This window comes from Desmodus rotundus, chromosome 4, assembly GCF_022682495.2.
Source record: "Desmodus rotundus isolate HL8 chromosome 4, HLdesRot8A.1, whole genome shotgun sequence".
Lineage (NCBI taxonomy): Eukaryota > Metazoa > Chordata > Mammalia > Chiroptera > Phyllostomidae > Desmodus > Desmodus rotundus.
In genome coordinates, this window is record NC_071390.1 from 149,520,890 (window position 1) to 149,637,653 (window position 116,764).

A 116,764-nucleotide genomic window follows, 5' to 3' on the forward strand; every position below is an offset into this window, starting at 1 on the left:
CTGCCTTGAAGAGCTACTAATCAGCAGGCAGACAGATAACTACTGTCCAAACATCAGAGAGGACAATAGGTACAAAAAGAAAGGAGCCCAAAGGAAGGGACCATTGAGCTGGCCAGGGAAGAGTCAAGGGAAACTTCACAAGGAAATAAGAAGAAGAATACCAACAATAATAACATATATTTCTTGAAAATGTATTTAGTTCTGTCCCTTGACTCACCAGTGAGCAGACATTTTCTTATCAAATTCACAGAACGGCCCTGGACACGGGTGCTCTCAGGAGACAGGGGAGTACAATGGGTTGAGCACAGGCGCCAGTCCTGGACCCAAACCCTGTCTCTGCCACCTGTAATGTTTGTGGCCTTGGCAACGTTCTTTATTAAGAGAGAAAAGGTATGAAAACAGCATGGTGCCTAACACATAACAAGTGTTCTTTAAAAGTTGGCTACTAATATTATTCTTCTTGGTTTGCAGAGAGTGTAACTTTCTCAGGGTCACACAGGTAGGAAATACCAGCGGTAGGATTCACACCCAGAACCGTCAGCCTGCAGAACCCAGGTTCTAGTCCACGAGAACTTTGGGACAAGTATTTGAAAGCACTCCTCAAAGCAGAATCATAAAGAACAAAGAAAATGTGCTGTTGACACAGCACCGGCTTGGGAACAGATATTTGGAACTGAAATCAGAAAAACAGTGCATCTTGGCTAGAGGAGAGTGTGCAGAGGCCAATCCAGCACAGGTGGGTCGTGCGCACCTGGTGAGAAAGCAGCAGCAATTTCCACCATGGGCGGCGGGTGTGGGGAGGCTGAGCAGCCTCCAGGAGTATAGGACCCACTCTCTCTCTCTCCCTCCACCCAGACTGCTGCTGCCAGAGGAATGGGGGGCGTTCTACCTTTACCGCAAAATAGCTCCCTCCTTAAACACCAGGTTGGGCATTTCCCTGCTACTCTGACTAGCTGTAATAAGAGCTGGAGGGATACATCAAAGAAACAGCAAAGCTGGGGATCCATTCAGCAAACTTTCATTGCTCCGAAGGAGCAGTTATGGTGGGTCTATATAAAAGACCCTAATTATCTCTTATCCCAATAAAACAAGTTTCAAAGGGTCCACAAAGGCCCACTAACCAAATGTGTAATCTGTAATTACAAATCATCCACTGGGCAATCAGTAAACACTTTAAGCAGTGAACACATTACTGGACAGTTTGTGCACTTCCACGGGAGATGGTTTTCCTGAGGCCTTTTATGTTTTTTAACTGAAATACACATAAAACATTGATTATGGGCAGAAGCACTCCTCTGTTATGGAACTCATACATCAAGATGGACTACCTCAACTCTGATGAGTTTTCTGACACAGTGTGTTAAGAACAGTTTATGAATTACACTAAACACAATGGATTTGGGCCTTGAAACTGAAATTGAGTCTACACTAATGAAATGCTGGTTCTAACGAAAGAACTAGCAGCTTTTGGTGTGTCTCAGGCATGACACCAGAGCACGCAGTCCGGGCAAACCGATCCTGGCTCTTGGGCTGAGCAAGCCCCCTGTAAGGTGGTTTCACCCACATATTCATTCATTCAGCCAACAAATACCTGTATTGTGATCCCACACTGTACCAGACACTTTGCGGGTAGGAGGAGAATAAGATTGACAGGGTCATGTTCCCATGGAGCTTATCTTTGGAAGCTAGCAAGAAATAAGTAAAATGGGTACGATAATTTCAGAGAATGGGCTGCTATTGAGCAACTACAAAGAAATAATGGGATAGTTGACTGTCCAGTAGGAGCCCGGAGAGGGGCTGATTGAGACTAAAGATGTGATTTGTCAGCTGAAGACTAATTGATGAGAAGGATTCAGTAACATAAAGATGAACAGCAAGTTCGCCATGTGTGAGAAACAAACACGTTTGCCTGGAGCATAGTGAGCAAAACGCTACAAAATAGTACTGAAGGGGCAGGCAGGGACTGGCTCACCTGGGGACTCATCCTGGTAAGGAGCTGGAATTTCACTTCCCATGCAGTGGAAAATAGAGGGATGACATGAAAATAGATATATCCTCATACATTAAAAATAAATTTTTGGTTGCTGAGTGGAAAAGGATTGTAGGAGAGCAGGAGCAGACAGGGAGACACCTAGAAGGTGATTACAATAATCCAGATGAGAAAAGTTGTATGCTTAGATTACAGAGCCAACAGTAGAGATGGAGAGAAGTGGCTGGATTTGGAATCAGTTTTGACATCAGAGCCAACGGGACTTATTCCATATGGAAAATGAAGGAAAGTGACAAATGAAGGCTAACTCCTGAGACTGTGACCTGAGTAAGTATGTGGGTGGTGGAGGCAGTCACTGAAATAGGGAAAGACAGATGAGGAGGAAATTCCAGAGGATGGAGCTGCAGGAAGCAACATTTTCTGTTTGAAAATGCGCTGCGTCTGCCTGATGGACATCTAAATGAGTAGGTCAAACGCACTGAATGGCTTAGAGCCCCGACAGGTTAGGGTTGGAGCCTTTGCATATTGAAAGGCATCCTCATCTTAAGAAAACTGAGAATTTGGAAGGGTAAGGGATTTACCTAAGGTCATGCAGCTCGTGCACATAATCTACAAAGGCTGCCCTGATGTGGTCCCCTCTGCCCCGTCAGCTGCGTCCGTGACTCCCTTGCCTGTGTTGCCAAAACCTCCTGCCACGCTGACTTTCAGGCCATTTCTCAGAGGTGCAGAGCTCTTTCCTGCCTCAGGGCCTTATATGTGACCTGTATCCTGCCTGAATATTCTTCTAGTTTTCCGACTACCTAACACCTAGCACAATGTCGCTTCTCAGGAAAGTTTTTTCCGACCCCCTGAGATAGATTGTGTGTCCCTTCCACATACGTTCATGATTCCTTTTATGTGTTATGTGTCATAACCAAGTTTGAATACGTGATTATTTGATTAATTGCTGCTCATTCACTAGCATATAAGCTTCATGAAGGGTCTCTTACTATTGTATGTATATCAGGAACTGGGTAATCAGGAAATATACATTGAAACTGGTCATTGATAAGTAGCGATAATCAATAAATGATGAAAGAATGAACAAATTTTAAAATATTAATTGACGACTAGATAGAGAGGACGCTTTTACTACTTGGTTAATGTTAAGAGAGTCATTTAGCTGTTCTTTATCTCCCACCAAGTGTATACAATGAAAACATCTTTATCCTTTTGGGGATGTTGAAAGACTAAAGATAAAGTGCTTTGTTAGTTTAAAAATAAGACACATAAGTACAGGGTAGTTTTAAATTCAGAGAAAATATTAAAACATTATTTAGTTGATAGTCATAATCATTTTACCCAGCTTTTTCTTCGAGTTGCAAAGAAATGCATTTCAAAAGATCTCCATTTCCACTCCTCTCTCATCCTTTGCTCTATTTTTAGGAAGTGGAAATACTTTATAAAATATTCCAAATAAGAGGGGCCAAAAATGTTCTCAGTAATCTTCTAATAGCTACAGAATCAATCTTCAAGCAGAAGTTAGAAAAGCTGACTGCATTCTTCTCTCCTGTTGCCTTTTTCATCGATGGCCAAAAGACCCGGGACCCAATAAAGCCTTGAGAGGGCGTTCATGGGCCACGGTAAGTAAATAAGGTGCCATCTGCACTTGAGCCAGATGTAAGAAGTCCAGCTACCGTGCTGGAAAGCTCATGTGCAAAGGGAGAGGTCCTGGGACTTCATGGAGAGTGAGAGAATGGCCCAGTGAATGGGCCAGCATCTCAGCAGAGCCCAGTCTTCCTGCCATCTCCACCAATGTACCAGAAATGTGAGTGAACCAAGTCTAGGGATCTCAGTCAACCGACCCTCCCAGCACCCCCAGCACACACACAGTGCCCCATGAGTATAAGAGCAGCTGACACTATATGCGAAGCAGAAAAAGTGCCAGCTCAGCCCACAGAATCATGAGAAATAATAAGTTGGGGTTGCTTTAACCTTCTAACTTACTCCTCTTACCCCTCTGGAATGATTTGTTAAGGAACACAAGATAATAGGAATAGAAATTGCTCCAGGGAATGGGATCATTCTGTAACAAAAGGCTAAAATACGTGGCATTGAAACCACAATGGCAGGTAGGTCCCAGAAGGGCCTCGAGAATACTTTTAGTACAGGCTACGTATACTAAAGGACTGACCCTAAGAACATTCTTACTGGAGCCCGGAGAAAAGGCAACCTGTGTTACGTAGTTGCTGAGAGTTTGACAAAACTGTCACCTACAGTCACAGGGAAGATAAAAAGGGTATTTAATTTATTAGCAGTTATGGCTAAGGAAATTTCCAGACAGAATATTAAAAGTATTGACGTGTTTCATCTATGATGACATAAGGAAAGGTTTAACTAAAGATAGAACTGTTCGATTTTCATGTAGAATTTAGAGGAAATAGAGAAACCCCCAAAGGTTTTGGAGCCAGAAAAGGTCCTGCGAAATTCAGAAGTGTTGTCAAGCAATCACTGCCCAGTTTAAAATGGCCTCCGGGTAAATCCGGATCAAGTACGAGTAAGTCTTTGGGGAAGGTAAAAGGTAATGAGTGCCTCATAGGTCTTTCGAGCTGGACACAAACAGACTTGTATTCTTTGGGCACAATGAAACAAAGGCAAGTTTTCAGTATATAAGTGATGAGATGAAAGAGATGCTTCAGAGAAATTCACCTGGCAATAGAATGTAAGATGAAAAGACTTAAGGAATAAGGAACCAACATAACAACTACCCAGTGGTGCTGGCGATTCCCTCTCAAAGAGTGGGGCATTCTGTTCTCAACCCACAGAAGATTCACCACCAGTCAGCACCTAGTATGAACTACATGTGCAAGAAATAGTTGCTAAATGGAGTAATGTATGATTGGAATATATTTCACACTATTAATCGCAAAGCACCAGCGCATTTCTTTAATGTGCTCCAGTCCTACTCCAATTGCCTGTAAAAACAAAAGCAAATCCTCAACCTTTATAAAGCAAAATTGACACATCTAAAAGAGGAGACAGAAAAATTCACAGACACCATGGGAGATTTAACATATCACTCTTAACTATTGATAAAATAAGCAGACAAAAATATTAATACAGATACAAAAGATTTGAACAACACAACTGACAAAAGCGACCTGACTTATAAGTGCAACAGATATAAATACATAAATGGATAGTGGATGTAAATTGACTTTATATATTTATATACACACATATATGTTTTCATATATAAATATATGTACACTATACCCCCAAAACTGTAGAATACATATACTTTTTGAATGCTCATGAAATATTCACTTAAGGTGTCCAAGTGCTGGACTACAGTGGATTTCAAACATTTCAAAGATTGAAATCATATAAAGTATGTTATCTGACCATCATAGAATAAGCGAGCAATCAATAACAAAAATATCCCTCAATGTTTGGAAATTAAGTAAGTGATTTGATTAGAAAAAGATGAGCAGACTAAAACTCAAGAAAGTAGAAGGAAGGGAATAATTTAGATAAGAGCAGAAATTAGTAAAAGAAAAACAATGGGTAATGCAAAGGATTTTTAAAAGTTGACTCTTTGAAGAGACTAAAATAATTTATAAACTTTTTAATCTGATTAAGAAAAAAAGAGATGGTCTCAAATAACCAATATCAATGATGAAAAAGTGATTGCCAGTCTATATTTTACACGTATTTACAGCCATTGAAAATATAACAAAAAGATATTATAATCAATTTTTGTGACTAAATTAAAAAATTTAGAGGAACTAGACAAATAGCTAGAAAAACAAAACCTACCGAAACTGGAGTAAATAAAAATCTAAACAATCATATATCCCGCTGTTGAAGTAATTGAATCTGTATTTGAAATCTGTCGTAGTGAATCTGTAGTGAAAACCCTCCTGCAAAGGGAAGCTCAGACCCACGTGGCTTCCTCAGTGAATTCTTCCAAATATTTAGGTTATTTAAGGAAGAAACAAACATCCATCTTATACAAACTCTTCCTGAGAATAAAAAAAGAGGAAACACTTTCCAACTTGTTTTATTAGGCAAAACCCTTTGATAGTAAATCCTAACAAGCACATTATAAAGCAGGTCAGACTCTCTCATAAACATAGATGCAAAAAAATCCTAGATAATTATGGTCAAATTGAATATAAGAAAGAAAATACATCAGGACCAAGTTGGGTTTATTAGAAAAAAGCAAAGTTAATTTAACGTTTGAAAAATCAATAGATGAGATTCACATTAACAGAACAAAGGAAGAAATTATATCAACCAAGTCAATGGAAGCAGAAAAAGCATTTTGAGACGTTTAACACCCATGCATAATGAATTCTTTCAAACTAAAAATAGAAATACACTTCCCTAATCTGGTGAAGGGTACCTATAAAAATCCTATATTCTCGAGAACGCTGTACCTCGAGATCAGGAGCAAGATAAAAATGCCCCTATTCTTACTTCTACTCAACATTACATTGCATGTCCTAGCCAATGTAACAATAAATGCAATGATGCTGTATAAAGGAATAAAAGGTAAAATGATTGGAAGTCAAGAAATAAGACAGTTAATATTTATAGATTACATGATTTGTATCCATACCCAATAAATCAACATAGAAATTATTATAATAATAAGTTAATTCAGTAAGATTGCTGAATATCGTATCAACTAAAAGGTTATTTGTATTTTTATATACCAGCCACAATTAGCAAATGAAATATTTTTCAAATATCATTTACAAGAGCATCAATGCAATCAAATACCCAGGGCTCAGTCTAATAAAAGCTCTTCAAGGTCTATATACCAAAAATCATCAAATGTTATTAAGAGAGATTGAAGAAATCATAAATAAATTAGAGGTATGCCAATTTTCATGAACCAGAAGATCGATATTATAAAGGTGTCAGTTTCCTCAAATTGATCTATAGATTTAATGCAATGCCAATCAAAATCCCAGCAAGAACTTTGTTAAAAATTGACAAGAAAATTCTCAAGTTTACATGAAAATACAAAAGGTCAAGAATAGTACCTCCTCCTCCCCCAAATTATGAAGAATTTAGATAACTCAGATTACCAGACATCCAGACTTAAAGTCACGGAAATAAAAGTAATATGATGTTTCACCAGGAACATACTGAGAGCACAGAAATAGATCTACACACACATGGATACTTCATTGGCAATGAAAGTGCAAAGCAGAGCAGTGGGGAGGCATGTTCTCCTCAATAAAGGGAGCCACGTCACTTACATATTCACAGTGGGGGGAAATGCTACTTGACTCTTCCACCTCATACAAAAATCTGTCCGGGTGGATTACAGCTTTAATGTGAATGCTAAAGAAAAGAGTAAAGCTTCTAGAAGATAAAATATGAGACTATCTTCATGGTCATAAAAAGGAAACTATTTCTTAAACAGAAGCAAAGAGAAATAATGACAAAGAACACAACGAATATATTAGACTATGTTGAAATCTCTACCTAGCAGCCAGTGTGACCCTTTAAAAATAAAAATTTTATCACATCACTTCCTGTTTAGTCTTCCAGTGGCTTCCCACTGCACTTAGGTAAAAAGCTAACTCTTGCCGGGATGGAATGGACATTTGTCATTTCTTTGAATTTCCAGAGTGCTATCCCACTTTCTGTGTTTGGGAAATTCCCTGACTTTTGAGTTTTGATGGGTGGCACAGTCTACTTTCCCACTCAAAAATATATCAGATATTCATTTTCAGGCTTTTTTGTCCCCAGGAATTGGGCAAGTGAGCCACTTAGCCAACTGGCTGTACTTGCCCACTGTGATGGCTGACTTTATGTGCCCACTTGACCGGGTCACAGCGTGCCCAGATATTGGGTTAAACTTTATCCTAGTGCATCTCTAGTGTGTTTCTGGACGAGATTAGCATTTGAATCTGTAGACTGAGTAAATGGATCGCCCACCCCAGTGTGGGTGGGCTTCATCCCATCAATGAAACTTGACCAGAGCAAAGCCCGAGTTAGGGAGAATTCCCTTTCTCTGCCTGCCTGTGTTTGTGCTGGGACATTGTTCTTCTCCTGCCTTCAGTCCTGGACTCAGACTGGAACTCACACCACTGGCTGTTCTCTAGCTTGCCACCTGCAGATCTTGGGACTGCTCACCCTCCAGAGTCATGTGACCCAATTCCTTACAGTAGAGCATATATTACATATGACACATGCATACATTCTCCATCTCATTGGTTCTGCTTCCCCGGAGAACCTAACATACCCATACACCCACCACTTGGAGCGCCAGTGACACAGGGAATCCCTCTGGGTGGTGGGGTCATCCAGCATGGCTGCCATCCAGCGGACGTGTCCTGGGGCCAGTGATGACAGGGGTGCCAGTGCCAGCACCAGCAATGTCGGTGTCCAGCTGTTGTCCCTTGTTCTTGTCACTTCTCCACACCTGTCCCTGGCAATCCAGAGGGCTACCTAAACTCCTTTCAATCAATTCCGTTTCTGACATAATTACCCAATCAGTCCGTGGCTATCAAAGAGACTCATAAACATGGCTTATCAGGCCTTCCAAGTCCTGGTCACTTCCTCCACACCAATTTCACCATATACCACCTTCACCCCTCTGTCCCTACACTCCATCCCTTGGGACCTTTTTCTCCAAACTCTTCTGTTTGGGGACTTTTGCACCCACCCTTCCCCAGGTCTTTATATGGTGGTTCCTTGTTATTAATGAAGATTCAACTCAAAGGGCTCTTCTCAGGGAGGGATTTCTGATGGTGTGATTTAAAGCAAACTCTTTCCCACCAAGTACCTTTATTAATTACCCTATTTCCTTTTCTCTGCAGTACCTGTAACTATCTAAAAGTATCTTGTCCATGTTTTCACTTATTTATGGTCTACCTCGTCCGTTGGAAGTTATCTCAGGAGAACAGGGACCTTTTCTGCTTTGTCAGCACTGCGTCTTCAGGACCTTGAATGGTGTCAGGCACACAGTTGTCTGCAGGAATCATCTGTAGAATAGAAAAGAATGAAGGCCCCTCTGGGGAGGTTCCCAGGCCAGACCCCTCAGAAACGTCTGCCCTGGCTCCAGGGCTCACCCTTCATGTCTGAGCATTAGTTTCTGAGTGTAGTAAACTCATGAATTTTGTCTTTCTGAGGATCCAGGCATAAGTCCCCTCGGGCTGTCAGCAGGGGTGGTTCTGTTCATGTCACTTACTGCCATTAAACCCTGAAAACAGCTGGAGTGTTGGACTGTGAAAAGTTAGAAAGCCAAACGCTGTGATCACCCCAAGCTACAGATGTCATCAGAGGTCCCTGGCTGTGTTGGCCACAAAGGGCATCCACTGAACTGGTACATTTCACTGAACAGCAACAATAACAAAAAAAAGATTCATTTCTTTGTTCTAGTCTGACTCAAACGTATCACTATGCTTCTTGCAGAAGGAAGCAGGGCATGGAGAAGAGCAGGGTCTGGTTTTTCAGGCTTTGGAGAAAGATAGGGTCATCCTGGTTGGGTGGGAAGGGGGAGGAGGAATAGGGATCCAGGGAAATAAGGAGGGGAGAGGAAGAGAATGAGAAGAGCAGATCTTAGAGGGATGATGAGAGATGATGAGCGGTGGAGAGACAGAGAGAAGATGGTCTGAGGGTGGAAGAAGAGAAGAAACGGAAGGAGGACAAAAAGTAAAGGAAATGGAGGGATGCAGAGGAAGAGAAGGGGAGACCAAGGCAAGACAAGTGCATAAGACTGCGGCTTACATACCACTTGTTTTTTTCTTTTTAATTCCAATTAGTTACTCAATTGAGTTTCTCATTGAGTTACTCAAAGGAAAGCCTGTGTTTTTAACATGGATCCCCTGGACTGTCTTTCCCTCCTTTCTCTGCCCTGCAAACTCTTCACTAGCAACACCCACGCTGATCAGTATTCCCCTACAGTGCATTACCTCGTGCCAAACACTGTGTTGAAGACCTTCCCTGTATTAACTCGTAATCCTCACAACAGCTCTATAAGGTGAGGTCAGTACTATTAGCCTCATATTTCAGAAAGAAAACTGAGATGCAGAGAGTTGAGGAACTTGCCCAAAGTCACACATCTGGTACAGTGATGGAGCTCGGATTCAGCTCCAAGCAGTCTGGCTCCAGAGTCTATCCTCTCAGACACCCAATCACTCAGTAGGTACTCATTGAGGAGCTGCTAAATCCCAGACATCATAAGTCTCTTACAACACCCCAGCAAAGCTAGCTGTTCCCCACTCTGTGCTCCCAAGGCATTGTGTTCACGCTGGACCCCATCATGAGAAATTGTACATGTGTGATCTCCCTCCCCCAGGAGCCACTAAGTTCTTGAGGGCACCGTCTATGCCTTATTTATCACTCTGTGCCTGGGCCCTGTCCTGTGCCTCCTACCGAAAATGTTTATAAAAGGAATTAAATTGTTGATTAATTAATTAATATTAGCTGCTGTGACTTTGGAGCTAGTGCCTCCGATTCTGAAATCATAGGCTTCACTTGGCTGGTATGGAGAATGCGCAAAAAGCAGTTCAGGCAGCCAAGAGACTAAGTGTGTGACGATTGCCTGGCTGTGACCTGATTCCTCTACCTCAAACCTGTGTAGCTCACAGCAAGATTGGGGGTTGGGGGGGCAAGGGAGAGCAATTGCAGAAGCCAGCATAGGAGGCACTGCACCAGCGGCTCATATTTCCCAAGGAGATGTGCACATCTCGGAAGGGTTCAGGCCTGATGCTGGGTCTCTGGGCTCAGAGCCCATGGCTGGGACTGCATCTCCTCACCTCTAAGAGAGGGTCTAGTGAGGACAACATTCAAAAGAAAGGCCTCACCTATTCTCAGCAGATTCAGCTGCGTTCACAGAATCAAACTCTCAAGATCAACCAATCGGGTGGTTTCTAAGACCTATTTTTTGCTGCGCGTAACAGAACTCTTTTCTCTAACAAGATACACAAACCAGATAAAAGTCAGGTGTCTCTGGTTAAAGGTAGGGTGAAGACTCAAAGTCCCACCCACTCCCATCCTCATGCTCGCTGAATGTTTTGAAAACCACTACTATATCACAACCATCTCATTTCAGAGATGCCAAAACCCATGGAGCTGAAATGACCTAACGAAGTCACCTAGGTGCTGAGCAGCACACAGGTGGGATCCAACAGGTCCGAAGAAGAGTTTCCTCCATTATGACCTTGGGCTTCTTTTACAGTAAAGTCCACTAGAAACAGTGATGAGAACGGTGCTCTGTACTTTCTCTGGTGCAGCTTTCAGGGCTCTCTCTGCAGCCCATAGCTGAAATGCTGCTGCTTGTGAGCACCAGCATGCAGCCAGAGCAGACACATTGGGAAGCCCCGAGTTACGTTCCGTGCACTTGTGTACCATGTGACAGGTGGAAGAACTCTTTTTCAGATGTGGCAGTATAATTCATTGAGAGATTAATTTGTGTCACAGGCAAACGTTGCCAGAAGACAACATCACTCCTCTTTCTGCAGCCTCCATTTTCTGAGGCCTAGGTTCACGGGAGGCCTTAGGTTAGGTTTTGCCAGAGCTGGTGATGAGGCAAGTGAGGGCCTCAGTGGAGGCTAGGTGGGTATTTGGGGAAGCTGAGACGTGTGGGTTTTGCCTTTGTACCTCCAATAATACTTAAAGTTACCTAAAATAAGCCTTAAACATACACACGGCAAAATTAAATATGGGGGAAACAAGGAGCCAGGCATGAGATTAGTACAAAGTGTTTATCATCAAATTGTCTCCGTTTCTAAGGGGCAGATCACTAATTTGGTTCTAACCTTTCTAGGGATGACTACAAAGAGGAAAAACTGATTTGATTCACAAACTCCATTTGGCCAAAGCATTTCTTTTCATGGAAAAGCGCTTGTTCTGGGGCCAGAAAGAGATTTCTCTCGTGGGCCTTAAAAATGCTGTTAACGACAATAATACCGTAGAAGTGATCTGGGCCCTGTAACTCATTGGTTGATTTAAAAACAAAAACAACAACAAAGTGGTGGAATTATTTATAAAACCGTCATGATACAAACATACTTTACACCTTTTATTTGATGAACCCTATGGGTATACCTCCATTCCCCAGCCTGGGAGTAGGGAAACGCCCTTTCCTTTAGTCTGAGTCCTCTGATTTCAGTTACTGCACCGCCTCTCTCCTAGAAATCACATTCACGACATGCCACTATAATCTGTAGTCAAATTAGAAAATTAGAAAATTTTCATATTAGCTACAAGAAGTAGAAAATTTGAAGATTTAATTTCTTCAAATTTCTAGAAGAAATTAGAAAATTTGTGAAGCGTTTTGAATATGTACTTCCAGATTTTTTATAGTCCTCCCCCATTTTTTTAATAGTTGTTATACCTATATCTACTCTGACAGCAATTTTTCTTGGCCGCTCATCTGTATGAAGTCTTTCCAAACATTTTCCTTTACTTTTATGGGAATAATTCCTGTATACATTTTAGAATATTTTAATGTATATATATCAAAATATATTAGCACGATAAATTCAACCGGCAAATATGTTTGGCAATAAAAACCACTGACTTCGGTAAGTGTGCACACTGGCTGATGTGAGCCCAGTGGATGGGCAAACTAGAGAATAACCTACTTGTACAGCGTGCTGAGTGGGTGTGAACCTTATACTTTATCCTTTACAGAGGGCCTAGAAGGCTCTTGGTTAAAATAATAGCTACTCCAGGAAGACCATGAACTGGAACTCAACTGCCAGAACTTAACATAGATTATCTCATTTAATTCTACAAACAGCCTACGGTCTAAGACAGGGGCGTCAAACTCATTTTCACGGGGGGCCACATCAGCCTCATGGTTGCCTTCAAAGGGCTGAATGTAATTTCAACTCCTTAATAGTTAAGGAGTAGTTACATTTATACAGTCCTAAAATTATTTCCGCCCTTCAAAGGCAACCGCAAGGCTGATGTGGCCCCCAGTGAAAATGAGTTTGACACCCCTGGACCCTAGGAGCTGTTCTTCTTTTTCTTTTTTCCTGGCTATATACATATAAATTCAAGTATAATTGGTATACAATATTACACTAGCTCAGTAATTATGTGACTCACCTAAAGTCTTATAGTTAATAGATGGCAGAGTTGACATTAAAATTCAGGTCTTTTGAACTCCGAAGACCGATAGTTAATCACAATAATGTGCTTTTTAGAATTTCCTTAATCCAAGGTGGAAGCTGATAGAATAACTCAGTATATAATTCAGAAGAGCACTTCTGGAGTTATGATACAACAGAACCTAGTCCATGCACACAGCTTTCTTATGTTCCTGGACAGAACTTGGCTTTCAAAAGGGTGGGGAGACGAACTAATTATTCTTTAGACAATTGTGCATAAGCATTGTTTCCGTCAACCAGGCTTTTGATGGATTCCGAACGTCAGGGAACCGGAGGTTATGCTTCCTGACAACTACCTGGAGTGCAGCTGTTTTCACTGTCGGTTAGAAACAGACTAATGCTTTACTAATCAGCCCAAACAGGGGTAAGGATTGACATTCTTGGGGGCAGGGGAGTTGCAATCATTGGAGAGCAGATCATAGAGAAAGTGATAACCTATTGTTATCCGAGCAGTGAATGTCTAATGCAGCCCTGCTGTGGTTTGGCTGTATTTTAATCATAGGCAACTGAACCGAAGGAGCATGTGTGTGATTGCAAAACAACTCCTTTTCTTCCCGTTTCCTTGAGACACCTACGAAAAGCTAATGATCTTACTTTTAAAATACACTGAATAAAAATCAATCCCTTCTACTTTCTCAGATCATTTTTACTTACAAAAGGATATTACACTTTCAGACCTAACCTTTAATGAGCACATACACCTGGCCGGGCATGGCTCTAGACCGTCTCACATGTGTCTTCATTGAATAAACTGACCAAAATCTATTGTCACACATTCCCCCTGACTTAGCTTTCAACCCAAACATATACATGCATGCCAAACATTTGTTAACAGTGAACCAAAAATAAGACCTTAGACTTCTTGTAGCTAATATGACAAATTCTTATCTAAAAACATCAGGCTTTTGGTATGTCCATACTGTGGGAAATGATAAGTTTAATTTTTAAGTGGTGGTCTGGAGTGCTAATCATGATATAGTGGAAATTAAAAATGTTGCAGAATATATAGTGATCTCATTTCTTTAAATAACAGGAAAAGTACAAATATACACATGTATATATTTGTACAAAAGTAGAAAAGTATGGAAGGAACCATAACAACGTTAACATTGATCACCTAAGGGGGAATAACAGCTGAACAAATCTTTTTAAAATAATAGTATCTTACATACAAATTAAAAAGAAATTTGAAAACAAATTGGTGCTGGAGAAGTCTGGAACACTTGCAGACAGGAAGGTGTATTTCCTCCCTTGTCTTCCTGTTGAGTCAAAAGGGGAACCTGTCTTTAAGTGACTGGGGAATGCCCCAAAGCGCCCCAGGACGGGGCATCTTCCAGGAATCGAGGACATGAGCCGCTGTCGACCATGCCACACCAAGGCAAGATGGGATTTTAAGCTGCTAAGCTGCAGAGGGCTTTCAGTGGTTTCTCGAATGTGGTCTGGGAAGGACAAGATAGTCGAGGTGGCTGTGGGAAGGAGGGATAAGAGCCTTCCAGGCAGACTTCTGGGACTCTTGGCACTGTCTGCTTTGCATATTGGGATTTCATTTAACTTGAGATTCAGCATCAACACCACTAAAAAACGTTGAAAATTTCTGATTCTATTAAGAGGGACTTTGAAGTCCAACAAAATTCACTTAATCTCCCTGAGCTGTAGTTTCCTCATCTGTCTAATGCGGAACTGTTGTGAGGATACAATGAAATAATACAGTTAAGTGCTCAGCACTTAGTAAGTGGTCACTTAAAAGAAAACAGGGTTGCCCTGGCTGATGTGGCTCAGTTGGTTGGAGCATTGTCCTGTGACTGAAGTGTTGAGGGTTCAACTCCTGGTCAGGGAACATACTTACATTGCAAATTTGATCCCCAGTCTGGGTATATCCAGGGGGCAACCAACTGATGCTTCTCTCTTGCTTTGTTTCTCTCTCTCCCTCTTGCTCTTCCTCTCTCTTTCTTTAAACAAAAATTTAAAAAAAACAGTGAAAAAATGTCCTTGGGTGAGGATTTTTTAAAGATTAAAAAAAAAGATAAAAGGGTCACCTAAGTGGTAAACAGAGGTACAGGTAGACAAGTGATAGGTGTGGGACACCTTACACTATACCTGTTGTCTTCAGCTTTCCCAGTCACCTTCAGATACTATGCTTCAGAGACCTGGGTTAAACTGTCACCCACACATGCTATGAGCACCTACTCATCCTTGGGACTTCCTCTTTCTCTGGAAGAGACATCTCATTTCGCCAGGTCAGGAATCTAAGTCCTTGTCAGCCTGAAAGAAAGAAGGGCAACAGAGACCCACGAAGCTCACGTCTGGTATTCATCACAGTGGAGAAGACCCCTTCTTGTATCCTAGGCCAGGAAAAACGTGAGGCCTTTACTGAGCCAGGCTCACCCAGGCAGTCTGTCTTGATCACAGCGGGATAACAGATACATAAAGGCAGTTTGACAGAGTGGATCGGAACCCAAACTCTGAAGCTAGACTTCCTGGACTCCAATGCTGCTTTGGCCCTCTACCAGCTCCGTGAACCTGGTAAAGTCACTTGACCAGTCTATGCTTTAAAATTATAACTATTTTTTCTTCTTATGCCTATTAAATAACTATTATTTTTGCATATGGCTGTTTAGAGGATCGGATAACTATTAGCTATGTATATAAAGCAGTTAGAACTATATAAGAGCTGTATAAGGTGCTATATGAGTCAGCACATGTGCTTCATTCCCTATACCTATGGCCAGGCAGACACAACTAATCAACAACAGAATTCTTTTTCACTGAATCTGTTTGGGGTCTCTGTATCCTTCTCAACAAAGCTACCCCGTGAAGTCGCTTATAGGATAGCTCACCAAATGAAAACTATTTCCATACCAAATGCAAATTGGTACAGCCACTATGGAAAACGGTATGAAGTCTCCTCAAAAAATTAAAATGGAACTGCCTATGACCCAGCAATTCCATTTCTGGGTATATATCTGAAGAAACCCAAAAACACTTATTCGAAAGAATACACGCACCCCTGCGTTCACTGCAGCATTAGTTACAACAGCCAAGATATGGGAGCAGCCCAGGCGCTCATCAATGGACACGTGGTTTAGAAAGTGGTGGTGCATGTACACAATGGACTATTACTCAGCCATAAAAAAAAGAATGAAATCTTACTATTAGTGACCACATGGATGTACCTAGAGGAAATTATGTTAAGCGATAAGTCAGACAAATACTATAGGATTTCATGCATATGTAGAATCTAAAGAACAAAATAAACAAAACAACCAAATTAAAACAGACTCATAGACACAGACAACAGACTGATGGTTGCCAGAGGGGAGGGTGTTGGGCACTGGGAGAAAAAGATGAAGGGATTGAGAAGAACGGAATTGCAGTTACAAAATAATCATGAGGATGTAAAGTATTGCATAAGGAATATAGTCAATAATATTGTAATTACTATGTGTGGGGCCAGGTGGATACTGAAAATATCAGGAGAACCACTTTGTAAAGTATATGATTGTCTAATCACTCTGTTGAGCACCTGAAACTAATACAAATAAATATTGAATGCAAAATACAATTTAAAAATTTAAAAAGAGAAAATCACTTCCACCCCATTACTGTATAATGTCAACTGAAATAAGTGGATGTAAGCAATAAAGTCCGTTCACCCATTCCAATTTTCTGTACCAGATACTCCACATGAGTAAAATGCATCCTGATTGGAGGCGAATGATGCCACATGAGGGAGATCTGGCGCTCCGGCCAGGCGGCCTGTTGTGTGGACACGAAGTGTTCGGCTGCCCTAGGATGCCTCTTCACATGCTGAGACAAACAGCCGTGCAGACATCCTTTTGCCTGTCCTCATTGTTCATTTGCTATAGCACAAGAGTGGCTGCTAAGCCACAGACCACAAAGAAAAAGGTCAGTCCCATAAAATACACTGCGGTCCTGCGGGTGTGCTTGGAAATGCACGCACACTTCAAAGCCAACCATGGGCAGAGACACAAAGGCGAGCCACTTGGGAATACTTATTTCAACCAGGAGCGTTTACTGAGGACCCCAGGCTTCGTGAGGTTAAACCCCCCATACAGGAACCCACATCATAAAAATGGTATTTAACCAATGAAAGTGGAATCAGCGGTGAGGGAGACATATGGGTAACAGCTTGTTAATTTCTAACCAACAATAACAACTGTCGGAGCAAAGGGAAGGTGGTGTTTTCGCCCACACTCTCCCTGATCTGAAATTCCTGATTTGCCCCCCTCCCCTCTAATGCTCCTCTCTACACTTCAGACCCCAGCCCTCTCTGCAAACACAAATTTTTCTCACAAGGCTCAAGTGAACAAGACTGCTTTTTGGAAACATCAAGAGAAAAATGTTATTGGAAGATATGGGGAAGTTCGCATGGTGCATAAGGGAGTGGGCAGATCACGAACCTGTGAAATCAACAGATAATTCTGAAGCCTCATGTTAACTTTTACTTCAACTGCCATTCCCCCCACATTTAGAGGGGTTGGCAATGAGCAGCAAAGTGGTTTTGATCTGCCTTTTCCTGAATTTTCTTGTATTTTTTAGATGAAATGGCTAAAAGATCATCCAAAGCCCCGAGAAGCACAATAAAGGACAAGCTCCGGGACCACACAGACGGCCAACTCCGCTGCTTAATCCTGGGATTCAGAGGTCCAACAAACTAGCGCCGGCTTCTCCACTTCACTGCTCATAGCCATGAGCTTTAGGGCAAGACGGCGAGCTTCTCAGAGGCAAAGTTTCCTCACCTTAAAATACAGATAAATGGTATCTCCCTCCCAGTGTTACTGTGAGGCTTAAATACAGTGGTATGTGTAAAACATCTGACATAATAAATCCAGGTACGTAGTAGGCATTCAATAATGGTAGCTAGCATCATCATCATCATATCACCATTGTAACCATCACTGATTATTATCTAAGCAGGACAACCTACCAATTGTCACTGTCATTTCTATGACCAAAACATTTAGAAAGATCCCAGAGGAAAGAAATGGCTCATTGAATGAGCGCATGTTCTAAAAGAGTCAAATATGCAGGGTCTTCTTATGAGGCAAGAATAATTGGAAATTAGTTTGTTAAAATTGTTGGAATGCCTATTCACTGAAAAGAGGACGGAGGGAAACTTTGGCAATCATAGCAATGCTCTAAAATTGCATTGTGGTTGCAAAATTCTATACAATGTATAAAATCACTGTTCTATACACTTACAAATGGATTTAGTGGTATGTTAATTATACTTCAACAAAGATGCTAAAAATATTCTCCATGGACAGGCGCGGAAGGGGGATCACCTTGCACGTAGCGTAGAAAGGCAAAAAGAACGAAAATATGGAAGGTAGATTAAGAGACATGGAGGACAGAGTGAAGGCTCCAGGATGCACTGAACTGGAATCCCAGAAGGAGGAGAGAAGCAGGGTGGGCAGAGGCAACTTAAAAGGGCTGAGAATTTCCCAGTGTTGATGAAAGACACCAATCCATAAATTCAAGAGGTCCAAAAAACCACGAATAAGGACAAATAGAATTTCAAACTTACACATGTCATAGTGAGACTACAAAAACCAGAAAACAAAGTCAGAAGCCAATAAAGAAAAAAAGATGAAAAATTACCTTCAAAAGAACAGATGGATCTACATTTCCAACAGCAACAATGGAAACCAGAAGAGAGTGGAAATAAATATGCTAAAAAATATAATTGCCACCCTTGATTTCTATATAGAGTGAAAATATTTTTCAAGAATAAAGGTGAAATAACTTAGAAAGCAAATCTGAGATTTGCCACCTACAGACTTGCCCTAAAATTAGGTTCTTCCCCATTCTTCACAATCACTGCAACTTTGGCTATTCAATGATTAATTAGGCTCAGTCCCTAACTTCAAGAGGCCCAAGATCAAATCAAGGGTTATTAGATTTAGCAAGGATACCCATCTAAATTTCAATTTCAGATAAACAATAAGTTGTTAGAATCTGTATTCCCCAAACACTGCATGTGACATTTACTGGGTGCCTTATGTCACCTGGCAAACCCAGTCTCTATCGGGAGAACGATCAGAGACATAGATGGAACTTGTCAGTGGGTGGAAGACAGACGCATCCCAGGGATTAGAGGAGGTGGACCAGAGCTTAGTGGGAGCATATCCGGTGAAAGAAGACAATAAAGGGCCAGACCTAGAATTCTGCCCTTTCAAGGGCTGATGGAGGAAAACTGAGAGATGAGGAGGGAGGGCAGGCGAAGAGGCAAGTTCCAAGGAGGAGGGGTTTCCACTGCAGGAAGTTTCATTCCTTCTGTAAGTATTGAGTGTCTGCTCCTGTGTTAGGTAACCATTGAGAAGAGTGCTCTGAAATTGACACTTGGGCAATCACTTTTGTAGTTTCTTCGAGTTTTTAGAGAGTCAATTTCAGTACTCCAGTGAAGACCAGGTCACCTGTTATAATACAGAGGGTTTTGAGGTCTTTCTATTATGGATTAAATTGTGTCCCACCAAATTCATATGTTGAAGTCCTAACTGTATCCCCCAGGACTTCAGAGGGCTTATTTGGGAATAAGGTCATAGCACATATAATTAGTTAAGATGAGGTCATACTGGAACAGGGTAGGTCTCTAATCCAATATGACAGCTGTTTTTATATCAAGAGGGAGAATTTGGACCCAGATACATGCACTGAGGAAGAACCCCACGTGAAGAAGGCAGGGATCTGTAAGGCAAAGAACACCATAGATCACCAGAAAACCAATGGAAGCTTGTGGAGGTGAAGAAGCTTCTCACAACACTCAGGAGGTGCTAACCCTGTCAACACCCTGACCTTGGACTTCTAGCCTCCAGCACTGAGACAATAAATCTGTTTTTAAGCCACTCAATCTGTGGCCCTATTTTGCCGTCTATAATGCACACCTGTTTTTGTGCAAATCATACACAGATTATATCCATGGTGTGTAATCATCATACCCACACGTAATGCGCATCCTTATCTTTCCCTCAAAAATCTGGGCAAAAAGGTGTGCATTATACATGGCAAATTACAGAACTTTACAAAAATGAACGCAAAGGAAGGCTTCCCAGCCAACCCTAAGCCCTCTCCTGGGGGGGCATGTCCCATGGAGACGCTGACCCTGATGACCCTCTCCCAGGGTCAAGGCTGGGGTAGGGGATGTATCCTCAGTCTTCAGCTTCTGTATTTCTAGCCCAGGGTCTTCTCCTTGGTAACTTACTCCAATGCCTTCCCCAGCTTCTGAATGAGGAAGAGAATTACCGCCACTTTCCCTTCCTCTCCACCGTTCCCCATGCACCCAAGTCCTCCCTTACCTCTCCTTCCCACAAAGCAGCTGTGCAGGCCTGGTAAGGCTGCCGACACTTTCCTAGTTCCCCTTTCCCTTCTCCCCAAAGCCTCACCCCAGTGCGAAATGAAGCTGCCTTCATAGGCCCCAGTCTGGAGGAAAAGCTGTGTTTTCTTATATTTCCAGGCTTTTCTGGATCCATTTCCTCCCAGATGGCTCTTACTCCATGCTGATGGAATGTTTAATTATTCAAAGTATATTAATTAACCACGCACGAAGCCGGTGCTAGCAGCCTCAGGAGTGCCTGGGATGGAGAATACCTGTGCCTCAAGACAACTGAAGCTCGGTAATCATTTAAAGGTGACAGGTAAGTTTGTCCTTAGACTAACTCCAGTTGACTTATCTGGGCTTCCTGAAGGCTTAGAATTTAAGGCATCTTGGCTCCATGGGACAGAGTGCTATGAGACATGAGTGATGTCTGCAAGGACAAAGGAGTGGAGATGCCAGCCTGGGAAGGCCAGATATTTGCCTTCACTGAGTGGAGACTCATATCTAGATTCAGATTCTGGCCTCAAGTATTACTAAGTGAACTTGAGCAAGGTGTAACCTCTTGCAACCTCAGAACGATTGAACCTCTGAGTCTCTTGATAATTAAGTATTTTAACAAGTAAGTAATAATAAAACCAGTGACTCTGGAACAGGTAGGTATTTTATGTTGATTGATTTTTAAGTCTGGATATAGGGAGTGAGGAAAAGATAAGACCAGAACCCCAATAATTACAGCACAAGGCAGGAAAGGTCGTGAGAGCGTGGGAAGTGTGGAGCGCCATGGGGACGCAGACCAACTGCCCGTGGCCTAGAAAGGTGGGCCTGTTGGGGGAGAATGGACACTGTGGAGTCTGAGGACAGAATCACAAGAGTGGCGCATATCCATGAGCCTATGGCAATGGGAAAACAAGCCCATAAGGAAGACTGGGACAAGAGCAGAGGGCCTTCAATTCCTAGCTAAAAAGTTGGGATTCTAATCAAACAGAAATCTCAGTAACAGAGCCAAGTGTCATAGCAAACCAGCGCAGTATTGTTTACATTTAAAAAAACAAGATGCAAATTTTCGATTGTATAATTCTTGGTGGGGTGACAACTGAGTTATGCTGGTACAGGAGCACCTTATTCCTTCCTAATATGACTAATTAGCCATGGTAACAGTTACCATTTTGGAGCACTATTTATGTATTACATGTATGAACAAGGTGGTCTTGCCAGCCTCATATTAGTACATCAAAGTAGACACTACTGTGAGAATTGAAGAGCTAATCTGCCCAAGGTCACTCAGCAGCAGTGACAGAGAGAGGGCTGGCAAAAAGATGGGACCCCAATCTGAGCCTGTGCACCACGCACCCAATACTACACTTTGCTATTAAAAGCTGGGCCAGTGAGGGGGACGTAGCTACAGACGAGTAATGTAAGGGCTGTTGACTGCTTCTAACTCAAGGTTTCACACACATGAAGAGGTCCAAATGACACTTGAAAACATTCAGAAATGACTTGTTTTGTGGTCCCTTAGCGTTCATTCTTGTCTAAAATAATGAAAATCACCTGACTGAAACGTGGATCGGTTTTTCACTGCTGTGTTCCTGGCCTCCCTAGTTCCTCCTGATTTTAAACAATTCTTCTTCATTACAGATCGCCTTTCACCCTCCCCTTTCCTTTCAGGAGATACGTCTACAGGTGCAGATGCCACATTGATAAAGGAAATCAAGACTGATGGTGTTCATTCTTAACAGGATTACATGGCTCAGGACAGCTCTTTGCTTCAAGCTGGAAGGCTTCGCAGGCGCTGTGCAGGACCCGCTGGTCTGGACAGTGTCTCCTGATCACCAAGGATGCTCCAGCTGTAAGACAGCACTGAACTAACAGGTACGAGTCACCTCCCTCCAAGTGTGTGATAGGACTTAACTCAGTTCCAGAAGCAAGTGTGAGGGTTGATAGGTGGAGCATGAGCATCTAAAGATGAACTAACCTCTCTCCAAAACCAAAGCCAACAAGAACACGAACCACTTTCTTGGGAGACTCCCCATGTCAACCTCGCAAATCAGTTTACTGTTCCTGCTAATTTTTAGACAATCTCTTTTAGGAGGAACCATGCCAGTTATATGAGATGGAACCACATAAAACTGTTGCTATTTGACCATTATGTTGCCCACAAAAATGGTCATTCCCCAGGAGTCGACCTAATAACAATCATCATAATGTGTCGAATTCTCAAAGTGTTTTCTATACCTATCTTTCAATTTAAGTGGAGACCATGGATTATAAGAATAAGATAAGAAAATATATAGCACATACTACATTCTTAATAAATGTCGATTGAATTTTCAAGCGTGTAATAATGATCTGAGCCTTGTTGGGTCTTACGCACACTGAGCGCAAAACTTCCTAGTGTCAAGGTGAATGCACCTTACCGCTTCGAGGTTTAATGTCACTAAGAAAATTAAAATAATCACAAAATCCACTTGATTTATATATTTACATTTTTATTAGAATTCTTCAGAACTGTCAACAATTGGACAACATATCAGGAAAAAAACACATGGAACACCGACATCCTTTAAACTTGCACCGCTTCCATATTTACACATAAAGTTACTGTATATATAAAAAATATTTTCAAGGACTCATGGGCTTGGGGATATTCCAAAGACATTATTGCTACATTTCAATATTTACAAAGAAAGCCACAAAATAATTTCAAACATTAAGCCACTGCAAAGAAACATCTGATGTAAAAAAAAATTATAAAAATATAAACTTTCAAGAATACCCAAGACAAAACTCTCAGTGAAGTGCCCCTGAAGTACCTAGACATCTACAGTTAACAATCACTTTTCTTACTCTAATCAAAGTCAATAGAAACAAAAAGGAAATTTTCAAAGTAGGGCAAACAGCGACAATCTCTTTCATTGACAAAAAAAAAAAAAGACAAAACAAAAACAAAAAAGCCCCAAAACCTATTACCTTTGGAAAGGTGCGAGAGCATAGAACTCCAGTGCAAATGGTTACTTCCAGATAAATGGCCACAGTTCTCTAAATGTCATCTAAGGGACCGAGGAGGGGAAACGGTGAAAGCAGCATACCTGAATCTTGCAAGACAACACACGGACCTTGCCATGTACACATGGGCCTCTTATAGTTTGGCAGTGATGAAAAAGAAGGTAAACTCTAAGCATGATATCCAGGCTACAACCTAAAGGGTAAAATTTAAATACGTTTCAGTGGGAGAGAAGCATTAATAAGGTCTAAGGAACGAGTACAGTATGTTGAGTATAAATAACAGAGTGCCTTAAGTGCAGGTGGACTGCAAATAAATAAGTACTTATCAGGCACTACATGTTCTATATGCCTCTAGGTAAGCTTTGGGCAAGCTTCTCAGGACGGCTAGGTGAAGGGAATCAAGAGCAGCATGAATAGTGAAAGCCAAGCTACTTTTTGGGTACTGAAGGACCCTCTTGGGCTCAGGGCAAGAATGCCCCCCAAAAGATTTTTCTATAGGCATACACACACGTGCACACATACACACATCTAGATACTGGCTCGGTGTCCAGGATGTGCCTGCAAAGGAGGGCTGAATCTCAACTTTATCTCCTGCTCCAAACTAAGACAGCACTGTGTTCACACCCCTGCCAGACTCATGCAATAGATCTTTTCAAATGGCATCAAATCTACTGAACACAATGTCGTTGTGAAGCTAGTAGGCTTGTTCTGGAGAATGTATGAGCGAGTTCATCGGCTACAAGAGGAGATTTTTGTTAAAACTTTGCTTGACAATTATATTCTCTCTCTCTCGCCCTCTCCCTCTCTCTCTCTCTCTCTCTCTCTCTCTCTCTCTCTCTCTCAGCACTATGTCCTTCAAACTTGCCTGGCTCTTCATCTATTCCTACATACAGCAGACTTGAGCCAGAGTTGTATCCAGAAACGACACCTTGTGGGTTTCCCGCCTCAGACACACGAACATGGACATTGCAGGATGAGTATATACAGATGCAGGCTGGGGGGCCCCGTCTCCATTTCACTCCCCAGCAGCAAACTCTGGTTAGAAAGCAGGTCAGTAGCACAAAGGCTCACGCTCAGCAGCAAGTCTTCATTCATGCTCGGGGAGCATTTTTTCATGGTCTACGTCTCATTCCCAGCATGAAATAGAGTTCTTAAACCCAGATATTCATAGACTCCTGACCTTTGTCCTAATAACATTCTATTTTCCACATCAAGGGCTTAGCTTTCAGCTTCTAATCTTGCTACACCATCACATCATTATGGATGGTTATGAGGGCCGAAGGTGACTACTGCCATTTATTCAAATAAACTATCAACCACACTGTCGAACAGAAATAGAGAAGGCTCAGAAAGGACTCAAGGTGTCTAAAGTCTATCCCGCTCTGCCTTTCTCCAACTCAGAACTATGTTTCATTATCAGCAGCTACTCTGCTATTGAGAATATATGCAGTTTGAACCCTGGCAAGGGGGTAGGGGCTGATGACAAAAATCATCAGCCACTAAAGTGTGCTCATAAAGACAGGATTACAGTGGGGGGTGTCCATTATCCTGGAGTAGGATACTAGTCAAAAAAAAAAGGTCGTAGAAACCAGAAGAATGGGGATCGCTGTGCTGGGGAGACCCCGGGCATGTGGTCTGCTTCAGACATCTTCATGAACAAGCAGAGGCTGGGTGGATGAGGCGCTGCTGCCCACGGAATTGATCCGCACGGAATGGTCCACCACCACGTTCTCCTGGTTGGGGCTCCAGTTTGCTAAGTTGGAATAAATCTGAGGAAAACAAGTCCATGGTCAATGCACTAGCCCCTACACTGAGCACAGTAGCCAATGGGGTACATTCAGAGGAAGACTATTAAACAGAGACCTTCACAGTCCCAAACCAAATCATATGACAAAAGAAAATGTAAGTTTTCCTTTACCCCTCATTTTCCCCAAGGCCTGATTATGTAGGAAGTGATAGAAAAAAAAAAAGTGCTTTTTGCTAGGACACTTCTAAGAACAGGCACTACCTAATCTATTTAAAAGGTTAATAAAACTAGGCCGCTAACTACAACCCAACAGCCCATGTAATTTGCTGAGAAATCTGGGGCCCTTCCACAGGTCTTCCACTGAGAATCGAGCACTTGGGTGGAAAAGGCTGCTTCACTTGAAATACGCTTTGACACCCAGAAGAGCAGGCTTTAACCCTGAAGTACCAGGGGTATAACGCTTAGAAATGAGCTCCGAGCACATAATCCAGAAAAAAAGCAACTTAAAAAATCTGAGTCAAAGTAAGGATCTATCTTCCTTAAAAGAGGAAGAAAGAATGGATTTGGGTTTTGAATTCCTCCCTCCTCAAATCACTGGGAGGGATCTCACGACTTCCAACAGCTCTTCATCCTATGTGGCTTGTGGGCATGACAGCTCTCTGCCATTTTCCAGCTATGCTTGTTTGAGCAGAAGGCTTATTTCACCACAGTAACAGGCTGTCTTTTTATGCTTTTATTCTAGTTCACACCATCCCAACCCTCCAACTTCTGAATGGCCCTGACATGTGAGACAGAGTCCACGCCGACCCCATGACCAGCACTTGGGGTGGGGGAGGAAACGTGGCAAATCCTTATGGAAACTTCCACTTCCACACTTCTGAGTGTGAAGCCCTCTGCTCTCTTCCACCCTCATCCCACATCCTTCTTTGGCTCAGAACAGGGTGATTGGGCAGAAAGAACTTGTTTCCTTAGCTTTACGTTCCCACCCAAAGTCCAATGTACAGCCCAAGCCAGGGAGCGAAGGGGTGGGGAAGGTAGTCCTCACCCCCATAGCCCGAGAAGGGGGACATACCTGGGACTGAAAGAAGGGGGGTCCTGGGCGGGCCCAGAGTGTACTCACATGATTGCTGCTCTCCGAAATCTGCTTCTCAATCAGCTGGACAATCTGCTTGAATGTCGGCCTTTTCAGGGGGTCGGCATCCCAGCAAGTCTTCATTATGTCATACCTGCAAAACGAGGGCCGTGTCCCATCACCCCTCAATGCCTGTCACCCGCCAGTCCTCAGGTGTACGCCAAGCAATCATTCCAAAAAGAATGCCAGGGCTAGGCGCCTGCACATACTGAATAGCATACTCTATGTATGAAATGCTACTGAAACCCTCTGCGTATTTGGTGACAAGAGAGGAGGAAAATAAGCTACAGAAATGACATTTGACCAGGGTCTTAAACAGGAACCAGGTGACATTTCAAACTGGCCTACTTGAAAACCCTCAACATCTGGGCTTCTGTCTTGAAAAAGAAAAATAAAAGGGGAAACAGAATCTGAAGGAAAACATCTTGGCCCTTACATTTCAGCAGGTGCGTGCTCGGGGCTCAGCATTCGGAACCCTTCCTTGATCATCTTGTAGAACTTAGAATCCACCGGCATTCCAGGGTAGGGGCTGCTTCCTGAGGCACAAATGGTTTGCAAATCAGTGTTACTCATAAGAAAGCAGGATGCTGATAAAACCTTAGTAGGTGCTCTGAGCCTATGAAGGTGCCTTTGGCAAGGATCACTTTACCTAAAGAGAACAGCTCCCACAGAAAAATCCCATAGGACCAGACGTCACTTTCAAATGTGTACACACAGTTGAATATGCTTTCAGGTGCCATCCACTTCACAGGCAGCCGAGCCTGTAATGGAAGCACAACGTAAATGCAGAAGCTCCAAAAAACTGAGCAGAATATATTCCTATTGACGTTGCTCCTGCTGAGAGAGGGGGGCGAGGACCTACCTGTCCTCTCACAGAAGCCTTTTATCTATATAACTTCCAGTGAATTCCATCTACCTCTGAAACAGGCAGCTCACAAGTATACCATTTTCAAGATGGGGGCACCGAGTCACTCCAGCACAGACATCAGAGGCAGACGGACATGGGTCCTAATTCTGACTCCGCCATTGGCCTTGAGCAACACAGACTTGTCAGTTACCACTGAGTGTGTTTTCCCTGTTTCCCTTCATGCTAGAAACACGGCTTCCCACAATAAGAACTGCATTTCCCAGCCCCTTTGCAGTGAGGTAGAGTCATGTGACTCAGTTTGGGCCAGTAAGTTACAAGTATTGTAGGGGAGCTTCAGGAAAACCTCCTTAAAATACAGTTGGCTTGTGCCTTTGCCCTCTCCCTTCTTGTCTCTTCCTTCACCCTGCCTTCTGGATGTGGTGGTCTGGCCAGCAGTGGCCATCCCAAACCATGAAGATTAGGACTACCCTCAGGGATGGTAAAACACAGGAAGGGGAAAGATTTGTTCCCCAGCACTTCATGGAGCCTCTATAACAGGCCTGGCCTGCTATTCCTATACTTCCTTTTCTTTTCTTTTGGGTTTTCTGTCATATACAACTAAAACTATCCCTGAGTAATACATTAGGAAAGTCACTTAAATATCTGTAACTAAGCCTCTGTATCTTCTTCTGTAAAACAAAAATAATACTTTAAATTTCACGAGTTGTTTTGTAGGCTAAATGAGATAATGCGGGTCAACAGGCTTCGCCTGACTCACTGATACCTGAGAAGTGGTGCGGCATAAGCAAGCACTCAGCACAGAGCAGTGGCGTGTGCGGATTGTGACTAGTCCAAGAAGGTGAGTGGCAGATTCAGGGCTTACATTCAACAGCTGAGTTTCACATCCTGAATCCTTTCTGCTAAAATCGAGCCAAACTTTCCGTGACTATTCCTCTTAAAGACGTTCTGGATTCCTGGATCTTAATGTACCATAGAAAACTAAATCAATCCTTCTCTTAATCCATTTAGAATGGAAAACTAAGGCACATTTTTCTAATCTTTAAAGTTATTGTAGTCCAAAGGGAAAAAAAAAACCCTTCCAATATCCTCCCTGACCCTGTGATTTTGTTCTAATGCTCCTACAGGGGCTCTTAACCTGAGGTCTTGAATTCAGGTACCTATGAACTTGGAAGGAAAGAAATGAGATTTCAGTGCACACTAACTTCTAAGTGAAGTTTACTATTTCCTTAAATTCCGAGCGAAGGCAACAAAGCACAGTAGTCTGAGCAGGACCTGCAACTGTGTCACCGACAGCAATCACAGCTGCCCTCATCAGAGCCCAGTGCCTACATTCATCATCACTTTGAAATCAGAGCAGTTTGAAGGCCCACAGCTACAATGTAGAATTCTGTGTAACAAAGCACATGTACTGCCACATTACAAGTTTACTTTTGAATATTTTGATAACAGTAATTCAGTTGGACTGCCTCCTTGGTTATACTACTTACTTTATTTTGCACAATTAAAACAGTGTCCTGACAGAAGATCCACAGGATTTGCCACTCTAAGGAAGAGACCATGGCACAAAAATGACTAAGGACCCATGTAACAATGGAGGGACTTCCAGAGAAACTGACCCAACAAGGAGATTGCAAATGACTATGGTGTACATTTGGGGGCGGTAACCGGCTATGTGAGCTTCCATGCTGTTTTAACTTGTCCATACATTTTCCTTACTCCGTTCCCTGTTGAAAGTGACATCTGAGATCAGTTAGTTCAGCTGACTTGAGCTGGAGTCCACAATACAGAAGCCTAGAGGGAACTAACCTATCCTCAGTAATTTCAGCTAAGGTCACTAACCAATAACATGCCATCAATGAACTGCAACATAGCCATTGTCATGATTAGTGATATTTCAAATAAGACAGCTATGAAGAATAGTCAGCATAAAAAGTGCCATATAAGTATTAGCCACGCTGTGCATGGCTCTATTCTAAGCACTCTGCATATATTAATTGACCGATCCTCATTACAGCTTTATGAGGAAGCTGATAGTATTATTCCCAAGAGGAGAAAAACCAACATTCAGAAGTGTTGGATAATTTTTGGCAAATATGACACAGCCACTAAATGATGGAGCCAGATTTGAACTTGGGGACACTGGGCCCGGAAGCTGCTACCTTCTTCCTTTTGTAGTTTTGTCACTATTCATAGGCCTAAAAAACCATCTTACATTCTTCCTTCCAACAGTGCATTAGGATGTAAAGAACATCATTTTATTGATGGTCCTAATGATGAAATCTAGCCTTGGAGGAATGCATGCTTTGAGCAGGAGGTAAACCTGGCAATGTTCCTATAAACCTGAGTTGAATACAGCCAACCCATAAAGGTGCCACAGTGACAAAAAAGAAATAATATATAATATATATTATTGCCTTATCATAAGGGATGCAAATAGCTACTTCCAGGAATAAATCTGGACTGTAGAAATGGGCCCGGGAAAACTGATGTAGAAGACTATGTATACAGGGCTACCTGACTTCCCATGTTAATGGGATGCTGTTCTGGAAATCGTGGGCTCTATCAACCTCTGCAAACTTGTGTCATCACAGACAAACATCACTGAAATATACTGCAGCTCCTCAAATGTGAAGACATTGCATTATAATGCCAAGGGCTGGTGATACAATGAAAATTGGCAAGGAAATAAAGCACTTTAGAATAAAATCACTATGTTCTATAAACCAATTATAACTTATGAACTGATTCAATAAGCTCTCTATTGATTATAAGATCCAACATTCTCTATACCTAATTGCGAACATTATCTTAGATTTTAAATCTTTTTCACATGGCATGTCAATCTCAAAATAAAATTCTCCTGCTGTGACCTTCAGGTTCACATTTGTTTCACTGGAGCAAAATCGAGTTCATTGCTATTCGCCGGCTATAATGAAAACTAAGGCTATTTCTGTTTCCTTCACATGCCCCATAATTACACAATTAGAATTAGGAATTCTATTATCAGAGTGTGAGTTGTAGGAATGTTCGGCATAGCATGCAAATTTTGCTGAAGTACACTTAATTTGACTGCTAAAGTGCATGGTATCTCAAAGGTAGGATTTGCATTATGAGAATCATAAACAACAATTCTTATGAAAACTTGAAACTAAAATCCTTCACTGGACTGTCAAGGTACTCACGTTTCCTTTGACCACATAATTAGAGTCATTCTTGATGTCTCTGGCTAGACCAAAATCACAAATCTTTGTAATTCGACCATGAGTAAGGAGGATATTTCTGGCTGCTAAGTCTCTGTGAATACACTGTATCAGAAGAGAGGGGGAGGGGAAAGACATTTAGATTTATTTTAAACCTTTAAAGGGTGAAAACTATGTTTAATGCTACAGTGCTGCTTGTGTTATACAAATCCAATACTTCTGCTTTACATTTCAATTATTTTGTGCACCAAAAATAAGTATCTAAATTATGCCTTGAATGATGCTCAAAATTTGTGTTTCACATCGTTAGGACCTTAATTACTATAATCACTTCCCAAAACCAACTTGAATAAATGCTTTCTTGGGACTGCTTTCATTCATAGGAAAATACATCAAATAGTCCTATCCTATTTTTTTACACCAAAACCTCATTTTTTGCATGCTTCTCTGTGAATGTCCTTTTATAGAATTTCTAAAAGGTCTTTGTAACTTCAACCTGACACCTCCCGAGGACACAGGGAAGAGGCTCTTTATTTCAGCCATCCTATATCCTCTGCTAGTATGTAATTGTTTGGAAATGTCACCACTGACACATCAGAGTCGGATCCGTGACCTTATCCTACTCTGTTCATCCCACTTCCTCAGGAATTCCTCTCGCCCTTCCAGAGACCATGTTCCGTGTTTTGGTTCCATCATCTCTTCCCATCCTCACTCTCTTCCCAAGTGTTTATTATTCTCTCTGATCCCTTCTTCCCCCAACACTTTATAAACCATACATGCAATACTAGCAGTCTGATTTCAAGAAAACCCAAGTATATGCCTCCCCAAGCACTGCAGCTACATGAGGTGCCCTTTCCTTTCGCTGATAAGATAATTACTATTTTCTAACAGCTTCTGTATCCTAAAAGCCAAAAGGTTTAAATGAATTCATTGCATATAAAAGTATTCATAGAAAGCTCATTTAGACAGGATTACACTTTAAAGCTTATACATGAGAACAGGAATTCCAAAGAGACAGCAGTTGGAACATGAAGAAACTAAATTTCCTCTGCTTTTGGTTACCGCACTTCAAAATGACACTCTGCATTCTAACTATGGCTCTGAAATGCTTCGTGTAGGGAAAAAAGATTCATCTTCAAATCACTCCCACTTACGTTCTTCGAGGCCAGGAAGGCCATGCCCTTTGCCACCTGGTAAGAAAAGCTCAACAAGTCCTCCAGGTCCAGGGCCAACTCGTCATCTTCCATGATGGCAGGAGTCACATCTCTTTCTATGTAGGAGCCTGTTGAGAGGAGAAGGATTTTGTTATCAATTAACACCTGAAAGGTGAGGAAAACAAAAGACAGTGAGTGACATCAATAAGACCAAAAGCTGGTAGTGAACGAACTGATGTGAACTTGCAGGCCAATGACCTCCCCCAGTGTTGAGGACAGGTAGATGTTGACTCATAAAGTAATAGTCACAGTCCTGGAGTAGGTTATAAAACCTTTACAGGAGAAGGATGGTGGATTCATACAACAACCTCCTATTTTTGATACGCAAAATATGTACTCGAAATAATCTGATATGCAAAATACATATTTGATATGCATATATTTTCATAGATGCAATAAGATGCTTAGATACGATAACCCATGCTTTGACACTAAACACCCCCTGGTACCCCTTACCTGTCACCCACCACTATTGGCATTGCCACTGGACCGCACTACAAAGGAGGACTGGCCACTACCGGGGATGGTGTTATATTCCACGGTGGAATGAGAAATCCTCTGTAAATAAAGTGGATTTTATCACTTGGCGGGTACCCACCTATTCTTGCTGATCTCCTTTTGTCTGCCTTGGTCGGTACAACATAAGAAACTCCAGGCTTCATGTCCATGTACTCATTAGTGCTGTCACTACTGCGAGAGAGAAAACATGCATCAGTCATGATTGAATAAAATGGGAAACGGGGGAGCACCCAGGGGGCGAGCTCTATCTCCCCCTCCCTTTTTACATAATAGGCTGATTTTATTCAAAGAAAATATCACCAAGTTTGAATGAAGAAAATCTTCTTCAGTCAGAGATGAATTTTTAACATTCAACCTGAGGGTCCCATCCCCAAGAATGAGATGGGTTTTTTTGTGTTCAATCATACACGAGACTCGGGTTAGAAATGTTCCCTCTCTGGACACTGGAGATTTAATAGAAAACAGAGCCCCAAAGCATTATCCCATATAACTTCAAACTCTCTGAATTAGCCCCAAGAGACAAGATGAGAGACAAAGAACCAGAGTTTCTGAGATGTGTGTGTTATGGGGGAGCAGACAGAGATCATTAACATACAGCAACTGATGGGAGATGCTTTAAAAAAAACAAGTTTGGTTCAGATGAACACCAATAATTTGGATGATTTTCTGAACCATCTGGACCTCTTGAATCTGCAACATTTGGCTGGAGAGTCTTCAAGATTTCTAGTACTTCCTGCTTGTGATTAGCATAGAAACACCATGACAACTATCTCCTTCAGAGTGTGTGGATGGTTCCAATCCCATATGGGATCCCAAAGCACAAAGAACTCCACACAGGACTGAACAATTTAGGCCATTATTTCAGAGAGTTAAAAAATACGTATGAGACCAAGGCTTTAGAAATAAGGCAAAGTGGCTCATTTATTCACATAAAGAGCACGGGCTGTGGAGAAACTAACAAAAGCTGGTTGGTACTGTGTTTTACTACTGCTTGACAACACTCAAGTTTACTGGATTAAAAAAAATTTTTAAAGCGTCACCTGGGGTTTCAAACTTTAGCCAGAGGCACAAAAAAGGCCTTTAAGAGGTAACTGCCCATCAGTGATACTTACTGAGGTTTCCTTAAGGGCCTGGAGTTAAAAGATTAGGAGACCAAGTCTTGCCATCTCAAACTGTTGGGAACACAGTGAATAAAAAGAAGAGAAAAAACCCACCACACAACTATAAAAATATAAAGTACAAGGGACGGGGCACGAGAGGTATGATTTCTGCTGGGCTGAGTGAATCTGCTTTGGTGGTGGATCTTAACAACATTTGGAAACAAGAGACAAGGCATGGCAGAGAAGATTTCTATTCTAGTTGTAAACCACACTAATTCTCCTTAAAGGAACTTGAAGCTCTTTACACATCATTTAAATTCAGAATGCTATCAGTGATGAAAGAGATTAAAAATAAGGTGCAGAATTTCTTTAAATGTGCTACAGTAGTTATGCCTTTTTATAGCATAATGAGGTTTTTTTAAAGGTAAAGTACATAGAAATAATTTAGAGGTAGATGGCGAGAAACCTACATGCAGAGCTATGTTCAGAGCTTTCTGCCATTCTGTTAAAAGTTTTAAAGGAATTTATTGTGACAACTTGACAAGCTTTTGCATTTTCCACGTACACAGTGTCTCACTGTAAAGACGCACATAGCACCAGGCTCCACAGTATAATGGAATGACACGCAGGAGCAGAACCATGATAAGGGAAACAGGTATCCAGTTCATTCAGGTGGACAGAACAAATGCTTAGGGAAAAACTAAGGATGCATTTAAAAAAAATCGGCAAAAATCTAAGTTTAACACTACCTGAATCTTTAAAAATACTATTTGAACTCTGTAAACTGTTCATCACAGCTTAAATGATTTAAATGATTTAATAATTCTGATTTTGCACCTCAAAGTACCTCAGTTCATTTTTTGAAAGAATCAGTCTTGATTGCAAACCCTTATGACCCCAGAACTGCCTGTCAACAGCTGACTATGGATGTAAATCAGACTTACCAGGAAGGCTCCTTTGAATGCAGAAGGTTCTTATACAGTGCTGCTTCTGTGTGATCTTCTTGCTTTGAGCAAATAAATGAATCACGTTTTCTCCTCAAAAAATTCAAAAGATCACCATAGCAACAATATTCTGTAATGACCAGGGTGGGCCCTACAAGCATATGGGAAAAGGTTAGAAAGAGTGGAGGTATACAGACAAATCCTGCCTCCCATAAAAATGCCCCAGGGTGATCCAGGCCAGCAGCATTCAGTTTCAAGGGATACGCCTACTGAGTACCAACGCAGTCCTATCTATTAACACTGCTTATCAAAAAGCAGCATTATGGGGATAAAACCAAGCACGCAAGCCCCCTTTTACCTAAATTTCTGAGTGGTTAGGGGTCAGGTGTGACTGCTGGTTATACCATTATCAAACTTCCTACATGAATCCTTTGATTCACTTCTGCTCACACAGAGTGGGGCTCACACCCTCTCGGTAATATTATTATGGAAATGAGGGCACGTGCAACAGGAAAGCCAACCGCATGGAAAAGCTGGCTGAGACCCTTTAGAAGGTGGGAGAACCTGAAATGACAGGGCATCACCTGTGTTCTGAGCACTAAGCGAAACGTTTTCTCGGTGCTGTGAATGCCTAAAACTGCAGCTCTGAAGTTAACAGGCACCTAATTAACTTGGGCAGAAATTTCTCATGAACTATTCATGATGTGGTGAAGCGACATTTATGGGGACTGTTTTAAGAAATTATATAAAGTTGTCAACTTGACCGCGGAGCTCTCCAGATCTCAGGGAACAGCTCCTTTCACACAGCGTTGTTCCTTTAGACCAAAACGAAATCCCTGATGGGAGGCTCGACGGATGCTTCAGGATTAGAAAGTTATTTTTAACAAAAGTGAAGTGTTTGCCTCATTTGGTGTATATTTGAGAGCTGGGAGGCTTAAAGGCCTACTTTTAATTATGGTATGCAAATGCCTTTAACCCTTTAGAGCCTAAATATAACCCAGCAAAATATAAAGCCTGCAAGATAAAAAGAAAAGTTTTCTGGGCAGATAAGGTATTCTCGAGATATTCGAGAGGTCAGTGTTGTTGATGAGACGTGCAGCACAGTAACTAAGGTATGTCCTGGGCCGTCCCAACACGTGATGATAAAACTAAAATATTCAGTCTTCAGAATAATAATTGGAGTGGGGTGGGGGGAGGGGACCTAGCAAGACTAGGTAACAATGACCTGGGTAAAAATCTTGCAAGGAAGCTATTAGTTGAGCACTGACAAAATCATCTCAGAATTTCCCCCCTTTTGATAATTTTTTGGTCGTGGCTTTACCTCCAATGGTGCATGCTCCGAGAAGATTCACAATATTCATGTGATTACCGAGGTAACTCAAGACTTTGAGTTCAGACATTAGGGCTTCTCGTTCTGTTAAGTGGGCACTTGCTAAAATTAGAAACACCTTATGTTAGCAAACAAATTTGGGGGGCAAACTCGATGTGGAGCACATGCAGCAGCCCGCAGAAACTCACGTTTGAGCATCTTCACGGCAACAGTCATGGCCGCGTCCGACTTAATTAAGCCATAAGCAGTGGCCTCAACAACCTTCCCGAAGGCACCAGCCCCCAGGGTTTTCCCTGCAGAAGAAAAAGAACAGAGTGGGTGGCGCTGCAGGGACCAAAGGACCACCTGTGTAATTTTAACACCAACAAAGGAATTAAAGACAAATTTGTCTAGACACATTTCCCTATAATGAGCTTTATGCCAAATCTAACAAAGATGGCGACATTTCATAGAAAACATTTACTGTTCCAGGTGGAATAAAACAGAGGAAGCTATTGGGGTTCCCTAAACTCATTGTTACATGTGCATAAGAAGGTTCCTTGGAAAGCCCCCACTTCGTACTGACCAAAACTCAGCCTGTTTCTGGGAAACTCCCATTTGTGATCATAAGGAAGTTGCGTTGGGTCTATGTAAACATAATTGTTCCCATTTATCTCCTCGACAACCTTCCACTGTACTTCGTACATGGGTTTCTGGTGGGGGGAGAAAGGGAAAGACGTATTATCTTTTGATGATCAATGTTTCAATCACGAGAGTGCTCAGAGCAGAGAACAAATAAATGGTTACCTGTAAGTATTTGTAGGTAAGAATCATCACAATAATGCACATCATACCGGCCGCAATCACAAAACCAATCAGCAAAGGCGTGAAGAGGGTGTGGGAATGGATTTGTTCTGAAACGAAAGAGGAACGTGGAATCACAACCCATCAGCAGGACTGGGTCTTCAGTACAACCACCTAACCCCAAACCACCCGCCTCCCGCCTTACAGCCCACAGCAGCATTCACAGCCGTGCGCACCTCAGCTGCGCGCCTTGGTTAGGATCTTAGTCTTGTTATTGAAAGGAATCTTTTAAAATAAATTTGACCCAGATCCTATGGAAGAGAGCGTGAGATGTCCGTACCACAAAAATAATTTTATGCTGTTTGTCCATGAAAAGCAACATCTGAATGAACTTTGCACTTCAATCAAATTCCTTCCTTGGACAACTTTTAAGAAATTTTCTTTATGGATGATTTCTATTTTCTTCTCTATGCTTTCCTGCACTTTCCTAATTTTTTTGCATTGAGCATGAATCTCTTCCACAACTGAGAAAAACATTTTTAAAGTGTTCTTTTTATTGCCCCATCTGAAAAAAAACCTATGATGAAGAACAATGTAAGATTCTTCCCCTCATTACTCAAAAACTGAGAATACCCCACTTTTGGCACTCGTCTTTGCCAACTCAGGAAAAATGAAAACTGAGCCCTAAGAATGTAGGTGCTCAGCTCTTTGTCTTCTAATGTCATAGCAATTCATCAACGTGTCCACAAGGATCATTTAACTTCTGTTAGGAGAGCTAGTCACTCATGAATCAAATTTTCAAGATGTTAAAGAAATAGCTCACTAACACGACTTCATAAAAAGCGGTGTCAATTTTCTGATATAGTGTCTGGCAATGTGTTGAAATAACTGTCTTTAAATGGAATTTAAAATTTTAAATTGCCCTAATTCTGTTTCTGTTTGGATATAAAGTAAATATACCCCCCTATTTTCCTTCTCTACTCCTTTTTAATAAAAACAATGGGAAATATACAGTTCATTACATATATACATGTGCATGCATGCATACATACATATGTGGACACACACATGTAAAATATACATATACCACATGGCCAAAATTACCACATACACTTTATTAACGGACTAGTAGAGAATGAAAGTGAGTTTGATGACAGTACAGTGCAATGTAGATATTACCAGAAACGACATGGCCAATGATGGGATGGACTTAAAATCATGACTGATATGGAAGCAGAGCCTAAGCATCCCCTTAAATTGGATTAAAAAGAAATATACCTTTGCTGTTACCTTTAAATGCAAAGTTTAAAAAGGCAGAACTCTTGCCCACATCATTGTAAGCCCTACACTCGACCGTGCCGTTGAGCTTGAATGCACTGTAATCGATGGAACTTTGAACCACTAGTTTTCCAAAAGGCAACACGGAAGAGTTCTGTATCTGCACGTCCACCGGCCCGACGGGAACGGAACATCTAGGGGGAAAGCAAACGACAGCCCGGACTTACTCCAGGAAAATCCACCCCTCAAACACCCTGGGTTCATAATTGGACATTTCCCTTCACAACCAAGGGCGTCTGACAACAAAGGATCACTTCTGTGGTCTGGGGAGTGGGAAAGCACCGTGGGAAAGAAGACGGAGGTGTCGCTTTGGAGTAAGGTGTGGGTTTGAATCCTGACTCAAACACCTATCCTGTTCACTTCTGACAAGCCATTTCAAAATCACCAAGACTCAGTTCCCATAGCTGTGAGGTTGATACAAGACCCATCTTGGACAGTGAAATGGTTAGGAATGACTTAAATATCCTTAGATAAACTAATAGTGGAAGGATGTATGAAGGGTTGAAAAGGAAAAGCATGGGGGAAGAAAGCATTGTCTCAACAAGGATGACCACAGGCGACCCCCAAGAGCCCAGCAGTGAGGACCCCACAACTGGAGGTTCCCTGGAGGCAAGTACAGGTTGTCCTGCCAGGGTGCACTCCAGGTAGCAAAGACCATGTAGGGACAGACCCTGATGACTCTATTTAAATTATCCCTCCCCTGCCTACCTTGGTTGTGTATTTCATCTTTCGTCCATCTGTACCCATCAGAATTACGAACTGACAAAGCTGGGACTCAGGTGCGTCTCATTTACTAGACCAGTGTCTGGCATACAGTTGGCACTCCATAAATATTTGTTGAATGGCTGACTGTAATTACTGGGTTGCTCACTGTGAGCAGACCTGCCAGGGGTCTTGAATCATTCCTATTATTCCCCAAAGAAAACATTCTACTAACACTCAGCTGAAAACAACAATCCTAGGTAACCTCTTCCAACTTGTGGTGATAAAAAGGTCTATTCAATGAAAAATAAAATTTCTACTATTATCCTGACTATTCTATTGTGATGTTACACTGAGCTTTTAAAGCCTGAGCATAAAATACCATTCGACAGATAAAAACAGCAACGTTGACCCCGTTTTCATCTTCAGGTAATACGAGAGGACAATTTAAGGCTTAAGTGTGGATTCTCAGGGAGAGGAAGCACAGTGCCAGATGCGCACTGCTCAGGGGCTGGGCACCTAATCAAGGAGAAAACCATCTTAAAATTCGTAGCTTACAAACAGCAGATGCACGCTATAACTGCACGATCATTACTTTTTGGTAACTTGGCAATTAACTTCTGAGGTAATATTTTACGTGATAACTACAGCCACATTTCCCACACACATTACCTCCTGTGTACAGAATGGAAATCTAATTACTCTGCCCCGGAAAATTGCTTTATCTACCTGCGGGCTAGAAATTGCATGATAAATCCAAAAAGATAACCACCAAAATAGAGAAGTCATCTCAGTAATCATTTTTCAGCAAACAAAATTAATGTCTACCAAGAAAAATATAGCAATTATGCTGTCTCAAAAGCCACGTGGACAGAAAAATAATAATAATCTAAACGAAGCTTTTGGGGGAAAAAAGTCTGAAAACACAGTTGCAATGCAGCTGTGTTGCAGTCCTCCCCTTCTGCACGTTAAGTGGTAACTGGAGTCATTGTCTCACCTCTGCTCAGATCCTGGACAGAAATACCAGTCTATGGTGGGCTCCGGGAACCCTGCCGCCACGCACTGGAGCATGCCATTCACCAGCCCCTCCAGGGTCAAGATTTCTGGTTTTGCTGCAAGAAAAGAAAAGTAGCCACATGTCAGACTGCTGGGGAGCCTCACTGAGATCCACTCCATTCTTTCAGAGTCCTTAGAACCTTCTCGAGGCTGAAGAAGACCCCAAGGGAACATGTTATTCAAGGGGAGAATCTGAACCCCGAGTGGAAGGTACAGGGAGGGGGTTGTGAGGGTCAGGCCAGGAAAGGCAGGCACAGTGGGAGGTGCCCAGCCACAGCACCGGCTGTCCACCCTGCAGACATGGGGGTCTCCGAGAGCTCCCTGTTCCGGAGACGGCAGGAGCAGAGAGCACAGGGCCACCTGGCGGGATTTCTGTTTTCAGTGAGCGGGAATCTGAAAGACTGCTTCTAATCGAGACATTAGAGCTCCAAATTATTTGAAAGGTGAAAATTCTGTTGAAAGGACTCCTGACATCAGGATTTCAGGTTGTTGTGGGGACTGGAATGGGTGAATACAGGAAGAAAGACCCCCCCCTCAAGAACTCCCCCATTTTGTTTTTTGGAAGGAGAGCTGAAAGGTGGTACAGATAAATAGCTGAATCACCCTATTCACAGAAAACCCCAAACATAAGAACAAAATACAATATGGGCTTTTAACTCCAAATTTTTATTTCAAATGCAAAATACAGACAGAAAATTAGAGGAGGAAACCAGCCTAAGAGTTTTATTCATACATATTATCTAAACCCAAGTACAATCACCAAAAAAGTAAATTATATCAGCAGGAAGGCTCTAATTTGACATTTCTGTGTAACTACAATAATCAAAGGATATTCAATCAAGGGTGCCCGAAAGCACTGAAAATTCCTGAGATTATTTCGAAAGTGGAAGGAAATGAAGTTATGTTCAGTTGTCCTATTAGTAATATATTTGAAGGATTTTAACCCTTTGAAAAGGAGTAAAATAAACTGTAAATGATGATGTGTTCACCCAGGATCTTTGGTGCAACATCGAGGGCACAGCCCGGGCACAGGACAAGGAGGCCACGTGCGTGGGCAACAGACCGCACACAGGCCCCAGGCCTCACCGGTTCTGCGGCTCCGTCAGGTCTCCTCGCGTGTAAAATGAGATCGGTGACAGTACCTGTTTCATGGGGATGGTGTGAGAATTCAATGAGATGGAGCACGAGAGTGAGTCGCAGAAATGAATGAAACACTATGAATGATTTCCAGAAATGAAACGATTGTTAATGACTCGGTCAGTCTTTCCTGTGCAGAGTGCCGACCCTCCTTGGTTAATCAAGTCTGCTACCAAGAGTCTGCTACCACTCTAAATATTCTCTTCCATAAACTAAAAATTGCTTCTCTAAGATAGTGTGAAAATGTGTATGTGTTTTAATCTGATAAACTGGGAATTTGACATCAGTTATATTGCAACTAATAGGAAAACTGTATGTGGTGAGAAGGACAGACTGACAGATTAGAAGCCGAGGAAGTTTATTCTCTCAGAGGTAGGTAACATTGATAAATGACATCTTTGTAGAACAACCTCTCAGCACCTCACCTCCTTACAGGCAAACAGCTTGGCAGGGACCAGAGTGTCCACATGCATGGCACACCCACCTGTCACTCAACCTGGCTCCACTGATGGGTTGGCCATTTGGCTAATACACACGAAAGAGCGACACTCCAAAGCAGTCTCAAGGTAGGGCCATCCTTGAGAGTTTGGACCCAATGCCAGCTTTCACAAATAGAGCAAGAAAACGAGCCATCGTCTTGCAAAGGCATCCATCTGGCAAGCTTCATTTAATTATAATGGGCAACTGTGTGACTGAACTGGAAAGTAGGACACAACACACAAAAACTGGAACTTTCAGAGAGTGCTGTTTGCTGGAGACTGCAGGCGCCATGCGGTAGGCCTCTCTGGACTCAATTCAAGGGTCACCTCCTTTTCCCAGCCGCCCTCAACTCTCCGAAGACAAGGTGGTTGATCCCCGCTTCCTACTCCCACTGCACTTTAGAGCACCTGACACTCATACAATACCCTGGTCCACCTCCTGCACCAGACTGTCTGTTCTCAGGGCACGGACCACGTCGTACTGGTTGTACGTCTGACCCCTAGCAAAGCCTGACCTGCGTGGGACACACAGCAAAAGCTGTTGAATGATTACGTCTCCCCCACAGGAACAAGTCCCTCGGGTTCCAAAGGAATTCAATGAGAGTCACAAGAAGGGACCTGGAAAAACAGCCCAATGGAGACTTCCCTGTGCAGGGGCACTATTTCCACTATTTTTGCAAAGGTGGAAATCCACGCACATACCTGCACGTGTGAATTCTTTTTAATGCCCAGATTAATGTTGAAAGGGGAAGCTTATACCAAATAGACAGCAAAGAAAACTAGATAAGACTCAGATGGGAATGAGTTCATAAGACAGATTTCCTGATACCACCATTCCTTTTGTCACTCATTCTTCCTAATGCCACATGATGAATTTCAGTGTAACTGACTCAATAGGGAAAAAAGGGCTAAAAGCATACCTTCAGACGTTAATAATGGCTATTGCTGGGGAATAGGGTTATGGATAGATTCTATTTTATTCTTTTGTTTTTTAAAAATTATTTTTTAAAAAAGTTTTGTTTACAATGAACATGTAGCTAATAATGAACCTATAAAATATTTTTTAATTACAAAAATTGGAACAGTTCAAAATTATATAATCAATCACATTTAACTCTGGTTATAAGCGCTCCAAGCCTTGCAGCACAATACCTGGCAGCAGTTGCACTCGGCCGGGGCTGGCGGGCCGTGTGGTCTGGCTGGCCTACTTGCTCCTGTGTGCCGGTTAATTAGGCAGATTTTTCAGCGACTGTCCCAGTCATCACCTGAAGCTAGCGGAGCAGCTTTTGTTCTATTGGGTCTTCAGTTGGTCAACCAGGCCCAGAAAGTCCTCTACCTTCAGTGTGCAATTAAAAGTCCTAAGAGGTCAAAATGCAGACTCCTGGGCTCCACCAAAGAGATTTAGTAGGTTAAGGATCTGACCTAGTGATGGGCTTTAAAAAAAAAAACCTTTTAGTCCTGGCTGGTGTGGCTCAGTGGACTGAGCACTGGCCTGTGAACCAAAGGGCCGCCAATTCAATTCCCAGTCAGGGCACATGCCTGGGTTGTGGGCCAAGTCCCCAGTAGGGGGCATGCAAGAGGCAACCACAAACTGATGCTTATCTCCCTCTCTTTCTCCTTCCCTTCCCCTCTCTCTAAAAATAAATAAATAAAATCTTTTTTAAAAAATACCTTCCAGGGACCCTTGACCAGGTCGGGACCAGGGTCAGGCCAGAAAAGCTCTTAGGATAAGGAATTTAAGGAGGCGCTCATCCCTGAGGTCATGCAAGTACAGGGTTGGCGCCATGAGCAAGCACCTCCTTAACTCCTGTGCCCTTTGTGCCTCTCTGGCCTCACCCTAGCCAGCCCTGTCCCCAGTGTTGGTGATGAGAGACCTCATTCTGACAGGCTACACGATACAACTGCAGTTTGGACTGTACATGACAAGTTGCACTATGAAAATGTTGGTGCATAAAGAATAAGCTAGGTATAAATCTGATTCCTAAAAATGAAAATCTGGGCTCACCTGAATTTTGTAAGTGTTTCAAAGCACTATGAGGCATTAAATATACATTTTACTTTTAAAGATACGTAACCCTCTGCAATCTCCAGGTTAAATCTAAGCTACAGTTTCTTAGATATTCTGCCATCAGCAGAATACCAAATGACGCTTTCCCTAATTCCTCCCAAGTTGGAGGTTTAGCTAAGCCTAAAAGGTGTATAAGTTACATGTTTCCTGCGGAGATAAAAAGAGCTCCCTTTCTCTGGTGTCTCAAACAACACTGATCAGCTTCAGAGGCAGATTTCCCAGTGCTTATAACTTCTACTGAGAATTTATTGCTAATGCAATGAAAAATCTTAACCACTGATTCCCCACAGATATGTGATCTTGAAAAATATTCCTTTTCACCACCATCAGGTCCATTCGAAAGGCAAGAACAGAATGACTGTCGGAGAACACAGCACTAACAACAAGAGCTTGCAGGGAGTGGAGGCAGATACCCAGTAACTGGTGGGGAAGCATCTCTGTGAGTACAGCTCACCTCATCCTTAACCACCAGACCGACTTCTGCTATGAATGCACATTGGCCCACACTCTATAATCAGCAAAGAACAGACTTAAGTCTCCGAATGATAAAAGATTAAACAAAAAGGAATCATAAAAATGAATTTTTTAATCAAGATATAACTGACATATAATATTATATTAGTTTCAGGTACACAACATAAAAATTTGGTATTTGTATGTAATGCAAAATGACCACCACACTGTCTAGTTAACATCCATCACCACACAGTTACAAAAAATTTTTTCTTGTGATGGGAACTTTTAAGGTGTTTTCTTAGCAACTTTCAAATATGCAATACAGTATTAACTTTAGTCACCCTGCTATATGTTACATCCCGTAACTTATTTATTTTATAACTAGAAGTTTGTACATTTAAACCTCCTTCATCCATTTTGCCCACCTTCACCCCCCCTCCTCCTGGCAATCACCAGTCTATTCTTGGTACCTGAGTTCAATTTTATGTGTATATTTTCCACATGTCTCTCTCTGCCTGACTTATTTCACGTACAATAATGCCCCCAAGGTCCATCCATGTTATCACAAATGGCAACATTTCATTCTCTTTTATGGTTGAATAATATTCCATTGTATGTATAAACCACCTTTTCTTTATCCATTCATCTGTCAACGGACACTGGTTGTTTCTGGCATGAATTTGTCTTTCTTATTGTAGGCCTGCTGGAGTCTAATGACAATCCAACAATGCTTTGTAGCAATTTGTCACTATCCAGGGGGGTCTGAGTCACATCTACATTTCTGCCGTAATACCATTATAGTGAAGAAACTTAAATCAGCCAAAATAGGAGTGCGGAAAAAACTCAGGTTAACTGTTCCTTAAAAAAGGAATACTATATATATATTTTTAAAACCCAGAATAGATATTCTGACAATATATTTTATTTTATACATTCTTAAAGACAGGCAGAAACTGGCATATGGACACTTTAACAGAAGTTTAACAAATAAAACAAAAATTCAACTACAATCTCCTGTGTATCTAGCTATCTTTAATAAAGTGTGTGCCATTTTCAAAGGTCATTCTCCTAAGGAAGGGATGTTCTGAACTAGAGGTAAGCACACTTTTAATGCAAAGGGTGGGCCATAGGGTCTCTTTTATAAGTAATTCTGCCATCGTAGCCCAAATGTAGCCATAGGCGTGTGAAAAATACGCATGTCTGTGTTCCAATGAAACTTTACGAACAGACACACTGAAATTTTAATTTTATTTTCATGTCTCAAAAAATCTTCTGATTATTCTGCAACCACTAGAAAGAAAATTCTTAGCTTATGGGTCACTCAAAAACAGGCCGCAGACTGACGCTGGCCTGTAGTTTGACAACCCCGGTTCTAAACCGCCATCAGAAAGAGCTCCCAATTCAGAGATCAAGTTAAAACAAACAGACTGTGTACCTATTCTTACATCTATTTTAATGTCCACTAAGTCATAGGTGACCCTGTAATACATTTGTAAATAAAGGAGGCCAATTTGATGTAAACACACACGTGGCTCAGCTGAAAAAATTTTCCCAGAGAGTAGAAGTTCCATTACTACAAAACGGACTAATCATGGGTATTTTTAGAAAAGCAGGCCCCAAGTTCAGGGGCAATTCTAGTATAAGAGGACATGGTTACCTGCCTAAACCTGTTTCTCCTGCTCTTCTACCATAAACATGAAGAAAGGCCAGATCACACCAACGAGGACCTAATAATTTAGACAGTTACCTTGTTTTCTAACCAGTGTGGTGTTTAAATAGATCCTCCAAATTAGCAACACACCCTACCAGACCAACTTTCTTATGACCATGAAGAAAACATAATGTTACCAACACTTGGGGGGCAAAGGTGGGGGAGGGAGAAGGAGGCTCTGTAGTTCAGAGTCAGCTTTCCTAAATTTTTTCAGAACAGAAGAGAATCAAACTCTACTTTAAAAGCAGGTTGCTGTGATACCCCCTTTCCTCCCCATTTAAATGTCTACAGCCATCCTTGCATCCACGGAGAGCCTCTTCATACGGAGGAGATATTAAAAGTGTCAAATCAGAGACAACACTCACAACTCCCAAGCAATTTAAGAACAAAACCTCATATTGCAAGTTCAGGAAAAGAAAATAAAAACAGAATTCAGATACTGTCAGGTACTGCCAATGAACACGCAAACACACATTAATGTAAAAAGACAAGCAGCAATGTTTACATGGTTAACTGCCTGCCACCCTAAGAAGAACTGAAAATCATTCCTTCATTCAGAGCGGTCCTGAGATCCCGCACCGCGCACCTCCCACCACACACGTTCAAGACGCAGCGGCGTGAGATCACGACGGGCGACATCACCGACTTCCAGGCACTCAAGCAAGGCCACTCATTGGAGGTCAAACAAGATCATTTTAAGTGTTAATCACGAGATGGGGTTCTTTCTCAGACTCAGTCACATCATTTCAGAGTCCCACCTCACACTGCACAATGTCTCAGAACTGCGTCAGACACGGGGTAAAGAAATTATAAACTATCCACATGGCGAGATACCAAAATGATGTTGCGGAGGAGTATTTCATGATATGGAAAGATGCTCAAAACACATGTATGGTTCCGCACCAAACACAAGGTTACAAAAAAATAGAACTTCATTTTTGTAAAACATAAAAGTTATGTTAATGGTCTGGAAAAATATGTAATAATACAGATATATTTTTTAAACTGGCTTGATTCTTATTTTGGCTTATTTTCTAGCTTTTCTATGCTTCACATAACATTTTATAATAAAAAGTTTAATTTCAAAACACAACTATACAAATGTTTGCACGCACCAAGCTACATTCCCGTTACTGTGGAAGTCTTAGAGCAAATTCCTAAAGTCCAGAAAATAAATCAAAAAGGAGTTCTATGTGTAAGAAGTCCAGTATTTTAACACAGAAGTAGTTCTAACAGAATTCACCTACGGGTGGGGGCTGGGGACACAAAGCAAAGCCTCTCAAGCAAAACTCAATAGGTAAGTGTGTCAGCAGTAAGTGTGAATAAACCTGTTAGCCTCTAACACAAGTATGGTTCCCACTGTTTGGAAGGTCCTATCATCTTTAAAACATGGGAACAGACAGGCTAAGAGATTAAGTGGTAGGAAGACATTTCCATCTTCCAAAAGGCAAAGTTCTACTAACTTCACTCTCGCGTCATGAGAATCTGTTAAAAGCACAGACCCACAGCTCCCATACAGAGCAGTCCTTAAAGGCACACCCACCATTACATTTTACCTCGGGAAAAGTGTCACCGGGCTACCATCCAAAAGACCCCGACGTCTCTCAATACCTAGACTCTGCCATGGACTCTGCTTGCTTACAGGAACTGAAAATGAGTCCTGACCACAAAATGAAAAGGGCTGAGTGTAGAGGCCAGGTGTTGAGTGTGAAGGCCGAGATGCAGAGTGCAAAGGCCAAGATGGTGATGGGGCATCGTGTGCAAAAAGGAACATGTGCAAAAGGGCTGAGTGCAACAGAATAACCATGCACACCTAAAAGAACAGAATCGCTCCCCTCTGCCCTTCCTTCTGTATTTAGAGCCAGGGAGCAGCGCCATTACAGCCATGCACTCACCCTCCGCCCCTCCTCGATGAAAAACATGTTTCTGCCCTGCACTCCTGAGCTGTCTTGTTCTGTTGGTGCACATGGCACTGGGCAGAAGGACCTTGGTTTGGGTAACGGACCCAGACGGGTCAGTAACACAAGGTCCCTGAGACCTCCAGCCAGGTGGGTGACCCAGATGGCTGGCTGGCAGGCAGTCCAAAGGCATCTATCTACACGGCCGGCCTGACAGGTCGGCCCTCACCTTTGCCAGATGGCGGGCTAGGCATGTGCTATATTTGCAGGGTGTTACACTTCTAGTGGCTTCTCCCTAGAAGGAGAAGAGTTTAGCCACTCGCTCGTAACTGAAATTAATTATGACTAAAAATACATACAAGGCAGCCCAGCTTTTGCAAATGTGGTTAAAGGGAAACTTTCTCATCCAGAGGCCTCATTGGGTGATTTATTACTTTGATTTGGGTATACTGTATGATCTATAAATAATTGCCCACACCAGACAGGATGTTAATTATATAATGTAGTGATTTAGCAATAACTTATTTAACATTTCCTTAAATTGTTTCAACCTCCTGTTAACATTCTGTCACAACCAGAGTGGAACTGGCGACTTCTGAGAGTTAATGTGGTACAGTTCAGCAGTCACTTGGCTATCCAGTCTGCTTTAATAGTTCAGGTGTTCTATGCAAGCCAACAGTCAAAGGACAGCCCTTTGGTTCTCTACGCCGTGCTTGTCCTGCTGCCTGCCTGCACCACTTGAGGGCCAGCACCACGGGAGGGCCGCAGCCCTCTCGCTCCACTATAGGTGTGTCGGTAAAGAAGAGACCTTTAAGAAGGGAGAGAGATCTATTTATAATTTCGATAGCCTAGATCACAGGTGGCGAACACAAGGCCCCTCGGGCCGAATCTGGCCATCTGCCTTGTTTCTACCCGGGGGCAGTGCTGAGCTCCTTGCCCCTCGTTAAGGAGGAGTTACATTTATACAGTCCTAAAATTACATTTGGCCCTTTGAAGGCAACCTCGAGGCTGATGTGGCCCCCAGTGAAAGGAGTTTGACATTCCTGGCCTAGATATGTCATCTGCTAAAAATTTTAAATTCATAATACATATCTGGAAATGCTACCAGATCAAAACCACAGTGAGAGATCACCTCAGACCTGTTAAAATGTCTATTATCTAGAAGACAAGAGATAACAAATTCTGGCAAGGATGTGGGGAGAAGTGAATGCTTGCACACTAACGGTGGGAATGTTAATTGGTACAACCACTGTGGAAAACAGTATGGGAGTTCCTCAAGAGATTAAAAATAGCACTACCATAGGATCCCACAATCCCACACGCGGGCATATATCCCAAGGAAACAAAACTGTTATCTTGAGGAAATACCGTATCCCCACCTCTGTGTTCAATGCAGCATTATTCACAATAATAAAGGAATGGGAACAACCTGTGTCCACCATTGGGTAAATGGATCAAGAAAATGCAGTCCATACGCACAATGGAACACTGCTCAGCCTTAAATGACCAGAAAATCCTGTCTTTTGTGATAACGTGAATGAAACTGGAGGGCATGATGCTAAGTGAAGGAAACCAGAGGGAGAAAGACACACTGCATGGTGTCCCTTACATATGGAATCTTTTTAAAATAGCGTTGAACTCATAGACACAGAGTAGGAAAGTGGTTGCCAGGGGATGCGGTGGGGGAGGGGTTGGCGAAAGGATACAAACTCTCAGTTCTAGAAGGCGTAATAAGGCCTGAGGGGCTGATGCACTCACGGTGCCTGTAGTTGCCAACAGGGCCGTGCATAGCTGAAATCCGCTAAGACAGGAGGACTTAAATGTACTCACCGAAACAAAACGCAGCACAACAAAATGAAACAAAGTGGGTAAATATGTAAGCTGATGGATGTGTTAATCAACTCGATGGGGGGAAATCCTTTCATAATGCAGTATACATAGATCAAATCATTATGCTATACACTCTAAATATCTCACCGTTTCATTTGTCAATTATACTTCAATAAAGCTGAAAAAAAGGTTACTGGATCTTCTTAAATTATCCCAGAGGTTTGAAAAACAATCAACTTATCAATCATAATTTCTTTCTACAATTATGTAAATTACTTCAGGATTCACATGGGATATTTGAAATTAGAAGCCAAATTAAACTTATAAAATATTTATATTACTGATTAACATTTCAGTCCACTAAAAAGTCTAAGGTTTATTCAAGAAATTTTGAATGGAGAAGGAAAAGAGCGAAGTCGACGAATTAGGGCTCAAATTCCTGTTTGGCCTTTTTGTTATACCTGGATTTCGGAAAAACCTTATCGTGTGACATTTATTTCAACCCCAGAGACCACAGGTCCCTAAACAAGTATCACAAGTCACGTAAAGAATCTCTAGTGATGCCACTTGGGGATAGTTTCCAAAGCTCTCAGAACTCTATTTTTCTCCCAATTTTGATCGTCAAGAAAAATCAATGGCCATTTCCCCACAGTACAGACTTTTTTAGAACTAAGAAACCAACTGCTGTCTACATCTTTGGCAGCAGCGAGAGAATGATTGCAGTTATGCAAGTTCCATTCAAAGGAGCACGGACTGTTTTGTTTTTTAATGAAAACGCCCAGCAGTTCCCACTGGAAGATCTGTTGAAAATGGTGAATACGTTACAATACGCCTTTGCCCTTACAAACCACCTTCAGTGCCCCTGGGCCCACTCAGACCCATGTGAACTGAGGCTTGGTTGGAGAGGTGAAAGACAGCTTTACGTGTTACGTGTTTGTCCCTTAACACAAACTGACCGGACATGATTTTTCTGAAGTCCTACATGAATGTTAAAAACGCTCACTGTCTCTCTCAATATACTCAAATTTACATGTGAAATTTCCAAAACAAATGGATTTTTCAACCATCAAGCATTTAACCATTCAAAATCAAAGATAATCATGAGCATTTCTCCAACCTGAATCCATTAAGCAATTACACATCCACATCACTGATAAAAGTAGCTTGAATTTCTGCACTAATATTAGGTACTTATTATTCTGATTTTTATTAATTCTAATTTTTATTTATAAAGTACAATTTCTTTCATTCTTGGGGCTAAACTTATTTACAGAATAAACCATATAGAAGAATCAACATATGCTAAAATGTTGTGTCAAAATGGGCACCAATTTTCCAATTTTAAATTTTAGAACTATTTTTAGCATTTGATTTTAAATTTTAATTTCAAAAGAATCTTGCCCCATAATAGTATTAGATTACTTTTTCATATTTTTCAGTAAAAAAAAAAATCAACAAAAAAATTAGCTACCTAGCCCTGACTGGTGTGTCTCACTGGGTTGGGCACCATAGCACAAACCAAAAAGTCACCAGTTCAATCCCTGGTCAGGGCACATGCCTGGGTTGCAGGCCAGGTCCCCGCTGGGGGTGTGGGAGAGGCAAGCGATGTTATCTCTCATACATCTATGTTTCTCTCCCTCTCTTTCTCCTTCTCTTCCCCTCTCTCTAAAAATACATAAATAAAATCTTAAAGAAAAAGAAATTAGCTAACTATATCTGTGAAGTCCAATTGGGACATACTTCACAAGAGACAAATGTTTTAAGTTTCACATGAAAATGCTACCTCTATCAAAGCATTTGGAGATCAAGAAATCGCTGTGTTAGGAAGGTGAACTAGCTGCCTTTAGTGAGTTTAATATTTATAACAAACTGACATCGATAAAAAGATTTCCTAAAGAGCTTAACCCAGGACAGCAGAGTCCACACTACCTTCACCTGTTAACCTAGTGCATGAGATCAGCAGCTCAGGAAATGCTGGGCAGGTGTCTGCAACCCAGGCCCCAGAGTACAGAATAGGCCTGCCACACTAATAGGAATTCCAAGAAAGGATCACTTGGGAAGGTTAATGCCATTTCATGTCTGGTTTCAAACAGGCATGAGTTCACAAGCAGAAGTGATTAATACTGATCCTGTTAGATGGCAAATTAGCCTGGTAAAATTAGCCTGCTAAGTAAAATGGTAGCAATTTTGTCACTCAGAGAAAAGTAAGGGTGATTTTTTGTGGATGTCCCTCTAAGATCAATGACTCACAACCCACTGGCAGACCACACACTGGCAAATGGAAGCATGAAAGGGAAAAAGAGGCACATCTTAAGGCCTCCTTGGCCTTGAAGCCCGTGAGAGATAAAGATGGCACTTAATTTTATAAAATTCCCAACTAGTGAGCTTCTCACAGCGAGGTCTGGGTACGAGCAGGCCCCACCCGAGATCTGCTGTTACTACCCACGGGAGGCTAGGACAGACTGAGAATAAGCATTTTGAAGGAGCGATTTCACAGAGTAATTTTTGTATCTGTTGAATCACTTTATTTAGAAAAATCTTGTGTTTTCTATCATCTCTGTTCTTTTTCACTTTACTTTTCTAGTAAGTGGTTCTTACTCTATTTTATAAGTATTGATCCAGAATGAATTGGAAAATTTTAAAAAATGCCCTTTCCTGGGGTAGTTTGAGAAGCACTGCACCGAAGCGCACAAAGTGAAGTTTCCTGCGGACGGTATGCACATCGTGATTGCAAGGGTCCTGATTAACCTGAAATCGTCCTTCAATGACTTCAGCGGTAAGATCTTTCAGAAGCAGGTAATTGTGCCCGTGTGTACACTGCACTAAGCTCCTCTGATTAACATCGGAATTAATCTAGAGATATCTAAATTGTGGGTTAATGAGATACCACATAATCAAAAGCTGTTCCAAGGAACTGAGGTATTAATGAACATGATTCCCTTGGAAAAGGAAAATTCTGTGGTCAAACAAGTGCGGGACATATGCTCCGCCCCACAGCCCCATCGTGGGAGCTGTAAGACACCTCGGCAGGAGCAGGATGCTGAGAAGGCCTATAATTAAGAAAAGTGTCCAAGTACAAATGTGACTTTCTTTACCTAAACACGTATCTTGTTCAGAAAACACAATTTTGGAAATACAGGTATAGTCAAAAGCCTCCGTCAGCAATCAGACACACCCCAAGGATTACTCACTAGCTGTTGTCTTCATTTGTACATGGCCCATGCTACCCAGGCCCCACACAGCGGAGCTCCAGCACCAATGAGATAATGATATAAAATGACTTCACACACCTCCTCAAGGGCAAGAAATTGGCTCCCATTCTGCAGCCAAACACATACAAAGTGCTCAGCAGTTATTACATTATTCTCTAGGGAATGTTCCAGGTTGTCTCAGCAGCCCCCAAACCCAGGATGGCTCATTTTGTGGGCCACTCCCTTGGAAACCCGTGTCTTTGGAGGCTTCTGTCCTCTGGTCCCCTGGCTGGTGTGGTGTGGCAGGTACCTGGAAATGTAGGCAGGCCCCAGAGGAGAGCCAGGAGGAAGCCCTGCACTTGGAAAAACCACCCAGCTGGTGATCACACTCCCGTGGCCTCAACCTCTGGGCAGAGATGGGGCAAGACTTAGGAGCTCAGGGTCCCATGTGCACATCACACACCCACCAGAGACAACCTGCTCCCCCTGCCCAGAGTCCCCACGGGGCTGGTCCCCAGTGGGGACCCACTCCGCTGGATCACTATTGCATCATCTTACTGGGAGAAGAAGCTCAACACAAAAAATACCACAACCCCAAAACAGAAAGCATCGTAACAAAGAAATCATGTCAGTCCAGCTCCTACTCAACCTCTGGCTCCCCATTTCAACAATCAGCAACAACAATAACAAAATTTTATGTTTTTAACTTCTATGGCTCCACTGTTTACTTCAAAGGCAGCATCCACAATTTGAGCGACATCTACAGGTCCTGTGGTCAGTGAAATGTAGGGCAAGGAATTGGTTTTTGTACACATTCTCACAACCACCAAACCACAGGGTCTTTGTTAAGGTCAAAATTATCATGAAACATTATTTACATAGTACACAATGAGCCGAGTTCTGCAGCTGTTACAAACACAAGCCCTAACTTGAAATAATAAAACAGAAAGATAAGGAGTCATTGGTTTTACTCACTGTTCACGTAAACATTAAATGTCACGGAGGAATCGACATCAGAATTGGACACTAGAAACGTGTACGTGCCTCCTTCGGTCCCTTTTAATCTGGTTAGATGAAGTTCACTTACATATCTACAAAGAAAAGACGATAAATCAATCACCTGTGGGCTGGCTGCCTTGAGTACACGTCTTTTTCACAGTTTCTATTTGCAAATACATGCCTGTTTAGGGAAAATACAGCTCCCTTAATTCAGTATTAACAAGACCCACAGAAACAAATACTAACACACACACACACACACATTTAATTTGGGGCAAGTGCCTGCTGTGTGAGAAGGTGGAGTGGGGAAAAGGCTTTCTCAGCATCAAGGAAATCTCACAGATACTGCAGCTTCTCCAGCCTCCTGAGCTGTCCTCTCGGCCACCTTCTCACCAGTGTCCTGAACCTGCCCGCCCTGTTTGCTTTGCTTTGCTTTAACAACACTGGCCTGGAAAAACCCCGGACTGGCAGGCTGTCTCCATGCAGACACTGCAGGGCCCCCACGGCAAGGTCAATGCTGTTGCCCTCACCTTTCTTCTTGCAACACCACAGTCTCCTGGCGTCCCTCCTACCCCACCACTTCTTCTGAGTGTCCTTTTCATTGTATTTGCTATTCAAGCTTCTGTTTCACTGCAGGGCCAGCAGATACGGCTGTGTGCCTGAGCACGCATGCAGTTGCTGACATGGGCTCCGGTGCAGATGGGGTGCCCTGGGCAGCCCTGGATCCGCATGAGCTACACAACCAACTAGACACACGCGGAGGTGAGTTCAGACTCTTCTCACACTGCACACGCTCCCCGGGCAACCTGCTCTTGTACTGAACTATTTGCTGCTTGCTCCCTTTCAAACCTTTACTTCCCATCCAGACTTCTCTGGCCCAAGGCCTCCTCTACAGAGCTATTTTATGCCACCATCTCCCTGGCCTGGGTGCAGCTAATAAAGACTTGCACCTTCTCCTAGGACTTGCCCTTGGGCACTTAGATGCCCTTGAAAGTTGACTGCCTTCCAGGTCTATAGCCAGTGAGAGACTGACCATGGGGAGGGACAAGAGCCCAGCTCCAGAGCACCCTGGGGTCAGACTGTGCCTCAGCATCACCTCAGCCACAGTCCTTTCATTCTCCCCTCTCTTGGCAGGTCTCTTGCTCCCTCAATGAAGCCCTTGCCTGAGAACCTCCGCCTTGGGCTCTGCTTCTAGGGAACCTGACCGAGGATACTTTCTGCCTGTGCATCTCCTCTCACGGTCAACCTCAAATTCAACAAACCCCAAGCCCTGAGCCCCTCCTATCCTAGAATGGGATCGCTCTCACCATCCCACCTGGCTGATGGACCCAAACTCCTCTCCCTCTCTCACACCCCTTCAGTCCCCTAGTCTTGTTAAGGAGGTATATAGCCTGGGCACCTCCCAAATTCATCCTCTTCCCTCCAACCCACAGGCCTTGGCCCAGGACAGCATCATCTCTCCTCACCCACCTTCTTACAACAGCCTACAGCTCCCGGCTGGATGAATATGCAAACTCTAAGTGAGGGAAATAAAAGTGCCTACTCACAGGGTTTGTGAGGACTAGACTCACGGAGTGAGTATACGAAAGGTACTTAGAACAGCACAGGTAGAAAAAATGCACGCAGTTTACTTACATGAAATGTTACTACTGCTGCTCTTTTTGTTATAAATGTTTTGAGGATCAAATGAGGGGTCTGTTGTAAAAGAGCTCAGGTTCACTGCCTGGCCCAAAGCTAGTCCACAATTCTTAATTTCTTCCAGTTAAAAAAAAATGATTAAAGGCACTAACTTCCCTCTTTCTCTGAAGCAAATTATTTAATGTGTCCCTAGTACATGGAAGTATCCTGGGAACTGTGGGAGAGGACTCGCCTCTATTTTACACATGAGAAAACACAGGCACAGACTTTTCTGCACACCCTCAACATACAGCGAAATGAAACGCTGGGATGAAGACTTGAGGAAGTAGCCCCAAACTTCCTTCTTTGCCAGGTGTCCTCTAGTTTATGGGTCACTGAAATAGGATCTGGTAAGCCAAGTAGAAGAGGGGCGAAATCCCCTCCCCGTGAACAAGGTCCTCTTCTCACCTGATGTTACTTTCATTCTCAGACTTGGGATAATTCTCCCATTTATCGACGAAGGTTTTGTTCATATACATCCACTGCTGGCGTTCGGGTTTCGGGTAGGCCTCGTATTCAACTGTCAGATCTACGTTTTCTCCATCGTTTACAAATACTGTAGTATTTGCTATAGGGATGATGTTAATAAATCCTTTATCTAATCGGAACAGAATAAAACAAAAATCAAGCGTTATCCACAACTACCCAGCAAAAAGCACAACTTCATCTTTGGATTTCGAAGATATTGACCGATTTCCAGGATGAACAGGCGATAACAAGTAGGAGGGTTTGAACTAGCCACCTGACATCTATGTTGCTCCTGTAGAGGCACTGCCGTGCAGTGAACGGGCGCCACTTGAAATGGTTACTCGCCCGTCTCTCTCCAACAACCCTCTCACTTAAAGACCTATGTCCATCTTATCAGTCTGCTCTAACTACTAGTCCTGATGCTTATTGGGTTTAAAAGTATTTATAGGACTAAATAGTTCATATCCAGACTCAATGTAAGTGTTTATTTGATAAGAAAATGACATGAATCAAGAAGGGACAAGGAGCCTCAATGTTCAATAAAAGTGTTGTATTTGGAAAAAAACTAAACTAAGAGTCGTCTCATCATATCATATATTGCAGATGAATCAAGGACAGCATTTTAACAATCAATCAGACCATGCTGTTAACTCAACAACAGGACTCTTATCAAACTTTTATGGGGTGGAGTGGGGGTGGGGTGATGGTGGGTTTCTACTTGTTTTTTTTTTAAGAAGCAACATAAGAAAAAAATCTTAAAAGACAAATCTAAATACATAAACATTTGTAAATGTCTATATAGTAAAATTAATTAAGGTAACAGGAGAAAGAGGACATAAAATATAGAAGAAAAAACATTTAGTAATTAAAATAAGGGATCACTTTCACTTACTAAAAATAGAAAAACTTCAATAAAGCTTTCAAAAATAAAGTATACCCATCCTATTGATAAACAATAGCGAAACTAATTCGAAATAAACTTGATTTTCCAAGTGCAGTAGAAGCGGCAGGCTGAATGACATGCTGCAGACCCACACTCCTCTTAGGGAGCATTTAGCAACGTAGGTTCTGAAAGACCCTTCTTCAGTTTAACCCTGTGATTGACACTGGAGCACTCTTCTCAGTGAGTTGGATAGCTACGTACAAAATAAGTGCTCTTTACATTAGTTATAACAATTTTAAAAATGAGAAACTGGTTAAATAAAGTAGGCCTTAGGTATAATTATATATTAATAATATTAAAAGAACTTGATAAAGAGCACAATAAAATGATTGCCAATATTATTTTTATAGCTATCATTTATGGAATACTTACTAATGTGCCAAGAACTGCCCTAAATACTTTAGCATACCTTTTATTTAATAATTATAACAAATATGTAATCTTATAATAGTGAAAGAGAAAGCTTATAACCCCTAAATTATAGATGAAAAAACCCATTCCTGGAGTGGGAGAGCTTAGGTTTTAACACAGGTCCGTGAAAAGCTAACTCTGATCTCTTTTTACCATAGTATTTCTTAAGAGTCTCTACTTTTATTTAGAGAGAGAGGAAATGAGTTATATGTATAAATAAAACCCTGTTGCATACAAAAATACAAATATACCAAATCTTAAAAATGGTTATATCAGTCAGTGGAATTATAAGACTTTTAATTTTCTTTTTCAGTTTTTTCCAAATTTTAAAAATAAATTATGAAATGTAAAATTCTTATTATTTTTGGTGCTGTTTGGTTACCTATATTGAAATCCAAAATGACATTGTCAAAATAATATTTACTACCCTTTAGTTTCCTATATACTCAGAATAAAAAATGGAGCCCAACTTTCCTACGTACTAACTGAAAAAGGATTTTTCAGGTGAGGATGGAAAATCATCTAAACGAAAACTGGCTACGGAAACCACCACCTTGTTCTAATTCCTGAGTCGTAGATGATACCCTCTGCCATTCTTTAAGCCAAATTAGGTTAATTTTGAAGAAATAAATGTTCCCTCTGCATGCTACACTAATTTTTCAGGTTTTAAAGGTTATAAATTCAAATCACACAATGCAAAATACTCAGATTATTACTGACAACAACAGTGCATGGACCTATTCCTCTCACAATCACCATGTGTGAAATACTTGTCTTAAATTCCCCCAAGTTTTCTATAGTCTGGTTTGCTCAACATAGTTTTATGTCCTGCCATGGAATGGAGCATCAAATTCACGAAGTGTAAGAATTATTAGAATCAGAGAATCCGCCTGTGTTGGTATAACATAAAGTATGATTTTTTTTCAAGTATTTCTGCATTAAGTAATTAAGGAGTTCTTTGATAATGCATTAATATTTAATTAGGTATAAACACTGTGCCAGGTACTTCTATAAAATCTATTCCCTTTTCTCCTGCACATAGTCTTGGGACTTAGAGGCTGTGTTTCTCAGAAGAGAAAATGCAGGCAGAGAAAAAGTAGGGTACATTCGAAAGTTAAGTGGCAGAGCCCCCACGCCAAACCGAGACAGGCCATCCCAAAGCCCTGCTCTCTCTACTGTTCCGTGTTGTAGCCAAATCCTACTCTATACTCCCAGCCGCTAGAGAAATCACTTTTCTCTGTCTCTTCCTGTTCTCGTCCATCTTGACCCACTCCTGAAACAATACAAAACCAGACTCAGGTTTCTCAGCCACAAGTGTTTCCAGTTACACAGTTATATTCTTGGAAATTGATGAATGGATTTTAAAAATCTGATTACATACAACAATATGCTCCAAACATCCTTACTAATTGCTTTCTGGAGCTGAGGCTGATATATCAACATACTCCCTAATCAACTTAGCAAATTAGCACTTACTGGGTTTAATATTTTAAAAGCATAGCCTTCTATTTAAATTAATAAATGGCCCACAATCACGTTTGGGGACAGAGCAGCACTATTTCTCTGTACTGACTCTATAATTGCAACCAAAGTGTCTTCTCCACATGCAGTCTGGTGAGACCCTTTCTGTCACAACACGGACAGACATACCAAAATTATATGAGATTATTGTGGGATAAACCACAGACCTCTGACATTGCTACATAAATTATTGAAGAAATGTGGGGGGAAAGGAGAGAAATGAAAACAAATATGGCATCATTTTATTATTGCTCACGATGAAAAATTTCCCCACCCTGCAAGTACTTCATCATAGTCAAGCATGAAGAATAGGGTTGCAGGAAAGAGACAAGAAAATAGATTAAGTTCAAACAATACTGAAAAGACACAAAAAATGTGTAAATGAAGTCATTTTGAAATCATTATTATTTTCTGTAAATCAAAACCATCAAATACTTCACCACATTCTGCTCTCTTTAAGTAGAAGCTTGGAAAATACAAACTTATTGAGATTTCCAGAGTAGGGAAGAAAAGGCTAAACCATATGACGGGGTGATGGGGCACGGGTCACCATGTTCCAGTTCATGCTCTGTAGAACCAGTGGCCCATGCGCCTGTGCCCTTCCTCCTGAGGGTTCATGCCACCGCCTGGAAGGAGGGAGGGTAGGGTGAGGTGGGGTGGGGAGGGGAAGCTCAACTCGCCCTTCCCTGCTACAAACGAGCTAGAGCCATGAGTGGAAAACAGAAAGCCAAAAGGCTGAGGAGCCCCACCAAAAGAGTCAAAGAAATTCTTCAGGCTCTAAGCATTTGCACCCCTCCACAGAGAAATTCTGCAACATTTCCAAACTCAAGTCATTCAGCAAGGACTAGAATTTTTGAAAAAGCTCAACTTTGTGTTATTTGGTTGGGGTGGGGAGGGTGAGTAGCACAGAGAATGAAAGGTTCGAAGAACTTCAGTTACAGCTTTCCACTTCCCGCTATTAAACAGGTAGAATTTGCTTTTTGTGGTCTAGTGGGAAGAAGCTACAATGGTAATTTTCGTTCGTTCATTCATTCATCCTTCATTCATTCGATGATCATAAAAATTTCTAAGAATCTGTTCAACATTCTATTTACATAAAAAGGAAACTAGTAATTTCTTCTTTTACTACTACCAGTAATTTACACATTCCCATAGAGATATTTACCTACAACTTCCAAGGCTGTTGTGACATTTGCTGATCCAAAAGTATTATTGGCATAACACATGAACACTCCAGAATCATTAACTCTTGCTGAGCTGATAGTCAACCTTTCCTGGCGTACAAAATTGAAGTCACCCTGATGCCAGCTATTACTCTTTACCTGTGCTTTGGTTTGCTGGTTTCAGAAGGAGAGAAAGAGAAATCAGAGATTACCATAAAATTTATATTCAGGATCTTTCCGAGGCAAACTAAAAATAGCGGCAATTAACTTCTCCATATTAGCGTTCATTATACACTACTTAAGTAAGAGTAATAAAGCATCATGACAAGTCTATCATTGGAACACTTCATATCACAGGATTATATTGAAAGATAGTCATTAATGATTGGGAAAACATGAAAATTCATTTCTTAATAATCATAGCATACATGATTCCAAATTCTCTGTAGTGCTATTTTTTTAACAGTGCCAAATTTTAGAAGTCACTATATAAAAAATACTGCAGAATGCTGATATTTTACAATGAGTCAGCATAGTTATATTGGTATTTCCTGTTACATATTTTTTCTATTCTAACTCCCAGTGATTGAAAGAAACACCTTGCTAATAATAATCATATTCTATGTTACTAACATATATACTATTTTTATGAATAAAAAGAGAACCACGATGTCTACAACTAACTTGGAAATTCACCCTACAGTTTTTACTAAGCGGAATTTTGGCAACTGTTAAAGGGAGTCCCAAGATATGTAATACACACAAAACCAAGCCCCAAATCATTTACGCATGCGCTGAAGAGCAAAGGTTGTGAATTCACCCCTGTGATATCACCATCCCACTCTAATTATTTCAAGACATGGAGAGATTTCTTGTATGGAAAATGTCATGGGGGGGGGTGGGAAACAATATAAACTGCAGCTATTCTCTGAAAAGATTAAAAGAAGTAGCATATAGCCTTTTGCCTTTTCCAAATTTTCTGAAATGTGACACATTCCTACTACAATGGGGAAAAAAAAACCCAACTAAAAAAAGAAATTAAACAGGCGCCAATACTGACACGGAACAAGATCAAGGGTGATGGGTTGGCTGGGCCTTGGGGAACCCGTCAGCCTTAGTGTCCTCTGCCAGTGCTGCGAGTCAGCACAGCCCTCTGCACGGGGGCTTGGCAGCACGTCCAGGGCCCTGGTCACTCCAGCAAACTTATTTCAAGGAAATAACTAAAAAAACTGAAGCTCTAAGAGCTTTACTACAAACTGGGAGGTGAACTAAACGTATACCAGGTATCAAATTTATGAGTATGTGAAAACAAGAAAATACGTATCTTACTTAAAAAGCATACATTGAGAGTAACTTTAAGTGGCAACCATGTGACAACACATGTGCATGAGGACAAAAAGAAATACCGCCCCCCCCGAAATATGGGCAATCCAGCATTTACATGGACTAGCCACATGGACTCCTGAGTACTTAATATGAAATAGTCCAAATTGAGTTGTCTCTAAAATATAAAATATGTCCCAAATATTGAAGACTTAAGATGAAAAAACAATGCAAAATATCCCATTAATAATTTTATGTTCATTACATGATAAAATAATATTTTCAGTATTTTGGGCCAAATAAAATATATTATTAAAATCAATTTTACTTTTTTTTACTTTTTGTCACGTGCCTCCTAGAAAATTTAAAATTACACAGGAGCCTCACATTATATTTCTATTGCACTAGTACTACTACGTACAACGGTGGGTTATACCTATTTCTCTCTCTGTTATTATAGTTTGGGAAGAATTTTTACATTGAAATAAGCACAAATAAAAGCCGACTGCCAGAGCTGACTGTTCTGAAATAAAGAGAAGAGGAGCCTTTTCGTTGACTAACTGCAAGAGCCTGGGCGAGCCAGGGACCCGGCTGGCCCTTTGTTTCTGGAAGAGAGTGAGGGAACAAAGGTCCTGAAAGGGCTCTGCAGTTAGGAGCACGAGGTAGGTTTAAAAATACTCCTTCTAAGACAGCCTTCTAATAATTAATTGGCAGACACCTGCCACTTCACTGCCTAAGATCAACCGTTAAGAAGATGCAATAGCAAGATGAAGTGACACTTTCTCTAGCCTTTCCCGGTCCATCATGTCACAGACTTCTCTGCGAAGGCAGAGGGACAATGGACAGATAACAAACCACATTCTAGATTTCAGGAATCTTCCTCTTACAAGAGCCCGAGAGTATTCAATAGAGAGCTAACCAAGGACACTGCACACGTCAGTACCAGAGGAAGAGCGTGGCCCTAGTGAGGCAGGATCAACCCCTAAACCCAGAGACCATAATTTAGGGTACGGTCAGAGATCATCGTCAAGAGGAAGTAAAAATACAAGGGTTTATAAGCATTAGAAAAGCTATCCAAGGTTCACAAGCGTTGAATAAACTCCAGAGTGTCTTACATTTTAAAACAAAACAATTGCAAAACTCTAAAACAGTTTACCCTAAATTTCATTATGAGTTCAACCTCCTTTAAATAGTCAGAATCAAAGAGCATGGATTTTTAAAATAATTTGATAGCTCTAACAGTGCTAAGTATTCCAAATTAAGCCAAAGGATATCAATGTAAGATTCATAGATGAACCCTGGCTCTGAGCCACGAGCCCCATCTGCAATTCACACATTGCATATTGCTCGCATGTGATTTGGTTTTCCTTAACCCTTGGAGGTGCACACTGGGATTTCCCCAAAGGGCTCCCAACACTGAAGGCTTATCTACCAGTGTCGCTGGATTAATTGGGAATGGCATGCAGGGCTCCTGGGAAACAGGGTTCAGAACAAAACTGCCTGGGGCAATTTAATTTCTCATCTCAAAAAGGCTAATTTTCCAGTTACACTGGAGCTCACATCCATCCACACACAGTCTAAACTGTCCTCTTATCTGAAATCAAGAATTATAGAAAGCCAGTTAATATAGGGTTGTGTCCAGTGAGGTTAGTCAAATATCCATGCACGAGCTATTGTTTTTTATTAAATTATATGATATGGCAACTAAAACTTATTCTCTGAGCCATTGGTTTGAAAGAATCAGTCTACAGGACAATCCATTCTTCTAGTCAATGGCAGGCTTCATTTAGCAAGGTATCATCCATCACAGGTCTACATGAATACCACCATAATGCTTTGCATTATGTTAATCACCATGGTTACTTGTTTAGCAAAGAATTCTCTTAAAAGGCATGAAATTGCCATTGTTGAATATAGGGCAAGAGGAGGAAGAAAAGGAAGAGGAGGAGGAGGAGAAAAATATAGCATTTCCTTTTTTCCAGTGTAAGGCACACATGTGTACTAAGGAAAAATGGCCGTGGCAGCTAATGAACTTAAAAGGCCAAGATTATTCAAAAAAAAATTACTGAAAACTCAGTCAATGAAAATTGTAAACAAAATATTAGAGAAATGAGACATTTTAAAGACCTTGTTATTCATGTGAATACTTCAACAGGAAAAAACTTCAAATACAATCTCCTAAAAATTTATTTCATTGCAAGGTACGCCTAACACAGTAATCTGACATATAGTAGACATTCGATATGCATTTGTCAAATAAATGAGAACTTAAACATGTCTAAATGTTTCAGACTAACGATAACCATTTTATTAATAGCAACTAAAACAAATAGAAAACCATTAGCAACTTGATCTCAGGTAGCCAGCCTCAAAGGAGGAAATCAGATCCATACAAGAAGAAACCCATCTCTCAAATGGCTAAGCCATTCTGGGGGAAGGGAAGATCTTCCTGGTTAATATCTGAGAGCAAGTCTTCATTTTAACTGTGCAAAAAAAAAAAAAAAAACGGCAACTCTTCCCAATATTTTAAATAATCTGGCCTGAACAGTAATAGCTTTAAAAATCAAGGTATTTATACAGTTAACCATTAGTGGTGTTTTTTAATTTTCTATCTAAAGTCATTCAAAGAAACAGCACGAAGTAATGCCTTCATTCTGAAGTTCTCTTTTAGATTTCCTAAAACAAATTTGCCAAATGGCATTTCCTCGTTACCAGTAATGCGCGCACACATCCACACATGTGCTGTGAAGGGGAAAGCGCGCATCTCAGCACATCCCAGACAGCTCCACCTCAGACAGACTCACCAGCTGGGCCATCCCCCAGGACAATTAATAGACTTTTTAAAAAAGTGTGATTATCTCCCACAGAGACAGGACGATATCTTGAGGAAAATGAAGGAAACGATTCACTTACCTGGCTGTTTTCCTTTATCCACAGTGAGTCCACAGAGCTAGACACATCTTTTATCAAGCATGTCACTGTAAACTCTTCCCCTTCCCTAAGAAGGTAGCTTGCTTTGGACACGGACACAACCGGTACAGCTCTGATGGCTAGAATAAAAAGAAACGCAGCCCTCAAATAATCTCTCCTATCAAACATTTTCCCCTCAAATGCACATAGCTTATTTTGGCATCCTTTAAGTAAAACATAAAGTACCATACTAATGGATCTGTGTTACTCGCACCTCTGAAGACATCAGCAATTACATCATGCACCCTTCAAGTAAATTCGTTACTATTGAGTGAAAAAGTAGGAATGTCCACTCTGAGATTACAACGCTCCTGGACAATGGGATTTTGAAGCAGGCAGGAGCCCCGGCTGGCAGAGGGGAGCAGCTTTCATCTCTCACTCGACCTTGGTGGTTCATGAGGACATGACCTACAACTCATTAGAGTCTTTTCCCCAAACAGGCACCATGTGTTGTAAAAATAATATCTGACTCGTTTCTGAAAGTCCCAGGTCTTAAATAATCAAATTTTCCTTACTCCCGGGGAGTGTACTTTTTCAAAAGCCTTAATAAAAACTATTCGATAGTGGAGTACCAACTGCGGTTGAATGAGATGATCTCTGAGATACAAAATCTATAAGTCTTCCTGCTACCAAAATCATCCTAATGCCACAGTAATAAGGTCCATAGTCCGTTGGTACTTTCCTCCTCGGATTGTGAGTTGTTTGAGAATGCATTAAGATTAAAGAGCTGAAGCGGAAGTCGACTCATATATCAATAGTAAATCAAGGAGTGAATAATCTGTATGCTAATGTTTTCAAACAGTGCAACTAAACTTTCCCAGTGGATTTCTCTTAGAAGGAACACTTTCATGCAATTGTGAAACTCTGACATCCCAGTACAGCCTTACTGCCCATCTACGGTAGACACACCCAGCTGAAAGCAGCCATGGACCGGTCCCGTGGGGTTGGGACCAGGAAATAAAGAATTCACAAGCAGCTGACATTATTTTGAACTTAGGGGAGTTGAAGAGCCAGCTGCCTGGTTGACTAAGATGGACCACTCTCAAGAGAGAAGTCTTCTTTAGATCAACGGATGCTCTGATTCCCAGAAGGTACTAAAGGGCCCATACCTGCCCTCACTTTCAGGGTGAATTTCTTCGACAGCACTGACTTGCCCTTCTTGTCCGCAGAGCAGTGCAAGCAGAGCCGATGATACTCGCGCTTCACGTTTCTGATGGTGATGCCGGCCTTAGGGTCAGCGACAAACGTCAGGTCCTTGGGAAGAGGTTTCCCCTCGCACCCCATAAGGGAGTAGTTGGTCACTTCTGGGTCAGTCAGAGGACAGCGGACCAGTGTGTCATTGCCTTCTTTCCCATACAAGGGAAGGTCCACAAGGAAAAGCTTTGCAGGATCTATAGCACATCAAAAATGAGTGATTTGAACGGCTGCTCACAGGCACTGAAGACACTTTAAAAAGATCAAAAAGGTTACCTCTCACAATTCCCAGTGGTTCAAACGGCCGCTGACTTTTTTCTTTGCGGGCAAAAGTAGAATTTATGCACATATTAACAAATGTCAGGCCCTACGCTTGGACCATTGCACATTTTATGTATTTAATTCTCAAAACACCCCTAGGTAATGGGCCCTATCATCCCCATTTTATAGATGCAGAAGCTGAAGGCCCAAAAATGTGACTCCACCAGGCCCAGACATGGCTGGGCAGAAGTCAGACCCAGCCTGACTGATTCCGAAACGTGTGTCCTCAAAACTGAGAATACCATATTATAACCATCACACTTTTTCTGCAACAGGTAATACTTCCGGGAGCATGGGCCAAGAACGAGCTGTCTGATGATACCCATTAGGGTCAGAGAAAGGTGTTCTTCCTCTGACCCCTCTGGGTGGGCCCTTCCCAGAGTGTCCGGTCTCCAGGACCTGTTAGCTTCTGAACTGAATCTAGAAAACAGTCAGCAGGCCACCCAGCACAAATGACACAGGAGCCTTACCCTCTATTCCAATTTCTTAAAAGTGAAGTTAAATATAACTTCTGGAAATCAGGTAATTTCAGATGCACAAGGGGAGTTTATGAGTTTCAGGAATACCTTATCATCTAAACCAGAACCCTGGTGAGTAAAAGGGGGTACGATGAGTAACTATGCCAGGACAACAAACATGGACCGGGGGGGACTCAGGCAGACCGGGACCCCACATGCGAGGAGACAGCCGCGTTCTGCACACACGTATGCTGCCGCCCTTCCCTGCGTACAGATAACACAGATCCGTGGTCGGGCCGACGGACTCCGTTCAGGATTTGTTTTTTTGTTACCCTCTTCATCTGAAAATAAGTGCTCCATAAACATCAATCTAATATAATTAAAATATAACTTTGGCCAATTTTGAAAGTTTTCCAAAATGTACCTCCCAGCCTTCCATTTATTCTGTGAATAAATCACTTCCTGCTGGGTGAACAACGGTCCAAGGCTGGAGCTGGCTATTTTTCCATCTACTATTTTTCAGTTGCTTGAGTCTAAATGCTCCAACAGTGCCCCAATTTCCTACATGGCTGTAACATAGATTACATAAGTATCCAAGCATCTTAAATCAGTTATAATTAAGTAGATTCTAAGTTACGGAGGATGACTCTCCCCACAAAGAAAATGTGTGAGTTCCGAGACTGACATGACTAATTCAGCAACTTCCCCATTTAGTCAGTTGCCTACCCATCCTATTAATAAGCAAAATGATACTTATTACCACCTAGAAAATACAGAGTACCTCTGTCAAAGAACCGTGCACAGCTTGGCTCAACAATCATGGAGCCGTATCCAGAGGCTAAATAAGCTGGGGCCTATTGAAGCGAGTTTCTTTTCAGCTACCCAGCTAGGAAAGGACAACATATAAACTAAGGAGGGGCAGAGTCAATTTCATGGTAACCTTTACAGCAAACATGTGAGTCACCCTCATTAACCCTGATAAAGCTAGGAAATGCACGATTCTGTCTCCCTAATGACAATTAGGTGAAGAAGACAGACCAGCGGACCTTATCAAGTGATGCAGTGAGGAACTGAGACTCTTGAGGTTGCTCAGGTCTACATTTTGGGATAAATTTTTCCTTATTCTTCCACAATACCGTGCATGAGGCCTCCTACCCAGGCCTGTGCCAGTGGCAGCCCCAGTCCAGGTAAAGCCCAGCACTAGAGGTGGGCCCGCCCTGCTCTTTGTAAGCTTAGGAGACCTGGCTGTGTCTCCTAAACTTCGTGTGCTTCAGTTTTCGCACCAACAAAAACATCCTCCTCTCCCCGCCGCCCCCAGCAAACCTCCTCCTGACAAATATATCAGAGGCACAAACAGGGGAATCACTGAATTAATCACAGGAAATGAGTTACAGAAATCCAACTGTCATATTTTTCTTTTGTTTCTAAGAGGTCACAATTTTTTAAATGAATCAACTGACATCTATTAAGAACTTAGGAAGGACATGGGGTACTTTGCTGACTGAGTTATTTTTCTGATTTTATTCCCTAAAAGTGGGTCAGTTCTTTTGAAGTGTTGGTCTGTTTAGGCCTTTGGAGACCTTTAGTTCCCTGAAGCATTTTTTACTAAGTAGAAGTATCTGAGATCTCAAGGCATTAAAATGCAGCCTTCCCGAAGGGCCTAATTTATTCTCAGGGTTTACCCAGAGCACCAGGACAAATGGTCTCACCATATTGTCATCTCATTAGGAAGAGTGTCACAGCCTTGCAGACCTTCAGCTGGAATCATACCCAAAGCTATGTATTGAAAGATGGAGAAACTGATAGAGAAAAACTTGCTTTAGGCTCTCTAGCCCCAGCCAGCCACCTTATACCTGTGGCTTAGTCATCTCTATGTCATCCATAATTAAGAACAGGATATAAAGTTCTCTGAAGCACAGCATCAAAGAGAGCTGAACATTTACCTCTAACAAACACGTAAATGGAACTGCTCAAGCCGCCTTCATTGGTGCACGTGTAATTGCCTGTGTTGGTGGCCTCTGCTTTCTCCGTGATCCACTCATTGTGAGCTTTCTCACTCTGTTGACCCAGGGTCTCAAAAGTCCATTTGACAAATCTTGGATCGGTGCATAACAGCCTAATCTCGTCGCCAGCGCTGACTATTAACTCTGATTTTGCTGGATGGATGGATGGTGGAGACAGTTCCTCTGGACTCACAGATGGTTGAGAAGAGCCTGCCAAGAAAAAGGAGAATCGTGTTGAATGTGATCTTTTTCCTTGGTGAAATAAAGCATCTCTTCCAATATTGATTTCCATCTTCTGTGTACTCTACAATAAAAATAGGACAAAGCTGCCCTGCTATTTATAGTTCAAAAAGAGTTCTGTTTAAAGTTTCTTATGTTCATCTAGAACATTATTTTCTGTAACCCTCAATTAATCCCGAGGGTCACACTTGGTGTGCAAGCCAAGACTTGCTGGACGCCCTGGGCTTCTCTGGGTTAAACCTATAGCTGGGTCAAGTTTCCTTTCTGGGCGTGGGCCATTGCAAGGATACCGACATGCTGACAACCAGCTTAGAAACAGCAAAACAAAATAGCACACTATTACACAATGACAACAACAACTATTGGCCTGTCGCCATTTCGGCAAAATGCACATGACCATGACATAGCTTGGCTTTTTCTTAAAGCTTTGTAAATTCGGTTATTACTATGTAGTTCTCTTTATACGGTCATCAAAACGAGAACTATTAGTGAGTTTCAAACAATAAGGCAGTAAATAAAAATCCCATTTTAAAGATCAGACCATGAGATATTTTATGGCAAATGTTGGTTTGCAGCCTGATCAACCTAATGCCTAGTCAGGTTTCCTAGGTAGGAAACTAGTCTAAAGATGGAATCTTCACACCCTGAATTTAAAGCTTGAACTCTAGAAAATTTATAGCAGCCAATTCACTCATTCATCTGTTGCATGAATGCAAACATCTGTTCATTAATCACGATCTTTTGATCTGCAGAGGCATCATCCATGGTGCTGGAGAAAATCCATGTAAGTGTGGCACGTGGTTCTTACACATGGGCCTTACTCCAGAGCTTCAGTACGCTGCTCAAGGGTCAAAATAAGTGAAACGTAACTACAAGGTTCAGGTTTAAGCTGAAGAAAAAGTAAGAGGTGGGCCGGACCTTGACAATATCAGGAAGAGGCAGAAGAGAACACAGCATGAGAAAAGAACCGATTTCTTTAGACCTATAACGAAGCCAGCCTGATGGAAATGGGGTTCCCTTGTGGAGACCATGTGAGGTAAGACTAAGCAGGCTAAGTAAGACGGAACCGGGTCATCCAGAGCCCTGAGTATCTGGTATAAACACGTGCAATGTACCCTAGAGACCAGGTAGAGTCACCGCAGGTTTCTCTGTAGATAGATGGCATGCACAGGGAGATACCAGAGATCAGCTAGATTCAAGGAGATCGGTAAGAAGCTGCGTCCTCAGACAGGCCCAAGCAGTAAGAACCTACGTTAAGGATTTGAGACGAAAGAGGAAGATGAAACATACTGTCAGAGGAAGAACACAATGGTTATAGGTTATAGTGCAATTAAAAATACAAAAGATTGAGTCATGGGTGACCTGGATGAGGGAGAGAGAAGAAAAGGCCCCTGGGTGAGGTGGGCTGGGGCAAGAGGAAAACGGAGTTCCCCGGGGGGTTCTCAATCTCTTCTGCAGGTTCGAGGAGGAAACAGCTGGTGTGCAGAGTATCCGTGTCCCCTCCCCACGCACTCAAGGCTGGAGACAAGAACTGACCTGAGTTCTAAAGGAGTAAAAGCCATCCAAGCCAGGTGGAGAAGGGGGCCGGTGGGAGGCAAAGGCAGCAAGAGGAATTCCTACCAGAAAATTCTCTGCAAGTTCAGGATGGCTGGGGTGAGATAAGGGACACAGTCAGAAAGGAACTGGGACAGGATACCTGCTCCCAGGTGCTACATGGACGGTAGATGGACTTCTCACCTTAGGGCCTGAAATTCAGATGGTGGAGGCAGAGCAATAATGTGTGAAGTTAAAAGACTGGGATCAGATAATCGAGGGAAAGGATTTGTGGAAAAAAGAGAAATACACCAAGTACCAATCTTAGAGAGTTCTTCCAGCTAAGAGGGAGTAGGAAAGAGTCAAAGGAGACTTAAAAAAAAGAAAGAAAACCACCAGAAAGAGAGAGGAAATGCTAAAGGTACAAGGAAGGCAACAGATCAGAGGTTTCAAAGAGAGGCGGGGGTGGATCTTAAGGCAGATGCTGAACAAGATGAAAGGGAATGAACAGAAACAAAAGCCTCCAAAATTTGGTTAGACAGAGACCACAGGAAATCCAAGAGTACAATTTCGGTTGAGTGGGAATTTCAGTTTGCTCCAAGGTGAGAGGCTGCAAGTGTAGACCGCTCCTTGGAGAACCACAACAAGAGATAACAGAGAGAGACAGATCCTTAGTCAAAGAGTTTAAAACTGAAAGAAAACCAGTTTTGACACTTGAAGGTAAAAGGAAGAGTCCATGGAGAGGGACAGACAGAATGCGCTCTAAAGGGCTGAAATTGTCCCCTGCAGGTGTCTATGGATGACCAGGCTCAATTTCAGTTTTATCTGGACAAATATTTCATCTGGGTGTTTTTCAACCAGGGCATCAATTGTACCTCCATGACATCAAGCAAAGTACAGCCCAGACCAGAAGACACTCAGAGCCTTGATTCATAGAAGATAATAAGGAGAATTGTAACCATCAAATGTCATTAAGCACCAAAAGCATGAGAAGTGCTGTAGGGTAGACTCTCTGTGCCCCGTAGCCTTTGCATCCAGAGGGAACAGCCAGAGTATGGAAATGAAGTGGTTGGGATGATTTTCAAAGTTATACAGAGTATTAAACAATGAAAACAGGCACAGCAATAAATAGAGACACTGTTATTTCAATTATTTATCCCCTTTAAAATGGGAGTAGTTCCAAGCGATTGTGAGGAATGTGGACAGTAAATTCAATCCAAAAACTCTTAAAGAATTCATATCAAATATTTCCACCAATTCAATCTTCTCATGACTGGACTGTAAGGACGTACGTAGATATTGCAATCCGGGCGAGTAACCACCACTGACTTCTGGGGGCCTACCGTGCCAGGGTGGGCAAGGCCTAGCTGTGTGAGGTAAGGCAGGCCATTTGACCTCTCTGGGTCCAAGCTTCCACATCTGAAACATGATGATAAAAAGAGCTTCATCTCATGAGAGTTCTTATGGGAATCAAATGCAGTAGATATACGCAAGGAGCTTAACACAGGACTAAGCAATTTTTAATAAATCCTAGCTATTACAGAGAAGCAATAAAACATACTAAGTAAGAGCTTGGCTCTTGAAGTAGACTTGCATTGTGGCTCTGACACTTACTAAGGATGCAATCCTTAGGCAAGTTACTAATCGATTCTGCTACAGTTTCCTCATCTATAAAGTACCGACAGTAATAGCAGGCTGTTATGTAAAGCACTCAGAACTGTGCTTGGGCACACAGAAAATACAGCATTAATATTAGACACAATTATTCTAAAAACAGAACCACTGAACACCCCTCCATCAGTCCTGAATTATGCACTTCTCATGGATGTGCACGGCTCCACCGTTTCCCAAATGGGTTCCTGCCCAACTTCTCCCTTCCTTGGCAACAACCCCTAGCAATCTTTCCTTCAAAATCTCTACCACACATCCTTTCTACTCTGCTGCCCCACCACAGACCAGCTGTTTATTGGCCACTTCAGAGAAGTAGCATCCTCTTCTAAAAGGTCTCCATGCCTCCAGCCTCTGCTCACGCCACCCCCAGTGCATCCTACTTCATAACCCTGAGATCCATCAGCTGAAAATACCACCTTTTCAACAACCCCACTCCAAGTCTCAAAAGCCCTCATAGAGACAGCAGCTACCACTGACATCAGGTGCAGCTTACAAAGCACTTTCATGGCATTCAGTTCTAGCTGATCCAACCTGCCTCTCTAATAAGACAGACCCTCAGGGCTGGCTGGCTAAGGATCCTGCAAACATTCGTATTCCTTGGCATGCTCATTTTCTGCCTGTGCCCAGGACACGCCTACTCTACTGATTCACCTCCCTGTCGAGTGGAAGGCCCAGTCTTCATGAATGCTGTTCCCTCACCACTCAAGGTCACTAAATCCCACCAACATGTCCAGCCACATCAACCACATGGTTTGCACTGATGCTCAATAGTCATCTTCATCTAGATCTTACCTTCTCTACCTGCTCCAAGGTCTTAGGGACCTCAGAGCAAGAATTCTAAATTGTACTTTCCCCCCGGCATGGTCATAAAAACACTTCAATCCCTGAACATATAAAAGACTGAAAGAATGACAGGTTTCTAAACACCCAGTCCCGATAACAGATATCACCAGCCCAGGGACCTATATCCAAAAGAGGACAGATGTCAATGCTGCTCTCTCACTGAGAAAAGGGAGTGGCTGAATCCATCCGTTAAAACTACCATGGATACCTGCAAAAAAGGAGCCTCTAAACTTGAGATCACTAGCTTAGGCTTTACTCCCAGGGTTTTAAAAAATAAATTTTTAAAATCATTACCACCAGAAGCATTCAGAGTTTTATTTTCCAAATAAATTATTTATCAGCTCAAGTTTCAAACTCACACTATTGAAATGAAAATAGAGCTTATATTAGAGAGGGACTGTGGGTATTATTTATTCTCTTTTTTCCAAACTATCTTGAATGCTATTATAATGTCCTCACAATAAAAAAAAAAAGACTATAGAGATTATGTTAAAAGGTACATGTGTTTATGCATATACCTACCTTTCTACCTTTATTATGTTTAAAATTCAATACTCATAAGGTACTCCAACTGGGTTTTGAAATTGCTCTGAAATTAAAGGTTTTGAAATGCATCTGGTACACAGCAAATTCTCAACAGATGTTTGTTAAACTGGGTTTTATCTACACCAGGGCTCTTTGCATTAGAAAATGTACTTCCCTAATTATGTTTGGCTAAGGCTAATATTAAAAGTTGTTTTCTGTTCCCTGAACACATATTAATTAATGAGCCAAAGTAAAAAACCAAAACAAAACAAACAAAAAAACCGCACCATTCTGGGGACCAACTACTGCAGTCAATGACGACGCTGAGCTAGGAACTACAGAAACTAGTCAGCAAGCAGTTATCTAGATACCTTGCTAAGTGTTGAACCTGGAAGACAGTCCTTGAACTCAAAAGAGTGAAAAACAAGGCAGGAAAGGAGCCCTTGTGAACAGTCAACAATGCAAGACGTTAACAAGAGTTCAAGGTATGCCAACATACCCTCCAGAACCTCTTCCGCAAGTATGAAATTCGACCGTACCGCAAAGAACTTAGAGCAGGACGCAGACAAGTGGTTCACACATTCACGTTTACAGCAGCACCCTTCCCGAGAGCCAAGAGGTAGAAACAACCCCAGTCCGTGTCCACTGACAGACACCTGGATAAACTAAACACCGGGATATTATTCAGCCATAAAAAGGAATTAAATTCTGACATATGCTGCAACATGGGTAAACTTTGAAAACATTATGCTAAGTGAAATAAGCCAGACACACAAGGACGAATATTGTATGATTCTACATAGATGAAGTACTCGGAATACGTAAATTCATAGGAACAGAAAATAGAATAGAGATTCCAAGAGCTAGGGGGAGGGAGGAATAGAGAGTTATTGTTTAATGGATACAGAGTATCTGTTGGAGATGACAAAAAAAGTTCTGGAAATGGACCGCGATGACAGTTCACAGCACTGTAAATGCACTTACTTAGTGGCACTGAACTAGACACATAAAAACAGTACTTTTTGCCCTGGCTGGGTGGCTTGGTTGGTTGGAACATCGTCCCATGCACCAAAAAATTGTGGGTTCAATTCCCAGTCTGGGCACATACCTAGGATGTGGGTTCAATCCCCAGTCGGGGTGCACACAGAAGGCAACTGATCGATGTTGCCTCTCACATCAATGTTTCTCTCTTTCTCCCTCTGTCTCTCCCTCTCCCTCTCCCTCCACTGCCCTTCTTCTCTCTCTCTCTCTAAAATCAATGAAAACATATCCTTGGGTGAGAATTTTTTTAAATGGTACTTTTATATTATGTATATGTTACTGTAATTTAAAAAAAATAATTTAAAAAAAATCAACAATCTTCAAGGCACAGGTGAAGCCTCAAACTTTCTCAGCAATCCTGGCTCTTTCTCATATGACCACTGTTACCTCAGTATTAGCTTCTGTGAACCAATTAACTTTGTTTTAAATCATGTCATTAAAAAAATTAATGTCATTATTTGTATTTGTTCCATGCAGTTGTAACTGGGGGCATGAATGGCATCTTCATTCCCATTCCCTATCCCCTTATACAACGCAGGCATTCTAGTAGAAGCTCTTTTCACCCTCTGGGTTCCATCACCTAAGAGTTTCAAACCATACTGGCTACTACGTCCAGGAGACTTTGAATGTTCAAGGTTATAAGGTTCTTCTCTCAAACATCTTGCTTTTCTATTCACACAATCTGGGTCATCGGGTTTTATTCTCAAACCCATTTATGGAAGTTGGACTTGACACTGTATTATTTGTAAGTTAAGTACATGTTATGAAAACTGATCAAATACGAGTGTGCACATTGGGGGAGAAAGCTGTTGATTCTCTGATAACTCAAACACTTTACGGAGGGCTCACCTTATGCCTGAGTTGTATAAGGGGATAGGGAATGGGAATGAAGATGCCATTCATGCCCCCAGTTACAACTGCATGGAACAAATGCAAATAATGACAAATTAATTTTTTAAATGACATGATTTAAAACAAAGTTAAGTGGTTCACAGAAGCTAATACTGAGGTAACAGTGGTCATATGGGAAAGAGCCAGGATTGCTGAGAGAGTCTGAGGCTTCACCTGTGCCTTGAAGAATTGTTTACCTGTCAATTAAGTGCAGGTACAACACTTGAAGATTGTGGGAGGGTCTCCAATTCACAAACACAGGGGGATTCTGCATTCTGACTATTTCACAATCACTACATTTATGAAATGAATGTAGAAATTGAATGAGAAATTTCTAAAACGAGAAACTGCAGACCTTGCATTTTGGGTGTGGTCTATGGACACCAATTCAGGATCCCCCTGAGAATTCCCATTAGTCAACCCAAACTCAAAGTCAACCTCAACTCAAAGAAAAGGCTTTGCATCTCCATCCAAAAGAACACAGCTGTCCATCTGTCTCTTCTTAAGTGAAAATAAAATACTCAGGTGTGCCTCTGTGTTTTGTGATCTGTCAATTAAAAGACAAAGTGAGAGTCCAGACTGGGCTTCGGAGTGTAGGAGGTTCTCTGACCTGTGTGAGTGCAAGCGACCTGCTCGATTGCCATGCTCCCCGGTCCCCTGCAGTCGTGGCTGGACCGCGTCAACCGTTTCTACCATCCAGAGTCCCCCTGAGGTCTTCATTCCCTTCACCAATGTCTAAAGCTGCAAAGACTGATTTACAGCTGAGGTTAAAAACAAGGAAGTCCTTTCAAAACCTTTTGTCCTTTGGACACAAATATAAGGAATCAAGCAAAATAATGGCAGGGAGGAAAACCCACATAGAGAGGCCTCGTCCAGCTTTGGGGGAGGAGGGCAGGTGCTGTGACTGAGGCAGAGCTGAAAACTCCATTGCAGTTCAACTGCTCTTTGGGTCGTGCACTGTTTAACCACAATTTGTAATTTAAAAAAAAAAAACCTAATGATTTGTATATCCTACTGTTTCTGGCATACTTTTATATCCCCATAGGAACAAACTGGATAGAAAGCAAAATGGAAGGATCCTAGTAATTGCCCACAACACCCATGAGACTTTAAAACAAGTAGATGATACTGGAAATAGAAAAAAGCTGGGAGAAGGTGGGTTTTGAGCTCAGTGAAAATCACTCAAGTTAAAAAAATTGGTCTCACCCAGGGGCAAGGAGACAGTACATCCACTTGGGTGACCACCAAGTGAGGGACGCTGTGCTGTGGTGGACCCCACAGCAGCCCCCATTCCACTGCACCCAGGCCATGTCACCACGACCGTTCAAGTCTGCCGTTTCAACACGGTGATCTAGACGCTGACAGGGAGCCCAGCCTTGTGTAGGAGACAAATCCAATGCAAATAAAATAAAAATATTGAAAGTGGAAGAATGTGTCCCCAGGACCCAAAGGCAGCAGCTATCATTCAGCCTGAAAGGACCACAAAGAGCTCCAGGGGGAGGGGCCCTGAAAGCTGAGCCAGGGAGATTTTGTGTGTTTGCACGGGTCCTGTTTGTATGTGTAAGCAAGGAAGGGAGAGGCAAAGGCAAAGTTCTCAGAGTGTGAAGGTATACAGTGATTCAGGAAAAGCTCGTACTAGAAGGACCCCCGCCAATGTCCCCACCCCCAACTATGAGCTTGCAGGATCCAAGGCAAGGTCTGTATCCATCTCTAGCCTCACAGAGCACCAGAAATACAGAATGCGCTCGGGGAGAGCACGAGGAAGGAATGACTACATACAGGAAATGTGGGGGTCCGGGACAGGGGAAGATCATTGGGGGCCTCATCCTACAGAGCGTGCTTCTCTGATCTAGGGTATTTCCTACCTAACCTTCTTGAAGGTCAATTTCAAATAACTTTAAACATTCCTTTACATTATATAGCATAAAACAAAAAAAAATCAAATGCATTTTTCAGGGGAAAAAATATGTTTTCAAAGAAATTGCACTACCTTACAAATACATACTCCAAAACACAGCATCCAAACACCGACTACCTCCAGCCTAGACAAGAGCAAGTCTGAGAACAGCCCTAACTGGATCACATGGATCTGCGTTCCTAATTCTGCTATTTCCAGAGGATTCTGGGTAAGAGAGACTTTAGATACGTCTTTAACCTTGCAATACAGAGATTAAAGTACTTATCTGGGTAGAACTCATTAAAATCTACTCAAATTTAGACATGAGGTAAATAATAAGTAGTTGACATGATTTCCTCACTGAATTTTAAAAGTCTTCCACTGCAGTACTCCCGTGTTGGGGCCTGGTACAATGTAAATTTGCATTTAGCTTTTAGAAAGGAAAGAAACATTCTAGTTGCATGCCAGGTCTTCGGAAGTACATTAGGTGCAGGATGTTTAATGATTATACAAAATCTGTCTCAATATTTGACACAGTTTACCGTTTCAAGCAATAGCAACACACCATTGTAAAATGACCCAAATTTTGTCATTAAACTGACTTTCAAATTTCTAAAATTTTTAGAATTTGAAAGTCCATTTAAAAAAGTCACAAAAGTAACAAAAACTTCACTGCAGAACAGTATTTGAAACAGCGGCTCCTTAAGCACATTTCGATATTGTCTAAAGATTATGACTGACTGACGGAGGGAAACTGAAGGTCAGAGCAATAAAAGCTGAAGCGTTAGTCATTAATGGCAAAGAGAAACAGCTCAGCAACAAAGCAAGCGCTTCCGAAACGTGTCTTCATTGACGACATGGTAACTGAGCCCCTGCCACTTGGGCTCCGGGACCAGGACACAGAGCTGGGGCTCCGAGCCCAGTGGGGAAGGAAGGCGCGCACACGGATGGCTGCCACACAATGAAGCAAGCAAACGCCGAAAGGAAACAGAGGTGGTGGGCAAGAGGGATCAGAAAAGGATTCCTAGAGCTCAAATTAGACAACGTGTGTGTCCTGGCCAAGCTTCGGGGTGCAGGGGAAACAGGTCTGTTAGATGGGAGGACCACCAAAGCCAATACCACAGCCCTGGGCAGGTGCAGGCTGAGGAACCCCAGATCCTTCAGAGTCACTACAGCACAGAGGGGTGAGGCCAGGACCGCCATAGCACCTCTGTCATGGTAAGGGGGTGAACCTGTCTGATGGGGATCTATTGATGTCTGTTTTGGGGGAGCCCGCTGGAAGCAGTGAAGGACAGCACCAACAGGACTAGAGACAGGACAGCTAGGACAACTAGATGCTCACAACCAGACCCAGCACAAGCCAGAGGTGGCGGGGACAGAGAGCAGAGATGGGTGTTAACTAGGTGAGCAAGGGGCCTCTGGATAGGCTGGATCTGGGCAGTGAAGTGAGAGGAAGGAGAAAAGCCATCTCTGTTGTTGGCTTATGAGACAGGGAGATGGGTGCCAATAGACTGGAGGAGGAACAGTGAGCGGATGGCAGCTGGAAGGTTCCGGAACTTGCTGGGGGGTGGGGAGGGCTTGTAGGGAAGGTCAGGGCCACAGACATATGCACAAGGGGTGCTAACTGGGGTATCCATGAAGTCACTCAGGAAGGGATTGAAGGGTACTAAGGATAAAGGGGCAGAGAAGAAAAAGACATGGGCCAAGGTGGCTGGAGTAGGGTAGGTATGACAAGGACGAGAACCAGGAAATTCCAGGCTGGGTGGTGCAGAGGGCCTTCTAGACGGACTATGTATAGAATCTCTGAAGACATGGCAGCAGGCAGGGGAGCAGAGACAGACAGAACCAGCCCCAAAATCCTCAGCACATGGGAGGATGGGTTACTGACCTCAGCAAGGGGGCAGAGTCACGTGACTGACGTCACCCACTCCTGACCCCGGTTGCAAACTATAATTGCCAACCTCCCAGCTCCACCTCACACCAACCACAGCAGAATCTCTGGTGGGATTGCAGTCGTGGGATGTAAGGAAGAGGAGCTTGACTGCGTGTGCTGTTGGGGGACAGCAACTTTGGGGCCAGTTGTGAGGCGAAAGAAGAGGGCAGAGGACTCTCGGAGTCGGTGAGCAAGGAAGGAGGTGGCAATGGCGGAGCGGAAGACACGGGTGGGTGAACAAAGGCAGCTCAGATAAAGAGTTGGGGGGTGAACATCCACAGAGGCAGGCAGCCAGGGAGGACAACACAGAAGCAAGGAATGGGAGGCAGGGACAGAGAGAGAAGTGACTAACTAACAGAGAAGACTGCTGAGCAGGCCTGTCAGAGGCTCCTGGGGACTGATGAGCGTGGTCATAAGGTGCCTGACCCCATTGGGGCTGAAGGCACCCAAGGCAGGGGGAACACCATTTTGCGGCCCTCTTTCTTTGGACCTGCTCTTTTCAGGAAAACACCGTTGGCACAAAGGAGCCAGTGAGACAGCATTTCCCATGGACACCCAAGGAAGGTGGTTTACCAGGCTCCCTGGTGCTAGAAAGGGATGTCCCTTGGCACATGGGGTACCCTTCTTGGGGGAGGCAGGGTCAGCTGTACCACCCCTACCCCACCTTCTCACTCCCTCACCTTTCTGTAGGTTTTCAGCCTGGGTGGACTCACCTGTGGCTTGGGCCCTTCCTGCCTCTGCTGCTGAGTGTGGTTTCCTCCTGGGGGCCAAGCCAGGCCCTCTATTTTCTGCCTTAACCACATAGGCAAACCCAACACTCATAAATCACCTGTGTTGATCACACCTTTCCTGTGACATTTGCATTTCCTGCTCTTCTGGCGGTTACTGTGATCCCTGGGCAAATCATGCAGACCTCCTGCTCTGCTATGAAGCGTTCCCCCCGCCCCCCAGACCCCTCCACATTGTCCCCCGGCAGCTTCACTGTAGTCCAATCCTCAGTGCCTTCCTCCCACTGGCTCCCAATTCACAAGAATGCCATCTGGTGGCAAGAGGAGACACCCTCAGTGGAAGTGGGAGAGGGTATAAGGTGGGGGATAAACGGTGATGGGGAAAAAAAAAAAAAGCTTAAAAAGAGAAGATGCCCTTAGGCTGCTCTGCCTTTGGAAAAGCACCCTCGAGATCAAGGGGACATTAAAAGTTCCACATGCTTCTGAGGAAACCTACTAAGAGGACTGAACAGCAAAGCTTCAAGCTTCCAATAAATGTTGCTTTAAAGATGGGACATCTGTCCAAGCTTTTCTCAAGGTGGATGGAAAAACACGAGTGACTGTCTGGTGTCTGCTAAGATATTTAATATTTGTACATTTGAGATGAACTGCATCACTGTAAGTTTTTGCTCTTAAGCAGTTAGTGGAGGATGTAAGGAAAAAGTGCCAGGGACATGAGAAGTTCGGGATTCTAAATCTTGGGCACATCACTTGGGTTCCCTAGGCCTCAGTTTCCCATTCTGAAAAACTATAAAGAGATCATTGAAAGCCATCAAAAGCTCCAAGATTCTGTCATCAAACACTTAGGCTATAAAAAGGTCAAGATAAAGCTCCTTATAAAAGATGCGCTTGGCTGGACATAAAAGTACTCGACTATTTGTGGCAAGCATGAGTAGCAGTGAGTGATTCTTTTATGATATAAATAATACAACTGATCATCTGTTTGTTTTTAAACTAGTGTTTGAACACAGAATCAGAATGAGAGCCTACACATAGGATTTGATCCCTGGCTCGCACTTCTTACAAAGTGAACAACTGTGGAGATACATGTATCACTCAGTACCGAAAGGACCTTCTTGGTGTATTACTCTGCAAAATTTCTTCTAGATACGCACACATCACTAGCAGCAACGGCTGTCATAGGGCTACTTACTATATTTCCTACTCACTCATCCTAAGAAAAATACAACGCCATGTTTGAGGAAGCAGGACTTCCCCTTTTGATTTCAGCCAAAGATACGCACAGACAGGAAACCTTTCTCCACCATTATGAAGTTGATCTTTGGGGCGTCAGATAAGGTCTGGACTTGACAAGCACAATGTATTTGGATCCATCCCTGCAGCAAAGAGGAACTTTCTCATTTCCAGTTGGTTTTCCCAATAGCCCAGAACATCTCCACTGTAAATATGTGGATTTCCATGTTTTGAGTTCTGGAAAGCACTTGCTGAAACCTAAACCAGATAAGAGGCACTAGGGATTTGAATCCAATAAACAACAGACCAAGACCCTGACCACCTGTGAGGTTTGGGATGCAGGTGGGGGAGCTCTTGACTTCTTTTAACATTTACTTCCTTTACTTATAGAAGGACTGAAGAACCAAGCAAAAAGGCACGATGAGCATGGCCAAGGTCATCTATGCTACTGAAAGGCAAGCTTCCCCCCAGACCTACCAAGCACCCTGGAAGAGCTTTGCACATGCGTGCCTCACCCCCAAGCAGACCCTCCTGGCTGCACGCTCCAGAGAGAGGGCTCTAGCTGGATCCCCACCAGATTTTGCAGAAGGACCTGTCAGGTGTAACCCCCCTCCCCGTTAGGACCGTCCTGGACCCATGTGGCAGAGTGTGGGCAGCGCTCCAGTGCTAACTAATCACCCTACCATGTCCCCCTACCGGGAAACCGACACTTCCTCAAAGTGTCCATTCCCAGGCTCGGGAGAATAACTGAGGTTGTGCTAGTGGCAGGCGAAAACTTTAAAAAGTAAAAACACATGGCTCCACAGGCTCTATATCCAATTCTACAGCAACTCATTCTGATGCCATCAAATGAAATACCAGTGAAGTTAGGGGCTGGCTGCTCAACATTTGCACACACAAACATAAATGTATACCACCTGGGCATTAAATTTCTTTCAAGTGGTAAAATATACACAACAGAGTCACCATTGTAACCATTAATGGTCGAGCTGAGTGGCACTGAGGACATTCACGCCGTTGGGCAAGCATTACCACTGTGCATCTCCAGAAGTTTCGCATCATCCCGACGACGTGAAACTGCCCCCAACTCCCCGCCCCATTCCGCCACCTGGCAGCTGCCCCGACTGTCTCTGTGCATTCCTACTCTAGGGATCTCATATAAGGGAAACCACACAACACTTGTCCTTTGTGTCTGGCTTATTTAACTCAGAATATTATCTTCAAGGATCATCGGTAGCATGTGTCAGAATTTCCTTTTTAAAGCTGAATGGTATTCCATTGTATGTACGTACCACATCTTTGTTTACCCATTCATTCTGATATCTGGGTTGTTTGCCTGAGGCATTTTTTAAACGCAGTCTTCAAATGCAATCTACACTTCTGAAAGGCTTCTCTGATTTCCCAGCTCTAAAAAAAAGTGCTAGGAATTATACTTGGCTTAAATAGATATTTAAGCTAATTCTCACCATAATGGGTGAATCAATACATTTTACTAGTGGATATCCTCTAAATCCTGCTTTTAATGGACCTGTCAGGAAGGGAAATTGCACCTTCCCCCCCATCCCATATAGAGAGCAGACAGAACATATTTTTTCCTTCTGCTTCCACTTTCAAAATGTCATTTTATAGCCACAAGGGTGGGGTTTTTTATACCAAAGGAAGTAAAAACACAAGTATTAATAATAATATATGAAAGGAATTTCATCTGAGGCAGCTGCCGGAGAAGAAGTTGCCGCATTGGGAACTGTCCCCAGACAGACTTGAACTGGCAGGGCAAAACGGTTCAGCTGCAGCTCTGACTAACCGGCTGGGGCAAGGCCCCTCTCTCCCCTCTTTTCACAGAGTAGGCAGAAACACACAGGGAGCCCCTTTTTATTTGCCTTTGTGTTACCTTGCCCCAGGTGAGGTTCCGTTTTGTAGGTGCTAGAGCGAGCCAGATTCTGGGAAGGCAGTGGATGAGCTTTAGGGTCCGCGTTGAATTTAAAGGACTAGGACTAAGATTGAGGGGAAGAGTGTCCCTCCCAGGAGGGGGTCCTATCCTAGAGAGGAGGGAGGCCACACAGGTGGAAGGCAGAAGAAGAAACTGGTTTTGGTTGGCCTCGGTGTTCCCATGAAATGCATAGCTGACTCTCCTTGGGACGGGTCTTCAGGGGCCTCTTAGCAACTGAACTCTCAAAATGGTTCAGAAAAAATAATATGTAGATACATAGACAAAGCAAATGTGGCAAAATGTTAACAATCGGTGAGTCTAGGTGAAGGGTACCCTGGAGTCCTCTGTACTAGTCTTGCAACTTTTGTAACTTCTTTAGCAGTAATTTCGGGTCTAGAGGCAAGCTCAGGGACTGGAGGCGAGGGCGCTGCTAAAGCAGCAAGAATACAGGGAAAAAGATGTGGGGTTTGGAGCCAGACACCCATGGATCCAAAGCTACGTGAGACTTACGGGAAGCTACTTGACCTCTCCAAGCCTCAATGCTGACATCTATAAATTGGGGGTAAAATGTTTCAGGATTCTTACATCATCTCTAAGTCCTGTATGTGGCCTGCACTCAATAAATGGCCCGTTACTACTACTGCTGTAATTACTGTGCTTGACAGCAGCAAAGGTGGGTAAGAGAGAACCAGAGAAAATAGAGAGCCACGTTGGGATCCAGGATGGACAGGGAAGCAGGGGGCTGGGGGCGGGGGGCGGGGCGGGGGAGGGAGGAGGACAGGTATGGAGCGAACTGAAGGTATGAGGAGGAAAATGGTATCTAACAAAGATAAATAAAATAAAGAACCTAGACACCAAAACATACAATCATAGCCGTTCACGCTATCAACACTCCAGGCCAGCTCAGCAGATTACAGCTATGCTGACACCGAGTGAGATATTGTGTTTATGACTTTAGCTCCCAAACTTACTGTGTCTATTACATCCGCTTAATCCAACTGCAGTTTACAATAGTAGCATAGGTTTAACCTCCAGTGTAAAAAACAAACAAAAAACCACGCATCAATCATCTAATTTAACAAATTAGTCAACAGATAATCAGTTCCTCTATTAAAAGCAAGATTCCAACAAATATGTCAGCATCTTTACCCCCTAGGTCTTGAAGCCCCTTATCTTAAAAAAAATTTGAGCCCTTACTCTCAATATATGTATTTTTCTAAATTAAATATGTATAGGCTATTGGCAATCCTTCTATTAAATATCAGCAAGGCTCACTTAATGTTTTATCTGAGACCAACGTCCCACCTTGAAGCTGTTGCCTGCGGAAGGCTAACCCTGTGGCTTTCACTTTCTAGAAGAGGAATGAAAACCTCTAGCTTCACCCAGGCCAAAACCAACTGACTAGAATAAGGCAAAGAAGTGCGTCTGTTTTTCTCCTACACTTGGAAGTGGGTGGGAAGAATATGATGCCCCAACACCAACTCTGTGAGCAAAGCGGGCAACTCTTCTTGGAAGCCCTGAGTGAGGAGGGGACAGCAGTCATTCCCCTGAAAACTTCCTGGGTGACGCCTTTACCACTCTGGCTGCTGGCTTCTGGGACATGTATTATGAACACCTCTGAGATCAGAGGACTTCTCCCTTCTTGTGTCCTTGGAATAATACTTAAGAGCTTCTCTAGGGTGTTCCAGAGGCCAGACCCCAAATTGGAAACAAGTTAAAAGATTTTGCTAGCACTGTGCAAGGGACCTGCCTTTCCAGTAGTAGAATTACATGCTGGTAGCAATTGCTCTCATAAGTAAAACTCACCAGGTGACACCTCTGTCACTATTGCATACATTAACCAGGCCCATAACTTAGGGATAAAGATGAGACTGCACCCTCCCCCACTTGCCGTCACCCATTCATCTAAAAGTATTTCCTGAAGGTTTGCTATGTGCTGCACCCTTGAGCTGCAGTGAACAAGGCAAGGTCTCTCCCCCACATGGAGCTTATATTTAGCTCCACCATTGAGAAATAAACCATTACACAATTATATAATTACAATGTGATGAGTACAAAGAAGTGCACTGTACAAAGAGAGCTGAGCTCACATACCCTGGGGGGTCGAAAGGCAACATATAAGCTAGGAGCAGAAGTGCACTAGGAGGCCTGGGGGCAATGTGGTGCCCCTGGCTGTGCTGGACGGAGCACCTTCAAAGAGTAAGAAAGCAGTGAGAGCAAAGGATAAGGCAGCTACCGTCTGCAAAATGGAGCTCGAAAGGAAACACTGGAGGCCTGGATTGGGATCTGCATGCACAAATTTATTCTAAGAGCACTGGGTTTGAATCAGAGGGAGTCTCAATCATAGTTTCCTTTCTAAATACCACCTCTAGAGGGGCCTTCCGGTCCCCTCTCCCATGCACACGGGCATTCTCTGAAGGCCTCTGGCAGCCTCTACTGAGGCCCTGCCCCACGGTACTGCAATTGTCTGTTTTCCTGTCTGGACTAACTGAAACTCTATCTTCTTAGCGCAACAGAAGGAGAACTGAGAACCCTCTCTGACACTCAAGAGACCACAGGAGCTTTAACTTTTTTTTAAAAAAAATTTAAGATTATTTACTTATCTATTTTTAGAAACAGGGGTAGGGAGAGAGAAAGAGGGAGAGAAACATCATTGTGTGCTTGCCTCTCACGTACCCCCACCTGGGCACCTGGTCTGCAACCCAGCATGTGCCCTGACTGGAAATCAAACCTGCAACCCTTTAGTTTGCAAGCTGGTGCTCAATCCACTGAGCCACACCAGCCAGGGCAAGAGCTTTAACTTTTTAACTATCACAGACCACTGCTGTGACAAAGCCTGGGAGGTTTCACATACACTCTAGACCAGTGGTTCCCAAACTTTAGCCTGTCACAGAATCACCTGGAGAACTTATTAAAATGCATTGCTGGGTCCTGCTCCAGAATTTCCAATTTCAGTAGCTCTGGGTGGGGAGGGAGGGTGACAAGTCCCAGGTGCTGCTGCTGGTCCAGGCCCCCACAAGACAGGCAGCTGACAGAAGAAACCCATGGCATTAGTGCAGCAAAAAAAATTTTTTTACCAGTATCTGTATCTTGGAACTCAAAGCAAACCTGCAAAAACAGATTGTCTTGAGAGAGCAAATCTGCCTGGCTTTTACACCTAGAAATCGGCCTCGCACTGGGTCCCCCTGACAAGCTTTGGCAGCCATTGGGGCACAGATTTCTCAAATCCCCAAGCTTTAGAAGTGGGAAATGTTGCAGCATTCACCAGTCACAGCGACAGGACTCCATAACAGTGACACTGGGTGGCAAAGACAACTTCTGCAGCACATCAGACCTCAATCTGTGCACTCCATCTGAGGGCCCAGGGTGCACGTCCATGGCCCACGCTAGTCCAGTGAGGGCCTCTGCGTCCCCTTTGCAGGGGGTGAGACACAGCAAAAATAGCACAGCTTCTCCTCCACCGTAGGTGCCCCTGCACACAGCCCTGTCAAATGCCAGACATTTCTTGGTGAGCAGCCCCATACCATTCACCAATTTCCTAAACTGCTAATCAGACAACTGCAGTAACTGTTAATTCTACAGCCATTCTACATTTGAATTAATGAAATAAAAAATAATAATTAGACCAAAACAATCACATTGGTCTAAAAGCACACAAATGGGCAAAATTAGTTTATTCAAATTTGCTGCAACATTCATCAGAACGCTTGTTGGTCAATTTCCTTAAAGCGTGTTCACCTTTCCCTTAATTTTTCTTGGGTGACATTCACTCAGAGCAACACATTAAGCCTGCTACTCTTCTGCAAAGAATTCCTAATGACCAGCCTTGTGTTTGAGATGATTTCTTCTCAATCTCTTTGTAGAAAACAAGAAGGAATGTCTGAAAATGATCTATCTGTATTTTCCAGAATTAAAAAAAAAAATTTCCAATCTGTCCATCGAGGAAGTTTTACTTCTTCCCTAAGTGGCTCTACAACAATGTCCATCCCTAAAAGAAGGGCAAAGCGAGACCTTTTCTAAAATTGTGACCTTTCAGTACGTAATTTAAACCAATGGCCAACTGGAGGGAACTCAAGTTGGAGGAAAGAAATTTAATATATTTGGAAATCTAAATTAATATTATGTCAAACCCCGGCAGCCCTTTTTTTCAAATCACTATAATTAGAAATATGCAAATGTTTCACTGGGGAAAAAAACTGAAAGCAAAACACGCACGTAATTAAGTAATGGTTTTATCTTTATTAGATGGTATTAAAAGTGTAAGTGAGGTTGAAAGTTTTTAAACTACAATAGCATTATCTCCTTCAGAACTCAACGAATATCACATCGAACAATGGCAAAAATCCGTCACTTCTGATACATTTTCCTCAGGAAAAAATAGCTCAGATGTGGGCTTGCTGGTCCTCAGAGGGTTCCGACCTTTCCCTTTCGCCATAAACTGTCAGTTTAGGAGTTAATGCTACAGAGGCCACCAAGTGTTCCAGTTTTCAGACAGTTACCACCCCTCACTTCTCTCTCTACAACGCGTTTTTCCTAACTTCTTTTGGAAGAAAATTGTTTTTTAAGGACAACTACCTGTGATTTAATGTTTCAAGACTTTGCTGCATTGGTCCCCACTTGGTAAGTTATCAAGTTTTGTTAAAAAGTCCACAGTGACTCCTGGCAAGATGGACGTGGCAGCATAATTAGTGAATCTCCCCGACCCACCCCAGCCCTAACCTTAAACACAGACAAATAGAGCAGAACCAAAACGGACAACATGGACAACAAGTCTAGGTGAGAAGGTCTCCCCATGACCCCTGTGCATGAGGAAGAGGAGACAGGCTACCAACAGCTTCCAGAGCTGCCCTTAAGTGTTGGCTGCAGAGCTCGGAGGGCCCCTCTGGGAACACGCCCGTAAACTGGCAGAGGGCATGGCAGGTTCCCACTTCACTAGTGAGGGCAGAAGGCATTGTGACCCATGTACGTCTAATGTGCGGGAATGTTCTGGGTGGGGGAAATCTGATCCCTATGAACTAACAAACTAGGACAGCCCCAGACAGAGGAGAAATTGCTGGGGATGAATCTAAGACGAGGAAAACAGGGACAAGGGGAAGGTTCAGATGGGCTGGGGGAAAGGGGGGTGAAAATGGGGACACAAAGGGAGTAAGACCTTAGGATGTAGAAAAGGGAGTCCACACGAAAACAGTGTAAGTGGGTCCTCTAGAACTCTGAAGCTGGAAAAGCCCTACTAAAAATATAGGAAAGCTCACAGTGAATGACAGAATAGAATCACAGTTCAATTCCACAGTTACTTAAAGCAAAAATAAGAAACACAACAGCAGCCCTAGTACAAACAATAAAATCATGCCAAAAAGACACAAAACAAATGAAAACTATAACCTAATACTTCAAAATGAACTAAAGGAAATTAAACGAATAAAAGAAGCTATGAAGGACAGCATAAGTCAGAATTTTAAAAACTAATAAATGAGTTGATTGGAGAAAATAAAGATTGGAAAATGCAAGTAAAGAACTAAGAAAAGAATTTGAAAGACATCATTTTAGAAATAAAGCATAAATAAAAAGAAAACAAGAGTAAATAAAATAGTGTCTTACAAGAATTAGAAGATGGAAAGAAGGAAAAAATTTTTAATTCAAACAAATTACAAAGCCATTAAAAGGATTTGAGAGAAAGTGATTGATACAGATGACAGGCAAAGAAGATCTAACATACACATAATAGGAATTACTAAAGCCAACGAAGAACAGAATAGGAGTAGCTGTACTCTAAGAAAACCGTACGAGAAAAGAAGAGAACACTTGATTTCGCACACTGAAGTGGCACATCGTGGCAATCCTGAGCAACACACCATAAAAGTACTGGACTTCACAGAGCAAAGGTAAAACCATTCCTTTGGGTACCTGGGCAAACATACCCAAAGCTAAATGTGAAGGAAAGAAAATCAGTTTGTCAGCTCACTTTGACAACACTTTATGGCAAAAGCCAATACAGTGTTAAAGATAGCTGAGCAAAGAAAAGATGGGCCAAGGATTTACATATCAGCTAAACTTTTTTTAAGTGTAAAGGCTACAGACAACTGGTTGTAAATGTATAATTCAGAAAATATTTCCCATGATTGCTTCCTGAGGCATCTACTAGAGGCGCTTCAGAAAATGGTTAATTGTATGTTATGTGAATAAAAAATTAAAGATCAAACATGAATAGAATGAAAACTCTAAATCACCAATTTATAGGAAATGCAGAGAACAGAGAAATGGCAATCAGCAGAACTTAGACTAAAAATGGCATAGGACAAATACTGTTCTAAAAAAAAAAAACAGGGGAAAAGAATCTATAAATAAAAAAAGGACTTAAAGGTCATGTCAACCAATTGCAATTAAGTACCCCTACATGTATTCCTAAATCTGTTAACATCATTAACTGACATCCCACCAAGCAGCTGAGGAGTCCTCCTCGATGCCTTCAACCAAAGCTTGGTCATGCTGGGCACACCTTCTGGCCCGTAACCCAAGAGGCTACCGCTTCTGTCCCTAGACGGTCTGTATCTCGGATTTCTCCCTGTCAGTATCAGAGGCAGCAAGAGTCCTGCTCTGTGCCCAGGAATTGACAGAGAAGGTCCTTTCCAGTCCCGAGTATTTCCACAGTGTCAGTTCTCACTTGGGGGAATCAGCCCTTGATTTGAAACTGGGACCCACAAAGGCCACCCTAAAGCTATAATGTAAAAAGTCAGATGAAGTCAACCATGTCACCTCACCCAGGCCCGCTAGTGACAGGAGAGTTGAAACATGGTGGGCAGTATGCCTGACGGTGGCTAAACAGCACTCTGCCAGACCCAGAGTGCCATTGGTGGAACACAGTTATTCTTAAAACCAAAGACTGCCACATATTAACAAGAAAAAGGTGAAACGATTTAAAAAGGAGGTGTAGAACCTCCAGTTCTGTGAGACATTCTGAAGAGCATGCAGCCTGGACCCCCGAAGCATCTCTCTCATTCTGGTACATTCTGGAAAAGAAAAATGGTTCCAAACAAACAACTTTGGCACATGAACGGCTCCATGAAGCCCTGAAAGTGAAGACACCTGTCGTACCCCTGGGGTTGCACATACTTGTTCGGCCCCCTTGGGCGAGCCCTCCCACAGAACACCTGCTCCTGAGGCGCAGCGCTCTGAAGTTACAAAGGCTGGGGCGGTGAAATGCTAATGGCGGGAATGCGCGGGCAGGCCTGGTGGCAGGTAGGACTCAAGTGACAAACACCTCACAAAGGTCCTGCTGACTCCCTGTCCATCCCTCTCCTCTCCCTGGTCTCCTGGTTTGCCTTCTCTGGCCCTTCCTTCCCCATCCTAAACCCAGTCCCTCCTGACCCTGAGAAACCTTGCTTTCTCTGCTCCCTTCCTCAATTAACTGTAATACAGAACTGAAATAAAGCCAAATTAAGCTGCTTTCTATGAGACCCTAGACTATTTTCTTTTCTGGTCTTCTCTGCAGGCCTGGGCTCATGAGAAAAAGAATTCACTAAACTATAAGCCCCAAGAGGACAAGGGTTTTTGCCTGGAGTGCCATACCCTACTCAATGCTTCGATAATTACTTGTGAACACATCTATGAAGGCCTGGTATTGGATCAGTTTAAAAGACACTAGAAGGTACCAGCAGAATGAAGCTGTAAATCTCAAGCACTACCGTTGTGTGGCCAGAGCTGCTGCTGCTCCAGGTTCCCCGTACGGACAGAGAAGCCGAGGGACCCTGCCTTGGACATGCCTCATCTGACGGCAGGGCCGCACGCTGGCTCTTCTGCATCCGCTCCCTCAGCCAGCCTTTCTTCAAAAAGGAGCTGTCCTAAAAAATATCCCTTGAAAATGCTGGAATGTAAATTAGGCTACACATTCAGATCTACTAAAAAATGCATAAACCCGTCTACATATGCTACTAGTTTATTTTAAAAAGCAGGAGAGGAGGGGTTGGTTCAATGAAACTCATGAATCTTGGTTGAGCTAAAAATCTGTCTATTTCCCCGCAGTAAATGTACCAATTACACTAAAATAAGTAGAAAAACACTTAAACATCCCAATTAACCATTTTCAAGTAGCTATTCTAAGGACACATTTTGGATTAAGAATCCTGGTTTAATTTAATGACAAAATGCTAAAGGCCAGCCCACGTGGTTTTACCAGGCCATTTCTTAAGGTGAAGATCTTCCTAAGGTACATACTCAACTTCAGTCATTAAAAAAGAAATCTACATTGTGAAATTTAGAATGGAAATATATTTAAAACATTTTACAAACTAAAAAATTATCATCACTTTAAAACTACCCACTCTTTCCAAGTAGAATAATCCTCAACTTTTTAAAAACATTGTCTTGTTTCCTTAAAAACATGCACTAGCCAAATAACAGCCAATGCCACCACCCACCTACCACAATTTCAAAATCACTAGTTTTCCACAGGACCCAAATCTATATGAGATTCAAATCTATAAATACTTCCAGTAATAAGAAATACCAAGCCCTTACTAGTGTGACCCAGTTGGTTGGGCACCATCCCCACAAGTCAACAGGTCACCCATTTGATTCCCCAGTCAGGGCACTTGCCTAGGTTGCCGGTTCAGGTGGGGGATTGATGCTTCTCACATCGATGTTTCTCTCCCTTTCTCCCTCCCTTCCCCTTGCTCTTAAAAGAAATAATGAGAGAGATACCAAATAATTGCCAAAGTTCTTTGTGATAACACCTCTATTGTTCTACCTCTGCTAAGTAATCCCTCTGTTTAGGGTTCTACAAAGGTCATTATATGTTAATTACTGTTCTTCGGGTTGTTTTGAAGTTTTAACACACTCTGAAATTACCTGAGTCACCTGGGGGTAAGCCCAAATGCAGCTGGGTGGCTCACTTCACTAAAAAACTTAAAAGATACAAGAAAAGGAGTAAAGGTTCCTCCTCTTTTCATTTTCCTTATTATTTTCCCACCTTGGTCAAGAACAAGGCTTTCCTCAGCAAGTCGCCACTCACACCTTTTCCTTAAATGAAAAGGCTTCCCACAAACAGCCTTTCAGCAGTGAGCAGCAGCCAACACCCCTAATTACTTTCCAGGGCAAACCTGGGGAGCCCAGGGTAGAACCTCAAGATGTCCGAAGCCACATAGGGCCTTTATCAAGGCTTGGGGGTTCTGCTTGGTGCTGGCTCAGTTTGAGGGTTTGTCATTGTTGTTTTACAAATGATCTTATGCAGACTGCTACATACCCAGCTCATCATTTAACTAAATATTTACAATCTGTTAATAAGCATCTACTGTAACCTGTTATCTCAGGTGGGGGTGGTAGGATGGGCAGGTTGGGCACTGTAATTAGCCCTAGACCTGAAAACAAGAGTAAGTACATATTCTCAGGAGGGACTTGCTCTGAATTTGAATTGTACATATATGTAAAACGTGCAAAAGTGTGATCTGTACTTTTCCATTTGTTAAAGTTATTTCTGAGTAAGCAACTAATTGACCACAGTACACTTACACAAATCTCATCACATATGGCTTTGTAGGAAATGCTGCAATTATCGAAGAATATAAATGCAAGTTCCCTAAAAATTATCCTCTCTCATCTTCCACTAGTCTCTGCAGGGATTCCTTCTATGGGAGTCTTTGGCTAACTGCAACCCTCTGCTTGTGCTGTTAACACCTTGACCAATTCCTGTCCCACTCTTCAACATACAACTCAGGTGCCCGGTCTTCCTGTGAATCAGCCATTCAACTCATAAACTGATGCCCATTTCTCCAAGCCAATGGTAATAAATGCTGGACCAGGGCCGTTATTTAATTATTACAAATCTTACTACGTTAGCATCTCCCCAGCACTTACCTTCCCAGATCCTAAGCTCTTTACAGGCAGGGATCCCATCTGAGACTGCATCACACACTTCAACACAACAGGCGAACTGGTCTAAACAACCAGTAGCTGTTAAGTGCCATTTCATTTCTACCACCTTCCCCTACTGGACCCCTGGCTGATCTCCTATGTGCCACTAAGCCATGAGCACCGAATGACCAAAGGGAAGAGGACAGGTGGGACGGGAAGTCAGAGTGGGGGGGTAAGCCCCCCAGTGAGCAGTCCATCCCTGAGTACCCAAGGGGAAAGGACTTCATGCTTACAGGTCTTTCTACCTCCCCGCAGCATCGTGGCTCCTTCTCAAAGGCTCAGCCAGTCGGGCGATCACAGAGTGCAATTTTAGGGTAGGGATAACAATGATCGAGTATGGGTTTCTCCAGACTTCGAACTTCCTTTCATTTTTCTTATTTTTGCCACTCGGCTTAAGCTATAACACTGCACAGTTCATTCTGTGGGTAGAGGCCAGACCTCTCCCACCTCCAACTGACCAATAACCCCTTTTAGGCCGTGGCTTCTCTACTGGCTATTTTCAATATAGCCAAAAATTGTGAGGACAGTGGTGAATCATGTTAGAGTCTATCTGCAATTTATGAGAAACACTTCGTCCTGGCCGAGGCAGTGACGGAAGAAAAAGAGCAGGTTATTTGATTTAAGATTTCAGCCAGGCTCTTAAAGGGCCATCACTCCGACCGAGGTGGGCAGGACCTAAGCATCACAAAATGGAAATTATCTGGCTTTCCTCATAACTGCAGTGAAGACCCTATACCTAGCGCCAATCAAAGAATTTTCCTTAAAAAAAAAAATCTTAATTTTCTCCCGGGGCAATTTAAACTGCTCTCATTTTGTCCCATGCTTCACGCACACATTACAAATATTTGAGGACTGTCATTCACTAGGACTGTCCTTCATCTTATCTTCCCCAGGCTTAATAAATCCAATTTAGGTTGCCTTCAAACGGCCTATTTCCCCAAGCTTTAATGAACTCTTCGTCTTCTTCTATATCCAGAATGTCCATTTTGACCTCTAAGAAACCAATAAATACACTTTTTAAAAGTAAATACTAATGCTAAGTATTTACTTCTCATGACAAGTTACTTTCTATTATGTAGATGCTAAACAACACACAATTTTTTTCATTTGGGGGGGTTGTTTTTTATTTTTTTAACACATAATTCTTTATAATTCCCAACTCCTACCATAATATCATCGAGCTATGTTCCGTGACCTTTGGGGTTTAGTTTTGTTTTTTACGCGGACCTGACCCTACGAAGAATTTCATGGGCGTCTACCATCTGTGGACTTGAGTTTCAAGTAAATGTAGCCAACAGCTAATCGATGCGCAAACACAACATCATCTCCCCTGCCCACCAGCAATGGAGTTGCCGCTCCTCTTGGCTTTATTTCCGTTAATTCCCCGGTACCTCCAGCTCTCCCAGTTACACACACCCGCAGTAGCTCCTGTGCCCCTTCTCCTCAATCGCGTCAGTGCCTGACACATCCAAGGTGCCTGTAAATTTGCCAGCTGGTTAAGTCTGCACCTTTATCTTCCTCCTGTCTCTTAAGTACTGCTCCTTCTTTCCAGAGCACCCACCCTAACACCCAGGCCCTCGCCCCTTCATCTGAAGAGTCAGATCATCCCTGTGCCCAGCTCCGCACCAACACATAGCTCTCAGCCATGGAATTCACTGTCCTAAACAGGACCCTCAGCAACCCTCCCTTAGGTATTTATATGCCCATGTCCATAGCATAATCATTCGTAATAGCCAAAAGACGGAAGCCGCCCAAGCTTCTCTTGATGGGAGAATGCATGAAATGTGACATACACAGGCACATACATACACAAGCGACATGCGCTACAACACGGATGAATGCTCATAGGACACTATGCTAAGTCAGTGCTTCTCAACCTTTTTCATCTGATGGCACAGATAAACTAATTACTAAAATTCTGTGGCACACCAATAAATATATTTTTTGCCAATCTAACAAAAAGAGATATAATTTTGATTCATTCACACTGAATGGCTATTGTTGTGTTGGCTGTTGTCACTTTTTTAATTTGACAATCTAAGGAAAAAGAGGTCAGTGCCTTTTGTATGTTTTGTCAGGTATTGTATATTTTAAAAATTCTTGTGGCACACTGCTGTGCTGTGTGAAATTAGCCAGTCACAAAGACAAGTACTGAATGATTCCACTTACCCGAAGTCCCTAGAGGACTCAAATTTATAGAGACAGAAAGTGGAATGATGGTTGCCAGGGGCTGGGGGCGGGGAGAATAGGGAGTCAGTGTTTAATGGGTACAGTTTCAGTGTTGCAAGCTGACGCATTCTAGAGACCGGCTGTCCAACAATGTGAATGAACTTAACACTCCTGAACAGTACACCTAAAAATGATTCAGACAGTAAATTTTATATAACGTGTATTTTACTAAAATTTAAACACTCGTGCCTTTCTTAGTCTCAGCTGCCCATAGTAAGACGGTGTCCAAGTTTTCAGAACAGATTGCAGAGTGGGCTTAACTGGACAGAATGAGTGAGCAGCTCTGGGCTAGTAAGCAAAGCCCACCCTTGACTTCAAAGCTCTTTTCAGAATGTGGACCAAACCCTAAATGCTCCTTGAGGGTAAATCAAAAAGTCTACCTTTCCAGCCTCTTCCTCTCCAGCTCCCTACCCCCAGCCGTCACACCAACAGATGGGACACGCTTCAAGTAACATCTTGATGTCTCGCTCCCTCTTTCTGTAGCTTTTTCCAATTGAAGCCTCCACAACAAACGCTCTACCCTCTCTCTTTTAAGGTGTAGAAATTAATCTCAAATGTCATCTCCCACATGGGCACTTTTACTAATCCCTGATTGCTATCACCCACCCACCAAGACACAAACTCCTCTCCTCTGAAATATTCCCCAAGCACTTTGCACTTCTTAAGACACCAATTCTACTTTGAATGGGTGGCTGTGTTCTTACCTGTCCCTCCCCCAGCCCTAGCCAGGTCCTGGAGTCCCTGCAAGGACCAAGGCACAGAGACTGATAAACCTTTGTCAAACTCAATCTGAAATGTTCACTGAGCTTTTATTGTGCCCAAAGTGCTGTGCAGGTACTGGAGAGGAGGAGAGATGTCAAACCTGTATTTACTGAGCCGCACTGAGTGTCCGGCCTGGGGCAACGGACAAGTTCAGCTTGGTCCCTCACTCCGAGCAAAGGCAGTCACCGGAGAGCTCCCGATCTCAAGGACCTTTCAATGCCACTTTACAAGGTCACAGGGTTCCCGGAACCCATGTGAGTTACACTTCCTTTCTCACCTTGAGGAAGTGGCCATTTACAGACCTTTCCCCTCTTCAACTTTTATCCAGTAATCTGTATCCCATTTGAGGAAAAGCAGGTTAAATAGGTTAAATAAAAAGCCAGGAACAGAAGTATACAGTACCATAATTATCAGCTTTTTTTAAAAAAAGGAAAAACAATTAGACATTAAATGTATATACTTCATCTTAATACCAAAATATACTTCTAGTTAATCTGATTTTACACCGTTTCATTTTTTTTATAAGAGATAAAGCCAAAAGACGAACATGAAATCAGCATGATAGTGAAGCACTGTGCTCTCCCTGCGGAGGACACTGTGCTAAGCGGGCTCTGCACAATTCTTCTACTCCTTTCGGGAGCCTGCGCCATCGCCCCCATTTTACAGACGGGGAAACGGACTTTAAGGAGAGGTGAAGGCTCTTGCCCAGATCACACAGTGCGCAAGTGGGGGAACTGGATGAAAACGCAAGTTGCCAAATGCGGAGCCCAAGCTTTTAAGTCTAATGCCACAGGCCCTAAATATCTATTTTACTTAAACTTTAAAATTTGCAAAAGTGTTGAAAATCTAGCTGACAGAAAGGCATGCATTGGAAAAGATCTAACAAAAGTGTGTCGTAACCAAAATGTACGCGTGAAGGCTAAAGCATAAGCTGACTGGAAAAATTATCGGGTATAATTATTGTATCAGGTACAATCAGGAAAAATGATCAGATCAGGAGTTCTGGTTCCCCCTCAACTCCAAGGTCGGCTCAATCTCTAAAACTAGTGATTCCCAACTGTTATGTCGAAAGCTGTATAAAACACAAAATAAAACTCAAAGTTTGTGCCATTTTAAATGCTATCAAGTTAGCACTTTTTGGTACCTGCGTACAGGATCATAATGAAAAACAGTCAAATTCTACATACTTGCAGAGTTTACTCATGTACTACGTGCCTATTCTACCCCAGACCCCATGCCAAGCGTCTTTACAAGAATCTCTAATCTTTAGGGCAATCATATTAGTGTAGGCATTATTCCCATTCTGAGGACAATTATAATTCCTATTTCACAGATAATTATGGCTAACATGTATTAAGCTTGTTCTATGAGCCTTCCAGGCCAAACCATTCTAAACCTACTTTATATGTAGTAACACATTTCTGGCACAGGAAGGTTAACTAACTTTCCCAAAGTCACTCAGTTAAAACTAGGATGAAAAAGTGAAGCTCAGCAAGGTTAAGCAACTGGTTCCAAGACCACAAAGCTATCAGCCGCGGAGGCAGCAGATTAATTCAAAGCTGTCTCACTCCTTAGGCCTGTGCTCCTTCTACTAGGTATCTGCATGGTACCACCTGGGCTCACCAGGGCCCAAGAGAAATGCCTTAATGCCTAAGGCTAGCAGAAAAGAGCAGTGGTATTGCCTGGAGTAACCTGAACAGCACAGGTCCCATCTAAAGGGGCAGAGTTTTAAACTCTTCAAGAGATCTGGATATAAATTCTCCATATTTTTAAACATTGCCTCAATGTTTTCTAAAAAAGCATCATGAGAGCCAAACAAAACACGTCCATGGGCTATCAGCTTGCAACTTCTCTTTACTGATTATGAGTCTAAAGACAGAAGATGAGCTGTCTCACGTCCAAAATGTCAGACATCAGAACTGCTAAACCAGGCTTACTCTCAAGGCTCCTCCAGTTTCAACAAAGGTTTACCCTACATTCAGACGTTTAGCAGTAGTAAATTCCTTGTAGGTCCCTCCCTGCTCTGGATTTGCAGCCATGGGGGAAAAATATCCAAGTTACAGAAACTGCACATGAAACTTTGCATAGTTAAGATTCCTTGAAATGTCTTTCAAACCCTTTTTGTAAAAGTTATTACACATGAATGCAACAAAACAAAGTACTTCTCACATCCTAGCCTATAGCTGTTAAAACTAAATTAATTCTGGAGAAAATTCACTGCCTTTGAGGGATCCCTACTCTGCAGTCCAGGTTCAAGAATCCCGCTTGTGACACTGTGGCTCATTTCCTGGTGTCCCTGTTTAATCAGACTGGGGAAGACTTGAGGAAATGAGTCAAAATCCTAAGGGTAACTTCTAGTGACTGTCAACAACAGCAGCAAAATCCATCATCACAACATCTGTACCCAAACGTGCTCCAAGGGAAGCTCAGAAATACTTGGCACATTGCTGACCAGAATTTGTTTGAGAAGAAAAGCTGCGAGGGTAACCTACCTGCCTCATCCCTCATTGTGCTCACTCAGGGCAAATGGCCCAGTGGTACTGCCCGTCGCTGACAGTTCTCTCTTTCACAAATATGCCACAAATTTGTAATGCTAAAGCCGTTTGTTTTTTTTTTTTTTTTTTGGAGTAGGGGAATGGAAAAAATTTCAACTGACAGCATCATTTTAGCACAGCTTATCTTCATTTCTGAGGGACTAACCTCAGGCTTCACTGCTGATTATTTTGGGAACTGACTCACCCTCAGCCAGTTCCTCCAGCAGTAAATGGAAGGGCTAGCAGTAAAGAGCAGCAATATTGCCTCCTGGGCTTGTTGAGGGGACTGGAAATATCAGTTAAAGGCAAGGCCCCAGCACAGTGCCCGGTTTCCAATTACAGAGCAACACTATGTACGATACAGGTAACATGAAACTTCAGGCACCACAGAAAATGTGTTGTAATGGCACAGCCTACATGATTTATCAAATCATAAGAATAAATGTGTGGATGACTGGGAAAGACCAAACTGGGGATAAATTACTTCTTTGGGATTCCTCTGTAAGATCATCATATTATTTCCAGCGGGATAATCACCCAGAATGTGTACAGCTGCTGGGAATGACTCTAGCCTCACACCTGCAGGAACAGGGGAAGGTATGATGCACTCCTCCTTGCAGGTTCATCCTGCTGGGCACAAGAATCGTAAATACTTGGGGGAGGGGAGAGGATGAAGGGTCTGGCAGAGTTGGTACCTCCTAGTCGTCAAAGTGAAACTGTAGATGAGCACATGTGGATTAAGGAGAGAACAGCACCAGCCACATCTCCCTGCTTTAGCCAGGGGCAGACTAGTAGGGAACCACCAATTGGTCTCTGTGGCCCCGTGAGGCAGAGGAATTTCAAGGAGGCAGAAAGGAATCAGGGAAAGAGATCGGAAAAGGTGTAGAGGTTACACTCAGAACACTGGTAGAGGAGAATTTCAGACCCAAAGGATCCTTCAGGATATAGATACCTCACTGTCCTCTTGAGGAAACAGGGCTCCCCCAAATTTAAACAAGCTGCCCAAGGGCACAGAGCCAGTAAGTCACTGAGAAAGAAAAACCAGAGGGCAGCAAAAGGCTTTGTCACCACACCCTAAGGCACCGCCCCCCTCCAAGCCAGACCTGAAAATTTCCTCTGCCAAAAATCTATTGGATGGAGCAGGCTCATTATGAGGAAGAAGGAAGCAATAAATTCATTTCATTTTTTAAAAGGGAACTATTCTGTGAGATTGTCTCTCTAGTGCCCTACTGGGGTCAAATCCACATACAATAGCTGAATTTTAAAATGCCAAGAGACAAAGATGCAAGGACCAAACGTGTCATTAGAAGCTTAGGCAGTCAAACCCGATGCAGAATCTGGGCGCAGGATCCCTCCTACCTCATAAGGGTCCAGATGCAAGGCCTCTCTTCCCGCACAGGAAAGACCTCACAATGCCTTGCAACACCGGGAAGCCGGAGGCTGCATCTTGAGACCTTATAGGAAAACTGAGCAGTAGTCTATGGAGTCCCACAACAATTCACAGCGGTGCTTTCTGTGCAGCCCCTCAATTCCAGTTCAGACTCACTTTCTATCCTTACGTCATCAAAGTAGTCTCAAGGTTTTGTTTGTTTGTTTGTTTGTTTGTTTGTTTGAAATGACCTGGGAGAGAACAGGGTTTCAGGTTTAGCCAAGTGGCCTGCACTGGCTCACGCACCAGCGACATCCCACCGCTCCCCCCACCCAAAAAAGGGGAAAAGGGGCAGGAATCTGCCTTAGGGCTTCTAGGAGCCTGCAAATCCTCCTGCTCCACCATAACACCCAAGTTCCCGCGCAGATATAACTGGATTTTAATACCAGCCTTAAGATTCAAGTCAGATTTGCAGAAAGTTCCACTCCATCTCCCACCCCCATCCCCCCACCTCAGGCAGCCAGTAAGTATCGATATCACGTGGGAGGGGGTGTTGCAAACGGACCTACTATCGGTCAGACACCGATTCGAGGGGCTTGCAGAGCCCCGCCAATCTGGCCAGGCACTCTGGCTGGACGAGGGAAACACCCGGGTTCTGGCACCTCAGTGTCCCAGCGCACTGCCTCTACCTCCTCCGAGAGCAGGCAGCCAACGCAGCCCTCAGGCGCTCCGAGGAGCGTGGCAGGAAAGAAACAGCACCGCAGCAGAAAGGGGCGAGCCTCTGGCACAGGATTTACAAAAGCAGAAAGTCTGCAACCTAGCGGCTGCTTTCCACACGCCCTGCCCAAGTTGTCCCCTGTAACTGCCACCTCCCGTTCGCGGGGTCCGGCCCCAGAGCCGCACGCCGCGCGCTCCCCGTGCAAAAGAGCAACCTGGAGGCCCGGGGGACGCTGCAGACTCTGACCCGTGTCCCCGGGTGATGAGGCGAGCGGAGACGGCAGCGGGTCTATCCCCAGCTCTGGGGCACAAAGAGCGCCCGCGGTTGGAAAGCAGCAACCGCAGAGAAAAAAAGAAAAAGCTCTCCAACTTTGCCCCCCGCGCTGCTGAGAACCTGCCGGCTGGTCCTTCGTGCGCTGGTCACAGAAGCGCAACTTTTAACAAAAGGAAGCAACTGCCGCGCCTCGCACGGAGTAGATAACGCGCGGGGTGCGAGCCCCCGACCCGCCCGCCTCTGCCCCCGCGCACCCTCAGCACAAAAGCAAACCCAAACTAGCACGTATCCCGCACCCTCAGCCTGCATTCTCTCACGCTTTAGCCCCCTCGCTGCCCTCATTCCCGGGAGACCCCAGCTTAGCGACCCCTCCACCAGTGGCTGGGGGTTCCTCGCGCAGGTGAGCGAGAATGGGCGCAGGGGAGTTCCAGGGACGCCTCGAATCTCTCCGGATGCTGAAACGCAAGGGCACAGGGGACCGGCAGCCGCCTTTCCCGATACACAGAAGCGAGTTGGAGCCCTCGGGGAGCAAAAGGAGCGGCGGGGAGCGCGGCCCCGGAGCCCGCCAAGCTCTCCCACCTGTCTGGAGGCCGAACAGGAGGAGCAGGACGCAGAGAAAATCCCAGGCGCCGGGAGCGCCTCTCATTGCGATGGCAGCGCTGGGATCGCAGCTCCGTTTCACGTTCCAGCTTTCGCCCAAGTGCACCGAGCGCGGCAAAACCGAGCCCCCAGAGCGGCGAGCGCGGAGGAGCAGCCCCTCCTCTCAGCGCCCTCCCCCTGAGCGCCGGCCACGCCCCTTCTCGTCGCCCCTCCTAGCCTGCCTGTCCTCAGTGCCTCCCTCCCTCCTGGATTTCGCTACCTCTCGGCCTGGTCGGCCCCCTTCTCCTCCGACCTGTTTAATCCCTGGGGGCTCAGCCTCCCGGCGTGGGAGGAGGGCACGCCGGCTTTTGCCGCCAGCTGCCGACCCCGGAACCCCTTCTCTCCACCTCTCCTCCCCTATGATGTGGTCGGGCTGCCAGAGGCGGTTCCCCTACGGGGTGGTGCTGCCCTCTGGCTTTGTACAGCTGGGGACCGCTCACACATTAGGACACCCACCCGCCACCTGGCAGGTGCTCCCCAGACAATAAAGGTCGGCTGCCTGGCCCTTGAGCATGCTCCGGAGGGAGGAGGTTGTATGCTGCTGGTGGTGGAGGTGGTGCGGAGACGGGATGGGGTGGGGGCGGGTAGGAATTGGGCCCGGGTATTCTTCTCCATTCCTATTAGTCAAAGGGGACCAAGAGTGACACCTGCCACCGCGGTAAAAGGCTGAGCCAGAGCGTAGGTAATTCTTTATGCTCAGTTTCTACACCTGCTTCTTAACCTGTAGGAGCACAGTTGGTTTCTATTGGTCTGAGTGGCCTCCGCCAAACAAGCTCCTGCTGAGACCATTTTGGAGTCGGGCTTTGTAGAGCGTGGACTGAGTTTCCGGGTGCCTGGTGAAGTTTGATCTGGAAGCCTGAGTTTTTAAATCCGTTTGAACCAAAGTCATTGTACTAAGCCCTCCGGACGCCTTCTCTCTCTCTCTCACTCTCTCTCCTCTCCTCTTCCTCTCCTTCCCCATACAGTTTCTATGGCCCTCTATTAAAGGACAGTTACAGGGGTGGGGATCCCAGGGTTCCTTTTAGCTGCCCTAGCCTATACTATGAGCAAAGTAATAGTAAAATGATTCTCTTAAGCCAGGTTCCACTGCCTAGGAAGTGTTTCACCCATGGAGACAATAGTATCTGTTTAGGATTTTATAGTTCCTTCTTATGCTGAATATTATTTTGTGCCCATAATACTGTAACAACTCTATAAAGGACAGCAGATACGCTTATTAATTTAGTTCCAAAAGTGGCCCAAGATCACACAGCTAATAGAGGGGAGACCCAGTCATGTTAAGACTGCCTGCAGTTATATGAGCTTTCCTTAAGCATTCTAATAAGCAAGTAAAGCACCCCTCCGGAGAGCTTAGAGTGGAAAATAAAAGGGAGGTGCCATCAGATAAAGCAATAGAATAATTTAGATACACTTAGACTCTTGTCTAAAGTAGCATCCAAAATTTATAACTAACCAGCCCCCACTTTATTTAATATTGAAAGCTCTCCTGTTTGACGTTGATAGGACCTAAGTTTAAAAAAAATGATTTTTAAAGCTAATCGCCTAAAAATTACCACTACTCAATCAACACATGTGATTGCTTCTCTTTAAATTCATCTATTCATTCAATAAGCATTTAAGTGTCTACTGTGAATGGGAGGCACTAGGCCCTGGGTCCTACCACAGTCTTCACAGTCAAGTGTGAGGACCTGCACCCCAATGTCCTAGCGAATGGTTTACATCATACAGCTGTGGGAAAACTGAAATTCAAAGTTCTCTGTTTGTGTTCTGAGCCATTGGACCGTATCTCTTTCTTAGGATGACTGAGGTAAAAGCTACCACTCAAAGCAATTCACAGGTTTCTGGGATCTTGATTTATTTCTAAAATCCATTTTGTAGTGAGAAAAAATCACAAGTTAAAATATCAACAATCTGCCTGAGAGATAAAATTTACCATTTTCTTCTTCAATCAACTGATATTGGAGAAGATAACAAGTCTTCGGCAGAGAGGGTGAAAAGAGACCATACTGCAATTTAATTCCAGGCAGGAAACTATCAGGAAAAAAATACCAGCATAGGGAATGATATTATACAATGCGGGACTGTCTTTCCCATTCACCATTCAACAAACATCTATTGAGCACCTAGGTAGGCACAAGACCTACAAAAACATCCTAAGACAAAGTCCCTGCCCAGGGGGATTCACAGTCTAGGGGAAAAAAAACAGATACCCAAATAAGAAGCTATAGTATCTACTAAGAGGGCTCAGGAGCAGCCAGTACACACCAAGTTGGCCATATTGGTTGGTACACTATTAAAATCCTTGCATACTGATTAGAAAAATGCCACTCCTCTAAATACCTAAGTGCACCCTCACTCCAACCTCTTTGTTGAGATACTGCAGATCTCTTCAGATCCATAAAAGTTTAATGATGGACACAGCAGAGAGCCTCCAGTTCCTGTGCCTTTAGGGTTATTAGCTATTTTTATTAATACTCCCTGTCAGCTAAGTACTAAAAGGAGGCATCCAGAAGGGACTATGAGTGAACTGCTAACAGAGTGAAATATTTTAGATCATGTCCAACAGAAACATTTACAATGATGGAAATGTTTTATATCTCAGTAGGGTGTGTGGGACCAGTTCTGTACTCTGTTTCGTGATGGCCCTGGACCCTTTCAAGAATTATATATACCTTAGGTGTTTTTATCTTCATAATTGTATTAATTCTTGATTGAGACTTGTAGAAACCCAGCTCAAATGACTTAAGTAAGCAAACAAACAAGAAACCTAAAATGTATTGGCTCTTATAACTGGAAAGTCCAGGGATGATAGTGTTCCAGACCTTCGGAGATTCAAGAACTCTAAATCGTTAGGACTTGAACGTGGTGTGTGTGTCTGTACACACAGGCATTCTTCTCCATCTCTGTGCTTCCCTGTATTGCTCCCCTGTACTTGTGTACACTAGAAAGCTCTAGGCTTACAGCTCATTAGTACCAATGTAAGCAAAGCTTTTCTGCCCTTGTGAACATCTATAAAAATACTGACTTGGCTTAGGTCACGTGCCCATCTGGAACCAGTTACTGAAGCCAGATGAAACATGATGATTGGCCAAGTCCAGGTCACATACCCATCCCTGGAGCTGGGATTGGGGTCTACTTCATCCATATCATAAGGCCATTCTTAATGGGGAGGGATGTGCCCCCCCAAAAAATTGAGGTACTCTCACCAGAAGGGGGAATGATGCCACTCAACTAGAACAAAAGATGTTCACTATGGTCTCACACAGCCCGAATCTTCAACGTGAAGATTTTTTATATTTCTGATTGTAAAAGTAAAGGTGTTTATTGTAGAAAATTTAGGAAATACCAAAAATGACAAAGAATGAAACAAAACAAAATCACCCAATATATAATTACTGAAGAGTTCATTATTGTATGTTTATTTCAAATCCCTTTTTCCTGCTTATTCTAAGGAGCTTTTTTAATATAATTTAAGATTCTATAATATTTGCTAGTTTCTACCCAGCTTTTCCATTAAGATAACATAAGCATTGTCCCAAACCATTAAAAATTCTTTGGAAACTTAATGAATAATGGCACTATAATGTCCAGTTGTATGTACCACATTTCTGGATGTTTAATCATTTCTCTATTTTTTTCCAGTTTTGTTTCTACATAAAATTACTTGGTGATGAACATCTTGGTGAATAAGCTATTCCTGCGTCTGGTTATTTATTTAGGATAGCTTCCTGGAGGTGAAGTTACTACACTAACCGTATAATCCTTTTCAAGTTTTCTACCTAATAGTCCCATTTTCCCAGGAATCCTTTTAAAGTATTTTGTCCATAAAGTGAAAGAAGTGAATAGACTCTATACCAACAATGACCACCTCACAGGCTGTGAGGTTGAAAGAAGATGGTATATGCTCTTAGTTCAAGCTTTCAGCCAGTATTTATTGAGCATCTATATGCCAGATGTGCTGCAATACATGCAGGGAATGTAAAGTTAGACAAAATACAAATGCTGTCCTCCTGGGATTTGCAGAGAAAGAAGAGAGCATTGGGGGGCGGCGGTAAAATATTATCACGTTGTTATACATACTCTAAGGGAACTCTATGTACAAAGTAATGTTTGAGCACGGGGGAGCACCTAAGTCACTGTGCAGAGACTTCATGAGACTCCCTGAAGAGGTGCCAATGAGATTCTGTGGATCAAGAGAAAAGGCAGGCAAAGCAGGGGGGGGAACATTCAAGTGTAGGAAGCACGCATGCAAAGAACGAGAGGCATGAGAAGTCTGAGCAGTACAAAGAACCACAGCTGTGTAGCACAGTTAGGGAACCAAGGCCCGTTTCAGGTGGACAGAGTTGAGACTACAGAGATAAACAGGAACACTCAGGCCAAGAAACTTGAACTTCACCTCCTGAGCTATGAAGAGTCACTAGGAGACTTGATGTTTGGTGCTTCGTGCTTGGTGCTTGGTGCTTGGTCAGATGTGATAAGATTCCCAATTTGGAAAGACAGTGGAGAAGCTCAGTGAAGGATGAGTTGAAAGGGGTCAAAACTTGAGGCAGGAAAAAAATAATAAGCCTAATGTGATCCACAGGGAGAATGTGGGTGGAATTAAGTTTGTAGAAGTCAGAATGGTGGGAGTGGCGGGGGATGAATAAGACAGATGTTTAGGAGGCCTTGGTCACTAACAGTATTGGGGACGGTGAGTGGGAAGAGGGACTCGAGGAGGGTGCTCTGATTTCTGGTACATGTGTCCCTTCAGCAAAACCTGCAAATAGATTTGTAGTGGAAGGTGAAGGATTGGAGTTGAGCCTATGGGGTTTGAGGTGCTTATGGACTCCTCCAAAGCTACGCAAAACTAGACCTAGAGCTGTAGCCAAGGATTTGGATGAGGCCACCCAGAGAGAATACACCATGAAGAAAGCAGAGGGCTGATTTAAGGGACAAACGGGGGCGGGGGGGGGGGGGGAACCCAGTCCCATGAGGGATCCTGGCAAGTCAGGGTCAGAAAGATAAAACATAAGAGAGCTATGGCAAAAGGATATTTTCAGGAAAGTAAAGGAAAAGGATTTTCAGGAAAGGGAAGAGGAGTCTTCCCTTGTGTCCTATGTCTTAGGGAGGTCAAATAAGATGGAAAAAAAAACCTCACATTGATTGGAGTTTGTAATCATAATAAGAACTGACAATACCTAGGCAGTTCTGAACTCCCTATATATGGTAACTCATTTAGTACTCCTTATATATACTAACTCATTTAACTCACTCTAACTCTGCCTAGTAGGTACTCTTAGTCTCCCAATTTCACAGTTGAGAAAACTGAGGCATGAGGAAGTTAGCTAACTGGAACAAGTTTGCATTGGGATTCAAACCCATGGCAGGCTGACTGCATAGCCCCTGCACTTAATGACTGTAAACACTCACTTCCCTAGTTAACCTGGAGATCTTTGGTGACTAAGCACATACTCTCATACCCAGACACAAGCACACGCTCTCACACCCACCCACACACACACAAACACACACACAGTTTGTGAGCCCAGAATTGGGGCGATCGTGGATTGAGCAATACCTTAGAATTGAGGTAAATCCAAGATTGATTGCTTGATAAGCTTTCAAGAAATTTAATGGAATACAAAAACAGGAGAGGGGCCAAGAGATGCAGGGAAGACTGGGAAGCCTCGAACAGCTCGTAGGCTGAAGTGACAGCACCAGATGATGGAGATTTGGAAGATCCAGCTGGTGGCAGAGGATGATTGAAAATGGGGGATGGAAACACAATCTAAAGCCAAGCTGGGGGAATGGGCAGAAGCAAACAGCAGGGACAGCCCGGTGAGAAATGGAGGAAATGCGTGGGGTTCATCTGAAACCCCCAGGGATATATGTATGTATATATATATAGAGAGAGAGAGAGTCATATATATATGACTGTATAAAATTTTTAAGTATATATATATTTCTAAATATGACACTAAAAGATTACTTTGTCATAATTATCAACGGCCATTGCTGGGTCCCATGCCTGGGGCACTCTGCAAAAATAAATAAATAAATACCAACTTGATAGGGCCCTGATCTAATTTCATGCTACTTCCCAGAATTAGGAGCATTTCTAACCTTAGAGTCACATTGGAGTGCCATAAATCCCCAAAGCACGGGGTTGACATCTCTCAAGTAATATATCTTTCATTGCCTTGCATTATTAATAGAATTATTTGTAACCCCGTCACAGCCTCTCCGCTAAACATTCCATTGTTTGAAGGGCTTGCCCCAAACAGAGCCACGCACACAGTAGGTACTGCATGCTTGCAAAATGGAATTACTGACAAATTGTGCCCCTGGGTTCTTTTTCCTGTGATTTTTATTTTATCAGAATTTGTTTTGACTCTAAGAAATCCAGCTCTTTTTTTTTTTACAAATTACTATTGTTGTCATAAATTTGTATAATCCAAATCTGTCTTAATCTCATGTTGAGTGCCAGGACCTTTTCCCCTTTTTTAAAGTTTTCCTTAGATGCTAATAAAGAAGTCACTTTGCAGGAGCAAGAAAAACCTGCATTAAGATTCAAAATATTAAGTGGTTGAGTAAATCCAAGGAGTAAAATGTACTTGACACAAAAACAGCACAAATATATCAGATCTCCTGATTGGTGGAGGGAGGCAGTAGACTTGTTTCATCTATGTGCTTAAAGTTTTAAAGTCTTAAAACTGGCAACTATATGGGCTCATAGTAGGGATCCGCCCCTAATTGTTGATCCATAGAAACTATACCCACAATGCAAAGGATGAGAATATGAGCATGGCCCTTGTTAGACCAGTGCTGTCGCCTAAACCGTTCCCATCGACAGAAGTAGCTCTAGTCATAGCTCATCCACAGGCCTCCTCGGTTATACTTACCATAGATTTATCATGACACTGGGACACTTTGGGAAGGGGAAGGGAGCAATAGGCATAAACCAATTATCCAGGAGGAATGGTTATCTTGAGCGTGGAGGTTATAGCAACCTTTCTGCTACTACACCAGTTCAGTTAGGAGTCAGATCTCCTGTACACCTCAGGCCCTTCAGAAAGAAGTGCCTTGAACACATGGCTGCTGGCATTGATTCCTGCTGACCTCAGTTCAGAGGAGGGTGCAAGCAAAGAGAGAAAGAGAGAGAGAGGGAGAGGGAGAGTATGAGTGCATAAAAACACTTGCACATTGACAATTAAAGTTAATTAATTTTAATTGCCTTGCACATTAGAAAATAAATCCTGGCCCAAATCATCATCATCATCATCATCATCCATAATAATTATTAATATGTATTACTATTATGAGTGGCATAATAACCAGAACTGCCCACCCTTTCTACTAGGAAGTGCCTTTAAGACTTGTTAATGGCTCATAACTCTGTTGGGCTATCATAACAATAGCTAATGTTTATCGAGTAGGTATGATGTTTCATGTGCTGATCTAAGTGTTTGCCTATATTATCCCATTTCTTCTCCAAACAACCCTTTGAGGTCAGTCTATTATCAGCCCCATTTACAGATAAGCAGGGGGAGGCACTGGTAGGTCAAGTGCCCTACTGAAGGTCACTGGGTAGTCAGTGGTGGAGGGAGGCTTAGAACCCAGGCACCCAGGGAGCAGACATCCACACTGCGCCGCTTCCCTCTGCACCATCGTGCGTGTTTGTTCCCCTTCGATAGCAGGTTTTCAGCCTTATACCTGACTATTCAGAACCAGAGGGTAGGGGCTATTTGTCACCACCTCTGTGCCCTCCACAGTGCCTGACACTTGTTAAAAGTTCAAAACTTTCTTGCTGCAAACTAACTATAAAAAAAGTGTGTGGCAAATGGAGCAATTTGAACCCTGACAGGCCATTAAGCAATACTACTATTGTAAGGTGTGGTAATAGTGTTGTGCTAATGTTGAAAATAAAGTTCTTATAGGTCAGAGATATATAGAGTTAATGATGACATGTATGGTGCCTGAGAATCTCTTCAAAATTATCCAGTGGGGTTGGGAAGTGGGGAATGCGTGGGGATATAGATGAAGCCAGGCTGGCTAAGTGGTGGATGACTGTTAACGCTGGGTGACGGTGAGACATGGGTTCCATTATACTATTGTGGAAGTCTAACTATATACACAATGAACAGTTTTTAAAATCTGTTTACAGAACTTAACCAAATAGGAAAAACCATGGGAATGCCTGAGGGCAATGCATAGCATAATCTACACCCCAAAACACTCATCAGCAAGCTTCAACCCTTTCCAAGTCCCTTAAAGGCTCTGGGCCCATTGTCTTCCTTCTTTTTAAAAAAGTTTATGTATTCATTTTTAGAGAGAGGGGAAGGAAGGGAGAAAGGGAGAGAAACATCGATGTGTGTCAACTGGCTGCCTCTAGTGCATCCCCAAGTGGGGTCCTGGCCCCCACAACCTAGGCATGTGTCCTGACTGGGAAATGAACCTGCAATCTTTTGGTTCCCAGGCCGGCGCTGAATCCACTGAACCACAGCATCCAGGGCTTCCTTCCTTTCTTAAAGCAAAGGTTTGCCCTTGACAATCTCTGAGATTCCACTCAGTTCTAAACATTTATGATTCTCTGATTTGGGGGCAACAGTTGAAGGAAAAAAATAAATCACCAACTCTTTGCCCTGGTAGCCAAAGAGGTGCCAAAACCTTTCATACTTCTTTAACCTTCTCCAAGTACTACAGTACTTCTTTTCATTCCTTTCACTCCCTAGGTCTGTTATCTTGGGAAAGTTATTTAAACTCAGCTTTCCTCATTGGTAAAATGGGGTGAGAGTAGGGTCACAACAATCTCATAGGACTGGGATGACAATGACGTGAGTTAAAGTATGTAAAGCGCTAAAAGCAGTACCTGGCATATAGTAAGCACTCAATAAATGACAGATATTTTATACTATCTTAATTTTATAGCTATTAAAACTAATTGTGGTTCAGTGAGGAGAAAAGTGATTTAGCCAAAGTTTATCAGTTTGAATAAACAGTGGAGCAGACATTTAAAGGCAAGTTTTCTGACCATAAATCAGTGCTGCTCCCACTGAGGACATTATTATGAAAAATAGCAATTATGAAAAATTATACTAGACAACAATCTAGAAGGATTAGTTACTATCCTAAGACTCCAGCAATCATCAGAAACTAAGTTAACATTTGTTGTTAACACAAAAACAGCCTGAGTTGCAGACTGTGTATGGCCTCTGGGTCTTGGAGCCAGCCAGCCTCTCTCCCAGACAGTGTGGAGCCCAGGGCAGTGCAATCGGAGAGCTGGGTGGCTGAAAGGTAAATTACACCAGGCAGCAAGAGCCAGCCCAGCACAGTGACAAGGCTGGGGGTGTGCCTTTGTTTGCAAACTGAACAGCTTCTTAACCAGGCACACTGGTCCTCTTAGAAAGAACTGGGCCCTCTGGGCAGGCTGACCTCAGGCAACCAGTTTATTTTTCAAATGTTAGCAGAGTATGAGTAATTTTTCCAGAAGCTCTACCATCTTCCTTTCTCCTCTTCTCTGCAGCATTATTCTATAGTCTCAAGATTGTTGTTTTTATCTTTTGAGAGATGTTATATGCCAAAGAAATAAAAGTGATTTCTGTGTGCTCACAGTATTTAAACATAAGGTGTTAATGAAACAGAGTAAGTCACAGAATAACATGCGTAGGGTGACTCAAATCATGTTAAATAAATACTAGGTGGAATTATACAAAGGTGCTGATACTCTATTTTTGACCAACAAAAACAGCAATTGTGCCTGGTTCCACCGAATAGATACCTCCACCTCTGAAAGGATACGCACCCGCCTGCTCACTACTCACCTTAGGCAAGAGGGTGCACTTGGGGAAGGGGAGTATACACAGAGTTCATTTCTTCCTTTCTGCACTGTTTGAACTTTTATCCAACTATATTCATGCATTACTTTTATAATTTTAAAAAATAAGTGGCTATTTGGCAAGTTTAGCCTCATCAAATATTTTCTGGAACACCCTTACAATGGGGAAATATATGTGTCAGATTAAACATTTCTGTCCTGGATACCTTTTTTAAAAAACGATTTTATTTATTTTTAGAGAAAGAGGAAGTGAGGGAGACAGAGAGAAAGAGAAACATCAATTGGCTTTCTCTTGAACACACCTGGACCTGCAACCCAGGCATGTGCCCTGACTGGGAATCAAACCGGTCACCTTTTGCTGTGTGGGTACAATAATACCCAACCGACTGAGCCACACCACTCAGGGCAGTCCTGGGCACTTTTGCATTTGGTATATGTCAGAGGTAGACACTCAGATATCTCAAACTTTCAGGGTCCACCTTGATTGAATTTCGTATGTTTCTCATCAGTGTGACAGTATTTATTTAGGCAGGAAGCGAGATAGGGTAGTGGGCAAATTTGCTTCTCATTTGTCTTTAAACGGAGGCAACATTTCTAACCCCCGAAGACCGAGTTATGGGCTCCACTATATATGTGAACTGGTGTGACTGCTGACACACCTTTTGTGTCTCAGCATTTCCCACTCTGCACAGTCACGCCTGCGTAATGACGCTTCGGTACACAGTGGACTGCATGCACACCTGTGGTCCCGTAGGTGATAGTGGAGCTGGAAAATCCCCGTCACCTAGTGACATCGTTGTGCAACACATGACTCATGTGTTTGCGGAGATGCTGGTGTAAACAAACCTTCTGCGCTGCCAGTCACGAAGGTACTCACGTGCGATGGGGTACAGTGCATGCTACTTGGTAATAACGGACTATGTTACTGGTTTACGGGATTACTATACCACACTTTTCATCGTTACTTTACTCTGCCTACTTACATAAAAACATTTGCTGTGAAGCACTATGCCATGTTTTGCCAGCAGCAGCCTCATACATCTCATGCTTATCGCTTCTCTTGATTGCATCATTTTCTCTTGTGCTTGATTTAATCTTGTGTTGATGTGTACAGTGACATGCTGTACAGGCTGGTAGCCTAGGAGCAGTAGGCCATACCATCCAGCCTAGGTGTGTAGGAGGCTGTACCACTTAGGTTTGTGTAAGTGCACTCTGATGTTTGCACAATGACCAAGTCGCCTAATGATGTATTTCTCAGAAAGTATGTATCCCTGTCATTAAGCAGCTCATGGCTGTATTGTAATCGCCCATTTACCAGTCTGTGTCCCCCAGCCTCCCCTGCCTCCCCCCCACCCCGCTTGCCACACACAACTAGAAAACAACCACCAGTTCTGCTCCCTAAGCCCTCCCTAGCATATAATGACCAACATAATAGGAGCTCATCAAGGTTCCCTAAATGAATGGAAAGCTTGCATGCCTTGGGGGCAGGGCAACTCGTTTTATAATTTGTCCATTTTTATCTCAAAGAAAAGACATGCCACGGGTATAGCAATGGCAGGGCAGAGCTTTACAGAATTACTCATGTAATGGTTCAAGGGCAAAGAGCTAAAAGCAAGTCAGAAACTTCTTTATGTTTTGTTCAAAGCCCACTAACACTTCAACATGTATTAAATGTTAATAAGCAGCTATCTGGGTCAGTGGGTTAAGTAATAGCAATGGGGGAAGGTGAGAGGTGAGGAAATACACGGAAATTAGTTTTGGAGACAGCTTGGCTCACCAGAGCGCGCAACTTGCATAATAGCATGCGAGTGATTTAACCGTGTTATCTTTTCCCCTTTTCTCATACAGCAGGCTTGGTGAAGTGACAACATTCTCTTTACTCAGGCATCTTCAGAGCCTTGCAAAATCTGGAAAATATCAGAGAGGATCCAAGTGTTGGGTCACCTTCTTCTCCTTAGTGACAGGAAAAAAAATCACCAACATTTAACAAAACTGTCAGGAGCTGATTGTACAGTTTGTGGCTCATCCTTTCCTCCTCCTCGTGTTTGACCATTTGTCTGCATAGTCTAATGAAGGCTAAGGAAAGAAACAAAGAGAATTTGGAAGCGCAAAGTTTCTGCTTCTTAATGACAATTCAAAATAATAATAATAATTAATAATAATAAACAATAATAGTTAACATATTTTGAGCACTTCTTATGTGCCAAGTAACTTACTAAGATCATTGGCTGAGGGAAGGGAAGCAATTTGGCCCACTAAGGAGCACTTGACAATGCCTGGAAATATTTTTAAGTGTCATGACTTACAGAGAGGTGCGCACAAGGAGGTGATACTGGCATTTGGCAGATGGAGGCCAGGGAGGCTGCTGAACATCCTACAGTGCACGGGGCAACGCTCCCACAGCAAAAAGTTATTTAGCCCAAAATATCAATAGTGCCAAGATTGATAAACCCTGCTTTTAATGAATTATCTCGTTTAACACTCAGAACAACTCTCAGAGATTGTCTCCATTCTACAGATGGGGAAACCGAGACATGGACAGGTTAGGTAGCTCACTCTAGCCACACAGCTAGTAAGCCACAGAGCAGCGTTCCAGCCCAAGCCTGTCTGACTCTGGAGGTTTAACCTTGACTACAGTGTGTTGGTGGGAAAAGAGCGTATAACTTTGGACTGGCTGTGGATTCGATGATGACACAGCAGAGAGCTGCTGCAGCAGGGCCCCTAGCGTCCATCACTGGTGCTCTGTAGGTACGTGGAAGCCGAAGCTTCAGCTCCACCTCTCCTCTTTGCTCAAAATGTCAGCTCTGTGAGGGTGCTTATGGTCTTGCCACCTTAACTAAAACACTCTGAGACTGTATTCTTTGTAATAAGATGATATTGAGTTGTAGTTAGTAAAAATAACATTTAATAGAAATATTAATAAAGTAGTTTGTGAACAGTTCTCTGAAATAATAAAAGTATTAGCAAAATCATAAAACATGAAATTCAACCTTTCCTCATTCCATGGAATTTTTCCACAGCCATGCATATCGATGGGTAGACTGTATCCCAATTTCTACAAAATTCATGAAACAGCCTTTTATCCCTCATCAGCTCTCATTTTCCATATTTCACAAGAAGTGAACATTTAAATACCTCTCCACCAGTGCAGCACAATAATACCAGACCCAGCAATGAGGTATTCCACATGGCTGTAATTGTGTTTCATACATAAGGGCTCCCCTTGCCCTTCAAAATCCCCAAAGGCCTGTCGTTGGTAGACTCTATTGAAAATCATCTATTTCCCACGAGGCTGAAATAGGCTCCATATATAATGGACCGATGTGAAACATACTGGGAGTACTAGCATGTGTGCTATGTTTTCCCCCTTCTCAGTGGGTTACGCTTCTTTCTCATTCCTACATCTTGCCATCATCAGATTCCTTGTTTATTGGCTTATCATCCTATTTGACTTGATAGTTTCCACCCCACATGTCCTACAACACTCTCAATGATTTGCAGCAAAAGAGAACAGGGACACTGGGAGGTCATTCATACCCCAAATTGAATCTGAAACATTAGCATCCCAGGCAGCTTCAGTGCCCAGACTTTGTAGCCCTGCCCTGAAGTGACTGCAAACAGCTTAGAGTCCAGTGAACGAAGAAAAGAAGAGGAAGAGGAAAAGGCCCAGGATGTCATAAAGAGCAGGGGGAAACCTTTAAATAATTGAACTGTGGTTATCTTTTTATTTATGCTATGTTTTAATAAAAGAGTATATTAGAATAAAATAATGTATGTACTTTAAGAAAATACGGGGTCCGGCAGAAGTAACACCTGCTTGAATGTGGTTGGTAGGGTACGTGAAGGTCTCGCACGAGATGCTCGGCAGTTTGAATATTTTACCTAACACGTCATATGGTGTGCTTGGGTATGGTATTGTTATGTTACAGAATTACATGCTTATGATTTTGTAATAAAAGATTTGATATAGATTACCAGCTCATAAAGAAGGGACATTATTTGTGCCGAACCCTGTATTTCAATTTAGCAGGATGGCTGTTATTCAAATCTAGCATTAACATTAAGTCACACCATTGAACAAAGTACAAGCTAATAGATATTTTATCTTTTGAATTTAAGGCAGAAGAAGATAGCAACAAACCCAATTTAGAAAACTCAAAATAAATCTGACTCTTCCCCACACCACCTCTCTAATAACTCCCACAGGGGGGAGTTATTTTTCTAAAATAAAAATGTGGAAATCCCATGCCTATCTCAATAATATTCAGTTGCTTGCATCATTACCTAAAAATGACGTTTTAATGCCTTAGTGTGGTCTTCTTCATTTGGCTCTAATTTAGCTTTCTGGCCCTTTTTCTTGCCAATTCTCACTCCATTTTTTTCCTCTCTTCGCTCAAGAAGCTTCAACGCCAGTCAGAGCAGACTACTCAGGGTTCCCCCAAACATGCTCCTATTGTCAGGCCCTTTGCCTAAGTGCTCCTTCACATTTCTCCACTCAACTCAAACGGTCCTTCTAGACCCAACTGAAATGATACCCTTCCCCTTTCCCATAGTATGCTGTTCACGTCTCAGCAATAGAAACATCCAATGGGTATTTTTGTTACTTGCATTGGGGTCTATAACATATGCTGGCTTCTGGGCTCAAATTTTATCCATCATTTGTAACAGAATCAGGCCCATAATTGGGGACCAAGAAATGTTTCATTTGAATTAAGTGATGATGGGAAGTATGCTTTTGACACCAGTTTGTCTTGGAAGTTGAGATTAATATCTACCCTGGCCACTCTTTACATTTGGTATATTTTGAAGGGTTTAGGTGGAAGTGGTGTGAAAAACATATCCTGAACAGGTCAAGCCCTCCGATAAGTGTGAGATCTGATCAATTCATAATCAGGTTTCTATCAATTCAATAGCATTTCCCAAGTTCCTCAAAACCAAATGTCCCATCATAAGCTGAAAATGCTTCGGAAAATATAAAAGAATTTTTCCCACTCTTGTTTTCCCAGGAAAGCCTCTTCCTTGCAGTAATTCCAGTCATGCAGTAATTATTATATTGGGACAAGGATTTGGGGAGTCAGTGACATACAATTTTCATTATAATTTGCAAAAACCTGGCAATTTAGCAATGTCTTCATTCTTAGTGAAATTACACATAACCAGTGTTATAAACATTCAGCCTAAATGAGATTCACTTGGGTATATTGTACTTAGGAATTTGTAAACATAGAAATTTCCATTTTCTGGATCCTTGCTGAAGCAGCTACCCCATTCCGTCAGGCTCCTACTCTCTGGCTTTTTCCTTAAAGACTCCCTAGGCTGTGAAAAGGGAACAGCAGAAATTGCTTTCCTGACTCAAAAATTAGGAAGACATGAGCAACTGCTGAGGTGCCAGATAGGCACAGCCCTTATTAAAGGACCCAGCCAGCCCTAGGATGCAAACTAGAGAATGAATCAAGGACGTTAGATTTGAAAATGACCTTGGGGCAAGAGTTACTGGCTCCACCATCTCCAGGTGGTGGGTGAGAAAGGTGGCTACTGTTGGAATATAAGAGCTTATGGCTTTTTTGAAGAGGAACAAATCCTCCTCTACCCAGGTGATAGTAGATGGATAGGGATGAGGAACCCACTGTTGTCCAGAATATGAAATTTCCCAAGATAAGCTGAAAATCTAAACTAGGGGTGGAGGTAGGGGTGAGGTGTAAATCTCCCTATTGAGAAACTAATTGAATTTCATTTTCAAACATCATGTAGATACCAGTAAAATCAATCTGTAGGCTGGATGTGGCCTGAGGCCACCAGCTTGCAAATCTTTGTTTATGGGGCAAGTAGCCCACCTCCTTTATCTTACAGATGGTGATGCTGCAGGTGAAATTGATTTCACAGAACTGGTTAGAACCCAAATCATCTGATTGCCCATTCCCTTATAATTGTTCACGTCAGATCAGGCATTTAAATCTGAGACAATTGGGAAGTAAGGACCAACATACCTGGTTCAGAACAGGAGTTTCCAGGCCCACTTGAGTGGGAAGGACAACAGGATGTCAGATCCATTTTAGGCCCCTCTATAGCCTCCCAGATCCTCTAGAACTAGACTGGTGCTTCCTTAACGTGGTGTCATCAGATACACCCGGAACACCTTACCAACTGCAGATTTCCAGGTTCTAGCCTAGAACTAAGCAACCCAGAGCTCCAGGGACATGTATATTTTTAATAAGCTCCATCAATCCTTCTCGATTATCCTAAAACATGGCTTCTGTAGCTGGGGGAGTCAGGAGGTCTAGACTGGCCCCATTCTGAGGCAGCGGTCCTTGGACAGGGCGCAGTGCGACTCTTCCGGGGAGTCACTACCTGTTCCTGTTTTCCAAGTTTTAAATAGTGTTCTTTTCCAATTTCCTAGGTTCTTGTTTTCTCACACTTGTAGGGGGGAAAAAAGAAGAAAGAAAGGCTAA

At 42.8% G+C, this 116,764-nt stretch overlaps 1 protein-coding gene across 2 annotated transcripts; it reads right to left on the reverse strand.

Moving 5' to 3' along the window:
- Positions 1 to 22,914: 22,914 nt before the first annotated feature.
- KIT (KIT proto-oncogene, receptor tyrosine kinase) lies at positions 22,915 to 100,706 on the reverse strand. Of its 2 annotated transcripts, none has more exons than XM_053922926.2 (21): positions 100,442 to 100,706; positions 67,547 to 67,816; positions 64,740 to 65,021; positions 63,574 to 63,710; positions 59,340 to 59,511; positions 55,240 to 55,429; positions 53,131 to 53,246; positions 39,327 to 39,441; positions 37,568 to 37,761; positions 36,293 to 36,399; positions 36,072 to 36,198; positions 35,695 to 35,799; positions 35,498 to 35,608; positions 34,177 to 34,327; positions 32,212 to 32,303; positions 31,554 to 31,681; positions 30,382 to 30,504; positions 26,981 to 27,092; positions 26,768 to 26,867; positions 26,320 to 26,425; positions 22,915 to 25,221 (listed from the first exon to the last, which is right to left on the reverse strand). In XM_053922926.2, exons 1-21 carry the CDS (start codon positions 100,506 to 100,508, stop codon positions 25,093 to 25,095), a joined length of 2,934 nt encoding a protein of 977 aa, XP_053778901.1. In that variant the 5' UTR covers positions 100,509 to 100,706; the 3' UTR covers positions 22,915 to 25,092. The 2 variants fall into 2 exon arrangements, with proteins under 2 accessions (XP_053778901.1, XP_024429508.2); XM_024573740.4 differs by having other exon boundaries at positions 37,580 to 37,761; positions 100,442 to 100,705.
- Between the last annotated feature and the right edge of the window lie 16,058 nt (positions 100,707 to 116,764).

Coding starts and splice junctions, on each gene's coding strand:
- KIT (XM_053922926.2), bottom strand. CDS start 100,508: ATGAGAGGCGCTCCCGGCGCCTGGGATTTTCTCTGCGTCCTGCTCCTC. Junction 26,868..26,980: donor GTGGGAGCTGTTCTCTTTAG/GTAAAGTGATCC, acceptor TTTGTGCCTCAG/GAAGCAGCCCCTACCCTGGA. Junction 25,222..26,319: donor TTTCGGAGAGCAGCAATCAT/GTGAGTACACTC, acceptor TGTTTTCCTCAG/ATTTATTCCAACTTAGCAAA.